Below are 140307 nucleotides of genomic sequence, written 5' to 3' on the forward strand. Positions count from 1 at the left end.
TGGTTGATTTAGTGAGGACGAAAGTAAAAGCACGAGGGGTGATACCATGCACACTTTTATTATAAAATTGCTTTGGAGAGGACGAGAGTAAAAGCACGAAGAGTGATGCCGTGCAAATTGTTGATTTCTGATTCTTTGTTGATATTCGAGTTATGTTGTATCTTTCCTTACTTGATGCTTTCTATTCGGAATTGTTATCTCCCCACAACATGTTTCCCCCTCCCAAATTGACTGGTTATTTTCTGTATTTCTTTTTCCGCTGTATATACATTTGAACTGCACAGGTTTATTTGGTAGTCTGGTCCTAGCCTCATCACTACTTCGCCGAGGTTAGGCTAGACACTTACCAGCATATGGTGTCGGTTGTGCTGATACTACACTCTGCACTGTGTGTAGATCCAGGAGCAGCTTTCGGACAGTAGTTGGAGTGCTTCCTTCAGTCCACCCGGAGACCCAAGGTAGACTGCAGGCATCCGCAGGCCCTGGCGTCTCCCTCTATCTCTACTTCATGTTTCATTTTCTTTTATTCAAAAACATCATACTGTTATTTCTTCAAACCTTGTATGTAGAAATCATAGATAGTTTGTGATACTGTGACACCAGGTTTTGGGTATTTGAGGTTTTAAAAGTTATAATAGATGTAGACTTAAGATATTTAATTGTTGACTTCCGTTTAATTATTTAAAGTTCCGCTATTATCATGTTATCGCCTTGTGTTTGTTAAAATGAAGCAATATGGAAGCGTAGCAAGTAGTTAAGGTTTGGATTTCCTAGCTCCCATTAGTAGGCGCCATCACGACCCCCGAGGTTGGGAAATCTGGGTCGTGATACTATCCCTCCAAGGTGTTTAATTTTTGGACTGTAAACCAATTTATTAGGTGAATCCTTTTTTTGTGTGGTGTAGTGCCACAAAGAAAGTCTCGTTGATAGCAGTTCATTTTTGAAATGACTTGGACTGGTAGTTTAATAAGTTGCATAACATAATTAGGGAGGGTGTTTAGAGTGGATTGAATAAGGGCGGCACACCCTGCCATTGAAAGATTTTTTGTCTTCCACCTTGATAATTTAGCTTTAAAGTTATCTAAGATGAATTAGAAATCCTAGGGTGATGCTTTATTGACAAATAGAGGGTATCCCAGGTATTTTTCAAAACAAATAGAGGGTATCCCAGGTATTTTCCAAAAAGGTTGCCTTCTCGCATATTGAAAGAAGTTAAGACAAACCGTTTATCCAGCGGGGTGGCATTTCGTGAGAAGAAAATTTTTGATTTTGTAAAATTTATACTCTGACCAGATTTTTGAGTAAATTGAGTAAGTGTATCAATGATATTATGAACACCGGTAGTGGTGATTAGGTGAGAGTGATATCGTCAACAAAGAGGAGGTGGGAAATTTGTGGTCCCCGGTTGGAAAGTTTAATAGCTTTCCACTTCTGGTAATCTACAAGTTGGTGAACCTGTCTGGATAGTCGTTCCATGCACAAAATGAAAAGATATGGGGAGAGGGGATCGCTTTGTCGAATGCCCCTCGAGGGTTCAAATAAGGGTGATGGATTGCTATCACGATCCAAATTTCCCACCGTCGAGACCGTGTTGGCACCTAACGTTGAACCCGCTCGGCAAGCCAACGCGAATGTTCAATTTACCTTATTCCTTTATCAATAGTTGTAAGCAGGTGAATTACTATATTAACATGAATAACAATATAAGATGAAGCAAGATATATATAATTCCATACAGTACCTTTACAAAATTTCACAAAAACTAACCAAATCCCAGAATATTGGAGTCACAACTCACGAACTGTCTATGAGTAATACACATAAAAGTCTGAATGAAATAAGTACATCTGTTTCTGAAACAACTAGAACAGAATACAAAGTAAATATGAGGACGTCAAGGCCTGTGGACGCCAACATGACTACCTCGGTATCTCTGCGTGGACTGAAGGTAGCCTCCTCGCTCTAATGTCCAAAGGGTACAGTACCGAGATCTGCACAACAAAGATATGTAGAGTGTAGCATCAGTACAACCGACTCCATGTACTGAGTAAGTATCGAGCCTAACCTCGGCGAAGTAGTGACGAGGCTAGGACATGACAACCAAGACAACCTGTGCAATTTACTAATATTCGGAAGAAATAATAACAACAAGAATAACCAACTAAGTACAAGTAAAAAGGGGAACATGCTGGGGGGAAAGAAATATCAAATAACAGAAGTAACGAAATAAGACAACAGTTCAAATATCAAAGTAACAACAGGAAATAACAACACAGAGAAAACAATGCACGACATCACCCTTCGTGCTTTTACTCTCATCCTCACCAAATAATAATGCAAGTGTATGACATCACCCTTCGTGCTTTTACTCTCATCCTCACAATAATCAATAGAAACGGCATGGCATCACCCTTCGTGCTTTTAATATCATAATACGACACAGCATTACCCTTAGTGCTTTTATACTCTTCCTCACAATAATCAATACACAACATCACCCTTCATGATTTACACTCTTCCTTACCCAAACAATATCAATAACAGAAGTTTGGCAAGGAAAAATGAATAATATGAACCATATATCATAAATCATAACATCCCGGCAATGGAATAATAGTTCAACATAACAACATCCCGGCAAGGGACACAACTATAACCAATCTCACCCAACTACATATCTTTACATAAGATTTCTCAACCGAAACTAATGCTAAACAATAATCATTACCAAGAATTTTCACCAAAATGATCAACCACAAAGTGAAATTCAAATTATAACACAGTAAATATCAATGAAAACCACATAATTCATAATATCCGACTCACAGACATACTTGACACCAATGTATAGGTACTCGTCACCTCACATATATGTTGAGCATGATATTAACACATAGAAAACAAGACTCAACACCTATTCCCTCAAGCTAAAGTTAGGTCAAACACTTACCTCGATATCCACGACCAAAATCAAGCCTCAATCACCGCTTTTCCTTTTGAACTTGACTCCAAATCGATTGTATCTAGAAATAATTGACTCAATAACATCAATAAACGCTAAATAATGCAATTCCAATGCTTAATTATAGATTTCCTATCATTCTTCCCAAAAAGTCAAAAATCGAACCCGGGCCTGTTTGGTCAAAATACGAGGTTCGGATCAAAATCCGATCACCCATTCACGCACGAGCCCGAATATGCAATTAGTGTCGAAATCCGACCCCAAAACGAGGTCTAAATTCCAATTATTCAAAAAGCCCTAACTCTACCCAATTTCCTAATTTTCTACCCTTAAGAACATGATTTAGTCCTAGAAATCTAATGAGGGTTAATGGAAATTGAAGAAAACAAGTCTAAGACTACATACCTATGGTTTTGTAGTGAAGTTCCCTTTCAAAAATCGCCCAAATTGGAGTTTAGATGAAGAAGTTATGAGTTTTGGTAAAAATCTCGTAATGGCTACTGTTTTTAAAATGACTGGACAAAAATAGCCTATGCGTTCGCGACCTGAGTGGTGCATTCGCACAGGATCCCCTCCCTTTACCCTTCGCGATCGCGTCCAAAGGGATGCGTTCGCATAAGCTTAACTCTACCCAGCCACCAGCCCCTCTCTAAAGCTATGCGCTCGCGACCACCTAGGTGTGTTCGCATAGTTTCCCTTTTCCTACCCTTCGCGTTCGCATTCCCATGGATGCATTCGCATTGAATTAAAACTACCCAGCCCCTAGACCCCACAATGCTCTACGCATTCGCGGCTACATGGGTGCGTTCGCGTAGAGTAATATTCATATGCTCCGCGTTCGCACCCTGTGCCATGCGTTCGCACAGTGTTAATTTCCTGGACATCAGCAACAGCTATAAACACCAGATTTTTAAGTTCAAAAATACTCTGACGCCCATCCGAAACTCACCCGAGCCCTCGAGGCTCCAAATCAAATATGCACACAACATTAAAAACATCCTACAGACTCACTCGTGTGATCAAATCGCCAAAATAACACCTTAAACAACGAATTTAGTATCAAAATCAAAGAAAATTTCCAAAACTTCCAAAATATCAAACTTTACAACTACGGGTCTTAATCACGTCAAACGACTTCCATTTCTTACCAAATTTTATAGACATGTCATAAATATCATATTGAACCTGTACCGGGCTCCGAAACCAAAATACGAGCCCGATACCATAGATTTCAAACATAATCAAATTTCTAAAATCCTTTATATTTCCAGAAAAACAATTTCTTTCAAAAATTTATTTCTCGGGCTTGGGACCTCGAAATTTGATTTTGGATATACACCCAAGTCCCATATATTTCTACGGATCCTCCGGGACCATCAAATCACGGGTCCGGATCCGTTTACCTAAAATATTGACCAAGGTTAACCTAAATCAAACTTCAAAAACAAAACTATCATTTTTCTCCGTTTTCACATAAAGGCTTCCTAACTATATGCCCGTGTTGTGCACGCAAATCGAGGTAAGATAAAATGAGGTTTTCATGACCTCGAAACTCAGATTTGGCTTACAAAATACGGGATGACCTTTTGGGTCATCACAATTACCATTTATCAAAAGTGAGATAGTGGACGAGGTAATACAGGACATGATTAGAGAAATTAATATGGGTGGGAGATTAAAGAAATGTGAGGTTTCTTTAATGAACCCTCACTCCATTTTATCAAAAGTCTTTTCGAGATCAAATTTGAGGAGAAAATGTGCTACTTGACCTTTCTTTTTACGAAAGGAATTTAGTATTTCTTGAACAATTATGAAATTTCTTCCCAACTCGTATTAATATGTGAATACAAGAACACAAAGAAGTCATTCCTTTGGCAAAGAATAAAGAACTCCCTAGCTCCCCGCACGAGCAACAGTCAGAAATGTCAACCCATCAAATCGGGGCAGAATTTTGAGGACCCTCAAAATTTCGTAGCAAGAGAGGTTGCAATGTCCTGAACCACGTCATAGTTGTCGGTTCATCTAAAAGCTATTTTTAACTATACATTTTCGTTGTCTGAGGTTCGACGCCCTTTTAAAAAGGCAGATTGTTCAGGGCTAATAATTTTAGGAAGGAAGAGTTTAAGTCGGTGAACTATTAGTATGGTGATGATTTTATAAATAGTATTACAAAGTCTTATGGGTCCATAGTGCGAAATAAGGGAGGGATTTTTAACCTTAGGAATGAGACATATGTAGATTTTATTAATGAGGGGGAAATTTGGCAATTGTTCAAAGCTTCCTTACAAAAGGAGATGACTTAGGGGGTTACTTGATGCTAGTAGTGTTGGTAGAAAAAAAGGTGTAGCCCTTCCGGTCCTAGGGATTTATAAGGTTGAAAGTAGCGAATGACATTATGAATTTCCTGGGGTTAAGGGTCTAGTTAGTGATTTATGGTCTAGGGAGGTGAGTGTATAGAAATCAGGGTTGATCTGGTTCCTGGTAGAGGTATTGTGAGAAGTGGGGAATATGGAGTTATAATAATTGATGATCATGGAATTAACTTGGGATTGGTCTGTAATCCAGTTGCCTCCCATGTCTTTAAGAGTTGTGATTCTATTTTTCCTACGTCTTTGGAGAGTAGTGGTATGAAAGAATTTTGATTGGCGTCACCTTGTTGTAACCAAGTGACTCGGGATTTTAATTTCCAAAATTCCTCTTCTAATATAAGCAAGTGATTATATTCTTTAATGAGGCTTGTTCCAGTGTGTGTAGGAAGTGACTAGTTTAGTAATTAGGGGATGATTGGATGCCAGTTAGACGGGCTAAAATGTTTCGTTGTTTTTTAAAAATATTATCAAATGTCTGATGGTTCCATTTTTGAACATCTTCAGTGAAATCATCAATTGAGTGTAATAGCTGCTTATAGGGGGTCCAATGGGTCCAGTGGGTATTAACAAAGGAGGGGAATGATGTGTGGGAGATCCAAATGGATTCTAATCGAAACAGTGATTTACAGGGAAATAATTGATGCAATTGGAGAAGTAACAGACAATGGTTCGAATGAGTTCGTAGTAGGTGTTGGACAGTGGCTTTAGGGAATATTGTTAGCCATTCTGGATTACAAACAAAATGATCTAACCGTTCTAAAATTCTATGAGCAAGACAACATTTGTTTGTCCAAGTGTACCTACTTCCTCTAAATCCTAGGTCAAGTAAATTACAATAGTTTAATGCGTACAGGAATTTGTCACAGCGAGTATTATTAATAGAGTTACTGCCATACTTTTCATTGGCATGAGTGACTTCATTGAAGTCTCCCCCCACGAGCCAAGACATTTTAATATTATCGTGCATGTGCATTAACTTATTCCATAAAGAATTACGTGCATGCATGTTGTTTTTAGCGTAAAGGACAGAGAGCAACCAAGGAGTAGTGTTTGGATGTACCTGGACGATAAAATGAATGGATTCTGAAGTGACTTCAATTTGGTCTAGCTTGAGGATGTCGTCTTGCCAGAGTAATGCAATGCCCCCTGAACGACCTTGTGCTGGTGCTTGTGCCATTGATGTGAAGCCAAAGTCATCCTTCAAGTGAGTATCAAAGTGGTAGATGATTTTCTAAAAGAGCCACTAGTGATGGCTTGTGATAATTGAGTAAGGATCGAAAGTTTCGCTTGAAATCAGGAGACTGTGCACCACGATAATTCCAGATGATTAACTGCATTTGATTATTGTGGGGGGGGGGGGGGGGGGGGGCAGAGCCAAGACATACTAAGTTCATATTCCTTTCCCCATTTTGAATAACGACAATTTTAAAGATAAATGGAGCATATCATTGTGTAGGTTTCACATTGAGTTCTATCTTGCATTCTCAAAGTCTTTTATGCGTTATTTAAATATATATATTTTTATTATCAAAATTGGTTACACTTGTTATCGGATTAATTAATTAAAATAATTATTGTGTATTACCAAGATAAGTTTTATGTTAATACAACTAGTAGATTATACGTAGATTTAACCTCACTTTGTGCAATTCTTGCTAAGCATGTACCGACTTGTTGGAAATCGTTATCAATAACTCTAATAGATAGGTTTGACATTACATGTGAAAAAAAATGAAAATTAGAAAAAGAGAATTATTTTTTTTAAAAAAAATATGAAACTGAGAAGATTGAATATACACTAGAGCCTCCCCCTCTCCATGCCAAACTTATAGTTTCATGTTTATGTGGCGCTCATCAATAGAATGGTTGAAATATAAGTCACTTTTAGTATGCAAATATTTAAAGTTGTGATGATTTTTCGTTTAGATATTATAGTTTGGTCTTGGTCCGATTGAATACTTGTAGTAGGTTCAAAGTAGGGGAAGTTACACAGTATACCCCTTTAAAGAATCCTTTAACACACTATACTTCAATTATAAAACTGCATATAGTACACATCAATTAATTACCCCACATACCTATTTAGTTAAAGGACAATAATTACCTAATAAATATGTCCCCTAAATTAAAGGAAACTATATACACAAAGCAAATCTACTCAAAATCTTATTCCATCAGTTTCAAACTTGGACCAAAATTAAAGAATAAAAAAAGATTATCCATTAAATAATGTTTTTAACTTTGGGAACCTTTGTCATTATAGAAGTTTATCTTCCTCTATACAATAAAAAACAATACAGTAAGCTCATCATTGTGAACCATTAAAGAATGTTAATATTCCACGTAAAATAATGTATACACAATAAATATAAATAAAAGTGTTTGATTTGAATATTGTATTTAAAATTAGAATATTGTGGTATGTTTGATTTGAATACTATATTCCAAATTAGAATATTATGGTGTATTTTATTTGAATACTATATTCCCAATTAGAATATTGCGCTATGTTTGGTTTTGAATATTGTAATTTTCATTAGAATATTATAGTGTATTGGTTTGAATACGATATTCTTCATTAATCAATTGTAATTTGGTATGTTTGATTTGGATATTGTATCGCACACTAAAATTGGTATGTTTGGTTTGAATATTGTATTCCAAATTAGAATAATGTGACATGTTAAATTAGAATATTATGGTTTATTGGTTTGAATAATATATTTCTATAGTTTACATATTGTACCCCAAATTAAAATATTTGAACTTTTCTTTTTTGATTACATAGATGTAAGAGAGAAAAAAGGACAAACACTTCATCTAACAAATAAATGGTAAAGATGTATTGTCTTGTACAAAACAAATACTCCATTTTCAAGTTTTTTCCTACTAACATTAATGCCATCGTCCTACTTGGATGATCGAACTTTAGAATTTTGAGATGATAATATCACAAATCTAACATTATCATCCCTTTTGAAAGCCGATTCATAGATTGCACGTGGAGTTTCTTCCAATAATTTCGCTTCTCCCGATTGAATTTCAATGGGAAAAGAAACATTATCGCCTTTTTCGAGTATTTTTTCAGTGCTATGAAAAACCAATTTCTCTTCTCCGCTTTGTGATTGCTAATTGCTTGAGAGAAAATCATGAAAGAAGAAATTGCGTGATTAGTGAAAAATTCAGTAAGAAGGAATACAATGCTTGAGGAAAGCCTTGAAAGAAGTGATTGTGTGGGTATACTGCTCTTTCCCCCATTTTTTGGGTATGCTTAATAGAATATTGAGAAAGATACGGTGTTTTATGCCAATTAAATGTTGATTGAAGATATCCTAAACAAATCCGGGGGAGATAGTCTAATCCTTAAAAGGTGGGATATGTTTAATGGCATATAATGATATTAAAGATTTAAGAAGTAAATAAAGTTTTATAAAACATGTATAGAATGTAAAATAAATATTTTAAAAGTATATGGAGTTAAGTGGCCAAGGTGGTGGAATGCAGTTGTCCAAGGTAAAGTGGAAGCAAAGAAGGCGGCTTACCTAAGGTTAGTAGGGAGCACTGACGAGGAGGAGAAGAGAGAGAACAGTCAAAGGTATAAGATAGCTAGGAAGGAGGCGAAGATGGCAGTGACGGAGGCTAAGACGACAGCTTTTGCTCGTCTGTATGAGGAGCTAAGGAACAAAGGTGGGGAGAAGAAGTTATTCCGACTCGCTAAGGCGAGAGAGAGGACAACTCGGGATCTGGACCAAGTGAGGTGCATAAAAGATGATGACGGCAAAGTTTTGATGGGAGATGACCAGATCAAGAGGAGGTGGCAGACCTACTTTCATAAACTTCTAAGTGAAGAAGGGGATCATGATATTATACTTGGGGAATTGAGGAATGACGACAGTCACCATGAAGTAAGTAATTGTAGGGACATTGAGATCGATGAAGTCATGGAGGCAATGCGTAAGATGAGAAGAGGCAGAGCTACCGGGCCAGACGAAATTCCGGTTGAACTGTGGAGGTGTGTGGGTAGAGCAGGCTTGGAATGGCTTACTGCATTGTTTAGTGTTATATTCAAGACTAATAGAATGCCTGAAGAGTGGAGGTGGAGTACAATGGTCCCGTTGTATAAGAACAAAGGTGATGTCCAGAGCTGTAACAACTATAGGGGCATCAAATTACTAAGTCATACCATGAAAATTTGGGAGAGAGTGGTAGAAATGAGAGTGCGAAGGACGGTGTCTATTTCAGACAACCAGTTCGGGTTCATGTCGGGACGATCTACCACAGAAGCTATCCACCTTATTAGGAGGATGGTGGAACAGTACAGAGATAAGAAGAAGGATCTCCATATGGTGTTTATTGATCTGGAGAAAGCGTACGATAAGGTTCCTAGGAAGGTCTTATGGAGCTGCTTAGAGGATAAAGGGGTCCCGAGTAACTATATTAGGGTGATTAAAGACATGTATGATGGAGCTAAGACTCGGGTTAGGACAGTAGGAGGCGACTCTGAACACTTTCCAGTTATTATGGGGTTGCACCAAGGGTCTGCGCTCAGCCCATTCCTATTTGCCCTGGTGATGGATGCACTGACTCATCATATTCAAGGGGAGGTTCCATGGTGCATGCTATTTGCTGATGACATTATTCTAATTGACGAGACAAGAGGCGGCGTCAACGAGAGGCTAGAGATTTGGAGACATGCTCTTGAGTCTAAAGGTTTCAAGTTGAGTAGGACGAAGACGGAATACCTCGAGTGCAAATTTGGAGTTGAGCCGACGGAAGCGGGAGTTGAAGTGAGGCTTGACTCTCAAGTCATTCCCAAGAAAGGTAGTTTCAAGTACCTTGGATTGGTTATTTAGGGGATCGGGGAGATTGACGAGGATGTCACACACCGTATAGGGGTGGGGTGGATGAAGTGGAGGTTAGCGTCGGGAGTCTTGTGTGACAAGAACGTGCCACCGTTACTAAAAGGTAAGTTTTATAGAGCAGTGGTTAGGCCTGCCATGTTGTATGGAACTGAATGTTGGCCGGTAAAGAACTCACACACCCAGAAGATGAAAGTAGCAGAGATGAGAATGTTGAGGTGGATGTGCGGGCATACAAGGATGGATAAGATTAGGAATGAAGATATTCGAGAGAAGGTGGGTGTGGCCCCCATGGAGGACAAGATGCGGGAAGTAAGACTCAGATGGTTCGGGCACATTCAGAGGAGGAGCACTGATGCACCGGTGAGGAGGTGTGAGCGACTGGCTGTAGTGGGCACGCGGAGAGGTAGAGGGAGACCTAAGAAGTATTGGGGAGAGGTGATCAGACATGACATGGAGCGACTTAGGATTACTGAGGACATGGCCCTTGATAGAGAATTATGGAGGTCGAGTATTAAGGTTGTAGGTTAGGGGAGAGTGTGAATATTTCTACAGCACAATAGAGGGAGACTATCCAGTCAGGAGTTAGACTAGGAATGCCATTGGTCGTCTATTGATGCAGGGCTTTACCTTCTAGTTTTACCTTCTAGTTGTACTATACCAGCCATCTATTTCGTATTTCGTATCCTGTATTTCATATTTCATATCTCTTATATATTGTTGTTATTTTTCTTACGCATTTTTATGGTACTAATATATCATCTCCTATTGCTTTTTTGAGCCGAGGGTCTCCTGGAAACAGCCTCCCTACCCTTCGGGGTAGGGGTAAGGTCTGCGTACATATTACCCTCCCCAGACCCCACTTGTGGGATTATACTGGGTTGTTGTTGTTGTTGTTGTTGTATGGAGTTAAGTGGCGTTTTTAATGGGTAGACCACGTAAATTATCCTTATTAATTTGCTGTGAGCGACCATATGTTTGACTAACACAATGTATAATTGTAGAGTAAATTTCACAATTGGCCATATAAATAATTTTTTTCACCAAAGTCATACAACTTTGTTTTCTCACACAAAAATTATATATCTATGACTTTTTTTCATTAAAGTCATATAACTTTATTTTCTCACACAAAAATCATAAAACCTTTTGAAGTATTGGGTAATTATTTATTAAACAGAAAATAAAAAATAAAAAATATATATAATAAGAAAATACTACCGAAAAATTTATTTTTCGTCCATTATGATTTTTATGTGAGTTGGTGAAAGAATTTTATGATTCCTATGTGAGAAAACAAAGTTAAATGACTTTGGTGAAAAAAATCAGAAGAGGCGTGGTCGGCACCTCATGCCATACTTGGCCCGAGCGTACCACTCTGTAACTGTGAACTCTGGAGAGGTAACCCTCAACTTAGGCCGATGAGGTCATAATCTTAATCATCTGAAAATAACGTCTACAACCAGCAATACCAAACGAATCATCTACATATGGCTCGTAAAGCCACAATACTGATATAAAAAATATACAGGACTCGTCTACAAGCCTCTAGGGATAACTGAAATGTATCATGGTCGGGCAGGGCCTCGACCTACCCATTAAACCTGTATATATACAATGAACTCCAAGGTATAGGCCTGGCAACTCTGAGGAAGTGGAGTTTACCAACCAAGCTTATGTTTGACTTTGTCTACTAGGAAGGTCTATCCAGTTGTCTATCAGGACTTGTAGGCATGAAATGCAGCGTCCCCAGCAAAAGGGACATCAATACGAAATAATGTACTAAGTACGTAAGGAAATAAAATAACTAAAAGCTGAATCTGAACTGATAATATAATTTAAAAAATATGCTTACCTGCTGATACTAACTCATCTCTCTCAATATAGTAAGCAAAATAGTTGCCCGACCCTAGAAGGCTCGGTATGTGTAACTGCTCTGCCATAGTAGGCTCGCTCATAGGCACTCGACTATATATAGACTCTTTACTCTCTTGGCTGAAAGAAGACAACTAAACTGAATATGAAGTCCATATAAGGAAGAATGTTGTAACTTATTAGACTAGAAAAATGTACATAAATTCAGGAATATGAACTTTTCTTTAAGTCTCGTTATCAAACATATGCAGTCACTAGATCATGCTTGTGACAACCCGACCAGTCGTCTCATGAGTTACCGCTCTGTTTTCTCCATTTCTGCTTCTTTATGCTTTGTTTATCTGTGTTATATGGTATCGGGTTGGTCAGATCGAATCCAGAATAATTTTGGTAAGGTTTGAGACACTTCATCTCTTTGGAGTGAGCTTAGGTTGGAAAAGTCAATCGGATGTTGACTTTTGTGATAGAGGGATCGGATGTGAGTTCCGATGGTTCAGTTAGCTTCGAGAGGTGATTTGGGACTTAAGAGTCTGATCGGAATGAGTTTTGGAGGTTCGGAGTAGATTTAGGCTTGAATTGGCGAAGTTAATATTTTGACGATTTCCGGTTGGTAGGCGAGATTTTGATATAGGGGTCAGAAAATTACGAGAGTTGCAGTAGTTCCGTTGGGTTATTTGGGATGTGTGTGCAAAATATCAGGTTATTCGGACATGGTTTGGTTGGGGTTTTGAACAAAACGGAATTCGGAAGATTATAGAAAATTTGGCTTGAATCCGATGTGTTTTGGTTGTTCGGTATTGTTTGTGGTGTTTTGAAGATTGGGACAAGTTTGAATAAGGTATTGGGATATGTTTGTACTTTTGGCTGAGGTCACCGGGTCCTCGGGGTGATTTCGGATGGTTGACAGGGAGTTTCAGGAATGTTTGAAACTACAAATTTTCTTCTACTTCTGGTATTTCGGCACATACGGATTGGGGACCGCAGATGCGAGAAAGGAGGTCGCAGAAGCGGAAAGGTCCTGGGAAGGCAGGAACCACAGATACGGTTGTGGGACCACACCTGCGAAGGCGCAGGTGTGGAATGTTGGACGCAGATGCAGTTTTGGTCGTTAAGTGAAGAACCGCATAAGCGGTTAGTTGACCGCATATGCGGTACCGCAGAAGCAGATATTGGGCCACAGATGCGAAAATGTCTGGGCAGAAAGTATATATTGTGTCCTTCGCAAATTTTAGCTAATTTCACCATTTTTATCTTGACTTTGGAGCTTTTTGGGCGATTTGAAAGGGGGATTTCAAGGGAACTTCATTGAAGTAAGGAATTTGGACTTAAAACTCATTCGTATGCTATTATTTCACGGATTAAAGCTAGAAATTTTGGGAATTTATGGCTAAAATTGGAGAAACTAGGGCTTGGAAACTTAGACCTTTGCTTGAGGATTTGAAGGACCATTTGAGGTCGGATTTCAGAACTTTTGATATGTATAAACTCATGGGGAGACAAGGAGTCTATTGATGTAAAAATTACCGAATTCCGAGACGTGGGCCCGGGGGTCGGGTTTTGGTCAATTTCGGGATTTGTGTCGTATTTTGATGTTTTTTGCTTGGGCTTCGTTATCTAGCATATTTTGACGTCCTCGTTCTGATTTTGGATATCTCCGACGAGAGTGGAGGCCAATTTGAGTGGCAAAGGCGTTGCGGGCTAGAGATTTGAGCGGATTGAGGTGAGTAATGATTGTAAATGATGTTCTGAGGGTTTGAAACCCCGGATTGCACATCGTCGTGCTATATTGAGGTGACACACACGCTTGATGACGAGCGTGGGATCGTGCACTATTGGAGATTGTGACTTAGTCCGTCCCGAATGACTATTTTACCGCGTATTTGATTGAAATCTATTTGCTATCATCATGATTTGGGCTGAAAGCCATATTTAGGCCTTGTGCCAACTATTTGAATCCTTCGGGGATTTTTATTGATATTTCCTCACTGCTTTGACTTATTACTTGAACTCAGTCATGTTATTTTCCATTGTTTTCATACTCAACCATGTTTTCTCTGTTTTAAATACTTAAATGATCTTTTAAATGATAATGGGGTTGAGGTTCACTGTTTTACTATTGCTCGAGTGGTTTGTGAGGATTTTTGCTTGAGTAAGGCCGAGGGCCTATGTTGTGAGGAAACATTGATCATGATTTGAGGCCGAGGGCCTGAGATATGTATGTCACGAGGTGGCTTGATTGATATGATGCCGAGAGCCTAGTGATGTACGCCACGGGATGGCTTGATATTGCGCTTGGGCCGTAAGGGGACCCTCCAGGAGTCTGCACACCCCCAGTGAGCGCGGGTACCCATTGTGATGTGAGATTGAGCCCAAGGGGCTGGTATTGTTCTGAGATTTTACCCGAGGGACGGATTTGTTGATACTATGCCCGATGGGCGAACCTTTATGTGTTTATCTTTCATATTGCCTGTCATTTATCTGCTTAAATTATGAAAATGACTTTTCATGAAATTACATTTGAGTTAAAGGATTTTCACTGATTTACTATTTTTAAATGGTTTTACTGCTTCATTATAGAATGCTTTGTGCCTTACGTGATTTTCTTGCTTTCAGTCTTTATTTATGATTATTACTCGTTGAGTTGGAGTACTCACTTTACTCCCTGCACCCTGTGTGCAGATTCAGGCGTAGCTGGTCCTGCCTGTGAGCACGTGATTTTTGCCCTATATGAATTACTCCCATAAATTCAAAACAAAATAACTTCTTTTTATTATTTGCAATTTTTGTGGATTTTGTGGCGTTTTCTGATATTTGTTTGCATTTTGTCTATGCATTTTTTGTTTAATTAATGAAAAATACAAAAATATGTTGCATTTGCATTTAGGATTTAACTTTGCATGTTTAAGACTAATTAGCACATTAGTTGTTTATAAGACTAATTAGCACATTAGTTGTTTATAAAGTGGAAAAATTAAAAAAAAAATATAGTTTAATTTGCACTTTAAGTTTAGTTTTTAAATTTCGAGTAGTTTTCTTTTAATTTGCTTTCTTAATTGATTGTGATAACTATTATTTGGGTTTAATTAGTGTTTTGATAGGGTAATTAGGTTTTAGGATTTAATTTGAATTTTGAAAAAAGAAGAAAGAAAAGAATTGTTGAAAAAAAATTGATTTGCAAATTGAAAAAATAAAAGGAGTGTAAAGACAGATTTGGGCCAAATTTAAGTAGATTACCCAGGCCCAAGTCGTTCCCCCTCTCATTCCCGTCCAAATCACCCAACCCGGCCCAAAACCCAGTAAAAGACCCGGTCCAGACCCCTTTCCCCCACTTAATTAAACGACCCCATTTTGCTAAGCCATTTAATCTGGGTCGTCGAGGATCTTTGATCCAACGGCTCAGAAGGGGGGAGGGCTTGATATATAACTGTCCTAATCTTACTACCCCCCAAACCCCGTCTCTCATCTCTCTCACCCTAATCTCTTCAGAGACCTACCCTCCCTAACCCACCGCCCCTAATTCCCACCGCCTTAACCTGGCGGTGCCATCTTCTCTCACCCCCAAATCAACACCACACAATCTCCAAGACCCCCCCCCCCATTCCGAATCCCCACTTAGTTTCTTTCAAATACCTCCAAAACCTCTCGAATCTTAAATCTCGGGTTCGAGTTCTAAAGGTCAAAGTCAAGTTCATTCATGCAAAGTCATCCCTCTAGTGTTCAAAGCTTGGTTCGTCTCAGAATGGTGTTATTTGTGGGTTCTTAACAAAGAACAGGCGATTTACACCATTTTGGGATGAAATCAGAACTGCCTGGTGACTTCAAGTTTGATCGGTGAGTTTTTTTCATCCTTTTGTCCATTCTTGTTGTTTCATCTGCTATTCTTCTTCTTTTCTTCTCCGTGTATTCTGGTTGGTCTGTCCTCTAACTGAAATTGCGATTATTTTCGAGCCCAGTTCTGCCCTGTAGGCTAATTTGTTTGGTCGTATTTATCTCCGTTCATTTTTAGTCTTTCCTTTCAATTTTTTTTTTAAAAAGTTGTGCTTGATTTCATTTGTTCACTCGTTTAATGTTAGGTTTTAACTTTTGATGTTGCCTTGTTATTCCAGTCTCGTAGTTTAGTTTAATTATGTTTATTTCAATTGGTTAGCTTAGTTAAGTCCGTATTAAACAGTCAATTAGTGTGGGTTAGTTTTCGAAATCATTCAAGTGTTCTCCTTCTGTTTGTTGGTCTTTGCTGCTCGAACTTTGAGGCCAGTTTAGATTTCACTTCAGAGGGATTGTTTGGGTTCGTGGCTGGATTTGAGCCCATGTGTGGCTAAACCATCAGGTCAACTTGACCCATGAGATCTCTGTAGTAAAAACAGGGGTATTGAGGGTTAATTTGGGAATTTAGGTTAAGGGAATCTCTGAATAACTGAAATAGGAAGTTTCCTAGAAGCTGGGGTAGGGACTTATCTGAAATACTAATCTTTTCACTAAGGATTTCTAAGCAAAAACCAAAATTCAAAAAGGATTTAAATGCAAAATCTGATTTCTTTAGGCTGCCCTAGTACCTTGCCTTTAAAAGAATCATTTTCTTCAAGCTCAAGTCAGAGTTTAAGAGCTAAAAATACAGAAAAACAAAGATGGCTAAAAGAATTTTCACTGAAAATTACTATTTTGTTGAACCTTTCTGGGATTTCTTAAGTTTCCAAATTCCTGAAATAGTTTCTGCCTTGTCTGGGGTATAGATGGATTGAAATCAAGTCTTTAACAGTATGGTTTAATTTCTGATGGGTGGTTGTGCGATTGAAATTGATTTCTGGGTTGCCATACTCTATTTTCTGGGTTTGAAAGTAGTTTATTGAGTGTGGCTGGTACTGATTTCTGCTGATTTCTGCTATTGTGTTAATGCTGACTCTCGTTTCTTCTTTTCTTTCCATTTCCAGGTATCTTCTATAACCACAAACAATATGTAAAGAATGTGAATCTGCACTCCAAATAGAGAATACTTTGGATACAAGTTGCGATTTCAGTTGATATCTTCTGTTTTTCCTGCTTTCCTTTTGTGTTATGATGCATGCAAACATTAAATTATACATGTTAGCTTCCTTAACTTGATTCTGTAAGGGCATAAGCCTAAGATTGAAGTATGCATGCCATGAAGGTCTTGTAATAGAAGTAAAGCTACTGTTTCTTATGATCGTTGGGATTTGCAACTAGTTCAACATTATAGATGTAAGATCTTGGAAAAAATTTGTTGAGCATATTGGTGAATATAGTATTGCTGTATGTGTTAGCTGTTTCAGATTAATTATTTAACTAGCAATAGATGGTGTGTTCTGTTTCTGCATAAGAATCTCAAGTGAGGGCCAGTTTGATTTGGGCTATGAGAAGGCCTCAAAATTAGTATAATCCTTTACATGTTTTGTTAATAAGATTAAATTACGTGATTGTATAAATATGTTGACATGAGATCAAAATTTATTGTATGATTAAAGTCTGTTTGAAAACTTCAAGTTGTTGTTTTGGAAATCTGAGTGGATGGTTTAAGAGGTTGAGTCATTTGAACAAGATGTCAGTAGATAGTAGTCCAAGCTTGAATCCTTTTGATAATATGTTTTCTTGCAACGCTGATGTAGAATTCACTGGCTTGGGCCATAAATTCGGGCCCAGTTGAGCAGAATTCCCTTGACGGACGCTTCCAATTCGGTATTTCGCATTAGAGACCATTCATGGTCTTTCAATGATTAGTGCAATGGGCGCGAGGGCAGTGGGTCAGAAATTTCTTCGAGTTTTTCTTAACAAGTGGACATTACTCATATCTAGTCTAAAACTTTCTCATTAATGCTTAGAAATTCCTCTCGTCGTATAATTATTTGGCTAGTCCTTTAAATTGATTGAGGTGTGCCATGTTTTATAAAAAAGTTTATGGCCCTCAAGCATTTAGTTTGAATTTCCTTAAGATTAGAAATGAGGTGCGCCGTGCCAAACAAAGATGACAATTACATGGCCCTCGTTTAATTAACTTTGTTTTAATCCTTAGGATTTGAGGCATGCCATTTAGTAAAATTTATATGGCCCTCGCAAAGCTGCAAACGCGTAGTTGTTTTAGGCGCGTTATTTTAATAATTTACCTTCCTAAATTCGGGTGCGCATTTATGTGACCCAAATCCAAATCTCAACGATGTCGAAATATGCCGAAGACCGCGGGTGCATTTATGTGACGTGGTTCAAGACGTATTTTGACAGCGTTGCAATATTCCTAAAAGTGAATAAAAGCGGTTAAAAGTTAAAATTTGCACATAGATTTAAAATATTTTTAAAATCGGGTAATTAAGCCAAATATAGCAGTTGAGCGACCGTGCTAGAACCACGGAACTCGGGAATGCCTAACACCTTCTCCCGGGTTAACAGAATTCCTTACCCAGATTTCTGGTTCGGGAACTGTAATACAGAGTCAAATTTTTCCTCGATTCGGGATTTGAACCGGTGATTTGGGACACCATAAAATTATCCCAAGTGGCGACTCTGAAGTTAATAAATAAATAAATCTCATTTCGATTGTCACTTTAAGTTGGAAAAAACTCCCTTATACTCCTTTTCCGGGGGTGTAGGTAAAAAGGATGTGTGATAGCTCTGGCGACTCTGCTGGGGATCGAACCCAGAATCTTTGGTTCAGGGTATAGAATTCGAGCTTAGACGAATTTTTATATTTGGTTTTATATGTTATCTGATATTATTACATGTTTTGGCCTAATGTGTTAAATGTTGCTTTTACCCTTTGATATTATCTGAACTGTACATAAACTGCTACGAAACCCTTCCCTTCTCATCTTCAGGGATGTGCTCGATGGTCGAGACTCCCTATTCTGTTAGTGTCATACCTTGAAATAAGAAAGAGGCTCGGACAAGTTATTAAGCCGGATGGCCTTTTGGTTCCCGGTACGTAGCCCTCTCCTCGGCTCGAGTTGTCCACTCGGGTACACAAGTCTAGAACAAATACCCAGGTTTTGAACCTAGAATAACTCAGCCTCATGCCGGATCCCTAGTAGGAACGTTTGTTTGAATCATGTGCATTTGACTTTGGAGACTCAACACAGGGGTTGAGTCTGTCTAGGACAAGTGTACCCGAAATATAAAGACCATTATGATGCATCTTACTTGCTACTTGTGCATTCATTTGTTTCGAATTTGCATTTTGACCGGCTTATAGGGAAAATTTAGAAAAGTTAATGAGGTGACTGAGAGGGATAAGTGCCTGTTTTGAAAAACCGATGTCCCGAAAATACCGAAACTTTGCCGAAATTTTGAAAAAAAAGAAGAAATTTTGTGGTTTTTAAAGAAAAGAAAAAAAGGAAAATCTTTGTGTTTTTAGAAAAGAAAAAAAGAAGAAGTTGATTTATTTTTGTCAAAATTGCCCGAACTACGCCAGTTTGATTCTCACAGGGTGTGAGATACGTAGGCAACCCCCATCGGGTCCAACTTCCCTTTTGCAAAAATAATCCAAAAACAAAATTTTATTTTTATTATAATGGTTAAGGTGATGCCATTTTTGTCAAAAATAGCCGTTTGTCCCCAAAAGGACGCTGAAAGGTTGTTTTTGCAAGAACAGCCGCTTTCGGTCTCTTTTTCAAAATTTTAGCCGGTTAGTGAGCACAGCCTTAAAATCTTTCCCCGAAAATACTAAAAGGCCGTATTTGCAAAGCTGGGTTTTTACTTCTGAAATGAAAATCCGAAAAAGTGTCAGCTTTGTTTTTGAGTCAATTGAATCATGATTTTTGCTTAATCACCCTAATAAATGTGCAGAATGAGCACAAGTCAGAATTTGCCAATAACAATCGTGAACAACATCCCTTTGGAGTTGCATATGTGGTGGGATGATCTGAGTAAATCAGGACAAGACACGGTCAATCTATACCTGGGAGGCCTCACTGGGTTGCTGAAGATTAATCCTAGGGGAGACATCATAAAGGCGTTGGTTACATTCTGGGACCCGACCCACAACGTATTTCATTTCTCAGATTTTGAAATTACCCCAACATTGGAAGAAATAACCGAATATATTGGGGGTCCCAAAATTCCTCTGAGATACCAGTACCTGATTGCTCCAAGGGCCGTAGCCGTACACAGGTTCCTAGACTCTTTGAAAATAAGCAGGGGGTCCACAACCCAGACTTGGCATCTGGTTTTTGTACTTTGCAGTTTATATACAACAAATATGGTCATATAGGGGGGTTCAACAAGCCGGAAAATAAAATCTGCAGCAAAGGAAACCGTCTTAAGTGGGAGGAACACAAGTGTTTTGCTTTTATGGTGGTCTTTTTGGTACTTTTGGTGTTTCCTAGAAAAGATGAGAATATTGACATACGAGTAGCCGAGGTTGTCAACACTTTGCTTACTCAGGCCAACAACACTCTCGCACCCATGATAGTAGCTGAAATCTTCCGCGCTCTCACAGCCTGCAAAGTCGGAGGAGACTTTTTCGAGGGGTGCAACGTGTTGCTACAGATGTGGATGATTAAACACCTATGCCATTGTCCTCAATTTATGAGTTATGGGTTAACAAAGAAAACATGCATAGAGTAATTTTATACGAGGGTTGATGGGATCAACTTGCCAGAAGGGGTCACATAGTGGGTAGCACATCTCCGTTCCATCACTACAAACCAAAAAGAGTGGACATTTGGATGGCTGCCTGTGGATGATATCATATACATGCCAGCCATCGGGCATCATTTCCTCTTGATGGGACTAAGGAGTATCCAGCCTTATGCCCCATATCGGGTTTTGAGGCAGCTGGGGAGATGCCAAATAGTTCCGAGAGATGAAGATCTTAGCGCCCAAGTAGTCGAGATCGGTCCCAATAGCCAATTTCATGAAGCAGCAGTCCGCCAAATTTGGAGTGAGTGTCAATACTTAACAGCAAACACCTGTGTACGTGATCGATCCAAAGGTGAGGTTTCACCAGGATACCTTGCTTGGTATATAAGGGAAATTGAGTTTAGGAGGCCAGCTAAAAGACCCCACCTTCAGGAATTCGTCGAGGCGTCACAAGAACAATGGGCTTGGTTGGCCAAGGAGAATGAGTATAGGGCCACAATAGGAAAGTTGGAAAAACAAGTCAAAGAACTTCAATTCAAGAATAGCTTGCAAGCCGCGGCAGATGAAGGGGAAAAGAAAAAGCTGACCAAAGAAAATGAGGCCCTTCAAGCCCAAATTCAGAAAATGAAAATAGCAGCAAAAGATCCTGCCAGAAGTGCCAAAGATGAAAAACTCATAGATAACCTGAGGCAGAAAGTGAATGACTATAGTTTTGATTTGAACAAAGCAGAAAGTGAACTAGCCAGGGCTCGAAAGCAATTGGCTAAAAATGCGGATGAACGACCACACCTGGTTAAGTAGTTGAAAGAAAAGTACGACAATGAGGTCGCGGGATTAAAGAAAAGGGTCGTCACCACGGAAAACAAAATGATCAAACAGGCGAAAGACTTCAAGGTTGAAAGAGAGCATTGTTATACAGCACTGGCACAATTAGAAATAGATTTGCAACAACTTCAGGAGCAGAATCATGTGGCCGAGTAAACTTTGGAAGCCAGGGCCTAGTAGATCGGGCGTTTATTGTAAGAAAAAGGTGTCATAAGAGAGGCCGATTACGTTGTTGTGAAGTGCCAAGCCTGTGAGGATATGACTCACACCACCTTCTTCGCGACAGTGATGGCATTTGTTAAACAGATAATGAGTGACTTAGATAGACTTCAAAGGGATCTTGCATATAGGCCCGCGGCGAGACCGAATGATGTCCTGCGGGCGCCAGGAGCATTGATGTATTCATGATTTTTCATTTGAGTCTGTATTTCCTTTTCCGTTAGAGTTTGTTAGTTGTCTTGAGTCTGTATTTTCTTTCTGCTGGAGTTTGTCAGTTGTTTTCGAGGCTGTATTTTCTTTTGTTGGAGCATGATAGTTTATTTTGGAGTCTGTATTTTGTCTTTGCATCAGAGTCTGTTAGTTTCTTTTGGAGTATGCTAGTTTTAAATCTTTGTAATCAAAGCATTTGCTTTTTGTGAAAATTGAAAATTCCAAAATATTTTGTTATTTATTTCTCCAGAACTACGCTCGGTCTAATTCATGCGGGGTCATGATACGTAGGCATCTCCATAGGATTCAACGATAACCCAAAAGAAAGAAAAGAGTTATAAGTAAAAAGATGAAGAAAAGAAAAAGAGAGAATAATAAGTGCGAAAAGAAAAAGAAGAGAGAAAAAGAAACCGTGAGAAGGAAAAATGACAAAACAAGAGAGGGAAATGAGAGAGTAAAAAGGAAATCAAGCAAAGGAAGGAAAAGAAAGAAAAAGATAAAAGAGAGAAAAGAAAAAGAGAAGAGAAAAATAGAGAGAAAAGAGAAGTTGCAAATGGAAATAAGGAAAAGCCGGAATGATGCAAGCAACCAATCAAATGCATAATAGAAACGGTTAACTGCTTAGGTGCATTCACTTCCCAAATGTGTGGTTATCTGTTAAAGCCCTAATTGCTAACAAGTTTATTATTGATGAGATCTCAGTCAGGCAAGTGGTTAGTTTGATTGGCATTCTGGCAACTCACTCCTCCAACACCCGGTCCAAAAACAAGCTGAACATGGCCAACCAGGAACTTGAGGCAAGTATTGTCGATCCGTCAAAAGAGGTGGAAGAATCAGAGGTTAATCTGAAAGATGAGTTGTATAAGCTAAAGCAGCAGATGGCTGAAATGTACCAAGCATGGACAAAAGAGCACCCACCGCCAGTTTACCCCGTCAATCCTACTTTTATCCCTCCATTGGCTCAAACCCAGGAACCTCCAACTGTGAACTCATCTCCGACCTTTCCCCTCTACCAACAGTGCTATGGCACCACTTCCCATACATCACAAGCTCCACCACCCAAACAAGTCTCGCACCCTCCTCCACCAATCACTCCTGTTTTTGTGGCACCTCCACCTGCTGCATTACATCGATCCTCCAGTGAGCCTCTGTTCTAGACTCTCGACAACTAGTATTACCCCCCGAAGCCCACTTTCAAGGTTCCCGAACCCTATTCCTACACTCCTCATTTTGACCTCCCTGCAGAAACTGAAAAACCATCTAAAAATCCCGAACAAAAGGAGATGTTCAGGAAAGTTAAAAGCCTGGAACTGTCATTCAGGGACATACGGGGGTTAGGAGGCCAATTAAGTGTGGCTTACAAAGATCTATGTCTATTTCCAGATGTGCAATTGCCGGCAGGGTTTAAGATGCCCAAGTTTGATTTGTATGATGGGCACGATGATCCAGTGGCGCATTTGAGAGGTTTTTGTAGCAAAATGAGGGGAGATGGCAGAAAAGATGAGCTGCTAATGGCATATTTCAGTCAAAGTCTGAGCGGATCAATGCTAGAATGGTATACTCGGCAGGATCACGGAAGATGGTACACATGGGATGATCTAGACCAGGAATTTGCTTGGCACTTCCAATACAATCTCGAGATTATTCTAGACCGTCTGTATTTGACAAAACTTGAGAAAAAGCACAATGAAAATTTCAGGGAATATGGTTTTGGTGGAGAGAGCAGACAGCAAGGGTTGACCCTCAAATGAAAGAAAGTGAAATGGTGGATTATTTTCTGCAAGCCTTAGAACCTACTTATTACGATCATCTGGTATCAGCTGTAGGCAAGTCCTTCAATGAAGTGGTAAAGATGGGCAGTATGGTAGAAGAAGGGCTCAAGACAAACAAAATCATGAGTTACTCGACTATCAAGGCGACCACTTAGGCCATTCAAAGCGGAACTGGGGGAGTAATTGGAAAGAAGAAGAAAGAGGATGTAGCAACAATTGATCCAGGAGCTTGGTTCGGACCCAGAGGTCCATCACATTACTATAACCAACCTCGACCCCACCACCAAACCTACCCTTATACCTCATATAGTCCACCACAACACTACTACCCACCACCAGTCCCCTATTTTTCTATCCACCATGCCCAAACATATAAAAAACCTCCGGCCCACGCACAATGGCATGCGCCAGTCCCACAAAATACATACCCAGCTCCACAAAATGCCTATCCACCCCCAAGAACCCACTGGAACCCTCTTGGATCAGGTTTCTGGCCCAACCAAGTGTTTAAGAACGAAAGGTTGCAAAAGAAGAGAACTTTCACTCCATTGGGATAATCCTATACTAGTTTGTTCCACAGGTTGCGACAATTGGGTATGCTGAGTCCGATCGAGCCAAAACTGCCAAATCCTCCCCCGAGGAACCTTGATCATTCTGTAAGTTACGAATATTATTCTGGCGCTCTAGGGAACGATACAAAGAAGTGCTGGCAATTGAAAAAAGCTATCCAAGAGCTTATTGATACTAATCAGATTGAGGTCCAAGCTCCAAAGGCACCCAATGTCAACCATAATCCGTTGTCAGCCTATCCTGAGACAAATATGATTGAGATAGTGCATAGGGAAGGGGAACCCAATAAGCCTTCATAGACCGTCATGATGATCCGGGCCAGTGAAGTCAGGCCAGTTGTAAAGCCATCAAGTGAGAAATCAGTGATCCGGTTGAGCGAGGCAAACAATGAACTATCTGGAGTAGCCAAAAAGGGGACCCCAAGTGATGTGTCAATAAAACAAGAAGTAGCCAAAGTGGTTGTACCAGGAGTGGCGAACAAGCCTATTGTAATTGTGGAAGGTGCCCGCATATACCCTGTTATTATCCAGACAGTAACTCAATTACCGATAGTCAACAGTATGGAGGTCCCGTGGAATTATGAACGAGTGACAGTGACTTACAATGGGAAAGAAGTTAAAGAAGAAGTTTGTGAGACCTATGATTTGACTCGATCGGGGAGATGCTTTGCCCCCGAAGAATTGAGGAAGGCTAAAAGCTCCAAAGACAAGCCAGTTTTAGTGAAGAAAGTTGTGACCGAAGAAGAAGCAGAGTAATTCTTGAGAAAGATGAAAGTGCAGGACTATTCCATTGTGGAGCAGTTGAGGAAGACACCGGCTCAGATCTCACTATTGTCATTATTGATCCATTCAGACGAGCATCGTCGGGCTTTGATGAAAATCCTGAATGAGGCCCACGTTCCTGACAAAATCTTAGTAAACCACCTAGAAAAGATAGCTAACAAGATATTTGAGGTAAATAGAGTCACTTTTTCTGATGATGAGTTGCCCGTGGAGGGCACTAAGCACAATATAGCCCTCTATCTCATGGTGAAATGCGAAGCTTCCGTGGTTACCCGAGTACTGGTCGACAATGGTTCAAGTGCGAATATTTGCCCTCTCTCCACTTTAAACAAATTGAAGGTGGATGATGAAAGAATTCACAAGAACAGTATCTGCATTAGGGATTCGACGATGGAGGGAAAGATTCAGTCGGGGACATAGTGCTTGAGCTTACAATAGGGCCTGTTGAATTTACCATGGAGTTCCATGTGCTCGATATGGCTGTTTCTTACAATCTACTGTTGGGTCGGCCCTAGATTCATGCTACAAAAGCGGTCCCATCTACTCTGTATCAAATGGTCAAGTTTGAATGGGATAGACAGGAAATTGTTGTGCACGGCGAGGACAATTTGTGTGCCCACAGTGATGCCATTGTTCCGTTCATGGAAGCTAAACAAGGTGACCCGAAAGGACCATTTTCCATTGCCATTCCTTGACCAAATGCTTGATCGTCTCGCGGGGCATGTTTTTTATTGCTTTTTGGATGGGTACCCGGGGTATAATCAAATCTTAATTGCCCCAGAGGACCAAGAGAAGACCACCTTTACTTGTCCGTATGGAACCTTGCTTTCTCTCGGATGTCGTTCGGATTGTGTAATGCTCCGGCGACATTCCAAAGATGCATGATGGTTATTTTCACCGACATGGTGGAAGATATATTGGAGGTCTTCATGGATGATTTTAGTGTGGTTGGTGATTCCTTTGAAGAATGTTTGAGAACTTTGGATAGAGTATTGGCCCGATGTGAAGACACAAACCTCGTACTCAATTGGAAAAAATGTCATTTCATGGTTGAAGAGGGTATAGTGTTGGGTCACAAAATTTCAAAGCATGGAATTGAAGTTGACAAAGCCAAGATAGAGGTGATTTCAAGGCTTCCTCCCCTCATTTCTGTCAAAGGGGTGAGGAGTTTTCTTGGGCACGCGGGTTTTTACTGGAGGTTTATAAAGGATTTTTCAAAAGTGGTAAACCCCTTGTGCAAGTTGCTAGAAAAGAATGCAAAGTTTGTGTTCGATGAGGGATGTATGCAAGAATTCGAGCTTCTCAAGCTTAAGTTGACTTCTACCCCTATCATTACCGTACCAAATTGGAGCTTGCCTTTCGAGCTCATGTGTGACGCAAGTGACGTTGCAGTTGGGGCTGTTTTAGGTCAAAGGATTAAGAAGATGTTTCATCCGGTGTACTACACAAGCAAGACCATGAATGAGGCTCAAAGGAATGGTGGTGCTCTTTCATCTCAAATGATGTGATGGTAACATGCGTCGTGCCGCGGCATTAAATCAGGCGCTTCTTGGGAACAACCCATGTGTTTTTCTTCTTGTTTTCTTTGATTTTCATTATAGTATAAGATTGATTTTTAGGCTGACTGGTTGTGAGATATTGCAGGGATTGTGTGATGCAGTGCAAGACATAGTGAAGAAAATATTCAGTCTCTGAAGTTGCTATTGCGGCCGCACTACAATCTGTGCGGTCCACACTGGTGAAGGCCAAAATGATACCTCTCTGAAGTTTGCCACTGCGGTCGCATTACACTTTGTGCAGTCCGCGGTGGACCACTGCTACCGTGGTCTATTTTGTGCAGACCGTAGTGGGATACTAGGCCAAGCTTGATCATAACAGCCCAGTGCGGACCGCGGTCCATTTTGCGCGGTCCGCACTGGTAGGTGAGACTGGGCCCTAGGGGCTTTTCTATAAATAGACCCTGGGGACCCCCTTTTTACCCTTTTCGCAATTTTAACTCTCAGTAGAATAGAGCACTGTTCATCTTCCTTTCTTCTTGTAATTAACTACTTACATCGATCAGTCCTCACTTCATCTAACAATCGGTAACATAATTTTCCGTTTTCTTATTTCAATTCTGTCAATTTCATTTTATTTTCAATTTTTCTTAGCTTATAATTCTTGTTCCTCTCGTAATTTGTTCGCTAGCTAGGTTAGATTGGTTGTAATGTTGATTCATGAGGACTTAATGAGTTTTATGGACTGGGTAAATATGTAGGGACATAAATTTGCAAAAGTTGAACTTAAAAGCAAAATCTAAGAACCCTAACTCAGTGCCACTTTTGGGCACGTTGTACGGACCGCGGTCATTTTTATGCGGTCTACGGTGCCCCAGTGCAGTCCGCAGTACCACTTTGTGCAGACCGCACTGATGATCTTGTGTCAAGGTGACCCTTGACCAGTGCAACCGCACTACATTTTGTGCGGTCCGCACTGGCCCAGTGCGGCCGCGGTACCATTTTGTGCGGGCCGCACTGGTAAGATTCAAAGGATGGGTAGTCTGAACCCCATACCTATGCGAACCACAGTCGTTTTTGTGCGGTCCATGCTGGTCCCTGTGCAGTCGCACTCCATTTTGTGCGGTCCGCACTAGACTGTTTCTGCAATTGTCTGCAATTCTGTTGGCTCGTTCTGCAACTCATTTTGTAATGTTGTTTTCAACTGATGTATAGATACTAACAAATACATTGAATGATGTTTGCCGGCAATGGTTAAACAAAGAGGAAAGGCTCCAAACAACCCGACAGAGGTGAATCTTCCCGGGGTAAAAAACAGAAAATGGTTAAACTAATTCTCCAGGCTCGTCAAAACATAAAGAACATGAGGAAGGCCATAAAAGCGGTTGACAGAGCTATTGACACATCGAGGAGTGAGTACGAGCCCTCTCGGGAGATCTCTTCGAACTCAGTCCTAGAATACATCATGTATCTGGAGAGGGCCAGACATAGAGACACCCCTACCTCATCACCCACTACCCAAGCACCAGGGCATGTTTCTACTAAGTCGTTTGAGGGCTCAGCAATCGGCAATGGTAAATACCCCACCTACCCCACAACATCATTATCTGGGGAGGGTGCAGACAGAGGTGAGGAAGAAGTGCAAGGGGATGAGGAGGTAGCTGAGGGTGGAGAGCCCCAGGTTGGAGGCATTGCCCGAATTAGAAAGCCCGATGTTTTTGAGGATAGGTTTGTGAGCCAGGTGGCATACCACAAGTTTAGGGAGTGGTGGCTGGTGAGAAAATTGATACCGGAGCGGAGTTTCATTGACAAAGACCTTTTACCCCATAACCCTGACATGCAGAGGTAGTTCAGAACTAGAATAGGTTGGGAACACTTCTTAGATGCTTGTGTGGACGCCAACAAACACTTGGTCAAAAAGTTCTATTGTAATGTAGCCCACATCTTAAAGGGATCCAAAGTGACCAAGGTTCGGAACCTCAAGGTGTTGTTTGACGGGAAGTCGCTCAACGAATATTTGGGTTTCAACGAGGAGGATGAGTCTCTTTATATGGCAAAGATGGAGATGGGCGAGGAGGTACGTCCATGGTTAGCTCAGTACCTGGCAATCCCGGGTACCGTTCCTGATTGGTTGACAGCTAAGGTCAAAATACTACGGAGGACCCTAAACTTTAAGGCGAGGGGTTGTGAGACATTTGTGTGCAGCCGGTTAGATCCTACTACCCATGACCAGACTCTTCCTCTCCATCGGGCTATTTTGGCTGCTTCCATTATGGCAGGGTACCCCATCAACGTGGGGAATGTGATATCCCGAATCATTTCTATAGTGGGTGCCGAGCATGACCGGAACTATCATTTTCCCAGCACCTTCACTATGCACTTCCGGGACTTGGGGGTGGACAAGAGGCCATATGACATCAAGGTTAATGCGACAACCCCGTTCTCCTAGTACAACTTAAGGGGAATGACAACCCCAAGGACAAGAACTACAAAGCCCCTGCTTCTGCCCCAACTGGCCAGTCTGAAGAGCTAGTTGTGGTAGAGACCCCCGCTGAGCCTGCCTCTACTCATGCTGAGATGCCTCCCGGACCTTCCACATCAGCAGGCCCGGAGATCCCATCTACCTGGGCCCATCCCATCACTGCCCATCGGCTGAGCCAGGCCCTTCTGAGTATAAACAACTGGATGCAGACTGCCTCATCCAAGTTTTCCATATTGACTACCACAGTAGAGGCTCAGTCGGCTCCTCCAGCCCCACAAGTGCCCCAGTCGATAGAGGATGCTTTGAAAGAGATACTTGAGAACCAGAAGAAAATCCTCACTACTCAAGAGACATTGACCAAGGCAGTCGATTCACACAGCAAGGCTCTCAAGGAGCTTGCTCGGGAGCATAAGAAGCTTAGGATACCTTCTTAAGGGTTTGAGTCCATTTTTGTTTTTGTTTTTAGTAGTTTATAGTTAAGGATACCTCAAGCAAAGCTTCACTCGGGCCTAGCTCATTTGCCTTTGATGGTCAAAGACAAAATGTTGTGTTTAGGATGGTGAAAGTCGTGATCTTGAGACTTTTGTTTTGACCGATAATCATTAAGTGGTTTTTCGGGACCATTGTGTGCTCAAATCGTATCTAAGGTCGTTGTGGGCCCTCGACTCTATGTCTTTAGAGATCCTTTAGCTTGTGTGGTGAGAAATCAAATTACGAGTCCAAGTCCCGAGCCACTGGTCTAGAACTTGCCCTGAATGTTTGTTGAGGCAAAATCCTAGATAAATTTTGACTTGAGACGTGATTATAGGCCCTCCTTGATCCAAATAATAGCTTAAAAAATTCCATACCCTACCAATGATATGATCCATAGTTAACTCTTTTGAGCCTTAGACCTTTTTCTTTCAAGAACCATGAGACAAGCCTATATCCATTCTAAAAGATACCCTCTCTTGGCACTCGATCTTTCCTTGAGTACATGGCAAAAGTATAAGTTTGGGGGGAGAGACGAGGGTGGCAACAAAGTGGTAAAAGGCACAAAAATGAAGAAAAGGAAAGGCAATGAAAAAGAAAGAAAAGCAAAAGACAAAAAGAATGCTCAATGTGAAAAATAATAAAAAGGGATTCAAAAAAAGCAAAAGAATGAAAGGTAAGGAAAGTTGAAAAAGAGAAATGGCTTGAATTGCATAAGAAAGAGTGACAACGTGTCCCTCTAACCCCTTAGAAAGAGGTGAGATGACTCAAAGAGTCAAAAGAATGTATGCCGAATGAATTAAAAGAAGTGTTTAAGGGAAGATAGAACCCACTTAGATCAAAACATTCCCTGCGATGAACCAAAAGCCTTCACAATGACTCCACAAAAGCCCTATATGATCTTGAGTTGAACGATGCTTACATTAGTGGATACTCACATGAGGAGCAAACATATGGTACTTAGAGCCGGACTTATGACTTTTTCTTGATAGAGATGAGTGGATTTCCATTAACCTCAGTTTGTATGCCAATATTCAAAAAGGTGAGGTTTGCTTAAGGAGAGTTGAAGATGTGTGAGTTTGGGTTCCACAATAACCAAAGTAATTGAGAGAGTTCTTTGATGTGTTGAGTCAACTCTTGATACTTTCGTGTCGCACTTGATCCATGGTTTTTCAAAGGTTAAACGTTGTTAATGATTCATTTATATCGAGGGCAATTGTTAGTCACAATTGATGCTAGTTGAGGTTATTTTAGGACAGCTGAAAATTCTTGATTTTCCCTTTAGGGGTGGGTCCTATTTTGTTTGCTTGAGGACAAGCAAAAGCTTAAGTTTGGGGGAGTTGATAACTAGGGATTTTGCCGCATTTCATGCTCCTTCTTGCTTACGCTTTGATTATAAATTCATATAAAATAGTCCCAAAAGGCTCATAAGTTGTGCTTGATTGCAGGGTTGATCAACAAAGTGACGAGATGTCAAAGATCAGCTCAAAAGGAGTGAAAACTGCACAAGTACCAAAGACAAGACAAACTCAGGACAAACAGGCCTAGTGCGGCCGCAGTACACTTTATGCGGTCCGCACTAGGGAGATTCAGAGACCTGGATTTGAAGGCAACAAAGCAGTGCGACCGCAGTATATATTGTGCGACCTGCACTGAAGACACCGCGACCGCACCACCATTTCATGAGGTCCGCAGAAGCAATGTTCAGAGAGATGTCAAGTGCCAGGGTTCAAGCCTATGCGGTCCGCAGCCCATTCTGCGTGGACCGCATTGGAAGCCTCCGCGACCGCGGTCAATTCTGCACGGTCCGCGGAGCCTAGGTTCAGAGAGTTGAAATTGTAGAGTCAAGAGCCTAGTGCGGCCGCACACCATTTTGTGCGGTCCGCACTGACCCCGTAGGGGCATTTTTGTCCAATTTTTCCAGCTTAGTATAAATTGAACCTTTTTCCATTTTTAGGGTATCAGATATTATCAGACGTTAGCTGTGCTCATGAGAAGACTTTTCTTAGCCATTTTTGTATTTACCTTAGCAATTAATTAATATGTCTTTATCTTCATCTATTTCTCTATTTTTCTCATCAAGCATGAGTAGCTAGACCCATTAGTTAGAGTTGTGACTCAACTCTAGTGTGGGTGATTGATGAGTATTGTGATTTAGGGCTAGATTGACTATGGGTGTTTGTTATTTGGGTCAACTTTATGGTTTAGTTTATGAATTGGTGGTTGCAAACACTGGTTTGTGCTAAGTTGACTTGGGTTCTTCTTGAGAAAGAGAGCCTAAGTCTCCGAAATGGACCCAACAAGGACTTGGGATGGACTCAAGAGAATTGATAGTCCCAATTAAAACGTTAAACCTCGAGAGAGTAATACCCGACTTGAACCCCAGTTGCTTGAGCAAATTTGCCTACCCTATTGGTCTTGAGAAAGTCAATTGGGCAAAATCACTCTCTCTACCGAGAGGTGTGAGAGTGGGTAAAATTGTGCAACGGTTATAGCATATTTCCCCAATCATGTCAATCGTGCCTTAGGTTCAATTACCCGTCAATTGGCCACCTAGGAGGATGCCACTACCCTAGTGCCTTTTTATCTATTAAATACAACTTATAGCAATTCTCGCTTAGCATAATCTAGTTGCAATTATAATTAGTAGTTGATAATAGTAGATTATTAAAGAAAAATCCAAAATTGATTGGAAGTGATATTTGGAACAATTACACAATCCCAATCTAAATAGATACTCGACTCCATTCCTATCTCCCTGTGGAAATCGATCCCGACCCACAAATCGAGTAAAAGCTATTGCAGCCCTCTCTTCCTACTTTTTAGTAGTGCGGAGTAGGCTGCGATCACCACTTTGTTTTAGAGTGCATACAATATTGTAGTGAGACTGTTGTTACAAGATCATTTCCTTTTTAGGTCACTATGATTATGTTAAAGCCTTCTTCCTTATTTCCTCAGCTAGTCTTTCGTTGTAGAACTTAGGGAAGACCCTCTGACTCATGTAAATCTGGGAGTGTTTGGTAAGGAGCCCTAAGGCGTGAATATTTATCCACCCATATGGTAAAAGAAACTAGAGAATCAGAAAGTAGATACAAGTTTCAATAAGTAAAAGAAGCAAGGTGGAGAAGGGTACGAGGTACCAGTTAGTGAAGGTTATCAGTATCTAAAATTCAAGCAGAGAAATATAAGTATTTGAGTTACCGTCAACAATAATAGAGGCATGTACAATTGGCCACACCCATCTTAGTTATGTCTGATCATGCCCAACTATGCCTTATAAAAAGGATAAAGTGGTCGCTGCAAATATATTCCAGTTAACAGGTTCAGAGTCGAGTCCCATATGGAATTAACCTATCAATTACAGCTATCAGACCCACACAATTCCATGTAATCAACTTCCCAAGATATTTAGATAACAGAATGGTTGTTTTCTAACTAACTATTACTTAACGTGAATGCTGTAAATAAGAACTAATTAAGAACGAGTTGTAAACAATAATGGGAATGATCTAAGGTTATGATTTTCCCTATTGTCGAAATCCTTTCCGCTATGTTTGTTATAAATTTGCCTAAGTCTTCTCTATCGATCATGAGCACTCTAACTGTCGTAACTCTTTCCCGGATAATTATAACAATATACTAGACATATTCTCCTAAATTACGCTAGATAGCTTTAATTACGGCTCACTTAGATTGCACCCAAGGTTTCGTTATCCCTAATCCCACATTTAAACCCTTCGTATTGATCCTTCATATACATCAGGAGTGATGTTATTCAACAACTACCTAAATATGCACTCTCTCCCGAGTAATACACACTAAAAAGGAACAACTAATTGAGGGTGCTTAAATCAACAACAACAAGCATATAGTTGAACAAATAGAGATAAAACTATGGTAAAATTATATTAACATAAACAAGAAATTCATCCTTCAATAGGTTCCATTAAAACCCTAGATTAGAAATTTAACTACTCATACTAATGCAAAACATAGCACTAATATGATTCATAATTCACAATTAGAAGTAAGAAGAAGATAGAAACTCTAAGAATTGCTTGATCTTCTCTCCCAAGTTCTTGCCTCCAATATTGTCTAAAACAAGCCTAATTTGACTTCTGGGCGATTTTGGGCTCTTATAGGTTTAGATTAGTTGCCCAAGAAATTACACAAAAGCCCATGCGTTCTTTCGAGTTTAAAAACCCGTCCGCGGTCACGGATTCAATCGCGGATCCGGCTGCGGACTTTAGCCTCTGCACTAACTTCACTCCGCGAGTGGTTCGCGCCCAGGTCCGCGGTCGCGGACCTGCCTTTTGCATTTTTTCTTGCTTTCCTCGCTCCTTTTTGCCCGAGCTAACCTTTGATTGGCCTTGCACATTCATAAATGACTCCAAAATGCTCTTTATCTCCCTCATAGATCGAAGTGGCTCCTGCAAAACATAAATTTCTCTATTAGAGCATTTTTCTATCTTTTAACATTCAATCATCAATAAAGTGCGGTTAAATTAGAGTGTAAATAGCATCTAAATTACATAATATAGGCTACTATCAACACCCTACACTTAAACCATTGGTCGTTCTCGAGCAATAAAACCACACTTTGCAGGCCCAAATTTACTAAGCAACTTCCCTACTCATCATACCAAGAATATTTTACAATGGTCAACTACATTAGCGTAACATCCACACCTCAAAAGTGGACTCTCCCTAGCCATGCAATGTTCTTAACCAGCTTACTTACTCTAAGTCAGAGGTCTAAACTTACCTTCCTTTCATGAATCAAGTGCCCACTCACTAAAAAAGAGACTTATTTCGTAACCAATACAATTCACGCACATTGAGGACTTCAAACAGATAAAATTTGCTCACCCTCAGAAAGAACATTCTTGTGCCACAAAAAATGCACCATAAGCTTGCCCGTAATGTACTACTCTACTAATTGAGCTTGTTTAGTCTAGGATCAATTAAGACTTGATTTGGATGTAATGTAGGCTGCAGGCCGGGTAGGATACATTTTGATATAATAGTGACTACACCTCCCTAAGCACTTTAACACATATATTTTAACGTTCAAACCCATACTTATGTCAAACCACAACTCCGCCTTCACATCAATATGTATTACCCCATACTTCTTTAAGCACAATTATATCAAAAGCCACCACCATCAAAGACTATTCTTCACACAATACAACTTTTTTTTTTAAATTCAGGTGGCTTTTAGTATTACTTTTCAACACAGTGCACCTTTCTCCTTATTTCATCAGTTCCACTCAAAAGCCAAGATAACCACCCCACACTTTAACTTTTACATACGTCATCACAATTCAAGTGCTCATGAGAGGTGACAAGGTTCAAATAGATGAATAATTCAAAATTGGGTACGACTTATAATGTGGTTGCCAAAGAAACAGGATTACATGCTCAAAGGGGTTAACTATGGTATATAGCAATTAGGTGGGTGGAATATGTATATATATAGTTCAACAAAGAAATGCCTATATCACTTCCTAGACCAAATAAGACTACCATTTCGCTTTGTAAACACGCGAGGCTAGTTCTAGGCGTTAAATGTCAGCATAGAATACACAAGCCTCACACACACATGGCACATGACTCAATCCAGATTAGATCATCAGATACTCCGCTCAAGGTACTTAAGCCAAATTAAGAACACACATTTTAAGGCCTTCTCAAGAGTCAACCAATGAGCCTAAACGTCACACTAAAGTAGTCTATATTCAAGGCATCATGGAGTTAAGGGATTCTATTTCAACTCTGCCCCTCGCCCATAAGTTCCTTACTAAAAAATGAAAAAACTAACTACACCTAGTTTAAATAAGACCGTTAAAAAAGAACCGCGGTTTAAAGAAAAACCAAGGTGGATTTGATACACTACTACAAAATAAAAATCTTTTTGGTTTTTTCTTGTTCGACTTTAGTCCCTCAAGAAACCACTCGAGTGGTATCCATCGTTGGGCCAAGACGAAGTTGATTTATCAAAAGAAACTACAAAACCAACTATATAAATATACAACAACATACAACAACATCCCCCACCCCACACTTAAAAAATTGGCATGTCCCCATATCAAATAAATTAAAGCAAGGTAAGGTAAGGGGACTTCCCTGGTGACTCAGTCCTGGTTGGAGACAGTGCAAAGGTCAAGGTGGTAAGCTCATCCTAGCGCCCGCAGCCAACCCATGATCTTCTTTTTGGACTTTGCACTTTGAGTAGCCAAAGCATCAACTCTAGTACCCAGGTCTGTGACTGAAGTGCGCAACCCTGCCATTTCCTACTCCAGAGATGTCAGGCGAGTACTTCGGCGGGACTAAGATAGACCTGCCTCATCTGGGACCTACACCTGTGGGGGTGAGGCATGCATAGCCTCCTCCTAACCATCATCATCATCCTCAGACTCATCCGAGGCATCATTGTGATCAGCCCCAGGTGCCACCGGGTCCGTGGTCGTGGACCTAAGGTAGAAGACGTGCCAAAGTCCACGGTCAAGTCTGCGGTCCAGTCCACGGCTGCGGATCCACAATAGTGTTTCGTCCAATCTCCGCGTTCAGACACGCGGTCTAGTGCGCGGCCGCGGATCACCGTTCCGAATAATTTTTACCTTTTATTCAATTTTACCTCTTCTGGGGTTAACTTTTGACACCGCCTCCTTCCAATGTGCACAAATCTTTCCATGCACACTAGTAGTTTGGTTAGTATCGTTCACATCAAATACAACAACAAAATAAAAACAAAAGAAAAAGATCATGGGTTTCCTCCCAAGAAACGCCTGAGTTAATATCGCGGCACAACGTTACAACAATTCAATGGGTTGCCTCCATGCAGCGCCTGATTTAACGTTGCAGCACGATACAGATAAGCGCATTTAAGGTTCGCTCAACCTTTGAGGCTCGGTCAAATAGGTTACTGACACTTCCTTTGCTTCATCCATGCCCACATAATGTTTTAACCTATGCCCATTGACTCTAAACATGCAAGAGTCATTCTCAGCGGCAATCTCTACGGCACTAGTAGGGTGTACTTCAACCACACAAAATGGCCCTGGCCATTATAAATTTAGTTTACCCGAAAATAGCCTTAGTCTTGAGTTTTAAAGCAATACCGTATCTCCGGGTTTAAAATTCCACTCAATAATGTTCTTATCATGTAATATATTCATTCTCTCTTTGTACAATCTTGTGCTCTCAAAAGCAAGATAGCAGAACTTATCAAGTTCATGCAACTCCGTGACTCTACTTATTCCCGCAGCATCCATGTCGAGATTCAACTGTTTCAGTGCCCACCAAGCTCTATGCTCCAACTCCACCAGCAAGTGGCACACCTTCCCAAATACCAACTTGTATGGAGACATGCCAATTGGTGTTTTGAAAGCGGTTCTATAAGCCCAGAATGCATCATCTAACTTTCTTGCCCAGTTCGTTCTTATGGCATTCACGTTCTTAGTTAACACACTCTTTATTTCTCTATTTGACACTTACAATTGCTCACTTGTCTGCGGATGATATGGAGTGGCCACCTTGTGGCATACATCATACTTCTCTAGCAACTTCTCGAAGGCTCGATTATATAAATGATTGCCTCCGTCATTGATTATGGCCCTTGGGGTGCCAAACCGAGTAAATATGTTCTTTTTCAAAAACCCAATCACCACATTTGCATCATTGGTGGGGAGTGTTACAGCTTCCACCTAGTTGTACATGTAGTCTATAGCGACAAGTATGTACTTGTTGCCATATGAACTGACGAAGGGCCCCATGAAGTCGATTCCCCATACATCGAACACTTCGACCTCCTGAATTGGGTTCATAGGCATCTCATGGAGACGGGAAATATTCTCAATTCACTGGCATTCATCACAGCCTTTTACCCATAACTGTGCATCTTGAACACTGTTGACCAGTAAGAATCCTGCTTCCAGAACTTTCGCGGCTGTCCTGACTCCTCCGAAATGTCCACCATATGCTGATGTGTGACATGCCTGCAAAATAGAAGACTGGTCTATCTCAGGGATACATCTCTGGATCATGTTGTCAACACAAATCCTAAACAGATAAGGTTCATCCCAATAATACATGAAACAATCACGGAAGAACTTTTTCTTTTGCACAGGGGAAATGTCATAAGAAATTATACCGGTCGCTAGGTAGTTTCCAATGTCTGCATACCATGGCACTTCCTCAAGACTTGTGGCTAGTAGTTGCTCATCTGGAAAGGTTTCCAGAATCTCTTCTACCTCAACCGCTTTTTCAGCTCCTTCCAGTCTCGACAAATGGTCAGCTATTTGGTTTTCTGTTCCCTATCGATCACGAATTTCCAAGTCAAACTCTTGTAGCAGTAGCAGCCAACGAATCAGGCGCGGTTTTGACTCTTTCTTCTCGGTTATGTACCTGATAGCAGCACGATTAGTATAGACAATTACCTTCGAGCCTATCAGGTACGATTTGAACTTGTCAAATGCAAACATTACTGCCAGCATCTCCTTCTCAGTCACAGTGTAGTTCAGGTGGGCTCCACTCAATGTTATACTTGCGTAGTATATTGGGTGCATGATTTTATCTTTCCGCTGCCCAAGCACTGCTCCCACAACATAGTCACTTGCATCACACATTAGCTCAAAGGGTTGCTCCTAGTGGGGGCAACAATGATAGGTGTTGTGACCAGTCTCTTCTTCAATTCCTCAAATGCTACCCTACAATCATTAAAAACACAAAAGAGTGATCTTTTTCAAGAAATTTACACAAAGGATTAGCAATTTTGGAAAAGTCTTTTATAAATCTCCTATAGAAATCGGTATGCCCAAGGAAACTTTTGATTGCTTTTACGGAAGTTGGTGGTGGAAGCTTTGCTATCACGTCGACCTTTGCACGATCCACCTCAATGCCCTTACTTGACACCAAGTGTCCCAAGACTATACTTTCTTGTACCATAAAATGGCACTTCTTCCAGTTTAGTACCATATTAGTCTTTATACACCTCTTCAATACTCTTTTCAAGTTCTTAAGGCAATCATCGAATGAATTCCCCACCACTGAGAGATAATCCATGAAAACCTCCATTATTTCCTCTACCATGTTCGTGAAGATGACCATCATGCACCTTTGGAATGTGGCAGGTGCATTGCATAGGCCAAACGGTATTCTCCGAAAAGCATAAATCCCGTAAGTACAGATGAACGGGGTCTTTTCTCTGTCCTCTGGTGCAATAGAGATCTGATTGTACCCTGAGTACCCATCCAGAAAACAAAAATGGGACCTCCCTGCCAGTCTATCTAACATATGATCAATGAATGGAAGTGGGAAGTGGACTTTCCGAGTACCAAGTTCAACTTCCTATAATCTATACATATTTTCCAACCTATGACGGTTTGTGTAGAGATTAATTCATTTTTCTCATTTTTCACTACCGTCATTCCATCTTTCTTTGATACACACTGAATTAGTCTAACCTAGTTGCTGTCAAAGATAGGGAATATGATTCCCGCATCTAACCACTTAATAACTTCTTTCTTCACCACTTCCTTTATGTTGGGGTTCAACCTTCTTTGGTGTACTCTAGAAGGTTTGTGCCCATCTTCCAGTAGAATCTTATGCATACAAAAGGCCGGGCTAATCCCCTAGATGTCTACAATGGTCTACCCAATTGCAGTCTTGCACTCTATCAGTACCTGCAAAAGTTGTTCTGCCTGCACATCTAACAAAATAGATAAGATAATAACCAGTAATATTGAGTTAGGTCCTAAAATACCTGAGATGGGTGGGCAGTGGCTTCAGCTCCAACTTTGGGGGTCTCTATGGATGGATTAACAAGAGGAGTTTTTCTTTCCTCGAAGTGAAAAGGCTCAAATTCGAGCTCATTATTCCAAAAAACTTTGCCTTCAAGAGCAAGTACCCACTCTGCCAATTCTTCTCCATTAGCTTTATCTAGGTTCATGAGACAAGCTGCTAGAGGATCTTGAATGTTCAATGTCTCATCATCCTCTTTCAAAATTACATCCACGATATCTATTAGAGAGCAATTGGCGAATTCACTTGGCCGCCTCATAGATTTCTGCACGTTGAATGTTATCTCTTCATCAATAATCTCATCTTGAGCTCTCCAGTTTCACAGTCAATTAGAGCTCTCCCAGTGGCCAAGAATGGTCTTCCCAAAATTATGGGAATTTCCTCATCAACCCGACAATCAAAAATGACAAAATCTACTGGGAACACAAACTTCCCAACCTGCACCAACACATCATCTAGAATATCAGAGGGTCTCTTTACTGTCCTGTCAACCAGCTGCATTAACATGGACGTGGGTCTAGCTCTTCCAATCCTGAGTCTTTTATAGATAGCTAGGGGCATAAGATTTATGTTTGCCCCCAAATCACACAGTGCCTTAGCAAATACAAAGTTACCTATAGTGCAAGGAATTGTGAAACTCCCTGGGTCAGACAGCTTTTCAATAATGGGTCTCGTTACAACAACACTACAAGTCTGAGTTAGTGTAACTGTGGCCAAGTCTTGGAAGTCGAACTTATGGGACATCAAGTCCTTCATCATTTTTGCATATCCAGGCATCTTCTTTAAAACATCAATCGATGCAATGTTTACCTGAATTTGCTTCAACATCTCCAAGAATTTCTTGTATTGCTCATCTTTCTGATATTTGCCCAGTCTATGTGGGAATGGTGCTGGAGGTCGTTTCTTCCATGTGATCTGAATTTTTTCTTGTTCAAGCACTGCCTCCACTATCGGTTCCTGTGCTCTCTTAGTCTCTTTCACAACCTCTATTTTTTTTGTTAGAATCTTTTTGATCTTGTTGTACCGTCACCTCAGTCAACCCCTGCTGAATCATCTACCTCAATGGGCACAGGCACAAGTGTCTCGGTAGGTCTGCTTTCGCGAGCATCCCTCATATACATTAGGAGTGATGTTGTTCAACAACTACCTAAATATGCACTCTCTCCCGAGTAATACACACTAAAAAGGAACAGCTAATTGAGGGCCCTTTAATAAACAACAACAAGCATATAGTTGAATAAATAGAGATAAAACTATGGCAAAATTATACTAACATAACAAGAAATTCATCCTTCAATAGGTTCCATCATAACCGTAGATTAGAAGTTTAGCTACTCACACTAATGCAAAACATAACACTAATATGATTCATAATTCATAATCAGAAGTAAGAAGAAGATAGAAACTCTAAAGAATTGCTTGATCTTCTCTTCCAAGTTCTTGCCTCCAATATTGTCTAAAACAAGCCTAATCTGACTTCTGGGCGAGTTTGGGCTCTTATAGGTTTAGGTTAGTTGCCCAAGAAATTACACAAAAGCCCATGCGTTCTTTCGCGTTTAAAAACCCATTCGCGACCGCTGATTCAACCACGGATCCGGCCGCAGACTTTAGCCTCTACATTGCCTTCACTCCGCGAGTGGTTCGCACCGCGGACCTGCCTTTTGCATTTTTTCTTGCTTTCCTCGCTTCGTTTTGCCCAGGCTAACCTTTGAGTGGCCTTGTACATTCATAAATGACTCCCAAATGTTCTTTATATCCCTCCTAGCTCGGAGTGGCTCTTGCAAAACATAAATTTCTCAATTAGAGCATTTTGTTATCTTTTAATATTCAAACATCAATAAAGCGCGGTTAAATTAGAGTGTAAATAGCATCTAAATTATATAATATAGGCTACAATCAATGCCCCGTGGGAGTTAGCAAATATTGTTTAAGAGAATGATGGAATATCAGGATCCAGGTGGTGTTAGAGTAACCCAAAATGATGGAATGAGCCAAGAGAGCTAAAGTGAAACAAGGTTTTATTGAAGTTTTCAGAATAATGTGATATACATCAATATTAGCAGAAAAATAAGAAGAGCGTAAATGAAGCATTACGAGTAAGGTACGATAAATAGGTGATAAAGGTAAATCAAAATATGACAAGATGACAGAGTCCATAGTCAAGTGAAGGAAAATACAAGAGGTGACAAGCCTTGAGAAAATAAGAGAGTCTTAAAGCAAAGTTATACGACTTTGGTGAAAAAAATAATCATAGTTATATGATTTTTGTGTGAGAAAACAAAGTTATATGACTTTGGAGAAAAAAAGTAAAGTTATGACCATATGTGAAATTTACCCTTTAATTATATCATACTCACACAAGTACCAGGCCAAGTTTTGCAAATTCCAATCAATTTTTTAGAAGAATTAACCTAAATAACTTTTTACTCAATCTCTTAGACTAAAAATAAAAATACTCGAAGGATGTATAATACATGTATATTCTTGTATGAAAAATGCATAATATATGCATATCGGCTAAAAAAAAGTAAACAGTGAATCCGGCTAGATATTTGTATAAGATCTTATTTCTTAGTGAAAATAGCATGGGCTAGCCAATTTTTGAACTGATAATCGAAAATAGCCAACGTTTGCAAAGTCATTTAAAAATAGCCGCTATTTTATGATAAGATAAATTATGGACAAATATACTGTAGCTGAAACACGAAAAGTCTAGCATAATATGATACATTATGGAGCTCTTGCGTATAAACTTCTAACACATTATGTTGGAACTCCAGCACATTATGAAATTCCAGAACATTATTTTGGAATCTCATATGTAAAGAATTCGAACTCTAGAATATTATGCTGAAATTTTTCCGGATTTTTAAGGTGCTTTTGTTCAGATTTTAATGTGGCTAAATTTCGATTACTTTTGAAACTGTGGCTATTTTTCAATTGCCAGCTGTAAATTAGGCTATCTGATATCTTCCCTATTTCTTAAAGGGAGAAATTCAAAAAATGCCAGATTTACACGTGATCATTCAAAAATAGCTACAGTTTCAAAAGTAATCAAGATTTGTCCACTTTTCATGTAAAGATAAATCTGAACGAAAACAACATTCAAAATCCAGAAAATACTTCAGCATAATATACTGGAATTCCAGTATAATATACTGGAACTCTAGTATAATATACTGGACTTCCAGTATAATATACTGGACTTCCAACATAATACACCGGTCCAACATAATATGCTTAAAATTCATATATGGGTGCTCCAATCTCCAGTATATTATGCTGGAACTTTCAGCGTATTGAAGTTCCAGCATAATATGTTGAAAGTTCATACACAAGTGCACCGATCGTGTTGCAGCAAAATAATGACCAATCCAAAAACTGATTAATCCGTGCTATTTTTACTTTCTTAAAGGGTCTAATCTGCTGGAAGCCCAGTGGACTTCATCGCAGTATTATGGGTCATTGAGAAAAGGCCCAAGAATAAGAAAGGGAACGCACCTTAACATGGAAAAAGGGAAGAGGGGCTATGCCATTTCCACAGTGAAAGCTTCAGGGTTTAAGGAGAGAAGAAGAGAGAGAGATGGGGCTTGGCCAACCGCAACCTCATGCATGTATCTATTTTCTATCTCTCATCTTCCTTCTACTAAATCCTACTCCCTCCGTTTCAATTTAGACTATGTAGTTTCACTTGGCACAAAGTTTAAGAAAAAAAGAGAAAGACTTTTGAAACATGTAATCCTAAAACCTTTACGGGGCACAATTGCGAGTGTGGCTATAAGAGAGCTTCTCATTAAGGTAAAGTGAGTAAAATGAAAAGTTTAAAGTTAAATCGTTTCTAAATATGGAAATGTATTATTCTTTTTGAAACAGACTAATAAAGAAAGTGTGTCGTAAGGGAGTACTACTTATTCCTTTTCAAAGTTTGGGTATTTTTGTCCCTTTTGGAGCTTTTAGGGAGCTTTGTAGACTATATTGATTATTCATTTTCTGTAAAATCATGTTCCTTGTACCTTTTTGAAATGATTATGGTGGTTAAGTTAAACTGTCCAAAGACAGTGCTGCATTTGCTACTTATTTACTGAGGGTCTAGCAAGAATAAGTAGAACCTTAAGGAACCATCCTAAAGTTGCATCTATTGATCATGCATGTATTAACATATGCTTTCTGTTAGCGAATGCAATAGAAATTTTATTTTACCGTATGACATACTCTTGCTAGCACATGGCAAAAACAATGCAGTTACTTATCTCTTTGGCATTTTATGTTTTCTCTAACAGTGCTCTAGTTGTACTAAGAATCTCAAAGCTGTGTAGTCTAAGTATGCTAGCATCTGTGGTGTTACTAGTTAGTTCTTTCAATTGTATTGTCACTAACATTAAATATATCGACAATCGCTATTAAAATTTGACATTATTTTTTTATATCGACTTCAAAAGTTTGGCTTCTTTGAGGGAATACTTCTTGGAAATTATATGAACCTAAAACTACTTGCTGCTGGCTTTTCAAATTTTATTTTCAGGTCAAAGGAAATTCTTACATTACATTCTTCAAGAGAATATTCTATTGACAGTTTATGGTAATTCTAACCATTAGGAATTATCCAATGAGTCGGTTCAATGATCATATCTTTATATGCATCATCTATCTATGTGATTTAGTTAATGAGATCAACTAATCTTTATCCCATAAAGCCGATCACATAAATATTGATCTAACTAGATTACTAATGTCCAAATTAATAATCATATGATCAAGAACAAATTTAGATTAAACTATAAGAAACTTTACTCTCATTATCATGATCTCCATCACAATGTCAAGTCTCAAAATTTAATCAAGGACCTTATCAAGTTAATCAAACAATTAACAATAACTATGATAAAAGAATATCAAATACCATATATTTTTATATCAAATAGCGTTCACAAAAATATGTTCAAATCATCAAATATGATAGTGAATCTAAGGCATATCTACTATATCCCTAACAGTTGGGTCGAAGTTGTCAATAATAGATTACCTAGAGAAATAGGTAAAAGAAATTTCCACCCAAGATTAAATAGTTGGTCCATTCTCAGCCTCGGTAAAGTCTATCTTGTTGCAATATGAATGAACAAAAACAAATAAGTTTTGGCTAATGTGATAAAGATACCAATTAGTGTTCCAACCTCCTAAGTAAAGAATTGTTACAAATAATGAAGAAACTAGTAGATTCAGATATGAAGCAATGTAAAATAAACCAAATTTGATACCTGAATATTTGGTTTGATACCTTACTACTAATTCTTCTTCTGCTTCTGGTAAATCAAAAGGTAATCTTTCGCACTCGGCTAGAGAAGAAATTAGAAAAACGATAAACCCGATGGGTTGACGCCACAAATTCCACCCCCACCCCCACCCCCAACCCCCCACCACCACCCACCCACTGCCCCACCTCCCCCCTTCTGGAATATATATATATTCAGTTTTATCTTTTTCATCTTTCGGTTTAGAGGTTCGAAATTTTACAAGTTCCAAAGTTATGAGTTCAGAGGTTAGTGTTTCGAAGTTTACGGGTTCAAAATTTCGCGGTTTCGAAAGTTTTGCGGTTCATAAGCTTATGAAATTTGTGGGTTCGGAAGGTTGTTGGTTCGAAAGTTTGTGGCTTCATGTTTATTGTATCAAAATTATTTATGAATACACTTGAGAAAATATTTTCCTTAATTTGCGTACCAAACACAGAAAAATAAATTAAATTACTACTTATTTTCCAAGAAAATATTTTTCATTATACCAAAAACACCCTACGTTGTATAATTTTTTGGAAAAATAAAATAGTTAAGAGCAATAAAAATAATTAATAAAGAAACAAAGCATGAGAAATTATGCATAAAAACACTCTGAAGTAAATGTTGGAAACTAAGAAATAAGAAAATAAAAGATAAATAATGTAAAAAGAATAATATTTGGATAAATTCAAAAAGTTATAAGAAAAAACATATTAAAAAGAATAAATAATAAAAATAAATCAAAAACAAAAGAAAAGAGATTCAAAAAAATAACCTTGTAAGTACACCAGGTAATTATCAGCAATTTTCAACTCCCCCTTCTCCCGCCCCTCCCTCCTGAAAAATAGAGAGTGTAATTACCCCCCCCCCCAAATACAACTAATTATATGATGATCTAGTAATTACTTGATCAGACAAACACATTAAAAATGTATAATTACAACTAATTACACTCAAATTCAATTATAGGGTGGCTTTCCAATGCCCTAAAGGAAATACAATTCGTACCCTAAATTTGGAGAAACAAGCAAACAAAAGTGGTACGTTCCCATTAATGAAATGAATGATTTTTGTAATTATTTTAATAAAAGTTTATTACATAAAATTAATTTAAGAAGTCATACTACAGCTTTTCCTTGTTAATATTACGAGTGATTATGCACAATCATTGTATGTATGACTCATGTAATTATTACAAATCAAAAAAGATATAATATTATGACAAATATGTCACATTGGAAAAAGAATTATTTATTTTTAATAAAGCAATTATCTTGTAGTATTGGAGTGTAAGTAAGGGTGAATTATATATATAAAAAAAAGATAGATTAGTTTTGGATGTTGACGCAAATTCACAAGAGAAGTTTTCTATATAAAAGTAAAGATGGCTTATTTGCTATCCGGAACTAAAATGATGGGATTTTTACCTATATATACCATATATCAAACCTTATTACCAGAAATGTTCATAATTTGTTATTTACCCGTGTAGTCCACACTTTTACTACAAATTATATACCAATCCAAAAATAGGTAGATTTTGCCATAAAAAACGCGCTAAAATGAAGGCACCAGATCTGCGTGTGATTCTGTCAACATTAAATTCGAATTTTGAAACGGAAGGAGATCTCATTGTTGCGTAATTCTCTCCTTCCTCAACGGAAAGAGATCTCTCTTCTCTCACTCAACTACAATTCTCAAAAAACGCAAGCTACTGAAGCTCCAGTAATCAAACGGAAAGGAGATTTCTGTTCTTCATCTTCATCTGTTCTTCCATATATTTTCCACCATTGATAGTCATTAAAAGCTTGAAAGCTTTGAATTCAAATTTGGGTTTTCAAAAATCATTATTTGTTTGGATTGGTTGTTGTTGTAAGTAATTCGGAATATGTTTAGGAGTTTATATCTCAATTTTGAGGGGTTTTGGTGAAGATTAGACTTGGTTTTGACTGAATTTTAGATTGAAAGAAGAAGAAGAAGAAGAAGACGTATTTCCAGAAATTGTAGATAAATTGTAGTTAAATTGTAGAATTGTAGATATATTGTAGATAAGTTGTAGATAAATTATAGATGAATTGTAGATTGGGAAGACTAAAACTTCTACAAATCTTCTACAATTATGTCGAAAATGCCAATTATGCTACAATTGAAATGAGAATTTGGATATTAAAATTCAATGTATCTATTTTGTAGATATCTTGTAGATAAATTGTAGATTATTTGTATTCTGATTGTAGATGCATTATTTTCTGTTTTCACAAATCCAAAACGGCTAAAGCTTCTACAAAATCTTCTGCAAAAAATAGTCTACAATTTATCTACAATTTTTCTAATTTGACTACAATTTGACTACAAAATATCTACAAATTCTGGAAATATGTCTTCTTCTTCTTCTTCTTCTTCTTCTTCTTCTTCTTCTTCTTCTTCTTCTTCTCCGAGTTTCAATCGACTGTGTTAACCAGTAACCTTCAACCACTGCCCAAAAAAAAAAAAGAGGTCAAAGATGGAAATGAATTCAAATCGTGGGGGATACAACTGTAGGTAATTAAGTGGAGAAGAAAGTGATGGTAACTGTGGGTGAGAAGAGATTGTACGAGAATGGGGGAAAAACTGAAGGTAAATCGTGGGTGGGGGGGAGGGGGGGAAATTAACTGAAGGTAAATCGTAGGGGGAGGGGTAAGGAGAGAGAGGCGGGTAAACGAAATAAAGTGAAAATACGGTCCTAAAATCACGCCTAAAATAAATGAAGAAATAATTATACCCTTAATTTGAATTATGGTATATAAATGGTAATTTGGTATGCTTAAATGTAATTAACACAATCCTTAAACAATGAAGGTAATAAAGTTTGGTATATGGTATAGGTATGTAAAAATTCCTAAAATGATCGATGATTACAACTGTTAATATGGGCTGTCCAGCCCACCCTAACCAACCCATACGGGTTAAGCAATGTTAATTACTTAAACATAAGGGTGGGCATAAAATTCGAAAAATCGAATTTTGAATCGACCCAAATTAATTTGGTATAATTCGGTATGAATTTTTTGGTATTTCGGTATAACGGTATGGTCCTCGGTATTAAGAGTTTGATACTTCGGTATACCGAAATACCGAAGTTATAAAATAGTTCCCTAGTCCAGTAGTCCTACACTGCCTCTAGCCCAACCCAATATTTTAGGTTTATTTCTGGCCCAGTAACTCAAGACTAAGCCCAAGTCCATCTCTTTCCCTTGTTTCTAAGGATTGAAATTATAATTAGGTTTCTCTCCATTAAGTGAAGAACAGAATACAGATCGGCTGTGTGAGCTTGTGGCTGCGACTGCGACTGCGATAGAGACTCTCAAACGTGACTTCTTGTTTCCTCATTATTTACCTTCATTCTTCAATCTTCAGTGTGTAACTCTGTATTTTTTAACAAATAGCTTATTTTCTTGTGTTGATCCTTTTAGATAAGCCTAAAAGCTAAGATATGTGATAAACAAGTGTGTATCTTAAATGGTTGTACCTCGTGATTTACAGATTATTGATTTATTAAGTCGGCTAAGGCTGAAGTTGGCCTAAACATACCTTAATAATTTTTGCCTTTTTGGTGCACTTTTCTGGTGTATAAAGTTGAAATTGAGAGATGATAATGGTTAAGTTTGTCTCTTGAAAGCATTTTACATGGAAACTACTTCTTCGCAGTAATGTATTTTGAAAACAATGACAAGGAAACACGATGAGTCATCGTCACAAGTTACAAGACGTAGAATGGTGCATTTGGATTCTGAAGTATTGGATTGGTACGGTATTTGGTATATACAATTGATAAATCGAATATAGAAATATCGAACCGAAATTCTTAATATCGAACAGAAATACTGAATGCCTACCCCTAACTTAAACATTAAACATAACTAAAATTTTAAGAACAAAAAGTTATTTATACTCACATAAAAAATATTACCAAATTGAGGTTAGACTACTATTTCTTTCTCTATTTTTTATATTTTAATTAACTATATTATCAAGCCTACGGGCCGGCCCAATCCAGCATGAGCCAAACCTATGAGTCACGGGCTTACTTGGGCCGGGATTAATAGCTTCGTTTTTAAATGAGCTCAAATTTTTTTAGCCCAAGTCTATTTAATCACGGATTGGGTTGGACTGCCCCAGCAGGCCAAACCCATATAGATAGTTGAGTAAAAATAGCACGAGCTAGTTAGTTTCAAACTGATCATTCAAAAATAGACATCGTTTGCAAAGTTATTGAAAAATAACCACTATTTTGCTGCAACACGGAAAGTTTCAGCATAATATAATGGAGATCGGTGCACCTTCTAAGAACTTCCAGCATATTATGTTGGAACTCCAACACGCGAAAAGTTTCAGCATAATATATTGTAGATTGGAGCACCTGCATATGAACTTCCGGCATATTATGCTGGACCGGTATATTATACTAGAACTCCAGTATATTATACTAGAACTCCAGTATATTATGCTAGAGTATTTTACGGATTTTGAACAATAATTTCGTTCATATTTATTATTACATGAAAAATGCCTAAGTTTCGATTACTTTTAAAATTGAGCTATTTTGAATGACCACTTGTAAATCTGGCTCTTTTTAAATTTCTACCTCATTTTCAAGAAGAAATTAATTTTGTTCAAAGTCAAAAAAGGAAACATTTCTAAAGTTCCTAACGCAAATAAAATGAAAAGGTAAAAAGGGGAGAAATTCAAAAATAACCAGATTTACAACTGGTCGTTAAATAGCCCAATTTCAAAAGTGATCGAAATTTAGCCACTTTTCATGTAAAAATAAATCTGAACGAAAATACTGTTCAAACCCCGAAAAATACGTCAGTATATTATACCGGAGTTCCAGCATATTATACTGGAGTTCCAGGATAAGTACACTCGAACTCCAACATAATATACTGGAGTTCCAACAAGTATAATTGTCCAGTATAATACACTGGAGTTTGGAGCACCGGTGCTCCAGTTTCCAGTATATTATACTGGAGTTAGCAAAGTATACTGGTCCAGCATAATATGCTGGTGTTCATACACAAGTGCACCGAACTCCAGTATATTATGTTGGACCGGTCTCTGTTGCAGCAAAATAGTGGTTATTTTTCATTGACTTCGTAAACGCTGACTATTTTTGAATGACTAGTCTGAAAACTGGCTATACCGTGCTATTTTTAAGGTAAAAAGATCCGAAGAATCCATGTGCACTTGAAGATGCAATAATTCTTGATTTCTATAGTCGAATTATTTTGTGTCTTTATTTACGTAACCACTCGTATTTGCATTTTGCTTTTCTTTGCATTTTCTGGTGCTTATTTTATTCTTTGGTACGAATGAAAATATTTTTCGGAAAATATTTTTTTATATTTTCATGTTTGATTGGCTTAAAATATTTTCTTCATAAATTTATTTTCCATCAATTGGAGGAAAATGTTTTCCTTATCAAAAAAGGAAAACAATTTTCAAAACTCTTTTTCAACCTTATTTGCCTATTCCACATCCCATCAACCCCACCAACTCATTCCAACAAAAGGAGTACTTTCTTTTCGTGATGTAGAAAAAATATTTTCTTTTATTTCAATAAACTTAATATTTTCTTTTTCCTAATGCAGAAAAAGCTTTTTTTTAAATTTTTAAAAAAACGAGTATTCTCTTTTCATATTGTAGAAAAACCATTTTCTTTTATTTTCAACAAAACAAACATTTTCTTTCCATGACATAAAAAAAAGTATTTTCTTTCATTTTAACAAAACGAACACTTTCTTTACATTCTTTACATGATGTAGCAAAAGTATTTTCTTACATTTGAACAAAACGTATACTTTACTTTCATGACGTAGGAAAAATATTTTTTCTCATTTCGACAAACAGGGTATTTTATTTTCATGATGTAGGAAAAATATTTTCTTTCATTTAATTAAATGAGTAAGTTATTTTCATGTTGTAAAAGATACTTTCTTTTCAACAAAAAAAAGTATTTTTTAGTTAACGAGCTCAAATCAGAGCGTTATACTTGTTGAAAAAAGTAAAGTAACACATTAGTTCTTTTGGATTTATGTGAATTTTGAAAAAAAATAATTAAATTTTTAAAGAAAATAGAGTCTCGAGGGGGGGGGGAGGGGAGAGTACATGAAACATGAGAATTTTGGGGAAGATGGGTTGAGAAGATTAGCATAAAAATTTATAATTATGTACATCATCAACAACAACCATCCAGTGAGTTCCTACGAGTGGGGTATCGGGAGGGTAGAATGTACACATACTTTACCCTAATCCAGAGAGTAGCGACGCTGTTTCCGAAAGACTCTCAACTCAACGCTGATCATGTACATAAAATTTTAATATACACCAGAGGCTAGGTTAACACTTCGAACTTCAAAAATTGTACAACCGTAGACTTTCCTTCACATATTTGGTTTCTTTCATTCGACAATCTGATCAAATGTAAGGTGGCTATAGTCTTCCAAATCCCTAGCTCTTTGTGCACTTGCAGCCCTCCTAGAAGCAGAACACGTCCTTTGTAGATCTACGCATCAATCCAACTCAAACAAATGTGTTACTTGTTGCACTAAGATACACGCCTATTCTGGAGATTCTTCTGAGTGAAATAAGCATCATGAGACATCTGTGAAGTAATAAATTGGATAATCATATTTACAGAAGTCGGAATGATCATGTCTTAACAAGTAAACTCACACCTTGACAGAGAGACTTCAGTAATGAAAGGTGATGATACAGACCACATGTTAACCAGGTGCTAATAGCATGTGTATACCAGGTTTTAAAAGCGCGAAAGTCAAAAGTTCCAGCACGATACCCGAACCAGAGTTATGTGAATAGAAAATACCCAATCCGTTAACAGCAGAAAACAGTCAAATCTATGACCACACAAACAGTTTTAAACATTTTCAATTTGCCGTATATACCAAACTCTAATGGAATAAGAAAATAACATACATGTACTATTTTTTTTAAGACCGATAAATCTCAGGGGCAACATACATGTATTCTTTGTAACGTTACTTGAGAATCACAAGCTTTACCTTAACAGTTATATAATAAGAGCAATTCCCTTTATGATGAATACATCTAACATACCATTCAAAGTTAATATGGGATCTCTGAATCACTATTCTACTCTATATAGAACACTTTAGAAACCAATATTAGAAAATGACAGCAACTCGTTTGAATTGGCATAGTTCTTAAGCAGATTTTGACAGTATCAGTTTCAAGTCTCAATAGTTTACCTCGTCTCAAATGCGGGATCTAGCATGGGATTGTCTTGGATGGATCTACAATTAGTTCGTTACTCACCCTGTATATATTAAGCAAAGTGAAGTTTAATCAGGTGTATTTTGGGCATTATTTGTGGGTTCTAAATTTGAATGAAGGTTAAACACAATGGCACTGAAGCTGGAAAGAAATGTGGTGTCCTGGTGCCTGGACGGAGGTATAGTTGCAGGGTATTTCGCTTACCAGAAAACTGTTTTGAGAAATTAATTAAAGAATACTACTTTCTCAATCAAATAAAAATGTCCAAATGCAGTGATCTTCTAAATGAAACAGAAATGCTAGAAATAGTGCAGATTCCTTCCTAAACGCATAAACAAATTGAGAAAACCGAAGTGAAAGCTGGAAGCTAACTAAAACATAAGCACAAACCTATAAGCATAGAAAGTGATATGCTGTAGCCAATCTTAAAGTTCAAATCTCCTGTAGAAAGACACGAATACATTATTAAATTCTCTATTGTGCTATATGAACAAAATAAGCTCTAACAATAACTAAGTCGCACTACTTTGTCCGAGAAGCTTTTGCAATAGTTCCAAAACCAAAATAGATTATCAAACTGGTTCACAGTTCTCACCAATCATTTTCTTAGACTGTGGTCTCACCAGAAACTACGATCATTTTGTTTTTCCAGGTGACACATGGATTTTACTAATAACAGATGTGGTAGGCTATTTGCTTAGCCAAACCAACAAAACAACCTTAAAGAGTCCTTATGAAGCAGTTTAATCATAAAAGTACTGAAATTAGAATCTAGAACACTTTAAAAACCAAGCAGTTCTTAGAGAGAAAAGTACCTCTTGTAACAGGTATGCACCACTGAAGAGTGAAGAGAGAGATTGCAAATGTCTCTTGATCTTGCACCCAGAAAGCATAAAGCTCATGAAATTACAACAGGCTTTCTTCTTTTTCACCTGGAACCTGATGGATAGAGCAAGGGAGGTGAAAATGACATTCAAAACACAAAAACAACAAAAAAATCTAGTCAAATGCGGTTAGTAGCACATTGGCTAATAAGAATATCTTGCTTTGTACTTAGTCACTAAGTTAACAGTACCATCAGAAGGTCTATCACTGCAATAGAAGAGAAATATTCATAACAATATAAATCAGATTTTCCTAGTCTCTAGGCTATCAAACATGTGCTATGTACGTACATAATGAGCTATCACTTGTAGCTTCTAGCCTTCTAAACATGCAATTACTGTAGCCTGGGCAGGAGCTTATATTCCAAATGAAACGGTTTTCCAACTTCAAAAATTTCAGTCTCGTACCATAGTCCAGTTGTTATTGCAAAGAGTAACACTAGTTACATCATACAACTTTACACTTCTAAGAGCAATAGGGTCTTCAGAAGTTTCACAAAGAAGCGAGCTGCAAGCAATGTGTAAGTTACCCCAGTTGGAGCAGGGGCTCAGATAATGGTATGTGCCATGACTAGGGTTGACTATTTGTGTGCTGGATAAGTAAAAAGACAAACATGAATCAATACTTTTCTTGTAGACATAACCAGGTAACCAGAGAGCAAAATGTCATTTTGAGAAGTAGATTGATAGTTTTAACACCATTTGATAACAAGTAATGAAACTTCTTTAGATTACACAGTGCTGAAATATGAGATGAAACATAGAACCCCATTTCCCAAAATTCTTAAAATAAACAAGCAGAGTTTATACTTAAAAGTTAAAATCCATAATCTAAAATCAAGAAACAAACAATTACAGGAGAGAATTGCAAACAGATTTGTACGTCTTCAAAGGGCATCCCTTTCCTCCATCTTCTATATATTTTAGTTGACAATAACAATATGAACTACAACCATTTTGAAATCTGATGATTATTAGTCCAATGACTAATAAAGTTAATTACTCTTCACATAATTATTGTTCTATTATTTTAGATCAGAGAAAAACCTCCGAAAACATAACTTAATAATTTAGATACAGTTCCGTAATAATATGCTCTGTCAGGTTTTAACAAGTTATGTGTCAATTGCAGGAAAATCACAAATATACATACCATATGGTTCAGGGATACAAGTTTGGTTTTGATCTTGTTAGCTCTGGTGTTCCATTTATGGTTGATGTTACCAAGACCTAATATATTGTAGAAAACATTGTTTCTACAGCAATTTCTAAGTTACAGAGAGTAATTATTGATTCTAAAAAGATAGAAAGTGATAGTATCTCGAGATAACTTAATACCACTTAAACTGATATTCCTAGACTTATAACGCGTGCAAATAAGGAAACTCAAATTATTTCTGATATAGTGTGCAACAACATCTGATTTCCAAGATAAAGAAAAGCGGGAAAACAATCAAACTAATGTACCTCCCTCAATGAGCTTGCCCGGAGAGCTCAACCAATGTTCTAATTGTCATTTTCTCAGTTTCTGCAATTCCATTGGATGTGATTTCGTTTTCAAAGGTGAAAGGAAATTGCATAACATGAGAGCATAGACGAATAAACCAAGTGAAAATAAATTCACTTCTTATTTTCCGAGGGAAACTCAGGTATCATGTCAAGCAAAGAAGGATCCTCCGCATCAAATGAGAAGCTCTTCCCCGTCATTTCCCTTAAAAATGCCTTCATTTCACTAATTTTTTTAATTCGGAGAAATCCGTGCATAATTACATTATAAGTTGCGTTGTTTGGCAAACAACCATTGTCCTCCATTTTTCTTAGCATATCTTTAGCTTCATCTAACAATCCTTCTCGGCAAAATCCATTAATCATTGTAGTGTATGTTATCATGTTAGGATGTAGACCTATTAAGGAAAGCTTCTCAAAATAGCCAGAGCTTTGTCGAGCTTACGATTTTTGCACAAACCATCCATGACAACGTTGCATATTTGAATATTTGTATCTTGTCTCCTTCTTTCCAACGTATGAAAATGTGACATAGCTTCTTCAACAAGTCCATTCTTAAAATAACCAATAAGTAAAGTGCAATGAGTGTACGAATCCGGTATGTGCCCCGCGGATAGCATGTCAACAAAGAACTTTTGTGCAGAGATAGTTCTTCCAAGTTCAAAAAGACCATGCAAGACAATATTGCAAGTAAAGATATTAGGTTTCAATCCCTTTTGAGAAATTTCAAGAAATAATTGCATGGCCTCGTCCACTTTTTTGTTCCTACAATATCCATTTATTAGAATGCATAGCTAATAATACTAGGCTCAATGCCCTTATCTACCATGAAATCAAAAAAATTCCTTGCTCTATCCATTTGACCACATAAACAATATCCATCCATTATCGCATTATAGGTGATCTCATCAGTATTTGCCCTTTTGCAAAGCCCATTCATGATTGTTTCATACGTGAATCTGTTAGGCTCACAAATATTCTCTCTCACCAACTTTTTGAACAAATTAACTCCATCTTTTAACTTATTTTCAGCAAAGAGTCCCTTTAGTAAGGTATTAAAGATGACAACATTAAATGGAATGCCGTTCTTCAAGTGAATGGCTAATATAGAAAACCCGAGATCAGTACGATGCATCAGGCAACAACTGTTAATCACAGTACCTAATATGAATACATCAGCTGGAATACCTAATTTCTGCATTTCTCCAAAAAGAGAAACAACAGCAGAGTAATGCTTCATATTTACAACAGTCTTCAACAATCTCGAGAAGGCGACGAGAGAGGGAAGAGGCTTTGTTTCGACCATTTGACGGAACAGACTCAGAGCATCATCTAAACACTTGACGTTCTCAAATCCTTTAGGAATCCAAGGTTTCCCCTTTGTCGAAATGGAGGAAGAATAATCTCTGGGTGTAATTGCCGAAGCAGAATGAGTAATCACAGCATTGAAACGAGAAATAGCAAATAATGAGACAAAGGGATTGCCATTGAAGGAGTAACGCACTGCACCTCTCATCATCTTCATCTTCGCTCGCTCTCCAATTGGGAATTGGGTACTGGCAACCTGTGTTTTTTAAAATGCATAATAATTGAGACTCTCCGGGCTCGCGTGGGGCGGAGCACCGCTTAGTTGCGTGAGAGTTAGGCCTCAACCGTCGCGGCTTAGGCCCCCGACACGTTGATGCATGGCTCGCCTAATATAACTTTATGCAATTGTATATAACTAACCTAGTAAATTCTTAAATTTTTTTAATAAATAGTTGACTAATCAAAATTATTTTTTTCTTAATCAATAATCATTACGTTAATAGTATTTTATGTCATTATTAAATTAAAAAATATTGCATATTATCCACTAAAACTGATATGATAGTAAATTTTAAATAAATCTTTCATTTAAAAATATTTATTCATTAACTTTTGCTATGTATTTATTATATAATAGTCCATAATTTTTTTATAACTATTTTTCAAAATATTATTTTTTCACGTTTACGAGATACCATACTTATTAATTTAATAGCCCAGTACTAGCTAGTAACTATTTACAAATAATTAGTTATCACGGTATAGTAAAGTGAATTATGTGTCATTTTATTAACTTATTGAAACTTAAAAATAAATGATGCTTGATAATCATATTTAAATTGTGAATTATGTTTTTTTAATAAATTCTCTCTCAAATAGAAAGCATATTAAATAAAAGGAGTATTTAAAAAGAATATCAAATTACTTTTGATTATATTATTCCTTAAGATATACATATAACATTTCGCATAGAATACATTACTTTTGATTTTTGAGTTGTAATCACGTTGCAACTAATTTGTATATTATGATATAGGTCATACTTTTCGTATTATTCATAGTTGAATTATATTTTATAAATATTTCAATAGATTATTTGTTATAATTTTGTGATTTTAATGTATTTTTTATAATTATTTTTTATTTTATACTATCTTAAAATTTTTGAAATTAGTAAAAATTAAAGATCCTTGGACTTACGCCCCATGTCTCAGGGCTTACGCCTAGCCTCGTTAGAGGTAAAACGCCTCGCCTCACGACCCCGCCTTTTAAAACATTGCTGACAACTATTAACATTTGTATTTTCTACCTAACACTCTGTTTGGATCAGTGTTCCCGTCGTTTTCTACCTAACACTCTGTTTGGAATTGAGATGAATCAAGCATGACTGAGGCAGCAGTAGGATCTGCAACCTGAGTTACTTATCGCTCTGATACCATATGGGAAAAGATAATGTAAAGAACAAAATTTAGAAAATTTTCTGTGTATTGAATGAAATCTCTTCTGTACAGAACGTTTCTTTATACAATTTAGAAAGGAATCTATGTATTACAACCTATGACAACTGTCCCTATACTATTGGTAAAGGAATAACCAACTTTGATATAAATATAAGAATAAGGAAAATCTACTTACAATTAAATATAAAAGAATCTTCTAGTATAACTCAGAAAGGGCCAAGTGAAATTCTGGGCCCAAGTGATAATCCAAAGCCAGTCCACTTCGTTATAGGCCCAAAAACAAATGCCCATCTTAGACCATTATATTGTATCCTTGTTCAGACATATCCTCGAAGAATCCGACAAAGCTTGTGCCTTGTCTTTGAACCTTAGTGTCCTTAGGTCATCTTTTTTTACCCAACTTTCTCTTCTGCAAATCACCATTATCATCTGAGAAAGTCGAAATCCGTGGTCCAACAAGATACAAAGTTTCGACCAAGATTTGTGGGTGGCGTACCACCCCAAACCTACTGAATAGATCCGCCCCTGATTGGAATCGACTCTCTATCTCCTCAGGATAAGGGCTAGGTCTGCATACATATAGTCCTCTTCAGACTCTACTTGTAAGATTATACTCAAAAGTGAATCTAGGATTTTAATTCTATGGGTTCAACATTTAAAGTTATGGGTTCATATCTATTATTTATTACTACAATTTTAGTGATTTTTTACACATAAATTTATACTTCGCGTCAAAAGTGCCAAGTTCAGTTGAATCCGATAGTTATATGGTGCATCCACCCCTGATTATACTGGACATGTTGTTACTGTATAAGCCATCTTTTAAGGTCAAAAGTTGAGCTCAAAATAAAATTTATTTTCCTAGTTGTGCAAGTGTCAAGTTTCATTTTATGGTCAGTCTTACTATCCATCATATCCAGTTCGATTAGTACATCCATCACCTCGAAATTGTTGGAATGACACTCACAATGAAGAAATTAAATGAGATCATTAATGAAAGCCAACATCTCAGGTCCTTGAAATGTGTATCACATACATTGAAATTTACTGCCTTCTTCAATTCAAGGTGATCAGTTAATGATTCTACGTGAAATGAAATGACACGTATAAGAAAATTTCTCCTCCCTTTATCTCAAATGCTCATACCGAGGTACTTGCGTTGCATGGGAAAATCAAGTAAAATGATATTTCACAGCAAACCCTCATGCAATTTCACCCTATAAATAAACCCCATTTAACCCTAAAACTTCAAACCACAACAAAAACCAATATATCGGACAATCCTCTTTTTGCCTTTAATTTAACAAGCAGCTTAAAAATGCCAAGCACAATGGAAGATGTCACTACAAAGACTGAAGTTGAACCAAAGAGTGCTAACACTGAAACAGAAAAGGAGAGTTCTGTTTGTGAAAAATCTGAAAAGGAAAAGAAGGAGAAATGTGACCAAGTTGAACTCATAAAAGAGGAGGAAATTCCAGTTGAAACTGAACCAAAAACTGGAGTTACTTTTCCTGTCAAACTACAAGATGGGAAGTTATTGAAAGCTGTTGGTTTAAGGAAGAAAAGCATGCTTGGCATAGGCCTCAAGATATATGGCTTTGGTAATTAATTATCTTCTAATTAAATCTATATCTTTCATAATGTTAGCAGCATAACTTCACTTTTGGTTCTGTCTTAATTTCTATTAGTTTTATTTAGGTATGATCACTAAACTGTATCCTCTAAAGTCTAGAATAAATTTTGGTCATATTAAAGTAACTAAACTCATTTCTTTAGGATGTGGCTTGCTGCCACGTATTCCCCTTGTTGGGGAACTTTAAACTTTATCCAATAATTAATTAGGTAGTATAACGGCAATATCACTAAACTTTATCCACTATATATATATGTATAACGACAAAATATATTCATCAAGTTGACTTTACTGCTATAGTGGATAAATTTTTTATAACTTTCTGTTATATATAGTGGTTAAATTAAGTTTAGTTACTTTAAGTTGGCAAAAGTATTTTGGTGATATTTTCGATAATTATTACAATGAAATAAAAAGTAGTTTTCTGACTTTACTTTTACAGTAACTAAAATTCAGTATACATGAAATTAACCCTCTATTTTGCATGCATTATCAGTTCGTTTTTTAATTTTTCATTCGGTGTCTGGTACTCGTATTATGGCTCGACTAAATCTGTATTCGTGCCAGAAAGTCCTACGTTGGGTGGGGGTAAAGCGCTTCCTAACAAAGGCAACTTCATACCCATAGCTCGAACCGAGACCTAACCCTTATTGGTCATGCATTACCGGTTTTAAACACATTCTGATAGGGATATTAGAAACAAATACTGCTGTATTCATCCAAATTAACCATTTCTTCTTCTTTGAAAATCCAGGAATATATGCAGACAATGAGAAAATGAAGGAATTAATGCAGTCAAAAATTGGGAACAAAGCACCATCAAAACCAACAAAGGAAATGTATCAAATGGTGATTGATAGTGATTTTGGGATGATGGTGCGATTGGTGATAGTGTTTTCTGGGCTATCAATGAGTATGGTCAGAAAGAATTTTGATGAAGGCCTTGGTGCAGCCATAAAAAAACTCACTGGTGGCAAGAATGAAGATCTAACCAAAAAGTACTAGTACTACTTAATTATAACAACTTTAAATACTTAGCTAATTAATTGTAATTAACCATATATATTTTCAAAACTCTAATATTGTGTTGTTATATTAGGATCATGGGTGAAGCATCTGATGACATAAAGCTCACTTCTGGATCAGTGATTGAGATTTCTAGGCTTCCTGGATATGTTCTTCAGACTAAAGGTAAAACTCTGATGTTTGGACAACAAAAGTGATTTTTCATATTTTCGAAAAAAAATGTATTTTGAAAAAAATATACATTAAAGATCAACTGTAATAGCAAATTGGAGAGTATTTTATGAGAAAATTACTAAATATCATGTCTAAGTTACAAGGAAAATGACTTTTGCAAATAAGTGAAAAAAGTCATTTTTCCCCCTCTAGATAGACTTTTTCTTGAAAAATAATATTTGGTAACGAAACATCAGAAAATAATTTTTTTATGGATAACCTTTTTCTGAAAAAATTCTGTGATACTAAATGTACACCCCTAATTAGGGACGGAGCTAGAGTGTTGATTGCCGATTCGGTTGAATCCAGTAGTTTTGGTTCAATCCCGACTCCGCCGCTGCTCCTAGTTCTCATCATCCATTTCATGCTATCGAATACTCAAGCCAATTTAACTTTATAAACCTTAAATAAATGCAGTGATGGGTGAGATAGTGAGCAAGGTGGAAAGTGAACTACTGTGCAGGGCATACATTTACATGTATTTAGGTGAGGATCCTTTTGACAAGGAAGCCAAGGACAAGTTTGGGACATCCATGCTCTCAATGTTCTAATTAAGTTGAGAAATTTCAGCAATTTTTAGAAAATGTTAGGAAATAAGTTGGTGTTTTGTTCGTGGAGAAAAAAACGCTGGGAAATTAAAGTGGGGTTCTTTCACCTGTGGTCACTTTGTCTCTAGTTCAGCTATATAATGTTAGCTTGATAATTTCAATAAAAGAATTACTTAGGAGATACTAATTGCTTTTGAATTAATTAAATGCAGAATGTGTTAGTTCAAATGCGCAAAGCTTCAATACTCATATCCCCTAACCCTCAGGATCCCTCTCTCAAATCACGCAGAGAGAGAGGTACATATATATTATGTTGGGAAGCGTGTCAAGATAATAAAAAGAAAACGTATTTAAGAGAAAAAAATAATAAATTGCACAAGACAAGACAAGATTTACGTGGTTCGGTAATTTTTGTCTACTCCACGGTCACACAAAAAATAACTCTTTATTAATTGAAGAGAGAAAGAAGAAGTTTTGGTATGATCTATAAATGAAAATATAGACCCCTATTTATAAGCATTTGAATGCCCTGCCGAGGTAAGCGCTTACATCATAAGAATGCCGAGGTAAGCGCTTACGTCATAAGAATGTCGAGGTAAGCGCTTACATCACAAGAATGTCGATGTAAGCGCTTACATCATATTTTCATCTCTTTTTGATTTTTTTTTTATTTTGTTTACTTTCATATACAACAATAAGTTTGGTCCTATCATATTACATATACAAGCTTCAATTGGATTAAAAAAAAAAGAAATATCTACGGCTAAAATGTTATATATATAGAGATAATAAACAATACTTTTTACTTTGATGTCTGGCTCTTTAATTAAGTATTACTCCCTTCGGTCCATAATAAGTGATCAATTTATTTTTTTATTTTGTTCCAAAATAAGTGTTTATTTATATAATCAAGGAAAAATTCAATTTGTTTTTTCAAAATTACCCTTATGTACGTATTCCTAAAAGGCGAAAAATATAAACGACCCCTTTAAGTTGTCCCCAACAATCAAACAGACATCTCCACTGACCCCTTTATCATTTTAACACTTCAAGTGGCTATTAAGTGTACCACGTGAACATCTGAGTCCGGCAAATTATATGCGTGAATTACACTCACTAATGACATGTAAAATGAACCAATTTAAAGAATGACAAATGTATATTGCAATAAAAAAAATTGACAAATATAATTAACAAAAAAAATTAAAGCAAAAAACCTTTTTTTTTTTACCAATAAACATACACTGCCGCCCCTCTTATTTCATCTTCTTCCTTTACCTCCCCCCACCCCCCAATCCCCCTCCCAAAATAAAGAGGTCACAGCATGTAGAGCACCCATTTCACCATCTCTCTCTTTCTCTTTTCTTCCATTTTTAACCAACTGAAACTCCACCTTAATACCATGGAAGAGATCACTAAAAACAGTCATCCTAGCATCTATTTTTCTCCGACGAACTAAAGCTGCGAAGACCCAGCAGCTCTAACCATGAGTAAAATGGGATGGAACTTTTGTGGGTGGTCAGTAAAATTGTTATGGTGGAGTGGTTGTTATTAATTGTTACATTATTTTCAAGATTGAAGAAGAGGAGGTGGATTAATGGCGGAAGGTGGAGGAGCTAGTGATTTGGCGAAGATGAAATATTTTGGGAAGAAAGTAAAATTAAATGTGTGAAAAACTAAAAAATGTAGTGGGACCCACATAAAAATATGGTGCTCCACATAAAATAAAGCTGAATTTTAAATTTAAAAAAAAGGAAAAAAACTTAATTTTTAGAGTTTCACGTGCTTAGAATTAAATATAAAGCACACACTTTGCCATGTCAGCGTGAAACGTTTACGAGGTCGCACTTTAGTGGAGAAGAAGTGTTAAAATGGTAAATAGGTCAGTTAAGGTATCTGTCTGATCGTTGATGACAACTTAAAGGGGTTGTTTATGTATTTCGCTTTCCTAAAAAGTCATTTACTCATCACATTTGAGAAGACAAGTAAGTGCTATTGTAACTATGGTGCAACATGTAATGAAGGGTAGTTTAGTCACACCAACTATTTTCGAATAGAATTTAATATTTTCTTAATAAGTGTCCCCAAATCAAATTTGTCACTTATTGTGGACCGGAGAATATTTACTTTGGTGCCTAGCTCTCAAATAGTGAATGTCTCGTAAGTCAATTTCTGATTTAGAGACCAACGTGCTTAACATAGTTAGAACATTGCTTATAGGTTCTTTTTGGTGATTTTCCATATATAGGTTTGTACAATTAGTGCTCCACTCTAATTATTATTTATCGAATTTCGAAGAAGTGGGTATGTTGATTACGTACACGGTATATCTTCGAACCAAATTCATATTTTTAGCCCAGTTAAAGATTAATACATATGGTTTAATTTCTAATAGTTCTTTAATTTTTAATTCAGTTCAACTAAGTGATTGGTCATTGAATTGAACATTATTGTTCTGATAACAAACAAATTAAAGGAGAGGTGCAGTACCAAGAGAAATACTTAAATCCGAAAACCACATTGAGAGAAATTAGCGATGAATACAACCCAAACTGCTGAACTTTCTACCGTGAGGTAGAGAGACTGTTTCCAAATAGACTCTCGGCATCCTTCCCTCCAAGAACTTCTCACCTTGCTCTTGGGGAGACTCGAACTCACAACCTCTCGGTTGAAAGTGGAGGTTGCTTACCATCAGAGCAACCCCTCTTGTCGTACCAGACATCAAACCCGAAATTAAAAAATTGTACCATACATATGATCAAATAATCCCGAGATTATAATCTCTTATTTCACCACCCGAATGATCCTTTAAGGAATTAAATTACACAAGCCAATGCCCACTCTCCAAAGGGAGGATGCATTTGAGTTAATTTACATGCGTTACAAATCCAACCATCATCGCAATCACTATCAATCTTGCAATTCTTTCCACAAGTTACTATATGGGGTCGTTTGGTAAGATGCATTAGATAAAATAATGCATGCATTAGTTTTATGTATTAATAATATCATGTTTGGTAGATATTTTGAACATATACATTAGTTATGCAAGCATTACTTATATATCCTATTTGGTATTATCCTATGCATAACTAATGTATAGAAAACCATGGTATCATCACCTTTTTGAAAGCCATCACTTGTAATATTCTTGGAGACCAAGAATTTTCAACTGCATATCATATACTATAATTTTAGACAAAATCAAATCATTAGGAGTAAAATTATAAGACTTGATAAAGAGTGATATAGTAACATACCAGAAATTGCTATAAAGAGAATGGTGAAAATTATGCCAAATTTTGAGCATTTCTTTTCCACTAGCCATATTAACAAAACTTTGGATTACTGATAGAGAATGAAAGAGTGTATATATAGTTATTTGAGTAAAACTAAGATCTAATACCCTCTCTTAAGATATTAATTTGGAGCTCATTTCGACATTTCGACAACTTAGCTTTCTATTATCATGATTCATGAACATGTCACCCTAATAAACGGTTATATCTCTAGTAAGCATCCAATAAGTCGTTAAATCATGTCAATATTTAAATGATTAATTAACTTTTACTTAATTTTTTTTATTAATGTCAAGACTTTTTCAAGAATCTTGCACGCTGAAGGCACCTCTATGTTTTTTCTTTTACGGAAAAAAATGTCAAAAGCATTTGAAGTTTTTATTCAACTTTTATTTGCCAAGTTTGGTTTTTGGGGATCTCACTTGATCAAATTTTCCACAAAATAAATTATGATTACTTCTTAATCTCATTTCTTGACTGTTACCAAAGTTTGGGGTGTAATTAGAAGTAATTCTTTTTCACGTATTTCCCATTGATAAGTATCATGATTACTTTCCAATGATTACAAGTTATTCTTCTTAAATAATTTCCCACCGAGAAGTAATCATGATTACTTTCTAATTAATCTCTTCTCTTGACTTGGGAGAGCAGTTGAGTACTGTTATTTCAAGTCTTTCTTCGAGAAAAAAATATATTTCAACTCATTCTTTTTTATATCACTTAATTAAGAAAAGAATTACTTGCTACGTCTTCTTTCTTTAATCTAACAAAGAAAGACTTCTTATTATACGACTACTCTCTAAAGTCAGGAAATTAAATGACAACTTGTGTCTTGTGGAAGGATGACACAGTGCATGTGCATTTCAATAGCAGTAGAATTATGGAACAAATCCATATTACACATTTTTTATAGACTAATATTATCTTACACACTCGACATTTCCAGAGTGTATCTACGACAACACATAATTTTTTACAGCTGGCGCGCATGTTTTACACACTCTATTTTTCTCTTACCACTAAACCATTATCATGCCATCTCCCACCCTAGAATCCCTAGTTTTCCGGCCAAAGTCCTTCGGCAATTCCCAATATTTATTCTGCAAATTTGAACAAACCTTTTATCTCTACAATATACGTTCACAAGATCTCAAACTGGAGTAATTACAAAAATTCAATTAAAAGCTGAAAAAATAGTCAATGATAAGGCGAAGTGAAGGTTCGGCAAAACACTAATTAAAATTTTCCGGTGTTCTCTCTAGTTCAGGCGAAATTTTTTCAAGTAGTTGTCTATTGGGATAGTATTGGGAAAAATTGAGTTTACATATTACAGTGATTGGAAGATGACGTGTCATGACACGTAGACTGGTCAATGAGTTATGATTGGCAAAGAGGCACGAGTTGCAACAGATACGAGCAGAGGCACATGAAGAGGCACGAGCAGTTATTCAGAAGACTCAACGCTCGTACCTATTTAATCCAAAAATCAAGGAGAATGAATCTGATAGCACAAGAGAGTACAAATACAGATTTAATAAGCATTAAATACTAAAAACGTTAGGGAATCTGTATTAAATCCTAATGATTATGTAACGTAGCATTTAATGCCTTTAATTGTCTATAAAGGTGTCTAACGGATCGGGTTGACCCATAACCGGACCGGCCCGGTACATAGGGGGCTGGGTGGGGCTGGGTAGGAGGGGTAGAGGGGGTTGGTTCGTTTAAATTTTGGTAACGGTTAACCGGACCGGTCAAACCCGGTCCACGTGAACAGTATCGTGTACCGGTTAAACCGGCCCGGCCCGGTACAACCTTTTTTCTGTTTTTTTTTTAATTTTTTGAATTAAGTGGGGCCCACTAACCGTTGGCAATGGTCAGACCTGGCAGGGATCCGTTGCCCAACAGGTTAATTGTATTAATAGCCTCTTTTTTCTTTAAAATTTAACCTTTTTTCAACTTACAAAATTAACCTTCTCTAAAACTATAAATACACCCCCCTCTTCTTCATTTCTTCACTCAACTCTCATTTCTCAATCTCAGTTTCTCTCATTCTCTCATTCTCCAATTTTCAAGATTTCAAGTCTCAATCTCAAATTCTCAAATCTCAATTCAATTTAAATCATGCCTCGTACTTCTAGAGTGCGCTCATATGTTTGGCTAACACTTTGAGGTGGTAGAAGAAAATGAAGAAGGTCAGAAAGTAAAGTGCAAGAACTATGGTCAAGTTTTAAATTTTCGTTCAGAGTCTGGCACAAGCAGTTTAAGGAGGCATATAAAGTATTGTCTTGAGCGTCCTCCGGAAATTCGTATTTAAGATTTTAAGACAATTTGTGTTATTTTAAAATTATTGGACGTATTTACGCTTAATGTTTTAGTTTGTTAGATTAATTTAAAGTATTGTTAATTTATTATGCATGAAAATTTAGTTTTACTATTTTTTGTTAATTTACTTTTTAAATGCAAACTTTAATTTTGAATTTTGAAATAAATGTAGCACTTGCAATTTATATTAATAATTTTATATTAATATAACTTGTAATCTTTAAATTAATACAAATTATTAATATAACTTACAATAGTTATACAAAATACAAAAAAATTAAAAAATACACTAAACCCGGCCCGATCCCCTTAACCTGTAACCCTTACGGTTCAATTTTTACCCGGATGAACCCGAACCCGTTAAGCCCCAACCCGTAACCGGCCTGGACCGTAACCCGTACGGGTGTATTGAATCACAATGATTATGTAACGTAGCATTTAATGCCTTTAATTGTCTATAATGGCCTTATTATGACAAAGGCATAACGTATAACTTGGAGATAGCTATAAAAGGAAGAGAATGGATCATTTGTAAAGACACGAAATACTATCTGAATACATTGGTTTACTTTGTTTAGAAAAGTCAAAAAATTGAAATTTTAAGCCCGAAACGAAGAAACCACAACAATAGAAGGCTTAGGTTGGATGCGGGACCTACAATCTTATCTTTTTGTGTAACGGGTGGAGTCCACTCGTTTTTTGTGGGAGAAAAAGAGGGTGGGGTGGGTGGGTGGGGGGGGGGGTTGGAGAAGCTTTTGTTTCTGTCGTGGGAAGAAGAAGGGTTTTTTTTATTTAACAGGCATAGTGCGGTATAATAACGCGTTATATATAGCGCGGTATTATACAACGCTATATATAACGCGTTATTATACCACGTTATACTTTAACGGCAGAAACAACATTAAAGTATAACACGGTATAATACCGCGTTAGATATAGAAAAGTAACCTTTTTTTCTGGGCAGTAGAAAGGTATTTTGAGTCCAAAAAGTTGGCATTTAGGTTTCGTACTCTTTTTGGTGCACCTCGCCCCAGGGTTTGCCTCGAAATCGCCTTTTAAAACACTAGTATCTACAAGGCAGAATGGCCTAAATGACACCTATACTTGTGCCACTTTGTCATGCCGGTCCCCAAACTTAACAATTTGCTAATTGAATACTTACACTCCTTCAAACCATATATAATAAACGCTTATGACAGGAGGCTGTCAGTGCGTGTAATACAATCTCCTCCACGTTGGCTGCCACGTCAGAAAATAACAATTTGTAGATGTCATATCACATGATAGATTAAAAATAATTAAAATCAAAAATAAAAATAAAATTCAAACATAAAAATCATCATGCTTTTCCGGTTTCCTCCGACCACCGGGAATTCTCGCCGGTGAGTTCTTTCTTATCTCCAATTACCCTGTGCCTTCTCTCACCTGTGTATGCCCCCATCTAAAAATTGATTACAAAGAGAGAAACAAAATAGAATTTTGATTACAATTACATAGGGAACAAAAACTAGAAATTTGGGTTTGGGGAATTCGCGGAGTGAAATTTAAGGAGTGATTATCCAAATCTGTGTTATATATATACATAGAGAAATAAAATCGAATTTTGACCTAATATTACTCAGAGAAGGGGGCTATACCATTCCATACCTTAGCCTTTCTCTCACCTTCCCCTCTTTTCTTCATTTTCTGCCGCATCTCTTCTTCTTCTTCCCTTTTCCTCTTTCTTTGTTTCTTTGCATACAAAATTCTTCTTCCTCTTTCTAATTTTCTGCTCATAATTGCTCTGAGAAAAACAAAACAATGAAAAAAAAAAGATCAAATGGGTTATGGCAAGAACTAGGCTTCCTAAGTGGTTTCTTATAAGTTATTGTTAGTGATCAAAGTGATATGTTGGTCCTGTTGGATGTTAGTTGTGGGAATTACATCAATGATTTGCCCTAAGGAATTTGATTTAAATCTCATATCAGTGTTAAATCAAATTCATTGTTTACACTCGCTTTATACGCGTGTATTTCATACATTTTGTCCAACTCAGCTGATTTAATGCCACATAAGCTTGGTCAATGGTTATAAACGGTTATTATATACGGTTTGAAGGAGTGTAAGTGTTCAATTGGCAAATTGTTAAGTTTGAGGACCTGCATGACAAAGTGTCACAAGTATAGGTGCCATTTAGGCCATTTTGCCTAGGGGTGGGCATAAAATCCGAAAAACCGAATTCCGAATCGAACCGAATTAATTTGGTATTTCGATTTTTCAGTATTTCGGTTTATTTCGGTACATAAATTACGGTATTTCGGTAATTCAGTACAGTATATGGTATTGGATTATTGATATTTCGGTATTTCGGTATAGTTTAATGAAGTGAGATCAAAAGCAAATCTCACTACTGTCAACTTGTTTCTAAAATTTCTCGGACTTCTCAGAGTTTGTAATTTGAGATTAAACACTACACACCAGAGTTTCTCGAGCCTTTTAGGAATATCAATAGCTCTAATGTCATTTGTTGAGCATAAAAGCTGTGCGACAAAAAACCTGAAGGCATATGCATGTCTTAAAGTATTCTCAAGCTTGTCTCTCAGTCATTTAAACATGAGAGAGGAAGTAGAATAAGTTAAACTTGTCACGGGAAGTTTTCAAGTTAATATTTTCATTTATTTGAGAAAGTCTCTCTATTTCGGTTCAAGCTTTCATTTGAGAATGGTAATTCACAATTTGGCATATATTTTATTCATGAAATTATGCCATTTTCTTGTATAAAGTTCTTATATAAGTTTCATTTATTTACAGTGAACCCCCCAGAGGAGAAATGCATCCGGAAAGCAGAATTGGCAACTAGAAAAGGAGGCTGGTTTACCATCATTGTAATTTTCGGACCTCAAAATACATAGTGGTGTAGTAGAACGATCACTTTTTCAGCATTGGCCTTAATACAAAGTTCTTAATCTGGTGTGTAGTGCTTAATCTCAAATTAAATTGGCTACCAGCATTGGCCTTAATGTAAAAAGTCGATGTAACTTTTGAAATACTCTGGATCTTATAGGCTCAAACACATAAATGTAGGTATCAAACGAATGGCAAAAGATTCCGTGAACAACTTTAGAGGATCAAGAAAAAGAAAGCACAATATTAGAGTAATTGAAGGTAAAATAATGTTGGCGCCATGTTTGCTAGTTAATGGAGGGGGAGACAACGAAGATTTGGTTTAAATCGAAACCGTACCAAAATAGTACCGAACCAAAATAAGAAATACCGAATCGTACTAAAATATTATGGTACGGTATTTGGTATATACAATTGATAAACCGAATACCGAAATGCCGAACCGAAATACTGAACGTCGACCCCTAATTCTGCCTATCTACAATGATAAAGCTACAGCACATTCCTTCAAACAGAATTCTGTTATTCTAACTACCTCAACTAACTGTAACTAAATCTCCCTCTCTGTAACTAGCTTTTGACTTTGCACTACTTTGTCTTCTGTACTTGAGCTGCTCGAGCTAATCCTATATATTTGTAAATCAGAACGGTTATCCTTTTGCTACTTATGAGATCACGGGAAATTGTCTTGAAGCTTGTCGGAGTATGTACAACAGCCAAATTGCTGACCCAATTGCATTCTCTAATCATAAGAACTGGACTAAATCAAGACATTCAACTCGCCGCTAAACTGACAGAGCTATATTTCGAATTGTTACCTGTTCAAACTGCCCGTAAAGTGTTTGATGAAATTCCTCACCCAAGTGCATACACCTACAATCGCATTCTACAACGCTTTTTTGGAATAAAACGATATGGGGAAGTACTGTCTCTCTTTTCATCTATGTTGTCATTCGAAAAGCCTGATCATTTCACATTACTTTTTGCATTAAAGTCGTGTTCTGCATTAAAAGCACTAAATTTTGGCAAAACGATTCACGGCTTCGGGATAAAACATGGTAACATTCATTCAAACATGTTTCTAGGCTCGACCCTCATTCAGTTTTACTCAAAATGTGGAGATATGGACGACGCTTTACGCGTCTTTGAGGAATATACAAAGCCTGATCTTGTTTTGTGGACAACATTGGTTACTGGTTATGAGCAAAGTTTTAAGCCTGATGAAGCATTAGCTGTTTTTACTGGAATGATGATGACACGTGGCGTTAGTCCAGATCCAGTAACCCTTGCCACTGTTGTTTCTGCTTGTACTCAGTTGCTGAATCTAAAAGCTGGGGAAAGCGTTCATGGGCTTGTAATTAGAATGAATAATAAAAGTCCCCTACCTGTATCCAACGCTTTGTTGAATTTATATGCAAAGACTGGGTCCATAGAGTATGGGGTAAATTTGTTTAGGATGATGGAAGAAAAAGATGTAATTTCATGGAGTTGTATAATTTCTTGTTGTGCTCATAATGGTGCTACTGATAGAGCAATAAGTCTTTTTGATGAGATGATACATAAAGGTGTTGAACCCAATTTGGTTTGTGTGATCAGTGCTTTGCAAGCATGTGAAGCTTCTTGTAACTTGGACAAAGGTAGGAAAATACATGAACTAGCTTTCCAGAAAGGTCTTGAACTAGATATATTGGTTTCCACGGCTTTAATTGATATGTACATGAGCTGCTGTTCACCTAAGGAAGCGATTATGGTATTTGATAGAATGCTGAACAAAGATGATATTTCGTGGTTTTCTCTGTTATGTGGTTGTGTTCAAAATGGAATGTTCTACAAGTCGATGCAAATCTTTTGTGATATGACGTCTAGTGATATCCAGCCTGATGCTACTGTGATGGTTAAAATTCTTGGAGCTTGTTCTGAGTTGGGGATTATTCAATTGACTTCTTGTCTTCATGGTTATGTAATTAGAGGAGGATTCACCAGCAATTCTTTCGTCGGGGCTTCACTTATTGAATGCTATGCAAAATGTGGTAGCTTGGAGGAGGCTGTTAAGGTTTTTGAAGGATTAACAGATGATAAAGATATTGTTGTCTGGAGCTCCATGTTTGCAGGCTATGGAATTCATGGACAAGCTAAGGAATCGATTAAGTTATTTCATCGTATGGTTAGAGATTCCTCAGTTAGGCCTAACAAAGTTACGTTCCTTTCAATTTTAGCAGCTTGTAGTCATGCAGGTCTTGTTGAGGAAGGAATTGAATTATTCAATATGATGTTAAATGAGTACCAACTGATGCCAGAATCAAAGCATTATGCAATCATTGTTGATTTACTCGGACGAACTGGAGAACTGGACAAGGCTATGTGCTTTATTAATCAAATGCACTCACGGGCTGGAGCACACGTGTGGGGGGCCTTGCTTGGTGCCTGTGGGATTCATCAGAATACAGAGATTGGAGAAGTCGCTGCCAGGAAGCTTCTCCAATTAGATCCAGATCATGCAATCGATATCTTGTTATCAAATGTGTATGCTGTTGATGGAAAGTGGGATGGTGCAGCTGAACTTAGAGGTTCAATTAAAGAGAAACAGTTGAAAACGATAACTGGCCAAAGTGTTGTGAGACTTTAGGAATTAAGTCCATGTCTTTTTAGCCATTAAGTGATATCACTGGGACTTAAGAGCACATCTATAGATTCCTAAGAAATTTTGAGGCGAAATGAGAGAGGCAGGCAATGATCCTAATTGAAACGTTCTGCGGAATTGTGCTGAAAGAGTTTCATATTTTCAGAAGTTTGAGACAAACGACATCTGCTCAAGTGTGTTATCCGCATTTAGATATGGTTTAAGTATTTCTGGATGTCGGTATCAGGTACATAGCTTACTAGTCAATGACTGCTATAGCATCAACAGATCCAGGATATTCATACAGATTGCACAGGAAACAAGCGGGAAGGTCAGAAATGAGTTGCTCAACTGTCCTGCATCTTTGTAGCTTCAATATATAACAATCATATGTCAACAAGTATTTGCTCAAATCAAAGGTTGAGCTAGTGGACGAGATCCTTCCACCTTAACTGAAGTTTCTCAGGGTTTGAGCCCGTGGAATCGAGAAATTCCCCGTAGGAAGCAGCACCCTTTTTAGTGGACTTAACGCTACATGAATGCAGATTAATAGGTCTAGCGAATTGTGGTAAGTATTTGCTGAAAGTCCATAAGATTAACCTCTCTTTTCAGTAATGATAATTCTTTTTGATTCTTTAGGTGATGTTTATGGAAGGGTTGTGGTTGTGGAATTTTTGCCGGATGGTGAGCTTGTAAAGCACATACTGGACAAGTAGATTAAATTGTGCATGTTTGCGTAGTTTTCATTTCGGTTTACATAAGTTGAAACTACGGTGGCAAAATCCACATGTTGCCATATATTGAACAAAGATTCTTTCTTTATTTGTCAAATCTTCCATCAATTATTTAACCAGAAATGCATACGAAGAGGAAGAATTCTGTCATTTCAAATTCCCAAAGGTGGGCAGTTGAGATGAAAAAGATGCCTAAAGTTTACTATATCTACCAAGCCTCGTATAAACGCACTTGTAAGTTGTAACATTCAGTAACTGTTAACAAAACAACTCTGTCAACAATTTCTTAGACCAGACATATCACTACTATTTGCTAGCTATTCATCAAGAAGTATTCTGAGTCGTTTCCAAAGTGGTCAAAGGGCGTAGGCTGAAGAAACTATCACCCTGTTTCACAAGAAGAAGAAAAAAAGCAAAAGTTGCCCATAACGACTCAGAAGCTGCACTCCAGCCCAGCCTCCAGAGAATTAGTGAATCTACCAACTTAAGATAGAGAACCTAACAAAACCATATTGATCTCATTCACCCTTGAATCCAAGCAAGGAGAAACAAAAACCAGCAAGGCATCTGGAGTTTAAAGAATTTCTGTATGGTGTTACTTAAGGGTACCTGTAGCTATCAGTTGGCACTTTATATTTAACAGCCTTTCTAGGTTCTTGTTGGGAATGAGCAAAGGAACTCATCTCCATAGTGGAATTACACTTTGCATTACATTTCCACTCTTAGATTAACGTATACCAATATGTATGCAATATCATGGTTCGAGATTATAACGAACATTATTACCTTTCTACAAGAACTAGATGCCTGAAGACTCTTGAGCGCCAAGTTTATGCCAAGTTAACAATGAGACGATGACATTTCACCGAGCCTTCTTATAAAAGCCATAAGCCACAGCAACAACAGCCACTGCTCCAACCACGCCCACGACTGTGAGAACCTCACGCTGCTCCCATTTGCCGAACCAGTTTGAAACTCTTCCCTGCCCCTTCTTACTCTCTTTCTGCTCAGCACTTGCATCTCTACAACAAGAAACTCCTGCAGCACCTTGGCAACAGCTGAAATCAGTTACACTCTCCTGGCTTCCATTTTCTAGAGGCTTCGTTTCTTCATTGGTTACTTCCGGAACCCTCTGTTCATTCACTTTCTCAGTAACCTTATCATATTGTCCCATTTGGCCCCTACAGAAGAGCAGAGTAGAATGTATCAGATCTGTGATTACAGCAATTAGAATAAAAGCAAAGCAAATTCAGCTTCGCAAGTGTGCTAAAGAATTTCCTCCATCCGAAACTTAAGAGACGATTAAATTTAGAGGTCCAAGAAGCATGATGTAGGTCAACCAAACCATCAGATTTTGCAAATATTATGACCGCATTGAGGCAATTAGGCCTAATAAAGGGGTGTGGCTCCCCCAAGAAGTCCTCGTAGAAACTGGTCCAATCATAGTGGAGGCGCATCCAGCATATGGAACTGACTAAGACAATATGGCCTCATACTAGGACTATTTGACTGTTTAAACAAGAATAACTCTTATTAACTGACAAATATTTAAGAAGTAACATGTCTCCCTCCTGACCACATAATGATCAAGAGATGCAGAGAAAGGAATAAGCTGCGCGTTTCTGAAATTAGGTGGCCTATTGTATGGGATATACTTATATAATACCATCAACAAACAATGTCCAAGTGATTTTTTTTTTATAATGCAAATAATTTTATTGATAATGGGAAAATCTTCCGTTTACACAATGTCTAAGTGATAACACTCTTAACCCAAGAATATCCCCTTTCTGCAATTGAAACGGATCACCTTACCACTAGTCCAAAACTAGTATTGAAAGGAATAAGTTTTGCCACACTATGACCTAATTAGATAGCAAAAGTAAACAAGTTTTCCGAACAGTCGACCACCAAAACCTTTCCAGTCTTAAAATCGACACTAAGCATGGCACCTCACACCAATCAAATAAGTAGGGACAGACAAACACAGATCCCGATAACTTGGGATTCATCATCTTCTGATACCCTTTATGCTCTACTAACAACCATTTCTTCTTCCTAATTTGATAAGAGACAACCTTTTGTTAATTAATGAAACTTTTCTTTTATGGAAGCAATCATTAAATGATCTATATTGTCTTGCGATAGGCGTATCTCCAATAATTGTCTTATGATAGCCTTTTATGCAAAAGTCAGCAATAGGAGCAAATGAGGTTATGAGGCAACTATGCATCTTAAGCTCACTACTTAGTGCTGTGAAATTTGCTTAGGGAAAATAGAAGATGTGGAGGTATGGCGCAAATAACACTTCAGTTTGGGGGAAGTTTAACTGTAATAATGGAAAGAATCATGGTGACTGGTTTCATGCGGAAACTGCAAAGCAAATTGGAACAGGTGGGTTCTTAAAATCCATTTCTATAGACAACATCTAGAATAATGACAAGAGCTTAAGTGATCAATTTAGTAGTAGAGGACTGAGTAAGTGAGTGACGCTGAGAAAGTACTAACATTGTTCCCCTGCTCCACCTCAAAGGAAAAGGAAGCAACTGCTGCTCCCTCAAAAATTGATATAGGTATGAGCAAATCGCATAGTTAAAGAGTACATTGAGTCACAAGCTCACAGTTGAAAAACAAGATTTATCTTGCAAGAGTCTTAAACCATGGAAAACATCATGATATTTCCTCAAGCAGCCAAGGGCCAATCTTCCAAAAGCCAAACAGAAAAGTTGCAACTTGCACCATGTGGCAAAACAACAGCAAAGCATGCAAAAGTGAAACAAAGGAAAGGACAACCAATACAAACCTCCAAAGTCGTTCAATGACTTTTCCCTCTCCAATATGCTCATCAAGCAAAACAGGGACATCATCTGGTGCAACATAGCCATACCTACATTAAGGCAGCACATATAACATGTCTGTAATGGACAGTCTAATGCAAAGCTTCTTTATTTGACCCTTAAGGTGCTGCTTAGAAACTAGAAAGTGTATTTTTCTTTATGAAATCATTTTCCACGTTGGCTTAAATTGTTCAAAATCTTTTCACAACGGAAATGTTTTGAACTGAATGGAAAAATTGACCATTCCTCTAAAGTATCACAACTCGTAATTTATTTCACTTGCTTCAACCAATATGTAAATAACAGTGTCAATTTAGCGTTCAAAATATGCCCAGAACACCATCCCCCTTGCCCCCTCTCTCACCTTCTACAATTATCATATGTGAAATACCTTTACATCCAACCAAATACAAAAAACTTAGCTATAGTAATAGTTATCCAAGGTAAAAGATTTTCAAAAATGCATGAAGAACTACCCTTATTAGAGTACAAAGTGATCTGGAGTCTAGTGCTAAAACAACATCCAGGTCTTCCTTTATAAGAGAAGAATAGGACTTACCAGTAGCCAACAATTTTCCCATCTTTGTCCGGACTGAAGATTATGACATTACCAGCATACTTGTGGCCACCAATATGGGAACAAGCTGTCACATAAACTTTGTCTTTCAAGCCCTTGGACTCAATCGCCTTGCCAAACTCCTCAATCAGAATTGGTCCACAAACACCACATCTTTTATCTCGATTATTATGGGCACAGACAAACACATAAGAACCACTCAGCGACTCCTGCGATCCAGAGCTCCAAGGATTGCCATTGACAAGCACATCATCAACAAATGCATCCACATCCGACTCCTTCAAATCCCTTCACCATAGACAAAAGACGTGGATATCGACCATGAGACAGAATTGATTGGGATGAAGCATACAAGTTGAGATCGACATATTGAAGCAACCAAAGAAAAAGCATGTAAAGCAAAAAGTAACTTCAGTGCAGAATCTTTTGTTTTTTGATGGCCGAGGAATCTGTCTGGGGCCAACCCTTAAGACCCAGCAGCCTCCAAAACTTGGGGAAAATTGGCCAACCCCTCTACCCGTCCCCACTTAAATACCAGGCTTAGTTCGCATGATGCAGGACCGAACCAGTAATCTAAGTCACAACTCCCTCAACCTTTGCCACTTGAACGAAGCCATGCGGGCAACTTCAATGCGGTATCTACCTACATCAAAACTGTTTTCTTCTGATATAAAAAAGCTGGGATCCAGCTAATAGAATCAAGTCAAATTCATGAATGCTTATTTCTCATTTCTTGTTTTAAAATTAGGTAATGTTTCATTCATCCCATAATACATGGAATATCAAGGAATATCAGCTTTCTGCTGCTCAATGCCAAATTTGAAAATAAATGAATTTAAAATGAACAAACAAATAAACTACCTGTATTTGATCATTTCAGGAAAAATCAAAACATCTCCATCTGATACTTCCATGTCATCACGTACTTCGCAAATCGTCAACATAGTCTACAAGAAACAATCACGAAAATAAACAATCGATCAATATCAATCAATCAACTACACCTCAATCTCAAATTAATTGAATTCGTTCTATGAATCCCGCTCTAAAAATGATTATAGAACACAAAATAATTAAAAGCATTATTCCAGTGACCCACTTAGAAAGCTGATAGAGTATCAAATCCACCGATTACGTGGCATTTCAATTAGGCGAACGGCATCCACCTCCCTTTTAATTCGAGTCTAGAAGTTTCTCGTAGAGCCGTTAACTAAAGTAATCAGTTTAGGTTAAAACTAACCTTAATTTTGATATCATCCTTACGAGCTTTAAGAGCATCAGAGAGTAACTTCGGAAGCAGATCGGAATCAGAGGCTTCAACGCGAGAAGGCCAAGTCTCATGAGATTTGTAGCAGAGGAACAGATGACGATCGTAGGAAGTAGCAGTACCCGCAAGTTTACTCTGGTACATCTCCGCACGCTGAAACCCAAACTTAACATCGTCGGCTTCGGCGTCGGTGACGACGGTAGTAGTAGCGTCGGTGGAGAAGTTTTCCGGTGTTGCCGCCATCACGTGAGATAGGATTACGGCAGAGAAGCGAGTGAAGAAGGGTTTTGGAGAGATTGTTGGAGAGAAGTGCAAGTAAAATGTGATTGAGGAAAGAGAATGCCGTAGATGTTTAAAAGGCATAAGCCTTGCTAGGCAGAGACTGAGTTGGGATTTAAGAGGAAATGAAATGATATCGTTGACAACGACCGGTGGATCGTGAGTCTCACGCTCCATTTTCGTATTTAAAATTAACAAAAAGTGCTCATTCTAGTCCCATAAGTTTGGAGTTAGTTATTTTTGTTTCTGTATAACAAAAAGTGCTCATTTTTCGTTGTTCCTCTTTTGGACTGATCAAATATAGTCTTTTGTTTTCGTTACTATACAGTACATTGGAAGAAAATAAATTTAACAATACCTTTTACAACAACTACACCAACACGGCCTTGTAAAATCTCACAAGCGGGGTCCGGAGAGGCTAGTGTGTACACCTACCCGATGGGACAGAAATGTTGTTTCCGATAGACTCTCGGCTCATAAAGACGAAAAGAAAACGAGAAGAAACAATATATCAATATCTAATATTATCTTTTACAATTTCAATAAAAGAAAATTACGCGGCAAAAGACCTCATATATTTTACTTTTAAATCTTTTATGTAAAAAAATAAAGATCTCTTGGAAAATGTGACATAAAACTAAAATATGTAATTGATCATAAATCAATTGACCATAGGGAGAAAATTATAATAGAAGGTAAAAATAAATTTTCCTATTTATATATAAATTTTTGGATCCTCTTAACATAAGAAAATTAAAGATTCAAAATCATGAATTTTTGCGGCCGTGATTGTCGAAAGTAATGGTGGAATAGCTCATTCTACATACAACTGAATAAACCATTCATCATTCTTTATTCTACTAGATTGTGTTTCTTTTCTATTCATAGTATTTGTTTATTGTCCTTTTTCATATTTAGAGCAAAGTTGTTCTTTTCTTTAACGTATTTGTGTTATCATGTATGAGTATGACCAGTCCATTTCCTTTGAAACAAAATCCATTTAAGTTTTGTTAGATTTGACCAAAAGTGCCTTTATTTGTATATTAATGGGCTATATTTGTTCAGTGTTGAACAATTAAAGACTGAAATGGTTAATTAAAAAGAGCGACTAAAATTGTCACTTCTCCAGATGGGCAATCTTGCTCCTAGCTGATTCGCTGAATTAAGACTATACAATTATCAGAGTTGGATCCAGAGTTTTAAGTTTATGGGTTTTCATATGACTTCAAATTAGTATATTATAATGACCGGACTAAGGAATTGTGTTCCTAACTAAATATTCTTATACATTGAATGATTTTCTTAATACAAATACATAATCTAGCCAAAAGCTATTGGGTTCCTGGGAACCCATACTCATACCTTTAGATCTACCCCTTACAATTACCCAAGATTTTCACAGTTTTGCCAATTTAAACAAGTATTTACTGTCCCTTTCATCGACTGAATCGTTGTTGTGATACTCTCGAATCCCACATCAACAAAACACGGGAGAGATATTGGGTTTACTCTAGTGACGTGTTTTAAAGCCGTGTGGACCTAAGCCCAAAGCGAACGATAGTACTAGTGGACTAGGCTGTTACAATTGCACATCTATTGGTTCTTCAGTTGTAAACTTTGAAACATCACATAATGCCTAGTTTTATAGCCACATTATTTTTCACATCAAGTCCTACTTCATTAATATTAACAACATACTTAACCTTGGACAGAAAGCAATTGTTCCAAGTTGTATAAGTTCGAATTCTGAAAAATTGTGCAAGGAAAAATGGCCTTCAACATCCAATTTGCATTTCAACAGAGTCTGCACTTTACATTTGCATAATCAAATGAACACAAAAAACAGGTGTTTCTTCAACGTGGCTCTTCGTATAACTGCAGGGGGACATAGCTGCCAAGGAAAAGAATTACTCAGAAGAAATCAATCTCGAAATAATTACCTGAAGGTTTCACATCAACACCTGCCACCTTTCCTGCTGGTAGTGTTCGGGGCATATCATATGTCATGCACGGTCTGGGTACGTCTGGAGGACTAGCACATCGTATAAGTGCCCAGTTTACGTTCTGAAAGAAAGGATGTTGTTTTATTTCAGTAGCCCCGCGCCTATATGCAAGGCGATGCTGTGGCTCCTTCACAAGTAAACCTCTTATCAAATCCCTTGCAGCAAAACTAACAGTAGGTGTTTCAGGAAATCTCAAGGGCTGACCAACAACGTTAAACAATGTTGCCCTATTGCCCGCTCCCTTGAACGGAGTTTGTCCAAACAAGAGCTCGTAGAGAAAGATCCCGAATGTCCACCAATCTACAGCACTTCCATGTCCTTCACCTTTAATAATTTCAGGAGCCAGGTACTCGTGTGTCCCCACGAAAGACATAGATCGAGCACTCGTTGGTTCCGCAAGGAGTTCCGGAAGAGGGTGGTTCATTTGGTTGTATATTTCAGTCTTTGGTTTGGACTTCTTTTCTTTCTTGGGTTTGCTTAGAAAACGCGGTGTAAAACATGAAGGTTGGATACATGCGGGCTGTACGACACAAGATGGCTGGATACAGTAGGATGAGCTCTTGGACTCTAAGCTTGAATTTGAGGATCTAACTAAAGTTGGGCTAACAGCACACCTCAAGGAAAGGTCAAAATCAGAAAGCATTATATGACCATCTTCTCGTACCAAAACGTTCTCTGGTTTAAGGTCTCTGTAAATGATTCCAAGCATGTGCAGGTACTCTAGTGCAAGAAGAACTTCAGCCACATAAAACCTATACTCCAAAAGAGAAATTAACTGTAAAAACCATAACTAAACTGAAATCTAATTCCAACCTATCATTACTCTTACTCAGCAGAAAAGCTAGGAATTTCCTCAAGGGTATTCAAATTTAAAAGAAGTGAAAAAAATTCCCGACAACAGGTGTTCAATATGTGTTATATACCTCAACAACAACAACAACATACCCGGTATAATCTCACATGTGTTATATACCTCTAAAATGTAATATTTTATTTATATGCACGGTGTAATTTTTCGACGAAGCTGGTCAATTGATCACCCTTACGGCCATGTGCCTTCGTCCCTGCTCTTACTGATCAAAGAGGATGCAATGTCTGTGAATATTGTGCATGCTAGGCGACCAAAAAGCATACAATTGTACTATTTATAATCATTAAAGACTAAATATCTCAATCTTTCATCCGAATGAACTTATCTTTGACTAAGTGAAACTACATAGTTATAATCAACTATGTCAGCACCAGAAAAAAATTACCTTATACCAGTCAGTTTCCTTTTCAAATCAAATGACACCGGAAAAAAAATGAGAACATGTAACAGGAAAAGAATGAAGTGAACATAGCAGGAAGGTTCTGAGGTCTGAGTTCAATGTCGAAAAAAATAAGAATAGCTTGGGTGAGATGCAAACGTTTAAGTGAGGAGACAACAAGGCAAACAAACATATATGGTCTAGAATACAATTGGAAGAAACTTAGTCATCGGCAAATTTAGCACAGTGCAGAATATCACTGATCATTGTAGAACAGCAAGGCCGATAGAGGTGAGAAAATTATCAGAAGAAAGATATCATAGAGGGCCTTACTTCACTTTCTGAAGGATCTTCCTTATGTAATAGATCAAAAGTACTCCCATTTCAACCAATTTTTAGGACACTTAAAGCGTAATAATGATAGCAGGTTTTTTGAAAGAATACTTATGCCAGCTTTGCCAATAGCATAACATATGGTAACATATTGGTTTATCCAGGCAGCAACGTCAAATATTTTTTTATCATTAAAATTGCAGTAATAGTTGGAGATCTTAAACACAGAACAAAACGTGAATAAGATACAAAAAACACATATAAAACACTGACCTGGCAGCATGCTCGGGAAAAAATTTCCCGGGCTGTTTTTGCCTAAGTGCATGCAAATCACCCCCAGGGCAAAATTCCATAACCAAGCAGGAAAATTTATCTGTTTCGAAGTGTGAATACAGTGTTGGTAGAAATGGATGGTCCAAAGACTGCAATATCTCTCTTTCAGTCTGAGCTCTTACAAGTTTCTTGCGACTTTCTAGAGCTGCCTTGTCCATCACTTTCATCGCAAAGAAACTTGTTGTTCCAATCAACTCTGCTAGAAAAACACTTCCTATATCACCACATCCCAATTGCTTCAAAAGTCTGAAGTGGTTGAAGCCCAACGTTCCCTCACGGGTTCTAATGGCTTGAATTGCATCCCACCTTGTATCATTTGCCTTATGCGGTTTATATGTTGCGCTATTGAGACTACTAGAGCTGCTTTCTTCACTAACGTCACTACCCGTGCTGCCTCTGTTGAAGCTTGTCTTTCTGCTCTCAACGAAATCGCATGAGTTACTAACATCACCACTTTCACCAGACTTGTCCACAGTGCTGCTAATGCATTCACTGACTTCTGTGTTGGAGAAACTTTGTTTGGCTTCTGTGTATTGTGTAGCGGAATAAAAGCTGTTTTGTGGACTAGGACAAAAGCTGATTCCTGATTGAGGTGGCAACTCGATTTTTAAATGATTGCCAGCTGCTTTGGCAGCAGCATTTGAAGTAAAACCATTATGTAAATCCTTGGTAGATGATTTAGTTTCAAAGGTTAAAACCTGCTCTCCTGAACAACCGTCTGCCATTTGATTGCCGGTATCTTCTGTTCCCTTTAATTCCTTTTTCCCTTCATCTGCTTCAGAATGGTGTCTCGTTGATTCAGAGACATCATCACTTTTTATATTATCACGGGATGTGAGGGTTGCAGAAGACATATTGCACTCAACAGCAGTGAAAGCATTGTGATCGTGTGGCAAGGAACTGATTCCATCAACAAGTGCCTCCATTGTGTTCTTTGGTATTAGACACTGCCATCACACAATTAAAACTGAAGAAATTTAGCTACCAATGTCATTTTAACTAAATTTTACTACTTCTTTTCAAACAAGACTTGATGTCATGATCGCATAATGCAGCAAAAAGCCAATGAACAAATTGAGGAAGTAGCTCAGAATAAAATGATCAGACAACACGTCCTAACCGGTCATGAGCACAGACTTGTTCGAAAGGGGCGGAGCTAGCCTTTAGCTTACAAGGTTGGTCTGAACCCAGTAGCTTTGGTCGAAATCATGTATTATTTGTCTTAAAAAAATCATTGAATAATTACAAATTATTAATTTAGAACTTAGTAACTTAAAAGGATAAAATTTTTGAACCCATAAACTTCAAATCCTGACTCCACCTCTAATCGTTCGAGGTATTAAACCACAACTCACTCTCTGGCGGAGCCATGAATTCTAACAAGAGGATTCAAAAAAATGTTAAACACACACTTGAGATTCAAACCTACAATCTACCGCAATTGTGGGCCACATTTTACAACTACACTTGAAGTTTTCACAAGGAGAATCAATAATTTATGTAATACATAGAAATTTACTTTTACCTCCATACACAATATAATTTTCAGGTGAAGGGAATTCAATTGAACTCCTTCAAACTATGTAGCTCAGCCTCTGAGTCAGTGATTACATTTCAACTATCCGATCACATAACACCAGAAATCGAAGATTTTGAGCAATAGGAAGTACTGTAAAAATCAGCACAGAGAAAGAATGAAAGTAAAAAAAGAGAGTCAGAGATTGTTGATTTCACCTGATTACAATATGCAGAAGAATGAATGATCTGTCATAATTATTGACGAAAAGTGAACTCGCTCAAAAAGAGTCACAGCTTTGCATTGGGAACTGCTTTTTCTTTGTATTGTTTTCTGAGTTCCTTTTTCAGATCCGATCGAAACAACGACGAGTGATGAGTTAGTAACTGTAATAATTTCGGCTAAACGATTTAAAAAAATGGATAATGGGCTGGAATAGTAATTAATTTGGGAGAAAAAGAGAGCCAATGAATCAAAACGAAGCTCCCAACAAGCAAGCAAAAGGCAAATGAAACAGAGCAAAGCTTAAGTAACTCTCTCTCTCTCTCTCTCTGTTTCTGTTTTCTTCTTCATCTTCACCTTTTTCTTGTTTTTGTAAACGCTTATATCGTAATCCTATACAAATGCTTCTTTCTTTTTTTCGTAAAATACGAAAAGACAAAAACAAATACTATTACTGTAACTTTCGGCACAGAGTGTGGAAGAGAGGACTGAAAAAATAATTTATTTATTATTGTTACTGATGACTTTTTTACTGAGAGCCACTGGTAGTTTACTGCTGTCTGCTGAATGATTCAGTGTTTTTGACTGTCACCAAGGTAAAAAAAAGAAGTCTAAATTTCATGCAAGTGGGAAAGCATGTTTTCGGATTGTTATTTAAGATGTTTCGGTTTTTAAAATTTTAAATTTTAAATTTGAAATAAGAAATTCCAGTTTCAAATGATGGGATATTAAATGAACGAGAACGGAATAATGTACAAACATAAATATCATTAAAGAAATGGTAAGAAAATTCTGGTGAATGAAGCAACTATCTTCAAATTGAAACTATGTAATATACTAATATTCATTGTTATGGAAGGCATAACAAATTTCACTCTATTTCGGGTTCGAGCTTGAAAATATAAAAAAAATATTATAGGAAGCGTTTTTCTTTTTAATGGGTTTGTATAGTGCAAATTCAAATTCACCTAGACCTTAATACGGGTACAGAATACTTAATACTCCCTCCGTTTTAATTTATGTGAACCTATTTTTTTTTAGTCCGTGCCAAAAAGAATGACCTCTTTCCCTATTTGGAAACAATTTACCTTTATGCAATGATTTATAGCCACACAAAATATATGTTCTTTATTTTACACTACAAATTTAAAATTCTTCTCTCTTTTTTTAAATTTTGTGCTCAGTCAAATGGGTTCACATAAATTGAAACGGATGGAGTAGAAAAAAAGAGAGTAAAAACTTCTCTTCTCAAATATCAATGTAAGTCAAGTCATGTTTGACATGTGATGCTCAAGGTCAAAATAATTTAAAGGAAGCTACTAGGTTGTGCATATGCTGAAGCGACGAATGACGTGTGGAATGAAGCTAAGATTGATTAGCTTTTTTATTTTTATACTTTTCAACTTTAATTATCTTCCTTTCTCAAGCTAATATAAGTTTCAGTGTATTTCAAGGAATACTTTTATTATTGTATAGATTATGGTTGCTACAATCGATATGATTGGAAGGTCCAAATTGCAGTTTAAAATTTGTGATAATCTGACGGCGCAAATAGCTTTTACGTTTACTACTATTAGTTGCTACGCTATTATGTGAGAATTGAAATCCAAGTTTAATGTATTAAGCACAAGTGTTTTATTCCCTTTGTTCACTTTTACTTGTTCATTATTAACTTTACACGCCTCTTAAGAAATAATAAATAAAGTTCATAATTTATCGTGATTTGGAATGAGTAATTAATATTAAGGACAAAATAGAAAAAAATAAATTATTGATAAGCGAAAAGTGATAAATAAAAATAAAAATTTATTTTTAGAATACTTGACAATTAAAAGTGAACAGAGGTAGTATGTTTACTAAAATTACTTGCTAAAGATGGCAAAACAAAAGTAGAGAGTTCTTATCTCACCAAAGGTTCATTTCTCTCCCTCCCCCCACCCCACCCCCCACCCCCAACCCAAACACACACAAGAAAAAACTGAAAGGCTAATTGTTACTTGTACATTTTGTCAAGACTCAAGATTCGGTATTTTCCATCGGAATAATCATTCCAAAAATTGGTTGAAATAGCAATGGGATTAATTTGCTGGTTATAATTTACTTATCTTTGACATTCGACATTCTTGCCTTGTCATCTAATTAAGCTCAATAATAACTTCATAATATTTGGAAACTTTTTTTGTGTGTGTGCGTTGTGGTGTGTGTGGTGGGTGGGGGGGGAGGTTAAATATTTATGCCGAAGCAAGGTAACATTTAATCGGAAGATAAAGGAATTTATCACTTTTATTAGTCCTCCTCTTGATTGGTAAATTGGGAAAGGTATAAGTTAAGGGAAAAGTTAAAATTTAACATATACAAATACTCAGTGGCGGAGGTCGAATCTCCACAAAGAGGGTTCAAAAAAAAATTATAGTTAGTGGGAATTGAACCCATGACCTTATGTAAATTTTGAACTCCCTTGATCACTAAACTACACTTTTGAATTATGTTAAGAGTGTTCAAAACTTAATATATAGAAATAAAAAACAGATTTTACCTTATATATACAGTATAATTTTTCGGCGAAGGGTGTTCGGGTGAACACCTTTGCACCCCTAAATCCTCCCCTGCTAATACTACTACGAATAGTACGTAATAAAACTCCACTTAATTTAGTAGAGTAATAATAAAAGTAAGTAAATCACATGATGAGAAGCACCAAAGTTGAATACATGCATAATAACTACAATTACGGGACAGGGAAAGGACTTTCACATGCACGCACGTGAACCGGAACCATAGCATGTGGACCGTCCCTCTGTCGTGTTCCTTTGATTTATAAAAAGATAACCATTAATGATTAAACTAACCTCTGTATACGCCAAAGTTGATGAATAAATTACTTCCACAAAAACAAGAATATTGTCCAAATAAATTGTTTATATTTAGAAAATTCACTAATTAATATATAACAGCAGAGGTCAATGGCAGTGCGTCCTTTACTTGTGGAATAATCATTAAAAAGTCTTCTGATCCAGAAAATCTCAAGACTGCATAATTGTTTCTCTTTCTCTTTTTCTTTGTTTTTCCTCTTTAAGCTACACTAATAAGGGTTTTAGGGTTCAGGATTCATGTGCGTAAAAGGAGCAAAATTTGGGTCGATTATTCCACCAAACTCCGCCAAACTAGCATTGTATCAGACAGAGGCGAATCCAAGATTTTAAATTTACGGTTCCTGTCGCAATTTCAAATTAATATACAATAATAACTGGGTTCATAAATAGATATTTAATAAATTCTTTAACAAAAATATAAGGTCTACGCAAAAGTTACTGGGTTCCCGAGAACCCATATATCATATTCTAGATCCGCCCCTGGTATCAGATAGCGCTCACCTATTAAGATTTGGAAACAGAAGAATAAACTACCAAGTATTTTTTTGTTTTTGTTAGATTGTAAATCTTAATTTTTCATGATTTTCGCTCAATTCATTGATCGTTAGTCTACGCATTAAGTAGCAACGTAATTACGAAATAGTAATAGGTATCATCACACGATGGCTGCCGAATTGAAATCTTACCTCCGTCAAAATTTTCGATGATTTTGAATCATATTAACACGCAACTAACAGAAATGTAATGGAAGTTCTGGAATCTCTTCACTCTTAATTTAAGGTCGTAAGAATTGTTTTCACTTTCTTTTTGAATTTTTTTTTTTTTTTTTTTTGTAATCAGTTTTTAGCCATAAAATTCTCATTTTTCACTTGAAGATGAATTTTGGAATTTTTTGAAAATTTAAAAAACTCCAAAAAGCTGTTTTTCAAAATTTTCACTCACAAAACTTCAAAAACAACCCAAAATTATATTCATGTTCAAACACAACTCTAATTTTCAAATACTATTTTGACTTAAAATTTTTTTTTACTTTTTTTGGAATTTTATAAAATTCTTATGTCCAAACGCCCACTAAGTTAGTCCGGTCAGTGAAATTAGGACCAATGATTAAACAAACAAAATCTGCACGTAGATCCTTGGATTTTATGGACCTCAAAGCAGGGGCGGACCCAAGTGGTGAGAAGTGGGTTCAACTGAACCCGCTTTGTCAAAAAATAATACTGTGTATATGTATAAATTATGGTTAAAACAAGGTAAATTTTGTATAGAAATTATTTTTGAACCCGCTTATGTTAGTTATGGACTTCTCCGACTAAACCCGCTTGCACAAAATTCTGAATTCGCCACTGTTTCAAAAGATATACTAATAGTTTTAATGGAGTATGGAGGGATGATTACATGCAACCTAAACATCCCATCCCCTCCAGAACAGTTTTCTTGGACAAGTATGAAGTATGTAAACTATATTCGTGGCTTTAAATCCAAAAGCAGTCACTCAGTAGGCTACTAATAAGATATATGAGTTAGTGAACCATAAGGTCTCAGATATAAATTTTAATGGACATAAAAATATTACGCAATTTGTTTCTATTTATTCAAGCTTTATTAGACAGAATTATTATGTACTTGTGTTGGTAGAAGACAATAAGTATCCTTAGTATTAGTCGAAGTACGCACAAATTAATTTAAACACTAAGATTATTAAAAAAAAAAAAGATACAGGTTCATATAAAATAGTATTTGCTTGAATACATGGTGTCCTAACACGTGGTAGAAAAGATAGTGAGACAGTGGTTGCTATCTTGGGGACCCCTGTCTGCAATCAACTATACATGCTTTATGCTTATACCAATCATCACTGTCATTGTAATAAGAGAGTTCATTCCCTGCCTGCTATCATTGAAAAGTTTCTATTACCATAAAAAATATAGGAATGCCTTAGCAATTTCCTTCTTTTTATAGATTTTTCTCCTCCCTGGTGACATTCATCCTTCTTTGTACTTGATAACAGTAGTGTTCCGGTCAATTTGTATTCATTTCGATTATTTTACTGCATACCTGCTACTTCTTATCAATATAGGTATCCCATAACTCTGCCACCAAGACCTAGGCAAATGGAACCTTATAGCTTGTTGTCAAGCTTCTTTTTGGTCAAAAGTGTTTTATGGTGTTTGGCCAAGCTTTTGGAAGGAAAAAAAGTGATTTTAAGGAGAAGGAGAAGTAGTTTTCGAGAAGCAGAAAAAAGTAACTTTTTTCCAAAAGCACTTTTTTGAGAAGCACTTTTGAGAAAAATACACTTAGAAGCAGCTTTTTAAAGCTTGGCCAAACACTAATAGCTGCTCAGAAGTGCTTTTCAAATTAATTAACCAAACACAAACTGCTTCTCACCAAAAGTACTTTTGAGAAAAGCACTTTTGGAAAAAAAAACACTTCTCAAAATAAGCTGATTTTTGCAGAATGGCCAAACGGGCTATTAGTGTACTTCTACTTCTATTGAGATTTGAACCCATCCTAGTCTCCAATTGTGACCCGAGGCGGAGCTAGAAGCTGAAGTACGGGTTCGGCCGAATCCAATAACTTTTGTCCAAACTCTATATGTATTAAGAATTTAAAATTAAATATGTACACAATGAAATTCAGAACCCAATTACCAACACCTTATGTCGCTATCCTAGAATTTAGAACCTATAAAGTTCAAATCCTAACTCTGTCTCTGATTGTGACATCCTCCTTTCATCCCACAGGGCTCTCAAGAATGCGATACGGTTTGATATTAAGGAACTGATGTATGATTGAGGTATATATCAGCAAAATATTGAACAGGATCATTTGACACAGGCAATTCAACTGAGTTGTATTTCATAATGTATACATAAAGATGAAGGGGGGAAAAGAATCTACATCATAGTCAAGATTGTTCTAGCAAATTTTCTAAGTACAAATTTAAGATGTATCTTCCGGTAGACAACACATCAAGTCTCTTCTCACTAGGCTCATATTTCCCTTTTCGAAGCTGATAACGATGAGTTACCGCTGAAATGGTGTAAGCTCGGCCTTCAATGGTTACACTCTCTCCGCACTGCAAGTTCTGTCATTGAAAATGAGCTTTCTATTAGACCAGACACCATCAAACACTATACCCCATTTGCAAGGCATTGTTAGATGTCTTTCAATTCCAAAATCTTATGTAGGCCCTATGCATATACCAGTTCAATGAATTAGTGAAGCATTATTGGAAACATAGCAGAAAGGTCACATGTCTTTTGTTTGACATGAATGTTGGATATAGGAAAGGCATCTGTTGCAGTGTGTATGGCTCGCTTACTTTCACGTCAAGCCAACATCCGACTGTTACATTGGAACAAGAACAGCACGACGCATATGACCAGTTCTAAGTCTTAATTTAACTGCCAATAAAGTGTGTAACAACACCATGAATAATAGAGTAGTGATTGCACTAACGGGTAAATAACTTCTTATTGACTTGTATTTTCTGACACATGGCGTATGCTTCTACATTCATCGCCCAGTGAACCAGAAAAAGAGAGAACAAACAAAATCCACTGCTAATCCAGATCGTGAAATTAAATGCACAAAGAGTTTGATGACGGTATAATCAGCCAATTTAAAAATCAGATTCGTTCTTCACTATTAGGTTTTACGGCGAATCATTGAACCCCATTTCTTAATTTCTTCCTGTCTCCAAGAGTAGAACAACTACAACCAATGAGATGATCACCAAGGAACTATAACACAGATGATAATAGAGGGTTGTATATCTTTGATATGGGACCTCAGAGATCAAAATTTGCTTCTTCTGACAGGAATACAGGGTTCCTATTAATGTCATATGTCTTTGTCTTACCACTCACACAGTGCACCGGACCTCATCTTTGATGGGCAGCAAAGAAAAAGGATACATGGCCCCCCTTAAGGGGCGTGCGACCTTTCCAAATTTGAGCCTCCCTTCACAGTAGGATTGGCATCAGCCATTGGGGGATGATATTTTAAATGTTGACAACATCACTTTTATTCTGAGACTTGACTCGGAAGGAGAATGATTCTTCTGATACATACCTATCACAATACAGTACCTGATGACTGGATCGGCTCGAAAGACCAGCTATAGACCCAAAAGCCACCAGTTAGAAGGCGTAACTTTTGAAGATCACCTTATGTTTTAGTTCTAGAAATTTCAATCCGCCAATTTCCAGATGAATAAAGAGAACAGATAGTAGAATATACGAAGCCTCAGTCGTCACATCCAAAATAGAAAAATTCATCAACTTGTAATACCTTGAAGTAAAGTAAAAAATGCTTAGACAACTGTACTAATGCAGGCACAATGAGCCCAGAACTAGAGGCTAGCATATGAGGCTCTGATCTAGAGTTTAAAGCAAAGACTTGTTAGATAAGGGCCCTTAAATCCAGAGGCGCGAAATATTACCTCTTCAACAACAAAGGAGAACCATTTATATACAGGCCATGCATGGCACACCAATTTACAAATCATTTTCTTCTCTTTGGAATAAAAGACAACTTGGCCTTAGCTTGTGCCTATATGGGCAGTTCTCCCATGAATGCCACCAGGGGAAACGCTCTACTCAATCAAAAATACTAACTTAAACGTAAGTCAGTAATTCTTCAAATGTATTCCTGTTAGCGGAAACGTAAAAGAAAGAACACAAGATTTAACGTGGTTCGGATCAAAATAATCCTACGTCCACCAGAGAACAATTTCCCTTTTAATATTAACAAAGGAAGGGGAGATTTCCCAATTACACTTAAGAGAATTTCTCTCTTTAACTCTCTACTCACTACAATGTATTGTATTATTTTGGGATGATTTCTACAAGTGAAGGAGTGCATCTATTTATAGAGGTAAAGACCTCCTCTTGATGTCATTGGTGACATCAAACTACCTCCTCTTGATGTCATGGGTGACATCAAAGGAGGAAGCTTCCTCCTAGCATCCACACCAACTCTTTCCACCAACTCTTCCAATTGGCATGCCATTGTTGACTAAACATAAACCAACATTTTCAGCATGCCATTGTTAACTAAACATAAACCAACATTTTCAATCTCCACCTTGGTTTGCGTTTCGAGCGTGTGAACAACTCTGGCCAAAACTTCTAAGCTTACTGGGCAACCCCGTTGTAAGAAACAAGAAGAATCAAACCATTGTTGAACATACCACCTCCACCTAGCAACTGTTCTCTTCGGAGTTGCATCAGTTGATGCACACCCCCGCCAAGTCCTTGCAGTGTGCAAACTTAGCGAGCGGGACTATCTTGGTCAACATGTCTGCAGCATTATCGTCTGTGATAACCTTCACGACCTTGATAGTTCCCTCATCAATAACATCTCGAATAAAATGAAATCTGACATCAATGTGTTTAGTGCACTCATGAAATCTCTGATTTTTCATTAGATGAATAGCACTCTGACTATCACATCTAAGAGTTGATTCCAGCTGAACCAAACTCAATTCCGCTACTAAACTTTTCAACCAGATAGCTTCCTTTACCGCCTCCGCTGCTGCCATGTATTCTGCTTCTGTCGTAGACAAAGCGACAATCGACTGCAAAGTCGACTTCCAACTGACGGCACTGCCAACGAGGGTAAAAATGTATCCAGTTGTGGACCTTCTTCTGTCAAGATCTCCTGCATAGTCAGAATCCACATAACCGAGAATTGAAATACCTGTACCACTTTTTCGAAAGGTAAGACCAACACCAGAAGCTCCTTTGAGATATCTCAATATCCACTTGACAGCTTCCCAATGCCTCTTTCCTGGGTTGGACATGTATCTACTTACCACACTTACAGATTGAGCAATATCTGGACGTGTGCATACCATAGCATACATAATACTACCAACTGCACTGGCATAAGGAATCTTTGACATATGCTCCACCTCATCCTCGGACTGAGGCATTTGTGACTCTGAAAGTTTAAAATGAGGAGCTAATGGTGTACTTACAGGCTTGCACGTTTGCATATTGAATCTCTCGAGAACCCTTTCAATATACCTCTTCTGAGAAAGATGTACAACATCGTCTTCTCTTGAAATCTCCATACCAAGGATTTTCTTTGCATCTCCTAAATCCTTCATGTCAAATTCCTTACTCAATAGTTTCTTCAAAGCATTTATCTCTGTAATGTTGTTAGCAGCAATAAGCATATCATCAACATACAACAATAAATAAATCATTGAGTTACCAGACATCTTCTTGTGATACACACAACTATCAAATGCACTCCTTGAGAATTCATGTGTAGTCATGAATGTATCAAACCTCTTGTACCACTGTCTAGGGGATTGCTTCAAACCATACAAAGACTTCTTTAGTTGGCATACGTGATCTTCTTTTCCCTCAGCTAGGAAACCTTCAGGTTGATCCATATAGATTGTCTCTTCTAGATCACCGTGTAAGAAAGCAGTTTTGACATCAAGTTGTTGAAGCTCCAAGTCAAATTGTGCAACCAATGCTAGTAGCACGCGAATTGAGCTATGCTTCACGACCGGAGAGAAAATCTCATTGTAGTCAATTCCCTCCTTTTGGCTGAAACCTTTTGCAACCAATCTCGCCTTGAACCTAGCATCTTCCACTTCAGGAATTCCCTCTTTCTTTCGGTAGACCCACTTGCATCCAACTGTCCTCTTCCCCTTTTGTCTTTTCACTAAGACCCATGTCTGATTCTTGTGAAGAGACTCCATCTCTTCAGTCATGGCTAACCGCCATTGTGCGGCATCCTTGCAAGAAGTTGCTTCAATATACGAGGAGGGCTCCAGATCTTTAATCTCTTCTTGTGCAGCTACGAACGCATATGCAATCAAGTTTGCTTGATTTATAAGGCGTTCTGGTTCTCGTGTCTGCCTCTTCTCCCTCCCCTTCGCAATTGTGTATGGTTCATTGACAGCAAGTTCTTCAACGCCTACATCTTCTGACTCATCTTTAACCTGAGTCTCTTGATCATTTTCCTTGGCAAGCTCCACCGGAAGCTCCACCAGCTCGTTGTTCTTGTTTCCTGAAAACTCCACGGAAACTTTACGGGGATCAAGTATAGAGGATTCATCGAAGGTGACATCTCTACTAACTATAAATTTGAGTAAAGACAAACACCAAAGTTTGTACCCTTTTACTCCATCCACATACCCTACGAATATGGCCTTCTTAGCCCTGGTTCAAGCTTTCCTTCATTAACGTGATAATAAGCTGGACACCCAAATACTCGTAAGTATGAATAGTTAGAGGGTTCACCTGACCATACCTTATTCGGAGTCTTAAAGTCAATTGCCGATGCTGGAGATCGATTGACAATATGAGCAGCAGTGTGAACTGCTTCAGCCCAAAATACTTTGGACATTTTGGCTTGTAGGAGCATACAACGAGCCTTTTCAAGAAGAGTTCTGTTCATTCTCTCGGCAACTCCATTCTGCTGTGGGGTATGCCTGACAGTCCTATGTCTTGAGATCCCATGAACCTTGCAGAATTCATTAAACTCTTCATTGCAAAACTCCAAGCCATTGTCTGTGCGAAGATACTTGATTTTCCGCTCCATTTGATTTTCAACCAAAATCTTCCACTCTTTACATGCTTCAAAAGCATCACTTTTTGCCTTCAAAAAATACACTCAAACCTTTCGTGAGAAATCATCAATAAAAATGAGAAGATACCTCTTTCCGCCCTTCGATGGAAGTTTAGAAGGACCCTATAAATCTGAATGGATGTAGTCTAGCACTCCTCTTGTCTTGTGTTTGCCAGTGCTGAAGCTGACCTTCTTCTGCTTCCCTAGAACGCAGTGCTCACAGAAGTCAAGCGTGCTGATCTTCTCACCTTCCAAAAGTTTACGATTGCTCAACATCTCCAGTCCACGTGCGCTCATATGACCCAGTCTCATGTGCCATAGTCTTGCCTTGTCATCATTAGATAACTGCACTGTACATGCATTTGCAGAGCCAACAATGGTGCTTCCGGCCAATGTGTAAAGGCCGTTCTCCAGCTTGCCTTTCAGCATGACTAAAGAACCTTTAGTCACCTTCATAGTTCCTGCTTCGCTCATGTACCTGTAGCCTTGTTCATCCAGAGTACCCAAGGAGATCAAATTCTTCTTCAGATCAGGAACATGACGGACTTGTGTAATAGTCCTCACGATTCCATCATGGCAGCGAACCCGAACTGAGCCAATGCCAACTATTGCACAAGTTGCATTATTGCCCATTACTACGGTTCCTCCACTTTTCTCGTAGCTGCTAAACCAGTCTTTTCGGAACGTCATATGCAGAGTACAAGCAGAGTCTAACACCCATTTGTTTTCATAACTACTATTATTATTACACGATGTTGTTAGTACATAATCATTATCAAAATTATGTACCTGTTCAACTGTAGATGCACTCGCCTTTTCCTTGGACTTTGACATTGGGCAATCTCGTTCAAAGTGCCCCTTCTTGCCACAACCCCAACACTCTGTATTCTTCTTGTTCACACGAGACTTTGATCTGTGCTTTGATTTGGTCTTTCCCTGTTGGCTAGTCCGGCCTCTTACAAAGAGGCCACTTGCCTGGTCATCTCTATCTCCTTCAATGTGCCTCCGCACATCACTAGAGTTAAGTGTCTGCCGCACTTGCTCAAGCTTGATAGGCTCCTTGCTATACATCATTGAATTCTCAATATCACGATATCCTGAAGTCAATGAAAATAGCAAAGCACATGCAAGCGTCTCCTCCTCCCTTTTAATTCCTGCAATCTGTAAGTCCATGACAAGTTTATTAAACGCATCTAAATGATCTTGTAACGAAGTACCTGACCTCATCTTAAATGTGTGAAGACGTCGTTGTAACAACATTCTTGTTGTCACTGATCGGTCTTGGTATAGCCCTTCTAGCTTTTCCCACAACTGTTTGGCCGTCTCTTCGGTACCCGTACTCACTTCACAAAGCACGTTAGGTGCAAGGGATAGTTGGATTGCACTCAATGCATCCCCTTCAATCTTCTCCTTGTCGGGAGCTGATATATCCGTAGGATACTTTCCGTCAATAGCATGGATTGAACCTTCCCTCCGCAGTAACGCCATCATCTGGATCTTCCAGATATTGAAGTTGTTGCGTCCATTGAATCTATCAATTTCAAACTTCATGGAACTCATATTTGCTTGTTCTTTCTCCTTGGATCGTTAAAGAATCATGTCGCTCTGATACCAATTGTTAGCGGAAACGTAAAAGAAAGAACACAAGATTTAACGTGGTTCGGATCAAAATAATCCTACGTCCACCAGAGAACAATTGCCCTTTTAATATTAACAAAGGAAGGGGAGATTTCCCAATTACACTTAAGAGAATTTCTCTCTTTAACTCTCTACTCACTACAATGTATTGTATTATTTTGGGATGATTTCTACAAGTGAAGTAGTGCATCTATTTATAGAGGTAAAGACCTCCTCTTGATGTCATTGGTGACATCAAACTACCTCCTCTTGATGTCATGGGTGACATCAAAGGAGGAAGCTTCCTCCTAGCATCCACACCAACTCTTTCCACCAACTCTTCCAATTGGCATGCCATTGTTGACTAAACATAAACCAACATTTTCAGCATGCCATTGTTAACTAAACATAAACCAACATTTTCAATCTCCACCTTGGTTTGCGTTTCGAGCGTGTGAACAACTCTGGCCAAAATTTTGCACTAGTTTTTATTTCCCTTCAGAACTGTAATCTACCTGCATCACTGCGCGCTTTAATATTCACAATGGTACCAACTCTAGGCCACAACTCATTCAACTCCACTACAATATACTGCTTTCTCTGTTTTCTGCCTCTGTTATGCGGTTCTTTTTCAAATTGCAATCCTTGCAAAAGAAAGTTATGGATTAGAAGGTCAACTGCATTGAGGGAAGGAAGCTTTCCATATATCTTCTGTAATATCATTGTTGTATCCCCAAAAAACGACCTGGCCGGTTGTTTTGAGTATTTTAGCCCCGTTCTCCTATTTATCGCCTCCTATGTGTTCAATTGTGGTTATGTCACTTGACGGGGTGGTTGCTTTGGTTTCCGGAGAGTTTCGGAGTGAATTGGGGCACTTAGTCCCAAGGCTGGAAGCTTAAGTTGAAAGGGTTAGACCGGAGTTTGACTTTTGTGTAGACGACTTCGAAACGGAGTTTTGATGGCTTCGATAGCTTCGTATGGTGATTTTGGACTTAAGACGTATGTCCGGATATTGATTTGAGGTCTGTAAGCTGGTTAAGGCTTTTTGGCGAAAGTTGGAAAGTTGAAGGTTAGAAGGTTGATAGGTTTGACTGAGGGTTGACTTTATTGATATCGGGCTCGGATTATAATTCTGGGAGTTGGTGTAGGTCTGTTGTGTCATTTCGGACTTGCGTGCAAAATTTGAGCTCATTCGGAGTGGGTTTCATATGATTCCGCATTTGTTTTAGAAGTTGAATGTTCATTGATTCAACAGGGTTAAAATGGGGTACGATTCGTAGATTTGATGTTGTTTGATGTGATTTAAGGTATCGAATAGGTTCGCGACGTTCGCGTTATGTTTTGGGACTTGATGGTATGTTTGGACGGGGTTCCGAGGGCACCAGGTGTGAATCGGATTGATTCGGGTCCATTTTGGACTTAGGAATAAAATAATTTTTGTATAGTTGGAATTAAATAATTTTTGTATGGTTGGACTCGTATCGGAATTAGTGTTCGCATTTTGTAAGTTTGGTCAGGTTCCGATGTTCGGGCCCAGGGGTTGACTTTTTGAGTTGACTTTGATTTTCTTTAAAGATTGCAACTTTATTATCTGGAACATTTCCTATAGTTTGTATTTATGGTATTAAGTTATTTTGGCTAGATTCATACCGTACGAAGCTGGATTTTCGCGGAAAAGACCTACTAGTGGGTTGATTTAGCTTGTTCGAAGTATCTTGTCTAACTTTGTGCGGGGGAACTACCCCTAAGACTTGGGTTGATTTATGTTATTTGAGTTATGTGAAAGACGTGTACACGAGGTGACAAGTATGTACACGGGCTAATGTGAGGTATTTTGACTGGGCTAGACTCTCAGACTCTTTCATGCATTAGACTAGAAAATTATAATATCATGTTATATCTTCCATTTTAAAATGCTCTTGTTTCTTACATGCCTTACTTAAAAACGACCTCCATGGCTGCTTCTTAACAGAGACCTAGAACCAAAAGCTCGATCCCAACCATTTCCATGGAGTCATTGGAGCCTGCTTGTTCACTGAAACAAGAAGCCTCATCGATGTTGTTATCACATACTCTATCCCTTGTTGTCAATCATGCTCTTATATGCTTTAACTGCCTTTGTTATCTTTCTTATAATCATGTTACCTCTTTTATTGTCGAGTTAGTCTTATTTGGAATTGTTATTTCATGTTGTCCTTCCGTGTGGAGTTATTCCATGTATTTAGATATAGATACTATTTCATACCATCTCTTTTATTGTTAAGCTTACGTTGTACTTTTAAAGTGGAAATTGTCATTTCGTGGAAATAGCTTCATTTTCAGTTATTGAAGTTGTTGGATATCGAGATATCTTTCCTTGTTGAGTAATTCTCATTCATATTGTTATTATTGAGATTCTTGTTCATATTGTGGTTGAGTCATGGGCTATATGTTGTGGAAACTTTGGTATTGTTAATTTTTGGCAAGTTGTGGCATATGGGCACTTGTGGTGCGAGTTATTACTGTGTTGTGTTACTGATGCACATGCGACGGTATAAGGATAGGGGTTAATGTGCATGCGGCGGCATAAGATGGGATTTATGTGTGTGTTGCTAGTAACGAAATTACTTGAAGCCACGCGACGACATAAGGTGGGCTAAAGTGCGTGTAGCTATTTCGGGAAAAAATATTTTCAAAACTATCTAAATGTAAGGCTCACACGGCAGCATAAGGACAGTGTGATTGTGACTGTGAAATGAGGGTACGAGACGGTACCTCGGTTGTGATTCTTGTTGTTATCTCTTATTTGCCTCACTTGTATTGTCCGCATTGTTCTTTTATTGTTCTTATCATGTGTTCCCTCCTTGTTGCCTTTATTGCTTTAAATTCAGTTGTTAGCTTATCTTATTGTATTGTTTTATTGTCACCATTTCCTCGTTTTCATTATTAGATTACACTATACATGTTTAGTTTTTCTTATCCTAGTAGGTGTCTTGACCTAGCCTCGTCATTACTCTACCGAAGTTAGGCTTGATACTTACTGGGTACCGTTGTGGTGTACTCATACTACGCTTCTGTACATTATTGTGCAGATCCAGGTACCTTGATTCAGGCTAAGCATCAGTGAGTGGACTATACAGTTCGGAGACTTCAAGGTATACCTACTCGGCTCCAAGGCTTCGGAGTCACCTTCTGTCCTAATTTTGTTTACTCTTTATCTAGACAATGTTGTACTAGGTATTTTTCAGTATATTCCTGTAGAGCTTATGACTCAGTTCCACCGGTTTTGGGAATTTTGTTACAGCAGTTTCGTTTGGAGTTATTGTGAGATATTGTCTTATTATCTTAGCTGTTAAATTCCGTTAAGTTATTCATGAATGTTAGGCTTACCTAGTCTTAGAAACTAGGCGCCATCACGACTACCTTAGGTGGAATTTTCGGGTCGTGACAAAAATTGACCAATTTACTTCTTGAAGAATCAAACAGATTTTTCTTTGAACATAATTTTCCCAAATAAACAGCTAACATCATTTTATTCTTAAACAATTTAGGGAAGTATTGGCATCTGCAGTTAACATATAATATTTTCTCTAGAAATTGCAAAAATCATGTTGAAAATAAGACCAAAATTTGGTCAGTTTGACCATTGGAACTGAATTAGGTCAAGATTTAGGTGAAGGGAACCGTGAATGATTGACAAGAATACCTAACTGTGAACTGAATCGGGTCAAGTTTTAGCGAAGGAAACCATAAACGATTGGCATGAATACCATATAGTTGTTGAGTGCTTTATGAATATAATCTCACACTTCACGCGAAGGCATAAAGCTCCAAGTTATCCACAATCTAAACAAGATTTCTCAAAGAATATTTATACATAAGTCTAGTATCAGAATTCAACTAAGTTATATTCACCTTCATCAATAAACAACAGAAAACTTCAGCTTTGGACACATTTATACAGGTCCAACCTATGTGAAGGCATCTTATTCTAACAGATCCCACATTAAACCATTTCCAGTCAATGAACCAGCGTCTACATTCAAGAAGGTATGGAGTGAGAGACGCTATCACAGGAATCTGTTTGTGCACCTTCAAAAACCTGCCCTTTTTTCCTTGTTTCATTTTTAATGTCATGCAGGGAAATTCACCCACTGCTCAGAATTCAGCAAGATCCCGCATTTTTACTTGAAAATTTTTCCTCTTAGTTTTGGTTCTCGGTAAGCAAAACTACGAGCATTGCTAGTATTTTGTACAGAGTGTAACCAACACTGTTATAAGCCTAGTGGTCCAATCATAGAGATGATGCCTTTAAGATATGATAATTGGTACCAAAGAATTCAATATTGTATCATAAAAGCTCGCGTGCTATGAGGCATAACTACAGCCCTAGACTAAACCAACCAAATCCAGTTGGGGCACATATAGGCAATAGCACAACAAACATTGCTCTTTGTACAGTACAGAAATTTGGAAAGAAATTAACCCGAATAGAGCGGAAAGAACATAGAGAATTCATGTAGCTGATCCTAACTGGTTTGGAGTTGAGGCATAGTTAACACCCACATGAACATAAAAGGAACGTGACATTAACATAAATTTTAGCATATAAACATAATAAGCATAACATCAATCAATGAATCAATCAACTTTTCTACTCATTAGCATTATATCAAACAAAAAATTTGGATTGAGAAATTGAAGCTTACAGAGGGGAAGCAGCGTATGCCAAGGTTCTTTGGAGGTGGAGAAATTTCAATGACTTTATAAGGCTGGGGATTTTGACCCTTATCTTTCTCTTTCTTTCTGCAGTAAACTTGGTGCATCTGTGACTGCAAATTTTCCCAGCATAATCAAAACCCAGCGGCACAACCAAAAAAAATAAATTAACAGAGGAGATGACAGAATTTATACAAAAATCGTACCTTTAGGAATGGGTTAGTGTTAGATACCATTGCCATTTCTTATCACTTTCTTCCTGCCACCTGCTTGTTTCTTTTCCTCTTTCACTCCTAAAAAGAAGAAGAAAAAGGCCCTGATCGAAACTGAAGATTTTTATTTCTTCCTTCATTCATCAACAACCCAAAAAAAGATTTTTTTTTTTTTTTTTTGGTTAAGTCTATTGTAATTCTAAATACCCATTTCGCCATTAAAAAATTCCTTTTTTTTCGAAGTTTAATTTTAAAATTTTGAAATTCATTTGAAGTTTAATTTTGGATTTTTTTCGAAATTTTAAAAATTTCAAAAAGCTGTTTTTCAAAATTTTCACTCAAAACACTCACAAAAAATCAAAAATAGCTCCAAATTGTATTCATGTCCAGCCACAACTCTAATTAAATATCATTTTCAACTTGAATTTTTTTCACTTTTTTTCAAAATTTCATAGTTTTTATGCCCAAACGCCTACTAATATATTTAAATACCTGTTTGTATATAAAAATATATGATACTGCAACTAAATTTAACCGATTATAGTATATTATTACCTTGGAATTCAAGTGATATTATTAGATTTACTATGAGGAATTATCTGATGGTATAATAAATTTGTACATTACATAAACCTTTTATAATTAGTTTCACCAGTCAAAAATATTTTTCAAAACTTGTTTGTCACAATTGTGTGGCTACAGATTTACTCCCTTTTTTATCCTTTTGTCACGTCTACTCTTCATTTGTGTCTCCTGTTCCACAGACCCAATAAGTAGAAAGATTTTTGTTATTGCGAACAGTTGAAAATATCGCAACTTAACGATACGACAACAATACATCAAGCTAAAAACTTGTGTCTATGAATTTATCACGCTAGCTTTTTTAAAAAACAACAATATAAAATTCTTCTACACTATAATAATTAAATAATTACATCAAATTATCTGCTGCAACAGACTAAATTTGACATTATCGAAGTATACAATAAATCCTTGACAATTTCTTCTCCAAGACGTACAAACAAAAAGAAATACACCAGAATAGAATGTAAACTCATGATTGGCTAATTTTGGCATTGTCACTACAATCCATCAAAGCATAATATACCTTGTCTAACCAGCAAATTTCGAACCAGAATAAAATCAATATAAGGAAAGAGGCAGAAATTTGACAAAATGAAAAGTAATTTTTGCATAGATGCTATAGAACCTATGCTATGGAATTTCAACACTTCCATTGCTTTAAGGGTTGTAGATAGCTGATGATGGTTGCATAATGTTCCTTGATAAACCAATCGATATCAAAGGAAAAGAAATTATAAATTGAGCTAAGTAGATCAAGTGATCATCAGAACTTAAGATTTATCATTTTAAAAATTGAAAAGACAAGTTTTAGCTCTCAACAACTGCCTGATTGTGTGTGTATATCTTTGGGCATAAGCTTAAAATCACCATGCCAAAGACAAATTCAGCTTTGCTCCTTTCAACATTTCGTTCTCTATCTCCCATATGGGTGATATCTGCCGGAACCAGCACCACCATAGCTTCCCCTACTACTTCCATACATTGAACCTCCAGTACCATCTCCTCCTCCATAACCACCGCCAAGACCAGCACCATATCCACTGCCATATCCACCGCCACCGGCAGCATATCCTCCATAACCTTCACTAGGTCCCCCATAGCCACCACCAACATCATAACCTCTACCAAAAGCTCCACCATAACGGCTAGAATACCCAAAAGAAGCCTCCTCCCTAAAGCCTCCATAGGCACCACTGCCACCATATGCTCCATATCCACCCATTCCCGCTCCACTATATCCACCAAATGCACTGGATCTACCACCATAGGGGCCACCGGACCTATAAGGACCACCAGCACCAAAGCCAGAGTCTCCATAACCACCATAAGCATCTGAAAATCCACCACCAAATGAAGCTCTCGGATGACCTTGGCGCTTGGATGGAGCTGGCAGTGGTGCATTAGGTCTCTTCGGCTCAGCCTTCTTGATCTCCACCTATTAGCCAAATTAGAAAAAAAGGATAGCAATTGAGGCAACTTGAGCATTCTCACTCGATGATAAGCTTGACAGAAGATATAAAAGTATGTGGCACAATGAACATAAGTATATTATACAGTCCAATACATAAACACTCAGTTTCGGAAAGACGGAAACTATATGACCTCCCAACATTTTGTCAAGACGTAGAACTTACGAAGCACGCACAAGATGCACGGCAAATTCTGCTTCTCTATTCATTCACTCATTCTTTTCAAGAAAAAAGAAGAAAGAACATAAGCCCAATATCCCATTCAATTTAAGGACATTTGCCAGAAGGCCCAGAACATAAATAAAAAACATAATAAGAATATATATTCAAGAGTGCAACATTGGCAACAAAATCATGTCCAAAGAAGATAAAGAGAAATGCTTTATATTTTATTGTTCTTGAGCTGAGGGTCTTCCGGAAACAGCCTCTCTACCTTCGTAAGGTAGGGGTAAGGTTTGCGTACACACTACCCTCCCCATACTACCCTCCCCAGACCCTACTTGTGGGATTTCACTGGGTTTATTGTTGTTGTGGTTGTTGCTTATATTTTACAAGTTCACCGAAACAATCTAGAAAAAAGTGTCACAGACTAATTAAAGCACACTACGACTATACTGACCTGGGTTCCAGCAAAATCAAGCCTGTTTCCATTAGCCAAGATATCCTCAACAGATTTTTCTGAGTCAAAAGTAATGAATCCAAAGCCACGAGAACGACCAGTAGAATGGTCACGCATGATCTGGTGCTCGTTCACCTCTCCGAACTTTAAAAAGAAGTCTTTGAACTCATCTGAAATATAAAATGCAAGTAATACCTCAAAGACTTGTTTCAGAAGAATCCAACTAGTAAGGAAAGGGAATAAGTTTCAAGCTACAGAAAAATAACCTTCACTAACTGTTGTTGGGATGCCGCCCACAAAAATCTTCTTCGTCTTGAAATCTTTGGAGCTGGAACCTCCTCCTCTAGGTATAGTTCGCTTGATTTCCACCTGACACATCAAAATATCAGCATGAGGACCCAATTTTTCCATCCAAAAGAAAATAAAAGGCAAATGAAAGTGCAAACTAGTAATTATAAGAACGACAATTTATTAAAACACTGGTATTCACATGAAAACACCCCCCAAAAAATATAACCTTACTTGTTTTCCATTTATAATGTGGTCTTCCTCAATGACTTTGTCCACAACAGACGGGTCCAAATAAGTCACAAAACCAAACCCGCGTGGCTGCCCTGTTCGTCTGTCCTTCATAATCACGGAATCAATAATCTCACCATATTTACCAAAGTGCTTGACAAATTGAGCTGCAGATATACATGTAACATTAGAGGCATGAAAGCGAGTTAAAGAAAACTAGTTTAGCAGGAGAGCAAAACAAGGATGAAAAGGCAACAAACCTGAAGTTGTTTCTCTAGCCAAGCCCCCAATAAATATCTTTCTGCATGGCCACCAAGTAAATTGATTAATAGAATAAATACATGAGCAAATTGATTAATAAGAACATTCAATCAAAACAGTGATTCCAAACCAACAAATAGGTAATTACTATGTGAGAAGGACCACGCATACGAAGGAGTTCAGAAAGGCACAACAGACAGCTGCTACGTTAAGATTTTGTCGAATAATAATCAGAATAAAAGAAAATCTAAAAGACATACACTGAAACTCTTGCTGACAGTAGACTATAGTGTTGACAAAGATAAACACGTAGACAAGCGGCAGAGAAGAAAAAGATAATAAATATACATGTGCAACTTGATTAAAAAGATAACTTCCAGCCAAAACAATGAGTTAGGCCAAACCAACAACTAAGTAACACCTACAAGAACAACCCCATATAGAAAAAAAACAATGCAGAAAAGATTGGTGCTAAGTTAAAATATCATCCAATACAAATCAGAACAGAAGTAAACCAAAAGATGTATACACAACTCTCTCTCTGACAGTAAATTACAGTGTTGTCAAAGTTGAAAAGTGTACCCAAGCAGAGAGTAAATGAAGAAAAATAAATATACATGCAATGCAATAAAGAAAATAACACAAAAAACAATTAAGCAGTCAAAGAAATTGGAAAATAAATCAAATTAAGCAAAATATAGGTAGTAAATATCATGTCAATCAAATTCAAAACCCATCTCAAATATATGTTTCATACGCAAAATGAAATTTTAAGTTTCTAATTCAAATCTAATGACTAATTTATCATACTTAACTTCAAACTCAAATCCTAACCATCCACATATCCGTTCATTGTGTTTCCTTAACAATTAATACATCACTTTACCAACTATATTCTCTGTTCTCTGCCCGCCCTTTTCAGATTAAGGCACGCAAAGTTCCCAGCTTCAGGAACTAACCGTGTCCCATTTAACAACAGAGGTAAATTCACCTGTGTAACTACATAACTAGAGGTCAGTCCTAATACCAAGCAAAAAAATTCAGCATGGTTTTGGATAAAAGGAAAATGTAACAGAATAACAGAATCGAGCGATATTCACACACTCACACACACAAAGAGAGGGAGAGGGGAAAGGAGAAAGCAGTAAAATACCCAGGACTAGCACCATCTCCAGTATGAGGTTGAGAGGCGCCGACGTCGTCGTTTTGATGGTCAGGAGATGTTCTTAGGTCATTAGTTTCTTCTTCCTCCAACTTAATATTAACACCATTTAAAGTAATCCCATTCTGTTCGTCCATTAAGAACACTGGAGATGCTTTGAAAGAAAGAAAGTTCGTTCAAAGAATTGGTTCTGATCTAGTTACAGAACGTTGTCGGCGCCCTTATATACCTAAACCCTAGAAAGTTTTATGGGGAACGTTGGATTTAATCATCTGCCCTAATAAGTCTGATTTAGCGCGACTTATAATCGCATTCGACAAGTGTGACTTATAAAACGCATTCCAGCAATGCGACTTATTAATCGCACTCTATTATACCAGTTATATTCGCGCGCATTTAAAAATGAGATACATAATTGCATTATATCAGAGAAGTTTACAATTTTACCATTGTTTATAGTAAATAAAAATTTAAAATAAGAAATTAAAGTTATTTCAGTTTCTTATGTATTTTTATCCCCCTGAAACTAATAGGAATTCTAGCCTACTCACTTATTATTTTTTACTAGTATTAGTACTCGCGCTATGCGCGGACAAATCATTTCAAATTGCGATGTAGGTTGTTTGAATCATCTACAAATAACCTTAAAATATAAACCTCTCAGATAAAAATTATATAACATGAGAATTTAATTATGAAGCCGGATATGAAATTATTGTTCAAATCTCGTAGTGAGCAACCAATCTTTTTAATATATATTTGTAGCAACCTAACCCCTTGATTTTGGTACTTGCATTTCGTTCCGCTATCGATATTAATGAATACTAAACATGTCATATGGTGATCTATCTTGTTCGAGTACATTAGATCATATTATTTTAATAAAATTCTTACTATCGCTTTATTTTTATCTGGAAGTCAAATATGACTTATTCATCACATTATTTTTACGTAAATTCTTCTTTTTTTTTGTTCTTTTCTTGTAGTTATTGTATTATTTAATATTTAATATTATTATACTATCATATAATTTTTTATTAGCTTATAATTAAATTAGTCTTGCTTATTATCCTGTTAATAGTATTTAATAAAAATAAATGTTTTATTCTTGAAATTTGATATATTTTTATGTTTTTATCCTCTTATTCATAATATTTTAATCATTTAAATTTATCAGTAATATTTTTAAAGATAATTTCATTATTTTATTTTATCTATTTTTAAATTAATTTAAAGTATAAGTATCCTCTCACTACCTCCATTTTTTTATATACTTTCTCTTCCCTACAATAAATTTTAATTAGTTATATATTAATGTTTTACCTATAACCAAAATAATGTCATGTTTTGTTTTAAATTGTAACTTTTAATTAGTATAAAATATTAATATGTAAGTTATTTGATTATCATGTTCCAAATGTATTGAGTTCTCTTATAATTAATTTTGTATTAGATGCAGTTACATTTTATTTCTTTTTAGCTATAAGATACAATTCAATTTTTAATTTTCATTAGTAAGATTACCAATATTAGAAATTTATTTTATATTTTTAAAATTTTATTTAATCATATAAAAAAATTCTTAATTTTTTTAACACATTATTTCTAAATATTGTAATAATATTTTTAATGTGATTTTATTTATTTACGTAATATTTTCAAAAACAAAAAAATCTCATCTTAAATTCAAATAATTCTTATCATTTAATTTTTTAAACTGGACCGCATTTTCAAAAAATTATGCTATGCGTTCAAGCTCAAACTAACTGCACTGTATTCAGATATTAATCATATTAAAATAAATTCATAATTGTTTAAACATATTAAATCTAAATGTTGTAGTAATATTTTCACTCTCATTTAATTTCTTTAAATAATTTTTCTTTCTTTTTTAGTTGTAATATACAAATTTAATTTTTGTAAAATTACCTATATTAGAAATTTATTTTGTAATTTAAAATTTTTTTTATTATTATTATTTTATTTTTCATAAATAAGACTTCAATTTCATGGTATTATCCATAATTTGAAAATTTGCATCATATTGTTAAGAACATTCTAATCTCAAATTCAAATAGTCTTTTCTTTTCATTTCTAATAATTTAACGTAATTTTGCTATTTTTTTAATCTAATATATATTCTTATTGCGGGCATACAAGGATGGATAAGATTAGGAATGAAGATATTCGAGAGAAGGTGGGTGTGGCCCCCATGGAGGACAAGATGCGGGAAGTGAGACTCAGATGGTTCGGGCACATTCAGAGGAAGAGCACTGATGCACCGGTGAGGAGGTGTGAGCGACTGGCTATAGTGGGCACGCAGAGAGGTAGAGGGAGACCTAAGAAGTATTGGGGAGAGGTGATCAGACATGACATGGCACGACTTAGGATTACTGAGGACATGGCCCTTGATAGGGATTTATGGAGGTCGGGCATTAGGGTTGTAGGTTAGGGGAGAGTGTGAATATTTCTACAATACAATAGAGGGAGACTATCCAGTTAGGAGTTAGACTAGGAATGTCATTGGTCGTCTATTGAGGCAGGGCTTTACCTTCTAGTTGTACTATACCAGCCATCTATTTCGTATTTTCGTATTTTCGTATTTAATATCCTATATTTCATATTTCATATCTCTTATATATTGTTGTTATTTTTATTACGCATTTTTATGGTACTAATATATCATCTCCTATTGTTTTTTGAGCCGAGGGTCTCCTGGAAACAGCCTCCCTACCCTTCGGGGTAGGGGTAAGGTCTGCGTACATATTACCCTCCCCAGACCCCACTTGTGGGATTATACTGGGTCGTTGTTGTTGTTGTTGTTGTATCACTATGTATTAACTTGTAACTTTATTTAATATCTTTATCAACTACTTTTATTTAATAATATAAGATAAATATATAATATTTTAATTATAAAATAAATATTTATTTTGTTTTAAAAATATTGCTTGAAAATTTTAAATTATTTAAAATTTAATAATATTTTTAAGTATTGTATATTTACTTTATTTTATTTTATAAACTTGTGGTTTATAAATGTCCTTACATTATCTCTAATTTATTTTTAATGTTCAATATTTTTAGTTATTGATTTTACTATTAGACTTGAGTTATGTGGACTTATATTATGACTTTTCTTATCATAATATAAAAGCTTTCTCATCTCGAATTTAAATAAGTTTTACCCTTTTTCCTATGATAAAAAATCTGAATTTTTATTTTTTTTTCTATTTATTCTTTATTTTTCATTTTATATTATTCAATACCGAATATTATTACATTGTCATGTGAATTTTTATTATCATGTTTGAATTTAGTATCTATTTTTACCACACTCGTTCTAATATAATATAGATATAAATTAAAAAACTTTCTCATCTCAAATTCAGATAATTTGTATCATTCTATTTTCTTAATTGAACCATATTTTTAAAAAATATGTTATGCTTTCAAACTTAAACTAATTGAACTCAATTCAAATATTAATCATAAAAAATATTTTCTTAATTATTTGAACACATTATATCTAAATATTGTAGTAATATTTACGTATAAAATATTCATTTGCACGATTTATCAATATTAATATGAATTTATTATTCTTGCTATTAAAATATCTTTTGCTGATGATTTAATTTTTCTCTTACCTTATAAATAATTTATATACTTTATGTAAGATCTTATTTTGCTGCTTGAATTTATTTAAATTTTAAACTCAATAAATCTTTAAATATCTTAAGTAAATTTTAGTTTTATTTTATATTTTAACTTACTCCAAAGTATAATAGTCATAGATTATCTCAATTTACATCTTTATATATTTTTATTTTTTTATTACAGTTTTTAATTAATTTTTCACCTCCATATTTCTAGCTAATATAGAAGAAAATCTATGAGTGGATCAATATATAGATATAGATATAGATACAAATATACATATAAATATAGATACAAATATACATATAAATTTAATTATAGATATATAGATTAGATTTGTCTAAGATCTATTTAGATTATGTATAAGATTTATTAAACTACTTCCATTAATTATGTTTCTATATATAATTTCTAATTATTAATGTTGTTCTAAAATTGCCAAGTGGCTTTATTTTAGCTTGCCACTTGGCTTAACCACAATGCATACTACTATCCTTTTAATATAATATAGATATAGATATAGATTACTTTGCTACTTTGTTCGACATTATATTTTTATTATATCTTTTTTATTATGCTTTATTTTATAATGAGTGGAAAAACATCAACAAAAAACATAAAAAATGAAGTTTTCAATCTTGATGCGGGGTGATGAAATTTTGAATTACGGAGAAGTGGAATCTAATTTCATTTCATTAAAAAAGTGAGGTTTTATTGGGAACCTCCATAACATGACTTAATTTTAATCTCGAAAACTTAGTTTAAGAAAATAATGTATTTATTTGCCTAGATTAGTTCGCTACGACATCAAAAATAAGCTAATATAATGAATATTCATTTGATCTATAATGTTGATCAATTATTGCAATATTTGAAATAATATTACCAAAATTAACTGAAAATTTAAATATTAACACATTCCACACCAGTCTATCCATCTATCTATATTTATCAATATCTATACATATATACTATATTAAAAGCACGAATGGTCTTAATGAAATATCGTTCGCTTTTTTTACCCTTTAAACATAGAGTTCACACTAGATAAATTAGTAATTTAATGTATTCCGTAATATTTAGGACTTCAAAATCTACTAAATTTTATTTATTAAGTTTTTTCTTATTTTAACTACTTTGTAAGAAATTTGTTGTATTTAGAATTTGTTTTTTTTTTTTGGGGGGGGGGGGGAGGTGGAGGGATTAAATTATTTTATTGCCAAGTAAAAGTATTTACAGTAACACAAATCGAAAAAAAATTGAAGTTGGACATCCATAACTTCGAGAAGTTTTATTGCAAAAATTGCACGGGGCGCCCTATTTGGTCGCCCCCATTTAACCTATACTCATTTTTATAAAAACTTTTAATTTGTACCCACTTTTTAAACAACTTCAGCTCTCTTTCTCCTCCCCTTCAGTACCTCACCAGAAGAAAGCAAGGTTGTGTTTTAATATTTATAAATAACAATGGAATAGTAGTATCAACAAAGTGAAGAGAAAATGCAGTTCTTTAAATGCATGAATACTAAAGGGGAACTAGATGAAAAAATGGAAAACTCAGAGCTTAATACCGTTTTCTATGATATCTTATTTTGCTTGATCAAGAACAAAGTGATGAGAGTCTTGCAAAAATGATGGAAACGCTGAGATGCCTCCTATGGGGTTCATAAATGAAGTTTCTAATCAACTGAGAAATGCTATGAAACTGCATCTTTTTAACTATGATATGATAAGAGATAATAGAGTTGGAAATCGATATCTTATTATTGATATTAATTACTTCTCTGGTTATGCTAAATTGTCTGAATATGAAACTATGTTGACTCCTTGTTTTCTTGATCTTGCACAACATAAGTGAAGCAGAGATGCTCGTAATTTGGAGAATAAGATTCATGAGGCATATTCTAATGGTCAGAATAAGACTCATGAGACAGATTCTAATAGTCACTATCTAACGAAATATCAATTTGAAGCTAGCTTAGAAATATTAAACTTCAGCTCTAGAGCTGAAGTTTCCCAGTTACAACACAAAATTTCAGCTCTACAGTTGAAGTTTCCCAGTTACAACACAAAAACTTCAGCTCTAGAGCTGAACTTCAGGCCCGGCTACTAGAATGCTGAAATTTTGCGTGATTGCCTTTGCTACTTCAGCCCCGTGTGCTGAAGTTATGCGAAAAAGCGGGTACGCTTTCAATTCTTTTTGCAAAGCAGGCACAAGTTGAAATATGATACAAAAACGGGTATAGATGCAAATGCCCCAGTTTTATTTTGTGTCTCATACAACTTACACTAGTTATATGAGGCTCCTTTTTGTCTCACAAATTTGCGGACCCCAATCTTACACTTCTGAGTCCACAGAAATCTGGGTCCACAAAACTTTGAGATAGAAAAGTTACCTCATACAACTAGTGTCAGTTGTATGAGACACAAAATAAATTTTTCCCATAACTTCCTATACAACTGACATCTTTCCCGCCCCATCCAACATTCCAACTATACAACCTACATCTCATCTCTAAAGCTAATTTGGTTAGGAATTATTCCCCATTTCATCAATCTGTCATTTGTATATAGCCTTCCGTGATTTGCTATTGTCAATAAAAATGTCCATTTTGAACACCCTAAGTTATTACACACCATTCTCCTACATGGGACCTTTGGAAGCCATCCTCTGATAAGTGTTTTTAATGGAGAAACTTTGCATCTCCAGAACATCATTCAATGTATATCCCGTCTGCTCCATGTACTCGTTAGCATGGGCGGTCATTCCATAAAGCAAGTAAAGTAATCGCTTTAGGCACAATATTTGTGGGGGCCCATTTTTTGTCACACCTAATAAAGTATTTATAAGTTTAAAAAAGGGTTCTGTAAAGTGAAATTTTTTATTTCTTTCTAATAAATATAGAGAAGAAGGATTTGCAACTGCTATAATTTCTACCAAGGAAATTGCACTTGAAATGAATATCGAACCCGAATTTTGTAAGAAACGTGTGATATATAGGAGGTAACAATTTGATGCGAATGTTGATAATGAAATTTCAAAATCTTTCGAAGAGTCCTTTAGAGTTGATTACTTTTATACATAATAGACAAGGCTATTTTTTCACGTCAAAATAGATTTGAACAATTCGAAGCATATGAAAATATTTTTGGTTTTCTATTTGGCATTAAAAACTAAGATCACTAGATGTTGGAAATTTGAAAAAATATTGCTTTAATCTTTATTGTTCCTTAAAGCATAATAATCAATTTGATATTGATGGTTTAGATTTATTTTCTGAATTAAAAATATTAAGAAAAATAGTATAATTAGAAAATAATAGTTTAATTGATACACTTAATCAAATAAAAAGAATTAATGCTTTTACAAATGCCTAAATTGCTTATGGAATAATGTTCATAACTCAAGTTACCGTTGCTTCAGCGGAAAAAAGTTTTCAAACTTAAAATTGATAAAATCTTATCTAAGAACAACACTGTCACAAGAAAGGTTAGGTGGATTCCCTATGTTGTCAATTGAGAAATACTAAGAAAATTAAATAATTATGTATCAAAAAAATAGACATCAAATCAATTTTAAAAAAATTAAGGCCTCTCGTAAAGTTTGGTTTTAGGCCACAAAATTCATCGGGTTGCCCCTGCTCCTTAGCCTTCAAAAAATTTCTAATCATCCATGATGCTTGTTTGAGCTCTAGACCTCGTGCAGATCTATCATTGATGTAGTATGAGTGAATCCACTTGATCCATAGTCTGTCCTTCTTGCATAAGCACCACAAATGCTTGTAAATTGCAGCTTTGTTCCATACTGCTATGTTGGTTACATTCAGCCCACTTGCAACTTTTGGCATACATATTGTATCCCAAGCAATAAAGCTTTTTTTGACTGTTCCACCCCTCATGTCCATAGATATTTTTTACAGATTGCTTCCATTAAATTGATCACTTTCTTAGCCAAAATGAAGATTTGGGACCAGTAGACCTGTATAGCCACCAAAATACTTTTTATCAGTTGTAACCTTCCTGCATAAGATAAGAATTTTGCTATCCAGGATGTCACTCTGCCTAGCATTCTCTCTATCAAAGGTTCGCATTGCAATCTGCATAGTGTTTAACCTTTTAGTGCATAAGGGGACCCCTAGATATTTCACTGGTAGTTCTCCTTTGGAGAAGCCTAGATTATTAATAGTTTCTTGTTGTTGTTCCATGGTTACTCCTCCAAAGAATATTGAGCTTTTGCTTGCATTGATTCTAAGGCCAGATGCTAGAGAGAAGTTATTGAAATATGTATAGAGCAACTGGATTTAGATAATGTCTCCCTGCAAAATAAATGAATGTCATATACAATTTCAAGTTGCACTATTCTCATTTTTTCACATTTCGGATGGTAGTTGAAATCAGGGATTTGCTGTAAAGATCTGAAGACTCTAGTCAAATAATCCATTCATAATACAAACATGAATGGTGACAGGAGATCTCCTTGTCTTATACCTTTCCTTGTATCAAAAGGTTGACCATGTTCCCATTAATCATGGTAGAATAAAATATTGTCTTGATGCATTACATATCTATTTAATAAATTCTTCAGGAAATGCCATATCCATCAGGATCTGTTAAATGAATGCCCATTCCAAGGAATCGTAGGCTTTTTGTATATCCATTTTCATCATACATCTAGGTGAAAGCCCCTTCCTGCCATAGCCCTTTACTAGTTTATGCCCTATTATGATATTGTTTGTGATTACTCTCCCTGAAACAAACGCAGATTGACAATTATCAACAAGATCATCCATGACTTTATGAAGCCTCATTGTTAAGATCTTGGATATGATTTTATTCAAGGCAATGCGAACAAGATAATGGGTATATATTCTTTAATTGCTATGGGATTTTTGACTTTTGGTGATAGTGTTACTGAAGTAACGTTAATTGGATTCCACATCTCCTTTGTGGTAAAGAACTGTTACACTGTCTCAGTCACTTCTGGTCCAATGGCCATGCTTTCTTAAAAATATATGCATTAAGTCCATCAATACCAAGAGCTTTTATATCATCAGTACTCTTTAGAGTTATATAAACCTCTTCACTTATTATTGGTTTGGTTGCATCTGTTGGCAAAGGCGGATCCAAGATTTAATGTTTATGGGTTTCTGTTGTTGTGGAAACCAAATGTATATAGTGTGAATGAGTCACAACTACTATACCAAAAATTATGGCAGTCACTAAATAATAAATAAAACAATAATACAACAATAAAAGGAACACCAGAATTTACGAGGTTCGGCCAATTTTGCCTATTTCCTCGGACACAACCAATATTTTATTTCACTCCAAAATACAAGTGAAATAATATTAAAGCGAGAAGATACAAATGCCTTGAGAAGATGAGAAGGCAAATGAGAGGTATGTCTTAATCCTACACATTGGGACTCCTTTTATAGGGAAAAATTCTCATCCAAAATTGCCACCCACTGATGTGGGACTTTTGACAATTTTAACAAATCTCCACCTTGGCAAAATTTCATATCTTCAATTTTCTCTCAATAACAAATTTTGGTTGTGTCTTCATCTTCAATCTTTAGTGCTCAACAATGTTGAAACTTGACTATAGTCACCACTTTTGTCAGCATATCAGCAGGGTTCTCCGTAGTATGAATTTTCTTCACCGTGACTCCACCTTCTTCTATGATTTCTCGTATGAAATGATACCGAACATCAATGTGCTTCGTCCTTGCATGATAAACTTGGTTCTTCGCTAATTGAATAGCACTTTGACTATCACAAAAAATTGTGATACTTTTTTGTCCAATACCAAGCTCCTTTAGAAACCCCTGAAGCCAAATTGCCTCATTCACATCCTCTGTAATAGGCATGTACTCTGCCTCCGCTGTAGACAAAGCAATTTTTGACTGTAAAGTAAACTTCCAACTAACTGGTGTCTTGCAAAAGTAAACACATAACCAGTAGTTGATCTTCATTTGTCCAGGTCACCCGCAAAATCTGAGTCACAATATCCAACTACAGACTGATTGCATTCCTCCTCAAAAACTAACCCAACATCTACGGTATTATGAATATACAGTAGAATCTACTTCACATCTTGTCAATGCTCATTTCCTGGATTATGCATATATCTGCTAAAAACTCCAACAGCTTGTGAAATCTCAGGTCTCGTATAGACCATTGCATACATCAAGCTACCAACAACATTTGCATATGGTACCTTTGACATATACTCTCGTTCAGCTTCATCTTTTGGCGACATAGTAGTACTTAGCTTAAAATGAGGAGTAAGTGGAGTACTAACTGGCTTAGTCTTTTCATATATGCCAAAACGTTGTAGTACTCTTTTCAAATATTCTTTCTGAGATAAACAGAGTTTCTTTGAACGTCTATCTCTTATTATCTCCATGCCAAGAATTTTTTTTGCCTCACCCAGATCCTTCATCTCGAACTCCTTCTTCAGTTGAATCTTCAACTTATCAATTTCTTATGAATTCTTGGAAGCTATCAATATATCATCAGCATATAGGAGAAGATATATAAAGGAACCATCTTTAAGCTTGCGTAAATACACACAATGATCGTACTTGCTTTTCTTCTACCCTTGCCGCAACATAAACTTGTCAAATCGTTTGTACCATTGTCTAGAAAATTGTTTCAATCCGTATAATGATTTTTCAAGTTTGCACACCATATTTTCCTTTCCAGCAACTTTGAATCCTTCTGGCTGTGTCATGTAGATTTCCTCCTCCAAGATTCCATGTAAAAACACAGTTTTTACATCCATCTGAACTAGTTCCAAATCCAACTGTGCTACCAAAACCAACATAATTCTAATGGAGGAATGTTTTACAACTAGAGAAAATACTTCATTATAATAAATTCCCTCCTTTTGAGCATATCCTTTGGCCACCAATCTTGTTTTGTAGCGAATAACTTCTTGGTTAGAAAATCCTTCTTTCTTTGCAAATACCCATTTGCACCTAATTGCTTTCTTTACCTTCGGGAGATTGGCCAATCTCTATGTATGATTCTGATGAAGGGACTGTATTTCATCATTCATGGCAATCCTCTCCACTTATCTTCTTCTGAACTTGGACTGCATCTTTATAAGTGGTAGGAACATCATCAGCTACAATTGAGGTGGCGCAAGCAACCGTCTTTATAAGACAAACAGGTTTTGTTATTGTCCTTTTTGGCCTGATAGTTGCTATTGATTCAAAGTTGTTGTTGAGGTTCCTGACTTGGAATCTCCCTCTGCACAGGCTCTTCTTCTAGAGGATAATCTTCATTTGTTTCCTCCTCTGCTTCTTGTGTAGGAAAAATAAATTTTACCTCAAACTCCACCTGCTTAGAAGCACCCTCATTTTGTTTGGTATCTTCTGTTACCTTATTTACCATAGCAGATTCATCAAAGGTAACATCTCTGCTGAATATTACTTTCTTTGTCATAGGATACCATAAGCGGTATCCTTTGACTTAAGAAGTAATCCCCATAAAAATAGCTTTTTTTGCCTTTGGATCCAATTTTGACTCTGTCACATGATAATATGCAGTTGAGCCAAACACGTGGAAGGAGTCATAATCTACAACATGCTTTCCATACCATTTTTCAAATGGTGTCTTTCCATCAATAGCAGTAGATGGTAGACAATTAATGAGGTGATATGTATATGTAATTGCCTCAGCCCAAAATTCTTTGCCCAAGCCAGCATTGGACAACATGTACCGTACCTTCTCCAGTAAGGTCCGATTTATATGTTCTGTCACTCCATTCTGTTGTGGTGTATGTTTGACAATGAAGTGTCAGACGATGCCATCATTTTCACAGACCTTATTGAAATGATCATTTTTTTTATTCACCTCCATTGTCTGTGCGAATACACTTGATCCTCCTGCCTGTTTGATTCTCCACCATTGTTTTTCATTTGAGAAAAATTTCCAACACTTCATTTTTCCTCTTCACTGTATACACCCACGCTCTTCGTGAAAAATCATCAACAAAGGTTACAAAATAGTGCTTCTCACCCAATGAAAGTGTTTTGGAAGGACCCCAAACATGAGAGTGTACATAATCCAAAATGCCTTTAGTATTATGGATCGTTGTACCAAATTTAACCCTTGTCTATTTCCCTTTGACACAATGCTCACAAAACTCCAAGTTGCAAGTCTTTACTCCTTTTAACAATCCTTGATCTGATAGAGTTTTCAAGGATTTTACTCCAGCATGCCCCAAGCGCATGTGCCATAGCCTGACTGCTTCTGCCTCTTTGTCGTCACTAGATGTCACTGTCGCAGTCCCAATAATTGTACTACCACGATAGTGATACATATTATTATTATTCTGATTGGCCTTCATTTCCACTAGTGCACCAAAGCATATTCTCATCACTCCATTTTCTTCAATGATTTTGAACCCTCTTGATTCTAGGGCTCCCACAAAGATGAGATTCTTCTTCAAATCGGGTACATATCGAACATCTATTAATGTTCTGATCATTTCATCATGGTTCCTTAATCGTATTGAACCAATCCCATATGAGGTAAGAGGGTTGTTATCCGTTGTGTGGATGACTCCATATTTTCTTTCTTGAAAATCCACGAACCAGTCCCTGTTGGGATACATATGATAGCTACAAGCCGAATCCATCAACCATATGTCTGATGTTGTTGATGACTCTGTTGTAACTAATGAGAAGTATGAATCATCACAATCAGCTACATTTGAATCCATAATGGTCTTTCCATTGTTATGATTGGCCTTATTCTTCAACTTCGGACAGTCTTTCTTCCAGTGCCCCTTTTCTCGACAAATGACACATTCATCTTTGTTGGGTCTAGATCTTGACTTGGATCTTCCCTTCCTTGTTCTTGTTTGATTTTGAGGACGACCCCTCACAACCAGTGCTCCTCCTTCTACACCCTTCTATTTTTCTCCCTTTCTTTGTTCATAGTTGTACAAAGCCGAACAAACTTCTATGAGAGAAATTTCGTCATTTCCATGGAATAGAATAGTTTCAAGGTGCTCGTACTCATCTGGAAGTGACCCCAACAACATCAAGGCCAAGTCACCATCATCAAAAGTTGCATCCATATTTTGCAAATTTGTGACCAACTTATTGAAACTGATGATATGTTCATTCATCGTGGTACCAGAAACATAGGTGAAGCGAAACAGTCTCTTCTTCATGTACAATTTATTTTGACTATTTTTCTTCAAAAATTTATCCTCCAGTGTTTTCCATAATTTACTTGCAAAAGTTCCTTTGTGTATGGATATTTCTGCTCTCTAGCAAGTAGGATCGAATGGTACCGCAAGTAACACGGTTGATAATTCTCCAATCTCTTCTCCAATAACATCTGGTCTTTTTTCTTCAATGGCAAGATCTAGCCCTTGTTGAAAGGGGTCATCTAGAACCTCGCCTTGCCACATCCCAAAATGTCCTATCCCGTCAAAAATTTCTACCGTAAATTTTGCATTTGACACAATTTTTGTCATAAGCGAAGATGCCAATGATGACGTATTGTTGACACTTGATGTAGATTCTTCTTGTTTATTGTCTTCCATCTTTGACACAAATATTATTTAATAGCCGACAACACAAATCAAGATTATTTTCTTTCTGTTGTGGAAGATCAGATTAAGCTGCAATCACAGAGCATACTCAGACAGAACCTTGACTCAGTTACCAAGATAAATCTTTTCTGATGTGGAAGATGAGACTATGCTACAACTATAGAGCATACTTAGACAGTATCTTGGCTCTGATACCAATTGTTGCGGAAGCCAAATGTATATAGTGTGAATGAGTCACAACTACTATACCAAAAATTATGGCAGCCACTAAATAATAAATAAGACAATAATACAACAATAAAAGGAATACCAAAATTTACGAGGCTCGGCCAATTTTGTCTACTTCCTCGGACACAACCAATATTTTATTCCACTCGAAAATACAAGTGAAATAATACTAAAGAGAGAAGATATAAATGTCTTAAGAAGATGAGAAGGCAAATGAGAGGTGTGTCTTAATCCTAAACATTAAGTCTCCTTTTATATGGAAAAATTTCCATTCAAAATTGTCACCCACCGATGTGGGACTTTTGACAATTTCAACACTTGCAACGACTTCGAGTAAATTTTCAATAGTAACTGGGTTCACGTTTAAATATTTGCAGATATTTAATGAATTCTACTATTTGAACAAAAGTTACTGGGTTTACGGGAACCCGTATATGACATGCTAGATCCGCCCCTGTCTGTTGGTCTCTTATTAATGTAGCCCCTTCTTGCATGATTCTGGGATCGATAGCAGGTAACTTATCCGCAGTTGTGCCCAACAAACTCTTGTAAAAATCAATAATTTCCTTCTCAATTTCTTGATCTGTGGGTGGGAGAATACCTTGAGCAGAAGTGAGATTCTTGATGTAGTTTTGGCCACATCTATTCTTTATACTTGCAAAGAAGTAGGCAGAGTTAGAGTCCCCTAACTTTAACCATTGTACTCTAGATTTTGTTTATAGATGCTCTCTTGAATTGTGCCCCATTTTTCAAGTTGTTTCCTCAACTGCTTCTTCTCCTCTATTAGAGAGTTTTGGACAATAGGGACATCCATATTCTTTTGCACTTCAGTCAGGTAATTCCTTATTTCCTCTATGGTTTTATCGATCCTCGGATATTCTCTGTTGTTCAATGGCTTCAGCTATTGTTTCATCATTTTATGTTTTTCCCATAGTCTTTTACGTTATATAAATTCTTTCCTTATTCATATTACGTGATATAAATATAATATTATTTATAAAATTTGAATGGGAGAGCACTCTCGCGCATGTTCTTCGATCGAGTATCTACATTTTTATAACTCTTATTTAGTAATTTCTAGTCTTAAAGTTTAATTTGGTTGGTTTTAGTGTTCTCTATCAAGGACGCAATATGTCTCTGAGCCGAGGATCTCCCGAAAATAACCCCTCTATCCCCTCTGGGATAAAGGTAAGGTCTGCGTACACTTTACCCTCCCCAAACCCCACTAGTAAGATGTTACTGGGTTTTTGTTGTTGTTGTTGTTGTTGTTGTTGTAATAAGGACGCAATATATCAAAAAAAAAAAAGACTCGAAAAAAATCAAAAAAGTTGCTTGTAGAAAAGTTCAACATAAATTGATTCCGTATAATGTTAGTTATCTACAACGACCTTTTATCATTATATTTTAAAATTTTAATCACATAAGGATATTTTTGTCCCTCAACTTTCTTTCATATAATCTATTCACTATTCATAAAATTAACTCGTAAGTATTTCTTTAAAAGTTTGATTAATAATTTATACTTTTAACTATTCTTGAAACTTGATTTCGTAAGTGTGCCTATAATGTTTTTTTTACAGATTGTATCTATTAGTAGGTTTACAAATAATAGTTATTTTGGTATTCATAAATTTTTATATGCAAGTGTTTCTTTATATTAAAAGCTTAGATTTTTAGTGATATTGTACCTCTTTCTTCGTAACTCAATAATTTGTAATAAAATATTTATATAATTCTTCTAAATCTTATACTTATACACGTGCGTATGCTTAGACAGCAAGAGAAAGAGAAGAGGCACCAAAATTAAGTTGGTATATTTTGCTCATATTTTTTCCATCCCCCACTTTCTTCTTAAAATATTTTTTTCTGTATTTTATTATGTCATAAATACCAATTAATTACTTAATTATGCCATTTCCCAAAATGTGAGTTTGTATTTTGTCTATTGTTTTGTATCAATCTTTTTTAACGAGACTTCTTAACTTAATTTTTTTTCTCTCCCTTGTCCAATTTAGTTGTGTATGCACCACCAAAAGATGTGGTGACAATGGATGTGGTTGTTTTTCCTTTCAGATCTCAGGTTCGAGCTCCGGGTATGGAAAAATCATTGATAGGGAGTGCTTCTCTATTTTAACTAGTATACAACAATGACTAGATATTTGGACAATTTATTTATTAATTTTTGAAACTGAAACTTATATTTATTTTAGAAATTATTTCCTACAATACATTAAAGAAAATTAATCGAAAACTTGCTCTTTTTTAATTTACAGAAATGCTTTAAATCTAGTTTATGGGCATTAATTCATTCAAATTTAAAAAGAAAAGATATAGATTATAATTCTAAGACTAATTATCAAATTCATGCACTTTACGGGATAATTAGTTTTTTTTTTTTTGGTTAAAGGGAGAAAACATTTTATTGCATACTAAAGAGTTACAGGAAAGTTATCGGTTACATAATCACTATCATGGATAGTGGTTGTACTAAGATTACCAAGGCTTGCCAACTTATTACAAACAGACATTAATACTATTCTAGTAGTGGTTATGCCTCCTGTCACATCTCCTTTTTCCGCACCCGAGAGGGTACAAGGGAGTTTTTCCAATTAAAGGACAATCGAGACGGGATTTGTTTATTTATTTCAGAGTCGCCACTTGGGAGATTTAGGGTGTCCCAAGTCACCAATTTTAATCCCGAATCGAGGAAAAGAATAACTCCATAATACAGTCTGCGTACCAGAAATCCGGATAAGGAATTCTGTTAACCCGAGAGAAGGTGTTAGGCATTCCCGAGTTCCGTGGTTCTAGCACGGTCGCTCAACTGTTATATTCGGCTTGATTATCTGATTTTATACATATGTGAACTTATGTGCAAATTTTAACTTTTGACCGCTTTTATCATTTAATGTTATTTTTATCAAAAATTGCAACATCATGGAAAACACACCTCGAACCACGTTACAATCAATATACCCGTGGTTAAAGCTACGTTTAAACTCTGTTGAGATTGGAATTTGGGTCACATAAATGTGCACCCGAGTTTAAGGAGATAACATTATTAAATACGCGCTTAAAATGACTAGCGTATCATTATTTCGGGGAAGCCGTGGAATTTTGCTAAACGGTCCATCCCGAACTCTAAGCGATTTTAAAACAAATATTTACTGAGGGCCCCGTGATTTTTGTATATATTTTTTCGGCGAGGCTCATCTTATTTATTATTTTTTATTTTTATTTTTTTTTAAAAGATAAACCTACAGCGACTACATTTTCTATTAAATTCTTCTCTAAAATAAAAAAAAACCTTAATTAATTACATGCTAAAAAACGTAGCTTATTAGTTATTAGTTTACGGTTGATACAAATGAAAAATTGCAACGGAGTTTGTACAAAGAGATATTGCTTTTGTTCTCTATTCTATTATTCAAGAAAATTTGAAACATGAGATTAACGTACAATGATATCGAAGCAGATTATTTTAGGCGAAGAGATTAGACATATTCGGCCTTATTCATTGACGGGCATACGTACGAGGTTCAGTTAATTATTCCTTACATGCTTGATACTTGAAAACGAAGCAACTGAAACGAACCTATCTAAATTAATGTGATATTACTACATGTTTGACTACACGATTTTTTCCTTTTGCTTTAACCCAGATTGCCCAGTGCATTCGAATTATGCATTACCAACTGACGAGTTAAGGTGAAGCTAATGCGATTAATGCATTTTCAATTCAACAGACCCTATGTAAAATCATTGTTGGCCGAGTATCGTTACTATCCAGCTAGCTTCTTCCTGATTTATATACAACAATAGATTACCAGACTAAATTCCTTATGGACTGAAAACTGTTTTATTACATAGTTTGAAAGCCAAACTTTACATGTTAAACACACAAATATTCTAAACTACAAGCAGCAGAATAAAGGTAACCATGTTAATGTTTAAACTACAACACTTTTTATGCCCTTATTCAGCTTCATACTCATCATTACATCAGGGAATTTAGAATGTGTACCTCGATGTTAGGACAATAAGAAGAGGAAGAGAAAAAGTATCAGCAGCAGGCAACCAAATAGCAACAACACAGCCACAACAATCAACAACAATGTCGCCAATAGTCCAAAGACAACCAACAACAGTTTCAAACGACGAAACCCACAGTGGTTGAGCACCAGACAATCAATCCCAGAAACAGAGTAGTGAGGCAGTCGAGAAAACCAGAATATTTGATGCAATAGCAACAGAAATTCAATAAACACAAAAGCTCAGCAAACAACCAACAAAGCTTCGATAATCAGTGAGATCAAGACTCAAATCCACAACCTATAGAAACTCAGAATAGTAGTAATCCCAGCAGAAAACAAACAGAATCTCCTAATGAAATGGTAACAACCCCAGTTAGAACAACTGACTTGTCCAAGACAGCTTAACCAACTTAATTTCTTATGCAGCTTTGGACAGTATTTAGTTACAGTGTTCTGAAAATTTCTTCCTGTTTTTCTTTCAGTTTTTCTAAGAAAAACCTTTCTCCAGACTCAAAATTCTTTTTTTTTCTAATGGAAGGTCTGCCTCTTTTATAGCCTAACAATCAGCACTTTACAGTCTGTTGGACAACTCAGAATCCCCCCTCCCTTTTCTGCTGTTTTTCCACTCATTTTTTAAAAGTAGAACCCTCTCATGATATTCCCTGACAACCCCTTTTAATCCACTTATTAAACTAAACAAAGGTTTGGGCAGGCTGTTCATGGCCTGACAGCCCATGCTGTCCCATTTGTTCTAATTATTAAAGCATTATGGTGCACATGCTATCAACTCAAAATTCAAGCTGAACTGAAATCACAAACTAAACTTATAAATGTTTCTGATTCACACCAAACAAACACAGACAACACTCAGTTTCTAATTTGACTCAAACAAAGTTTCAGCAGGAAACAAATCAAATTGTTCTTATTCAAACAGTTGAAACTGATCGACGACATGAATCGAATCGACTATACTAGTTATAACATATACAACCAATAGCCAATGATCAGAAATCCAACAGTATTATCATGCGATTCAAATTGTACTGACTAAGCAAAAGTTGTATTGGGGAATTAATTAATCAATCAAATTTAAGTTCAATCAATTGTACAGCTCACATATACACATGATCAGTAAATGGAAAGAACTTGGCCACTACAGAGGTCCGGGCAAGGTGGACAACAACAGTCAATAAAAATTCAATAGCATAAATTAAACAAAACTTTTGGATATATGAACAAACATTTAATTACAACAGACAAAATAAACTGATAAAGAAAACAAAAATTACCTTAAAACCTTGAAAAATCAGAAAACCCCAGATCGGATTTGAAATCGACCTTTCTTGGGGTTGAATGGACTTTAATCGAAGTGTTCTCTAACGAAAACACTTCGACTAAGGTCCATTAGACCCTAATCATCTGGTTCATCTGGCATAGATCGGACATGAGGACTCCTAGGGTTCCTAGAGGGATTTGGGTTTCCCTGGTTAGATTCGGACCAAACCAAGCATGGTTTGATCATGGGGGAGGTCAGGGGTTGTCTAGTGTGAATTTGGGGTAGGTTGGTGTAGATCGAGGTTTGGTCTCGAATCTTCAAATCAAGATTCGAGATGAGGGAGTGTGATTCGAGGTACATGGTTGGTGGATTCGGATTCAGGGGGTTGAGGTGCATCAGGGATGTTAAGGGGGTGGTCACCGGCGTCCATGCCGCCGGATTTATGGTGAAGGTGCACAGGGGCGGCTAGGGTTTGGAGTGGGAGGTCTGGGTTCGTGTTTGGGGACGATGGAAGGGGGGTATTCGGATAGGGGGGCTGGGTAATAGGTTAGGCTTATATATGTAATGGGCAATTAGATCCTGGCCGTTGGATGAATCGAGATTGATGGCCAGGATCTTTCACTTAATACAGAACGACACCGTTTGGCCTTGGTTGGGGGTCGGTTCAAATCGGTTACTGGGTCGGGTTTTGGACACGGGTTGCTGAAAGGGGTCCTGGGCCGTTGGATTGGCCTGGATGGACGGCTCAGATCATATGCCCCATACGGCCTCGTTTTAGGGTCGTGCCTGGGCAGGCCTGGTTTGGATTGGATCTTTGTTTTGATTTTGGGCCTCATTTTGGGGCCCAATCTGATTTTCTTTTCTTCAATTAACAAAAATCAAACTAAAACTCCCAAATAAATTTCAAAAAAATAAAAATACAATTACACACATATTGGTTATCACCTATAGTAATTAATACACAATTTTAACATCAAAATAAAAATCACTCAAAATACTTACGCATATATTTTTGATTTTCTTTTTCTTTTGGAGTAATTCCCGTGAAGCAAAAATCACATGCTTACATCTCCTTTATCTGCCTGGATCGTTGTTAAAATAGAAACTAGAGGGGATTCCATAACTAACAAGTTGTTACACATGGCTTGCCTGGAACCTTGTTTTGCCAAAAGATGTGCTGCCTTGTTTCCTTCACGGAAACTGTGTCGGACCACTGGACTCCCCAACCTCCTCAACTGGCACCTGCATGAATCAAGAGTTGGTTGATAAGTTATGTAGTTTTGCTATAATAATTCTATGGCTTCAACTGAATCAGTTTCCACTTCAATGGGGAACAAGCTATGATGAGTTGCTAGTTGGAGCTCATACTCTAAAGCCAACAGTTCTGCATGGGTATGAGTTATTGCAGCAATTTTTATATGAAAACCAAGGATCCATTCACCAGTCGAGTTCCTTACGATCCCCTTAGGCCTCCCATACACTCTTTCTCCATGTAGGATCCATCCGTGTTTAATTTATTGAAGCCCGTGGTTGGTGGATACCACTTGATGTGAATGGTGTTCTTGGGGGTGGGCTATTAGAAGGTCCTGTGTAGAACTTGTATTACATTGATCTAGTGAAGGCCCCTCGTGCATCCAGAAAGGTAGTTGTGTTGTTGAAAAAATTGTGGTTTCGATTTAACCAGATTTGCCATAGAGCAAAGGGGAGAAAATCAGCCCAATCTAAAGGATAATTGTGGAGGGGAGGGTTAGTATCCTGCAGAAGTTGAAGCCAGTGGTGCTCATGGTAGGGCAGTGCATGGGTATTGAGTCCTATATCCATCCAAAACTTTTTGGCTATGTGTCATTCTATGAAGATATGGTGGATAGTTTCATCAGTGGTGGTGTAGACCATGCATGTAGGGTTAGAGGAAACGCCAATGTGATACAGGTACACATTGGTGGGTAACCTATTGTATGAGCAAAGCCAAAGGAAGAATTTTATTTTATTAGGGATGTTTAAGGACCAAATCCAATTAACCTAAAGTTGCTATGAGAGGGAGTAGATAGTAAGGAGTAGATAGAGTTCGTGGAAAAAAATACCATTTTTGTTTAAGGACCAAAAAACAATGTCTTTCCTGTATTGGAAAAGGGTGGTGGACGAGGTTCTACACATAATATCTTCAGGAATTTGCATGGAAACCTTAGAACAATCCCAAGTTTGGCCATTCCATATGTGGGAGAGCTTGAGCCCCATGTCGTTCTGGTTCATAGGTCCATGAACTAGGGTTCTGACAGGTGGAGAGTTAGGGATCCATCTATCGTTCCATAAGTCTATGTTGTTCCCTGGTCCAGGGGACCAAACAATGGCTTTGGAGCAATATATACCCCTCTTTAGAATGTTATTCCAAATGAAGGAGTGGGTAGAAAGATGCTTCTTGGTGCTATATTTATTGATGAGGGAGGTGGCCCATAGTGAATTAGTATGGGAGAATAGCCTCCACGAGAGGTTGGTGAGCAGTGCAATATTTTTAGCATAAGCTTTACGTAGGCCTAGTCCACCTTAGTCCTTAGGTTGGGTCACAATATCCCAGTTGACATAATGGATTTTCCTTTTTAAAGGTACAGAGCCCCAGATGAAATCACGTTGAATTTTATCAATACCACTGAGAATTTTTTTGGGCAGAAGGAAATATTGCATCGCGTAAGAAGGAATGGAATTAAGAGTAGATTTTGCAAGTGTGAGTCAACCTGCCGGTGTCAGGAAGTTTGTTTTCCAGCTGGCAAGCTTATTTTTCATATTGTCCAAGATGAACTGGAAATCAGAAGTTTTTGGTTTATGGTTTAGTATAGGAAAATCCAAGTATTTTCCAAAGTTCTCAGTTGCTTTAATGTGGAAGAGTTGTTGAACAGTAAGATGGATATTATTAGTACAGTGCTTGGAGAATAAGACCTTAGACTTATCACAATTAATTTTTTGACATGAGAGTTGACAAAAATAGTTGAGACTGTGATGGATTGAGTGCAAAGAATTAGTATTAGCTTTGGACATTAGAGTGAGATCATCGGCGAAGAATATATGAGAAAAAAGAGGACCTTTAGGACTAATCTTTATGGGATCTCATGCATTGATATCTACTTGGTGACTAATATAAGTAGAGAGAAGTTCCATACAAAGAATGAAGATGTATGGGGACATGGGATCCCCTTGACGCATACCTCTTGAGGGTGAGAAGTAGTTAGTTTTTGAGCCATTTACTAGGATAGCAATATCATTGGAGCTGATACAATTCATTATTAGTCTGGTGATTTTGGGGGGGAATTTAAAGAAAAGAAGATCTTTATAAACAAAAGACCACTCAATACGGTCAAATGCATTTTCCAGATTGATTTTAAGCACAAAGTTCCCTGGGCCCCCTTTAGACTTGTTGATGTAGTTAATAATTTCCTGTACAAGAATAGCATTATCACAAGCCCAGCGCCCTTTGAGGAAAATGGATTGGAATGGTGCTATAAGATTTGGAAGGAAGGGTTTGATACGGTTGACAATGATTTTTGTGACAACTTTGTAGACAGTGTTACACAAGCCTATGGGGAGAAAATTCTTGAGGTTATTGGCATTATGGAATTTAGGTATAAGGCATAGGTAAGTATTATTAATAGATTGAGGCACTATTTGAGTGGTAAAAATATGGTTACACAATTTGAGAACAGAGTTACCTACTAGGTGCCAATTTTTTTGGTAAAAGTAAGGGTGTAAACTATCCAGTCCCGGAGCCTTAAAAGCTTTAAAGGAGAGTAGCGCGTCTAGAACTTCACGATCCTGAAGAGGGTTGCCTAGTGAGGAGCGATCTATATTATGAAAACTGAAGGGGTGGGGTGGATACCTAACCAGTCTGAGTAAGAGTGGTTCGTAGTGTACATGGATTTAAAAATTTGGAGAGTATGGTTCAATAGAGTGTCAGGGTCAGCTATCCAATCCCCTTGCTCATTTTTAAAATAAGAAAATTTGTTCCTTCTTCTATTTATAATAGAAAGGTAGTAGAACTTCGTATTCGCATCACCATGGTTTAACCAATTAATCCTAGCTCTAATTTTCCAGAAATCCTCAGCACAAAGGACATTGTTGTACTCCAGGGTTAGGTCTTTCTCAAGGGATTGGAGGAAAGAGCTAGTAAGGTAATTTGATGAAAGTTGAATACCCTCCAGTCTAGCCAACAAACGTTTCTTTTATGGAAGATGTTACCAAAAGTGAGCCTACTCCAAGAAGGTATGTTCTGTTGAAAGTGCTTAGTAGCATCTAGGAGGTCTCTTTGATTCCAACTATCTCCCACAATAGTGCTAAATTCTGGGTAGGAGCACCAAAAAGCTTCTAGGCGGAAATATTTACCTACAAGGGGTCTAGTGAGATTAGTGGATTTGATGAGTAGCGGGTTGTGGTCAGAATATGATTTAGAAAGATGTGTGATGGTAGCATTTGGGTAAAGCTCTAGCCATTCCTTGTTGGCAAAACTACGATCAAGACGCTCAAGTATTAAGCCATTACGCGTAAGGCGATGATTGGACCAAGTACAACGGTAAACCTTAAACCTAGGTCAATTAAATTACAACAATTGATACAAGACCAGAATTTATTAGATCTATTACGATTAATAAGACGACCCCCATGCTTATCCTCCTGGATAAGAATATCATTAAAATCCCCAACTACAAGCCAATGAACTTTATAGGTGGTACACATATTTCCTAAATTATCCCACATGATTCTACGTTTGGACACTTTAGTACTTGCGTAAATAATACTAAATAACCAAGAGTTAGGGTCTGGTGTACTTGAATCATTGCATGCAGCTCTTGGTCAGATTGCCTAAGGCAGGTAACTATGACCATGGTAGTGATCCACAGAAGGACAATACCCCTTGTTCTACCCTGGGTTGGCACCTCAAGCATATCATCGAAATGGAACTCATCTCTGAGACACTCATGATTTTCCATTTTTGTTTCTATTAACGCAACCATGCAGGGAGTGTGAATAAAATCAGTTCCCTAAAGTTCCTGCTAAACGTATCGTTATTAGCTCCTCTAGTATTCTAAAGTATGATGTTTGTGGTTTTATTCATTGGGACAGGGAGGTGGTGTGGGTGCAGAGTGACATGAGTCTCCTGTGGAGTGATTGGCTCCTCCTCAGGGTCAGAGTCAGCAGTGCAACGTACTTTGCTGCATTCCTATTTACTGGAGGGCGTAGGTCGAAGGAACATTTCGTTAGGGCAAACAGAGACATGTGAATGTATTTTTTGTCCTCTCTCTCTGGGAACAACATAAAAGCTGCTTCTCTGAGGCTTGATATTTCTGTGAACGAGCCCCTGGCCAGCGGGAGCTCCTCTATTTCCACGACATGCTGAGATAGTTCCTCTATTTCCCCGCCCCTGCTCCATTTCGATTTATTCCTGCTCTTGTGGAGGTGGAGCAGCCTGGTACTGGACCTTCTGAGGTTACCAATGGAAGAAGAGGGTGTTCTCCACGACTGGTGGAAAGAAAGGAAGCTCATAGATTTGATTCATGTTGAGTAGTGGGTTGAAGTGGGGTGGGAGGTTCCAATGAGGATGCATGTTGTGGTACAGTGCTGGTGCAACTGCTGGGGCTAGGGGATCCAACACATTGGCCAACCACATGTGATTCATGTAGTTGTCCATCGCTAGCTTCATGCCCTCTGAGATCATCTGGGCAACGAAACCTGGGTTCTGAAGTATGATAAGGACCTCTCTGCCATTAATGTCCATGGTGAAGAACACCGCCTGGCTTTGCAACCCCTGCTCGATCCATGAGAGGGGTTGTTGAAGAGGGTGAGGAGGTTGTGTTGCATATATCGGTTGATGTTGACCTAGCTGGGCTGGGAGTGGAGGGAAGTTGTTCATCGTTACTGGGGGTGGAGGAATTAAGATTTCAGATCTTCTATTTAAGGGGAAAAGGGGTCTTGCCATGGTGAGGGTCCAAAGGTAGATTAATAAGAGGAGATGTGGAAGAGTGTGGAGAGGGGCCTAATGATTGAGGATCTATAAAGGAGGATTTAGTTTGCATGGTGTAAGCACGTGATTTTTGCCCTATATGAGAATTACTCCCAAAAAATTCAAAAATAAAATGATTTTTCTTTGGTGTACAATTTTGTGATATTTTGAAGAATTATTTGTATTTGTCTGTGCGTGTTTATTCGCTAAATTAATAAAAAAATACAAAAATATGTCGCATTTTGCATGTAGGATTTAATTCTACAATTGTTAGTAATTAAAATTGTTTTACAAAAATTAAAAATTACAAAAATAGGCATCGTTTGCATTTTTAGCATTTAATGTCCAAATATACAATTTTATGCTTAATTAATACTTAATTGTGCGTTAATTGTTATTGGGAGTTAATTTGCGCCTTTATAACTTAATTTAGTTCTTAATAATAGTTTAAGTATTTTTATAATTTAGTTTTAGAAAAATAAAAGAAGAAAAGAGAGCGAAAATATAAAGAAAGTCGGAATTGGGCCTCTTCTTCAATTTCATGCTATAGGCCCAAAAATGGCCCAATCTTCCCTACGACCCAGTCCATTTCGAACTGGGTCGACCCAGTCCATTAACCCAACACCCCTTCTTCATTTTTGTCCAACACAAAACAAAACCAAAAAAAAAATAAAAAAATAAAAAGTGAATTATCACTATTAATAGTTTTATTTTTTGTTTTTTTATATATAAAAAAAAATCCGAAAATATTTTATTTTATTTATTATTTTTATTTTAAAAAAAATATATATATATTAATTAATTTCGGAAATGATTTTAAAAAAATAAAAAAATAAAAAATAAAAAGTAAAAGAATGTAGAAAATTTAAAAAAAAAAGTAAAAAGTTTTAAAAAATTTAAAAGTAAAAGAAGGTTGGAATTAAAAAATAAATATAAAGATATCTGAAAATTTAAAAAATTTAAAGTAATTGAAAGTAGCATTTTTAAAAGAAAAAGAAAAGATAGTGGTTTTTTTTTTAAAGAAAAGTTAAATAAAAGTGAGATTCTCTTTTAAAAAAATAAAAAGTGGGATTTTAAATAAGATAAAGTAATTAAAGTTGGAATTTTAAAAATAAAAGTAAATAAAGGTGGGATTTCTTTTTCTAAAAAAATAAAAGCAATTTGTAAGTGGGATTTCTTTTAATTAAAAAAATAATAAAATAATAAAAAACAAATCTGAAAATTTCGAAAATTTTGCTATAAATAGAAGAGAAAATTTAAGAAGAAGTGTGGAAAAAAAGAGAGGAAAAACTAGATAGAGAGAAGAAAAAAAGAGGGGGCGGAGTGAGAAGTATACACCCGATATACATTATGTATACACTGAATATACAGGGGCAGAATTCATTTTGGAGAGTTTTGAAGTTGAAAAAAAAATAGTTACTGCTTCATTGCCTCGCTTAAGATCTGAAATAGTCAGAACCTTCCTGCCTTTTACTTCTTCACTATACTTGGAGTCGTTTATAGTCTCCTGGGTTTTCTGCTATTCCTACTGTACTGGTTTGCGATGTTGCTGAATCTGCTGTTGCTGTGTTATTACTGCTGCTGACTTCTCCTTCTTTTGTTCTTGTACTGCTATTTCCAGGTACACATTTGTACAATCTCGGCTTGAAGCAAAAAATGAAATATTAATCAGGCTTTGTTCCTGTTGAATTCCTCCTGTTTAGATTTGTGGTTGAATATAATTTTTCTTTCTTCGTATAAAGATGTAGTTGAATGATTAATGAATAATGAGGTTGCATATGTATACTTTCTTCATCTAATAATGTTAGTTTAAATTACGGAGAATAATTAATCTGTTTTGATATTATGGTCAATCTCATGTTCTAGTATTATTGAATAACAGAATATAAAATGAAAGCAGTTTTTCTTTGTACAAACTCGATCGCAATTTTCCATTCGCATTAGCCGTAAACTAATAACTAATAAGTTACGTTTTTCAGCATGTAAATAATTAAGAGATTTTCTTTTAGTTTAGAGACGAACTTAATAGAAAATATAGTCATTGTAGGTTTATCCTGTAAAAATAAAAATGAGACGAGCCTCGCCAAATAAAACGTATAGATTGCGGGGCCCTCACAAAATGTATGGTTTAATTAGAATTCGGAAGGACCGTTTAGCGAATTTCACGGTCTTTCCCAAAATAATAACGCGATAGTCTCTTTAGGCGCGTGTTTAATATTTTACTTTCTTAAGCCTGGGTGTGCATTTCATGCGACCCGAATCCAAATCCCAAAACATCAAATAAAACGTGTTCCGGATTGTGGGTGCATTTCATGTAACGCAGTCCAAAGACGTGTTTTAAGCGATGTTCATATTTCTTTTAAAAACAATAATAATAAAGCGGTTGAAAGATAAAATTTGCACATAAGTTCATATTTGTATAAAATCAGACAATCAAGCCGAATATAACAGTTGAGCGACCGTGCTAGAATCACGGAACTCGGGAATGCCTAACACCTTCTCCCGAGTTAACAGAATTCCTTATCCGGATTTCTGGTACGCAGACTGTAATATGGAGTCATTCTTTTCCTCGATTCGGGATTAAAATTGGTGACTTGGGACACCCTAAATCTCCCAAGTGGCGACTCTGAAATAAATAAACCAATCCCGTCTCGATTGTCCTTTAATTGGAAAAACTCTCTTGCTCCCTCGCGGGTGCGGAAAAATGAGGTGTGACAGCTCTGGCGACTCTGCTGGGGACTTGGCCCAGAACCACTGGTTCAGGGTTAGAAATTCGAGCTTAAAATAACTGTTATAGTTGGCTTTATTTATTATCTGATTTTTACATGTTTATGCTTAATATGCTAAATGATGCTTTTACCGCTTTAATATTATCTGAATTGTGTATAAAACTGCTACGAAACTCTTCTTCTTTCTGAGTCTTCTAAATTTATGGTGTACACGTGCGCGTGACCCACCTTTCTGTTAGAAGTCATACCAAATAAGACGAAGTTGGGACAAGTAACTAGGCCGGGCAGACTTTCGTGCTCCCGGTACGTTGCCCCCATTTCGGCTCAAGCTGTCCACTTGGGTAAGCCAGGGCTAGAACAATATGCCTCAGGTTTTTTTTCACTTAGAATAACTCAGCTTCATGCCGGATCCCTAGTAGGAACGTTTGTTTGCATCACGTGCATTTGACTTTGGAGGCTCAACACAGAGGTTGGGTCTGTCTAGGACAGGTGTACCAAAAAATGAAAATGACCATCCTGATGCATCTTACTTGCTGCTATTTGCGCATTTATTTGATTCGGACTTTTGTATTGACTGACTTTTGAATATCAGGAATAATATTTTGAAATTGAAAAAATAGCGGTTAGGGAATTGATTGTTTATTTTTGGAAAAAAAAAACAATGCCCAAATAACTGTCAAAACTCTGCCGAAATTTTGAGAAAATGAAAAAAAATATTTTATTAGTTTGTTTTATTAAAAGCAAAGGAAAAATAGAAAGAAAAAAAAGAGTCGTTGTTCTGTCTTGTTTTTAAAAAACAAATTAGAAAAAAAAATAGTTTGTCTTGCCATAAAAAAAATGAAAATGAAAAAAAGTCTTGTTTTAAAATGAGTTTTTATTTATTTATTTGTTTAGATACCAAAATAAAAATAACTAATAAAATAAAAAGAGTCGCGTCGAAAGTGGTTTTATTATTTGTTGCAAATATGTATATATATAAAAATCCAAAAAAGTTGTTCTTTATTTCCAAAAAATGTATATATATCTTTATTTGTTGCAAAAATATTTGTCGTGCCAAAAGTCTAGAAAAGTTTTTTTTAGACTCTCAATTTTCAAAACAAAAAAAAAAATCCAAATTTTTTTTTTCCGTTATTGACTTCTTTAGAAAGTCTTTTTAATTATTAATATATATATATATATATAATAAAATAAAATAAATTCGAAAATATTTTCCTTCTTCTTTAAAAATTGAAAAGAAAATTCAAAATTCAAAAAATATTTTTTTTAGAAAGCGTTTCTTTTATTAAAGGTAAAATTCCAAAAAAAAAATATTTTCTTTCTTCTTAGAATAAGAAAAAAAAATATCTTCCTTTTACTTTTGAAATTCTCAAAGTTCAAATCAAAAGAAAAGGAATTCTTAGAAATCTTTCTTTCAAAAAGAAAATCAATCAAAAATCCAAAAAAAATATAAAAATACTTCCTTTCTTCTTTTAAAGCAGTTCTTTTACAAAAAAAAAATCATAATTTAAAATCAGTTTATTTACTTTATTCATGACCGGCCCGAACTACGCGGGTTTGATTCTCACCGGATGTGAGATACGTAGGCAACCCTCATCGGGTCCAACCCCTTTTTGCTAAAATAAGCCAAAAACCAATAAATAAATAAAAACGTGTCAAAATTTTAATTTTGTCATAAATAAGTCGGGCAGTGTCCAGCCTCCCCTTTTGCTAAAAAATAGCCAAAAAAAAATGTCAAATTTTAATTTTGTCATAAAGAAGTCGGGTGACGCTGTTTTATCAAGGCATAGCCGAATGTTCCCGAAAGGGACGCCGGAAGGCTGACTTTGCATAAACAGCCACATTTGGGTCATTTTTTAAAAATTTGGTCCAGTTGACCCACACAGCCTTAAAAAATCTTCGTCCCCAAGGCGCTGAAGGGCCGTGTTGCAACACCTGGTTTTTATTGTAATTTGAAAAAAAAAACAAAGAGTCAGCGGTCAGGTGAATACCGTTTGAATTTTGTCATAATAAGCCGAGCCAGCTTCGGCCGCGTCTTAAACCGTTCTTGCCGAAATAGCCTCAGAGTATCTTTCAGTTGTCCAAAGGCTATTTTCGTAAAAGAATGGACAAGTGTGTAAAGTGTCATAAAATAATCCTCTCCGGCCTCAAAATTTGGAAGGGGCCACATTTGCAAAAATAACCGTTTGGTTGCATTTGTCAAATGGAGAAAGGAAGCTGGCCGTTTGTTTTGGAGTTTGTAAAACTTTTGATTATAATATGTGGGTCGTTTGATTTTCAAGTTTGCAGGTCATTTTTAAACCTTTGAAACCCAATATGAAAATTGAAAAAAAAATGATTAGTATTGCTTATCTTTTACTGGTCCGAACTACGCAAGGTCTGATTCATGCAGGGGCATGATACGTAGGCAATCTCTATAAGATTCGACCACCACAATAAAATATATATAATAAAATAAAATAAAATATAAGTGAATAAAATTTTCAAGAAAACTGGGACGACACAAGCAGTCGAGCAAATGCATAATAGAAAGGGGATATTTGTCTAGGAGCATTGCATCTCAACGTGTAATTATATATGTGTTAAATTCTCAAAACTAACAAGTTTGTTCATTTCCAGAATTCAAGCAGTTAGTTTCTCTAAAGAGTATACTGGCATATTATCATTATCACACGAGATCAAAATGACGAATACCCGAAAGTATGTCTATCCCAGATGTTGACACAGGTATTGAGCTAGAGGAGATGGATGTCGGGAAAATGAAAGAAGAGATGTTTAAACTCAAACAGCAAATGGCTGAAATGTACCAGGCTTGGTCTACAGGGCAGTTACCCCTATCTTACCCAACTAACCCTGCTCCATCAATGACCCAAACTCAGGATAATATTACCACTGAATTATCCCCAAATTTCCCCATTTACCAACACTACCGAGGAACCACCTCTCAAACACCGCAGTCTCCACCTCCAAAACCAGTTTCATACTTTCCTCCACCTGTGACTCCTGTTTTCGTAGCACCTCCCCCGGCTACATTCCACAAATCTCCTAGTGAGCCTACATTCCAGGCCCAGGACAACCAATATTACCCCCGGAGCCCACCCTCAAAGCCTCCGAAATCCATTCAACTGCTCCTCGTTTTGATATCCCAACCGAAATTGACAAGCCAGCCAAAAATGCTGAACAAGAAGAAATGTTCAGGAAGGTCAAAAGTCTAGAACAATCATTCCGAGACATGCATGGATTAGGTGGGCAAGTCAGTGTAGCTTACAAGGATTTGTGCTTGTTCCCAAATGTACAATTACCAGTTGGTTTCAAGATGCCTAAATTTGACCTATACGATGGGCACGGCGACCCAGTAGCCCACTTAAAGGGTTTCTGTAGCAAGATGCGAGGAGCTGGGGGAAAGGATGAATTATTGATGGCTTACTTCAGTCAAAGTCTAAGCGGATCAGCTTTGGAGTGGTATACACGCCAGGACCATGGGAGATGGTACACTTGGGATGACCTGGCACAGGCATTCACATACCATTTCCAATACAATCTGGAAATCATCCCAGATAGATTATCTTTGACAAAATTTGAGAAGAAACATAATGAAAGTTTCAAAGAGTATGGTTTTCGGTGGAGAGAACAGGCAGCAAGAGTGGATCCTCCTATGAAGGAGAGTGAAATGGTAGACTACTTCCTCCAAGCCTTGGAACCAACTTACTATGCCCATTTGGTTTCAGCGGTAGGGAAATCATTCAACGAGGTAGTGAAGATGGGAGGTATGGTGGAAGAAGGCCTCAAGACAAATAAAATTATGAGCTATTCAGCAATTAAGGCAGCTACTCAAGCTATTCAAGGCAGGGTAGGAGAAATCGGAAGAAAGAAGAAAGAGGAAGCAGCGGTAGTTGGTTCAGGAATTTGGTCGGGACCCAGAGGTTCACCGCCTTACTATAATCAACAACGACCTCGCCAATCAACTTACCACCACAATTCATCCCAACACTACTATCACCTTACAGAGCCCCATTCTTCCATTAACCAAGCCCAAACATATACTCAGCCTCCGGTTCGCTCGCAATGGCGCGCACCGGCTCCCCAGAACACACATACACCACTGCAAAACACTTATTCACCACCAAGAGCCTACAAGAACCCTCCAGGGGTAGGTTTTTGGGGAAATCAGGCTTTCAGAAATGAAAAAATACAAAGAACATTCACTGAGTTAGGGGAAACCTATACTGCCGTGTTCCACAAATTAAGGTAGTTAGGCTTGTTGAGTCCTATTGAGCCCAGATTGCCAAATCCCTTTCCCAAAAATATGGACCACTCGGTAAGCTGTGAGTATTGTTCGGGGGCTCTCGGTCATGATACCGAGAAATGTTGGAAGTTGAAACATGCAGTACAAAATCTTATTGACACCAACAAGATTGAGGTTCAGACACCAGAGGCACCCAACATCAATCAGAACCCGTTGCCGGCACAACTTGAAACCCACATGATTGAGCTAATGCACGAAGGAGGGAAGCTAAAGAAACCCTCACAAACAGTGATGATGATCCGTGTCGGTTCAAAATAAATGTTAACCAGTGGGAAAATGGTGGTATAGTTGGAAAAGGTGGATAACAAGCCAGTTATGGTGTTGGGAAAAGGGTCCAATGAGGCAGATGTACAGTTTGTGGGGTTGAAAGCAAAAATCAACAATTGAATGGCTACTCCTCTTCCTATACGAAGGGAGTCTTGGTAGTGGGCTCTGATTTTCTTTTTTGTTGTCTGGATTATTCCAGGGTTGTAATCCAAATCTTTCTTGTGCTCGCCAAAGTGTGAAACCTTGCTATCCCATATTTTAATAAAGTGAAAGTTTTTTTCCCTCATTCCTTATTTTGTTTTAATTTTTCTTCTTATTTTTGTCTTCTGAACAGTTCTCTTTCTACTGATTCTAATGACATGGCATGCACGACGGATCTTCAACCTAGTCTAAAAAAAGAAATCAATCAATCTGATTTCGAACTTATAGTACAAGATTGTGATGATAAGTCGGAATACGATGAGGACTAAGCCTTCAGAAAAATTAATAGAGAGTTGAGCCAAGTTGAAAAAAAAAAAAAAAAAAGAGCCCAACTCAAATGACACGGAAGCCGTCAATCTAGGGGATGTGGATGACATCAGGGAAGCTAAGATAAGCATCCACATGGAACCAAACATCAGGGAAGAACTAATCAAAGCACTTACTGAATTCAAAACATTTTGCATGGTCATACGACGACATGCCGGGCTTAAGCACCAATCTAGTGGTTCAAAAATTGCCCACTGACCTGGCATTACCCCCCGTCCAGCAAAATTTAGGAAGATCAAAACCAACGTGAGTGGGAAGATTAAGGAAGAAGTGACCAAACAGCTGAATACTAAGGTTATTCGGGCTGCTCGATATCCTGATTGGTGGGCTAATGTGGTGCCAAAAAAAAAAAAGGAAAATCTGAGGTATGTGTTGATCATCGCAATCTAAACAGAGCAAGCCCGACGCTTTATGATCCACAGATATCGAAGGGAAACGCGTCGACATGGCTATCAATTCTGACGCAGTTAAGAGATATTATGATTTCTGGTAATTGTAATTGTTGTTTGTTTGTACTTAGCATTTATCAGAGAATGAAATGACGGAGGCAATTCTTTCTTCCATCCAAACACTTTGACCTTTGCTTCCCCTTTTGAGCCTTATTTACTCTTTCATACCCCTCTTTTGGAATCTGTAATGAAAACGAAAAAAGTAATGATAATAAGAACAAAAGAAAAGTCAAAAAAAAACAAAGGAATGGGAACTACGTTTGACCTGATTCCTCAAAGAAGGATACGTAGGCGCCTCACGGCTCGGTCATAGTGTAACATAGTGTGCATAAGGTAACATATTGTGACAAAATAAAAATCCCCAAGCAAGAAAAACTGGGGCAGAAGTTGGCGCTTGTAATTTTGGCAAGAAAGTTTGATTCCAAGAGTTGTACTATTTTACCCCTAAAAATTATTTTTGAACTTTTGATACCCCTTTCTCCTTTCAGCCATACACAAAAATCCCTATTGATGTCCAAAAAAGACCTCCCGATCAGTATCTGAGAAGTGTTAAGTCAATGCAAATGGAAGTCGGGAATAACACTCTGATCCCCAGCAAAGAAGAAGATCATAAGCTGGAACTGAATTGATAGCCGAAAGAATCCCCAACAGAGAGAGTCATATCGGCAACACTCCAATTCCCAGCTGAAAAATAAAATAAAATGAGAGAGTCTTATCGGTGAAAACCTTCACAGGCACCATAAGGCGACAGGAGTTGAGAGAAATGAGAGAGTCTTATTAGTGAAAACCCCTCGAAGGGCACTATGAGGCGACAAAACAAGATTGGCGGGAAGGATCCGCAAAGAGTTGAGTGCCTGTTTATCCCCAGCAACATGAGGCCGTCTGGAAGGTTGATTGATACAAATAGACTGGGTTGATTAATCCGGAATGCGCGACATGATCGTTGGAATCGGTTATATCATTCAGATAAGTTCTTTTCTTTCCTTTTCCCTAGCATTTGTTCAGAAAGACTTCTTCTTTTTCTATTTTTTGAAATCATCACTTTTTCATTTCTTGGTTTAAAAGACTTACCTTCCCAGCAGTTTGTTTTTGAAAAGGATTTTCAGAGCTTACTACCAGTTGCCAAAATGATGCAAAGCAAAATGCGAATAGGACACGCCAAAGATAAGGCGATAAAGAGAAAAGAAGTTGGTCGCAAGACCAAATGATGAAAGGGGCCTAGATCCCAATAGGACCAAATTTCCAGGGGAAGTTGGAGAAAAACAGGAAAACAACAGTTGAGAAAATTGTGGACCTAATTCCAAGAGGGCCCCCGACAGATCATCGAGATGTAGGAGCATCCCCAACAGATTTTCGACCAAGTTCCAAGAGGGTCGGACAACATAGAGTGGGGAAGGGAGAAAGGGAAAAAACCATCCCAGTAGGAGTATCATAACCAACCACCGGGTTTTTAAACTAACAAATTTTGTTTGGTTTGAAACAGGTAAATGGAATGGCAGTGAAGACCATAAGGGAAAATGCAAACTGGGGCAGAAAATTTTCTTTTCAGTTAGAAAATTTTCTGGAAATCAGGTACCCATTTGGGGAAGAATAAAGATAGCACCAAGGAAGTGGTCTTTGAACCAGGGTTTCCCCCAACATAATAAGCTTCCAATGGAGGAAGTTGATCCCCAGCAGACAAAACAAAGAGATGACATTTGTGCTCAGAAAAGCAAAGAGCCATTATCCTCCCCAGCAGCTTCTAGAAGAATGAAGCATCGATTTGAAAGGATAAAATTCCCCAGCAGCGTTATCCTCAACAACGTTATCCCAAGAAGATAACACTTTTATCCCCAGCAGTGTTAAGAAAGAAAAAAAAAGAAAAAAAAATTGAATTTGAAGGAAGGAAAGAAAGGAGACTCCCCCAGTGGTATTATCCCCAGCAATCAGGCATCCACCTGGAGAACAAGGATGAGTAGTTGAAGTATTAGTAATCAGGCATCCACCTGGAGAACAAGGAAGAGCAATGAAATATCAGAAATCAGGCGTCCACCTGGAGAACAAGGAAGAGCAATGAAAGAAACAGTAATCAGGCATCCACCTGGAGAACAAGGATGAGTAGTTGAAGTATTAGTAATCAGGCATCCACCTGGAGAACAAGGAAGAGCAATGAAATATCAGAAATCAGGCGTCCACCTGGAGAACAAGGAAGAGCAATGAAAGAAACAACAATCAGGCGTCCACCTGGAGAACAAGGATGAAGAAAAGAAATAGCAATCATCTGGAAAACAAGGATGAAGAATTGAATTAGCAGTCAGACGTCCACGTGGAGAACAAGGAAGAACAGTTGAAATATCAGAAGTCAGGCGTCCACCTGGAGAACAAGGAAAAACATCAAAACTGGGGCAGAAGATTTTCTGCCATGGTCGAAAATTTTCTCAGAAGAACAAGGAAATCAATTCAAGTTTTAAGAGATAGCAAGACAACAAGATTTGGAGAAAAACAGTCGGAGGTAAGACAATTCCAAAATGTTGAAAATGGGATCATCCGCCCTCGAATAGGATATTTGGGTTCATCCACCCTCGAATAGGATATTCTGGGTTCATCCGCCCTCGAATAGGATATTCTGGGTTCATCCGCCCTCGAATAGGATATTTTGGGTTCATCCGCCCTCGAATAGGATATATTGGGTTCATCCGCCCTCGAATAGGATATTTGGGTTCATCCGCCCTCGAATAGGATATTTTGGGTTCATCCGCCCTCGAATAGGATATTTGGGTTCATCCGC

General features: G+C 37.0%; 7 protein-coding genes and 1 pseudogene across 9 annotated transcripts; 2 read left to right on the top strand and 6 right to left on the bottom strand.

Moving 5' to 3' along the window:
• Positions 1 to 37337: 37337 nt before the first annotated feature.
• On the bottom strand, positions 37338 to 38105 carry LOC142179130 (uncharacterized). The gene is made up of 2 exons (XM_075248952.1): positions 37917 to 38105; positions 37338 to 37793 (listed from the first exon to the last, which is right to left on the bottom strand). The coding sequence occupies exons 1-2, from the start codon at positions 38103 to 38105 to the stop codon at positions 37338 to 37340; spliced, it is 645 nt and encodes a 214-aa protein (XP_075105053.1).
• Positions 38106 to 50762: 12657 nt separating this feature from the next.
• On the bottom strand, positions 50763 to 55897 carry LOC107825249 (uncharacterized; annotated as a pseudogene).
• A 2341-nt stretch (positions 55898 to 58238) lies between these two features.
• On the top strand, positions 58239 to 60603 carry LOC107825163 (chalcone isomerase-like protein 1). 2 transcript variants are annotated; one of them, XM_016652024.2, is made up of 4 exons: positions 58239 to 58601; positions 59388 to 59631; positions 59733 to 59824; positions 60290 to 60603. In XM_016652024.2, the coding sequence occupies exons 1-4, from the start codon at positions 58319 to 58321 to the stop codon at positions 60421 to 60423; spliced, it is 753 nt and encodes a 250-aa protein (XP_016507510.2). In that variant the 5' UTR covers positions 58239 to 58318; the 3' UTR covers positions 60424 to 60603. The 2 variants fall into 2 exon arrangements, with proteins under 2 accessions (XP_016507510.2, XP_075106656.1); XM_075250555.1 differs by lacking the exon at positions 60290 to 60603 and adding an exon at positions 60140 to 60282.
• A 6923-nt stretch (positions 60604 to 67526) lies between these two features.
• LOC107824666 (putative pentatricopeptide repeat-containing protein At3g01580) lies at positions 67527 to 72724 on the top strand. Of its 2 annotated transcripts, XR_012708154.1 has the most exons (3): positions 67527 to 68744; positions 68832 to 72112; positions 72184 to 72724. XR_012708154.1 is itself a non-coding variant. In XM_075250556.1 (2 exons), the coding sequence occupies exon 2, from the start codon at positions 69592 to 69594 to the stop codon at positions 71548 to 71550; it is 1959 nt and encodes a 652-aa protein (XP_075106657.1). In that variant the 5' UTR covers positions 67527 to 68744; positions 68832 to 69591; the 3' UTR covers positions 71551 to 72724. The 2 variants fall into 2 exon arrangements, 1 of the variants encoding a protein (XP_075106657.1); XM_075250556.1 differs by having other exon boundaries at positions 68832 to 72724.
• Positions 72317 to 77338, bottom strand: LOC107825067 (altered inheritance of mitochondria protein 32-like). The gene is made up of 5 exons (XM_016651931.2): positions 76933 to 77338; positions 76554 to 76639; positions 75675 to 75980; positions 75082 to 75165; positions 72317 to 73459 (listed from the first exon to the last, which is right to left on the bottom strand). The coding sequence occupies exons 1-5, from the start codon at positions 77320 to 77322 to the stop codon at positions 73141 to 73143; spliced, it is 1185 nt and encodes a 394-aa protein (XP_016507417.1). The 5' UTR covers positions 77323 to 77338; the 3' UTR covers positions 72317 to 73140.
• A 1669-nt stretch (positions 77339 to 79007) lies between these two features.
• LOC107824899 (serine/threonine-protein kinase D6PK) lies at positions 79008 to 83561 on the bottom strand. Its single transcript, XM_016651739.2, has 3 exons — positions 82892 to 83561; positions 81098 to 82104; positions 79008 to 79993 (listed from the first exon to the last, which is right to left on the bottom strand). Exons 2-3 carry the CDS (start codon positions 82081 to 82083, stop codon positions 79150 to 79152), a joined length of 1830 nt encoding a protein of 609 aa, XP_016507225.1. The 5' UTR covers positions 82084 to 82104; positions 82892 to 83561; the 3' UTR covers positions 79008 to 79149.
• Positions 83562 to 88596: 5035 nt separating this feature from the next.
• LOC107824807 (uncharacterized) lies at positions 88597 to 100044 on the bottom strand. The gene is made up of 3 exons (XM_016651645.2): positions 99886 to 100044; positions 99670 to 99792; positions 88597 to 88856 (listed from the first exon to the last, which is right to left on the bottom strand). Exons 1-3 carry the CDS (start codon positions 99919 to 99921, stop codon positions 88677 to 88679), a joined length of 339 nt encoding a protein of 112 aa, XP_016507131.1. The 5' UTR covers positions 99922 to 100044; the 3' UTR covers positions 88597 to 88676.
• Positions 100045 to 101058: 1014 nt separating this feature from the next.
• LOC107824717 (heterogeneous nuclear ribonucleoprotein 1) lies at positions 101059 to 104774 on the bottom strand. Its single transcript, XM_016651554.2, has 6 exons — positions 104498 to 104774; positions 103344 to 103384; positions 103087 to 103250; positions 102831 to 102933; positions 102565 to 102734; positions 101059 to 101911 (listed from the first exon to the last, which is right to left on the bottom strand). Exons 1-6 carry the CDS (start codon positions 104641 to 104643, stop codon positions 101390 to 101392), a joined length of 1146 nt encoding a protein of 381 aa, XP_016507040.1. The 5' UTR covers positions 104644 to 104774; the 3' UTR covers positions 101059 to 101389.
• Positions 104775 to 140307: the final 35533 nt, after the last annotated feature.

This window comes from Nicotiana tabacum, chromosome 3, assembly GCF_000715075.1.
Source record: "Nicotiana tabacum cultivar K326 chromosome 3, ASM71507v2, whole genome shotgun sequence".
Lineage (NCBI taxonomy): Eukaryota > Viridiplantae > Streptophyta > Magnoliopsida > Solanales > Solanaceae > Nicotiana > Nicotiana tabacum.

Coding starts and splice junctions, on each gene's coding strand:
- LOC107825067 (XM_016651931.2), bottom strand. CDS start 77,322: ATGCCTTTTAAACATCTACGGCATTCTCTTTCCTCAATCACATTTTAC. Junction 75,981..76,553: donor CCTGAAATGATCAAATACAG/GTAGTTTATTTG, acceptor TCTATGGTGAAG/GGATTTGAAGGAGTCGGATG. Junction 73,460..75,081: donor GTCATTGAACGACTTTGGAG/GTTTGTATTGGT, acceptor GCTCTTCTGTAG/GGGCCAAATGGGACAATATG.
- LOC107825163 (XM_016652024.2), top strand. CDS start 58,319: ATGCCAAGCACAATGGAAGATGTCACTACAAAGACTGAAGTTGAACCA. Junction 58,602..59,387: donor CCTCAAGATATATGGCTTTG/GTAATTAATTAT, acceptor TTGAAAATCCAG/GAATATATGCAGACAATGAG. Junction 59,825..60,289: donor ATATGTTCTTCAGACTAAAG/GTAAAACTCTGA, acceptor AAATAAATGCAG/TGATGGGTGAGATAGTGAGC.
- LOC107824899 (XM_016651739.2), bottom strand. CDS start 82,083: ATGGAGGCACTTGTTGATGGAATCAGTTCCTTGCCACACGATCACAAT. Junction 79,994..81,097: donor TTTCCCGAGCATGCTGCCAG/GTCAGTGTTTTA, acceptor TTTGGAGTATAG/GTTTTATGTGGCTGAAGTTC.
- LOC107824666 (XM_075250556.1), top strand. CDS start 69,592: ATGAGATCACGGGAAATTGTCTTGAAGCTTGTCGGAGTATGTACAACA.
- LOC107824807 (XM_016651645.2), bottom strand. CDS start 99,921: ATGGCAATGGTATCTAACACTAACCCATTCCTAAAG. Junction 99,793..99,885: donor ACACTAACCCATTCCTAAAG/GTACGATTTTTG, acceptor GAAAATTTGCAG/TCACAGATGCACCAAGTTTA. Junction 88,857..99,669: donor GCATACGCTGCTTCCCCTCT/GTAAGCTTCAAT, acceptor TTTCAATGACAG/AACTTGCAGTGCGGAGAGAG.
- LOC142179130 (XM_075248952.1), bottom strand. CDS start 38,105: ATGTGTGATGCAAGTGACTATGTTGTGGGAGCAGTGCTTGGGCAGCGG. Junction 37,794..37,916: donor CGTACCTGATAGGCTCGAAG/GTAATTGTCTAT, acceptor CGTGATCGATAG/GGAACAGAAAACCAAATAGC.
- LOC107824717 (XM_016651554.2), bottom strand. CDS start 104,643: ATGGACGAACAGAATGGGATTACTTTAAATGGTGTTAATATTAAGTTG. Junction 102,934..103,086: donor ACATTATAAATGGAAAACAA/GTAAGGTTATAT, acceptor TTGATGTGTCAG/GTGGAAATCAAGCGAACTAT. Junction 102,735..102,830: donor CCCAACAACAGTTAGTGAAG/GTTATTTTTCTG, acceptor TTTATATTTCAG/ATGAGTTCAAAGACTTCTTT.